This window comes from Kogia breviceps, chromosome 5, assembly GCF_026419965.1.
Source record: "Kogia breviceps isolate mKogBre1 chromosome 5, mKogBre1 haplotype 1, whole genome shotgun sequence".
Lineage (NCBI taxonomy): Eukaryota > Metazoa > Chordata > Mammalia > Artiodactyla > Physeteridae > Kogia > Kogia breviceps.
The window spans coordinates 37,500,143-37,644,321 of record NC_081314.1 but is presented as its reverse complement, the minus strand read 5'-3'; the positions used below and the strand labels follow the sequence as shown (position 1 = coordinate 37,644,321).

At 42.3% G+C, this 144,179-nt stretch overlaps 3 protein-coding genes across 6 annotated transcripts; 1 reads left to right on the top strand and 2 right to left on the bottom strand.

Annotated features, from left to right (window-relative positions):
* Positions 1 to 34,602: 34,602 nt before the first annotated feature.
* Positions 34,603 to 37,047, bottom strand: RPL15 (ribosomal protein L15). 2 transcript variants are annotated; one of them, XM_059064634.2, is made up of 4 exons: positions 36,958 to 37,047; positions 36,144 to 36,325; positions 35,816 to 35,952; positions 34,603 to 34,967 (listed from the first exon to the last, which is right to left on the bottom strand). In XM_059064634.2, exons 2-4 carry the CDS (start codon positions 36,313 to 36,315, stop codon positions 34,662 to 34,664), a joined length of 615 nt encoding a protein of 204 aa, XP_058920617.1. In that variant the 5' UTR covers positions 36,316 to 36,325; positions 36,958 to 37,047; the 3' UTR covers positions 34,603 to 34,661. The 2 variants fall into 2 exon arrangements, with proteins under 2 accessions (XP_058920617.1, XP_066889956.1); XM_067033855.1 differs by having other exon boundaries at positions 36,853 to 36,978.
* A 35-nt stretch (positions 37,048 to 37,082) lies between these two features.
* NKIRAS1 (NFKB inhibitor interacting Ras like 1) lies at positions 37,083 to 60,215 on the top strand. 3 transcript variants are annotated; one of them, XM_059064639.2, is made up of 4 exons: positions 37,083 to 37,260; positions 45,890 to 46,000; positions 52,928 to 53,169; positions 59,711 to 60,215. In XM_059064639.2, exons 2-4 carry the CDS (start codon positions 45,907 to 45,909, stop codon positions 59,951 to 59,953), a joined length of 579 nt encoding a protein of 192 aa, XP_058920622.1. In that variant the 5' UTR covers positions 37,083 to 37,260; positions 45,890 to 45,906; the 3' UTR covers positions 59,954 to 60,215. The 3 variants fall into 3 exon arrangements, with proteins under 3 accessions (XP_058920622.1, XP_058920625.1, XP_058920623.1); XM_059064640.2 differs by lacking the exon at positions 37,083 to 37,260 and adding an exon at positions 37,263 to 37,486; XM_059064642.2 differs by lacking the exon at positions 45,890 to 46,000 and having other exon boundaries at positions 37,089 to 37,260.
* A 1,724-nt stretch (positions 60,216 to 61,939) lies between these two features.
* UBE2E1 (ubiquitin conjugating enzyme E2 E1) lies at positions 61,940 to 134,273 on the bottom strand. Its single transcript, XM_059064638.2, has 6 exons — positions 134,084 to 134,273; positions 132,876 to 133,060; positions 128,837 to 128,887; positions 65,418 to 65,550; positions 63,761 to 63,908; positions 61,940 to 62,730 (listed from the first exon to the last, which is right to left on the bottom strand). The coding sequence occupies exons 2-6, from the start codon at positions 133,025 to 133,027 to the stop codon at positions 62,633 to 62,635; spliced, it is 582 nt and encodes a 193-aa protein (XP_058920621.1). The 5' UTR covers positions 133,028 to 133,060; positions 134,084 to 134,273; the 3' UTR covers positions 61,940 to 62,632.
* Positions 134,274 to 144,179: the final 9,906 nt, after the last annotated feature.

The following is a 144,179-nucleotide window of genomic DNA, read 5'->3' as shown; positions in this document are numbered from 1 at the left end:
GTTCGCCAGTGGCAACAAATGTACCACTGTGGTGAGGGATGTTGATAGTGAGGGGAGGCTGTGTGTGTCTTGGGGGACAGAATGTATATGGGAACTCTGTACTTGCCATTCAGGTTTGCTGTGAACCTAAAACTGCTCTAAAAAGTAAAGTCTATCTTAGAGAGAGAGAGAGAGGATACTGCCATTTAAATTTGAAAAGGAGAAGAGTGGAAGTAAAAATAAGCCATGGCACAGGAAGTAAACCCTTCTCTTCCATGATAATGCATATGAAAGAAAATTCGTGTCTATGGGCCTCACACCTCTTAAAAGCCGCCTCCATCCTGTGAGGCTTTGTGGGTAACTGTCAGAGACTCTAAAGCTATAGCCCAGGTCAGTCACCAGCCACACCACTGGCCACTGGAAACGCGTGGGTCTCATCAGTGGTGCCCAAGGAGGCTGCTGAGCAGCATCTGGGTTGGACGGTCCCCAGAGTGCCCATAGCTGCAGTGGAAATTGCCTTTTGCTGCTGTCATTCTAAGGAGCCTCCATTGTTACCCCTATGGTGCCTATGGCTCAGTCCATAGGAAGTCTCAGGCTATTGAGAGGGGGTCTCTACCTACTCCTTCCTCTTTCCTCTGACCAAAATAATAACTCTGTTGAAAGAAGTGACTGTGCCCTCAAAAGTCATCTGCTAGAAAATACAAGTTTCCTGGGAAAGCTGCTGACACCAGGGCCTTATATCCCACTGACACCAGAGCCCTGGGAAATTGAGCATGGGACAGCTCAATCTGGATGTGGATAAAGGAGGGGAGAGCCTAAACATTAGAGTCCTCTAATCCCAAACTTGAGTACAACAGGCCAAGTGGGGCACTTCCATATGAGGACCTGGATGAAAGAGAGATATGGGGAGAAAGAGAAAGGAAAAAAGATGGAGTTTCCTTAAAGTTAAGGCCACCTCATTCTAAATTGTTCTAATGAACCCTGCTAGTTCCCGGTACCACAATAACTTTCCACTTTGCCTTCTCTGTGCCCTAGACCAGCAGTTCTCAAACATGTCTAACTCAGAACCACTTTACACTCTTAACATTATTGAAGACCACAGAGTGCTTTTTTCATGGACTATATTTATCCATATCCACCTATTAGTAATGAAAATAGAGAAATGTTTAAAACACAAGCACAAGGAATTCCCTAGTGGTCCAGTGGTTAAGACTCTGCACTTTCACTGCCGAGGATCCAGGTTCAATCCCTGGTTGGGGAACTAAGATCCCACAAGCCAAGACGTGCAGCGCAGTCAAAAAAATAAAGTAAATAAAATGGAAAAAAAAACCCCACACAAGCACATACATCATATATGTCACAGAGCAGCAACATTATCACATGTCAACAGACAGCTTTGGCGGTTTCCTCTGCCCACAGCAAACTGCAATTGCTGTGCAGCCTCATGCTATTTGTGATGTACCTTCTTCCAGGCTCTTTTTTTTTTCTTTAGTGCTCTGGTCATAATACTAGCTTCTGTATCATCGCCCAATCATGCCTTTATTGTAAGCAAAAATTTTTCTATACTTATTTTTTTTAATAAATTTATTTATTTATTATTTTTGGCTGCGTTGGGTCTTAGTTGCGGCGCGTGGGCCCTCTCCAGCTGCGGCGAGCTGGGTCCACTCTTTGTTGCGGTGCGTGGGCTTCTCATTGAGGTGGCTTCTCTTTTTGCGGAGCATGGGCTCTAGGCACACGGGCTTCAGTAGTTGTGGCACACAAGCTCAGTAGTTGTGGCTCCTGGGCTCTAGAGCGCAGGCTCAGTAATTCTGGTGCACGGGCTTAGTTGCTCCACGGCATGTGGGATCTTCCCGGACCAGGGCTCGAACCTGTGTCCCCTGCGTTGGCAGGCAGATTCTTAACCACTGCACCACCAGGGAAGCCCACAAGGCACACGTCTTAACACACTCCAAGGCAGTGATAATATCTTATGAGATGCAATAAAGTGAAATATAGTCTATCAAAACAGTCAAATTGTGTTGAACAGAAAAATATACTGTTCCCATTCTTAAATTTAAATTAGTTAAAATTAACTAAAATGTAAAATTTAGTCCCTCAGTGACACTCACTATGTTTCAGGGGTCAGAGTCACATGTAACTAATGGTAACCATATTCATCATTACAGATTTAGAGCCTTTCTTACTCTTCCTGAGTCACTGTGATAAATTATTATTCTAGGAATTTGTCCATGATGTTTAAGTTTTCAAATTTATTGCAATAAAGTTATTTAATCTCTTATCATCTCTTTAATGTCTATCAATTCTGTAGTTTCTCATTCTTAATTTTGTTTATTTGTGCTTTTTTCCCCTTAATCAGTCCTACTAGAGGTATATCTACTTTATGAGCTGTTTCAAAGGCTCGATTTTTGGCTTTATGGATTCACTGTACAGTATATGTCTTCAGTTCTAGTGATTTCTGCTCTTTGTCTTGATTGCCCTCCTTCTGTTCTCCTCTTCTGTTCTGTTAATCTGATCTTTCTAACTTCTTAACTTGGACCTGTATCTCATTAAGTTTGGTTCGGTTGGCCAGAGCCCATTTTTCCTGTTAGTGACTAAGGACCCCTCATGGATGCTGCTTTAACATCCTCTCCTCTTATAGGGAGTATTCCAGTTACTACTGCAGTGTAACAAACCCCCTTGGAACTCAGTGGCTTTAAATGGAGCAATCATTTTATTACCTCTGATGGTTTCTATGGGTCAGGAGTTGCTCCTATCTGGGCGTTTCTAGCTCAGACTCTCTCATTAATGGCAATCAGACAGTAGGCAGAGCCCAAAGAGCAGGAGCTGGAGCTCTGAGGGTCAACCCGGGCTTTCTCTGTCTTCAGGTAGTTACAGGGCTTCTGCACACGGTCTACAGGGTAGCACAGGTCTCCAGTGCAAGTGTTCCAGGAAACAAGGCAGAAGGCGGCATCACCTTTCCTGACCAAGCCTCAGAAGTCACGCAGCATCAATTTTTCTGTATTCTTGCTTACAAAGGAAGTCAGATGTGAGGGGAGGGCACACAGACCCCCTGTCTTCATAAGAGGAGCATCAAGGTCTTATTGTGAATAGCATGTGAGAGGGAAAATATTGTGCAGCTATTGTTGTTGAAACAGGGAACAATTTTAAAGAACACACAGTCCACCTTGACTTGAGGACCACATTACAGTGTCAGTTTTAAGACGTTGTATTTCTCAAAGTGAACATTTTTACCCCCTCTACCTGGCGGCATTTTCTAAGGTTTAGTATAAGGAGAAAGAATGCTCCAGGGAAAGGAATGAATCAGACAAAAAGAGGGCACAGATAGGCTCCCACTCCACATGATGGTTCAGTTGAGGTTCAGCTCTGTGGAGCTGAAGGTCAGTAGGATGACCTTTCAAATACAGACCCAGTCTCTTGCCTATTCTGAGTCCTTTATTGTCTGCCATCAATAATATCTGACGGCACTGGAATGGGACAGCTCCCTCTCCCTCAGAGAAGACTCTAGTAGGGAAAGGGTTATGTCTACACGTAATGAGTGCAATCTATACAACATTACAGAAAAATCCAAGACCATTCACAACAGAAACCATCTGGCCAAGATGCCTCATTGAATAGAGTGGAAAAATAGCTAATGCCATCTGGACACCCTAGTTGAACTTTGTTAAGTGCTCCATTGATTTAATAACATATTAAGCAAATTTGAAAAGAAAATAAGAATGGAAAGAAAAAGTTACATGGCAGTTCAATAAATAAAAAGGCTATAAGAAACGCCTGATCATCTTCAAGACTGTATCATAGTTTGAAAAGAAAAAAACCTACAATGGGGGGTGGGGGAGGGATAGATTGGGAGTTTGGGATTAGCGGATGCAAACTATTACATATAGAATGGATAAACAACAAGGTCCTACTGCATAGCACAGGGAACTATATTCAATATCCTGGGATAAAGCATAATGGAAAACAATATAAAAAAGAATGTGTAGATGTTTAAAACTGAGTCACTTTGCTGTACAGCAGAAATTAACACAACATTGTAAGTCAACTATACTTCACTAAAAAATAAAAAATAAATAACAGAAAAAAACCCTACAATAATTTTTCCTGGGTTTGGGGTGAAGAAAACAAAAACATCAAGTACAAAACCTAGCTCTAACAACAGGGCATGTTATCTCACGAGAGGAACAATACATATTGCTGACCCTCTCACTGATTTTCCCATCTAATCTTCCTATTTATTCTTTTGAAAACTTCTCTAGCTGAGCATCCCTCCCAGCAGTGGCATCTGCCCTGGTGTGACTCAATTACCTAACCATTCTCTAAGTTCTCCAACCCAAATTCTCACCAACACTCAGAGGGCCCTTAGAGGCCCAGGTGTCTCCTTTTCCAGCAATCAACTTCTCTCCCCTCAACCTCAGTTTATCAGCAATTCTTCTCAGCTGGTGGATTCTGTAGAGCTTCCTTCCCTCCCGAGGAAGTTAATCTGGACCAGTGGTTATCACAGTGTGGTCCCTGAATCAGTAGCATCAGCATCAATGTTAGATGCTGTTAGAAATGCAACCTCTTGAGTACCACTTCAAACATAGAGAATCAGATACTCTGCAGGTGTTGCCAGCAATCTGTAGTTTAACAAACCCCTCAGGTGATTCTGGTGCATTCGAGTTTGAGAACACTGGCTTGAAAACTGGTAGCATCTACCACCAGAGAATTGATCAGTCCGTGTTGATTATAACCCATGTTATAAGTGTATAGGGCTAGAGGCTGCCTCCTTCCAGGTTATCTGCACCATGCCTCCAGTGAGCAGGATCTCTGCCCTGTAATATGGATATGTAATATGACAGGATAAAATTCTAAATGCAAAGAATTCTTCATATTAATTCATGCAAGAATTCTTTGCATTAATTCAAAGCCCACAATGACTGGGCTTCTGATTTCAGTTCCTCCTTCAGAGCTGGATGCATTTCTGCCCATAGAGTATAGGAGAAACCTGCTATTCTCATTAATTGGTTATGCTTATCACCAATGAGCCTTTACCAATTATAAAGAAATTTATCTACATTCTAAGAAAATTAATTTATCTCTAAGGTTTAGATCCTTCTCCTTTCTGACTGTGTAGGAAAAACAAAATGTTTTAATAGTGGTAAGAATAGTATGATCATTTAAATCTCAGTCAATATCCAGGACCATCTCTTTGCTTCTAAATTCATGTAAAAACTCACTCTTCCTTCTCATGAAAGAGTTCTATATTGGAAAGAAAGAAAATTGGAGACGAAATTCCTCACCTCTTAACTCACCGACTGCATACCGGTTTGTTTTATGTCTGGATTCCATTTTTTTCTATTCTAAATTTTTATTTTTTTTAATTGAAGTATAGTTGATCGAATTCCATTGTTTTAAGGCAATGCAGGTAAGTACTGGGAAGTCCAAAGACTTTATAATCTGTGACTAACATATTGGGCCTTTGGACTAGCATTGGTCTTTTATGTATGGTAAGAGAGTTTTAGGAGAGAATTTTAGAAAAGAGGACAAATGTAATTTCTTCAGATCAAGCCAAGAGGCACGTTGCTCTTCTGCTACCTCACTATTCGAAGTGTGGGCCTGGATTACCAGCACTGGCAACACCTGGGATCGAGTAAGAACTGTAGCATCTCAATCTCCATGGCAGAGTTATTGAATCAGGATCTGCATGCGAACAAGGGCTCCAGGTGACTTGTATGCACACTGAAGTTTGAGAAGCCCCGCTCTACTCTGCTGGAAGACTCCTGCTTTGCAGCAGGAGTGCTCTCTGGAGGGACGTGGTAAGCAGCCTTCTGAATGGTTCCCTGTGATCCCCACCTCCTGGTATTTACCCTCTGTGTAATCCCCTCCCCTTGAGTGTGAACTGGATGTAGTAACTTGCTTCTAAAAATAGCATATGGGGAGGGACAGATTGGGAATTTGGGATTAACATACACACACTACTGTATATAAAATAGATAACCAACAACGACCTGCTGTATAGCACAGGGAACTCTACTCCATGTCTTGTAATAACATACGATGGAAAAGAATGTAAAAAAAGAATATATATATTTATATATATATATGTATAACTGAATCACTTTGCTGTACACCTGAAACTAATACAACGTTGTAAATCAGCTATAGTCCAATATAAAATAAAAATTTAAAAAATAAAAATAGAATATGGCACGGTGATGGATGCCACTTCTGAAATTGTTATACAAGACTGAGATGTATCTTCCTCACACTCCCTCTTTCCAGCTCTTCTTACCTGCTCACCCTGATAAAGCAAACAGCAGTGTTAGGAGCTGCCCGGTGGAGAGATTCATGTGGTAACTTGTTGGCCGAAGAACAACGGCAACAAGAACTGCATCCTGCCAACAAGCAGTGCGTGAGGTCAGAGCAGATCTTTCCAGGAGTTGAGCCCTGAGCTAACTTCAGCCACACCCAGCACCTTGATTGCAGCCCGTGGAGATCCCAAAGCAGAGAACCCAGCTAAACTGTGTGCAGATTTCTGACCCGAGGAAATGCGAGATAATAAAAGTTGATGTCTTAAGCCAGTAAGTTTTAGGGTAATTAGTTACTCAGCAGTTGATGACTGACTAGTAAAAGGGGCAATCAGCAGATCAAGGACACTGAAAATTCAAACATGTCCAGATTCCCCTGAAGTCACAGGCACCTAACAGACCTGTAGATAAATAAGCACCGCCTACTAGAGCCAACACCTGGGAAGAAGGAGATTTTCTTTGAGTGAGTATGAAACTGAAAACAGTGGGATTGGTTGAAAGTCTACATAAGTGAAGCAGTAACTCTCGCCTAGGTCCCACCCAACAGTGAAACTTTATACTATAGTCAATGCAGCTCCCTAGAGCTGCCGAACACACACACACACACACACACACACACACACACACACACACACAGAGTGTCCAGTCAGCTTTCTAATGCTTCACTCAAATATAAACAGATTGCAGTGGATCACTAGACTTTTGATGGAAGATTCTACCATATGGAAAGAAAATAGGAACTACGAAACAATACAAGGAGCAAGAAAAGTACTCTATTTTTGGAGCAGTGAGAGAAGATAGAGCATCCTTGAAACCAGGATGTTACAAAAAAGGAACACAAAACAAGTAAGAATTCTTGGAAAGTAAAGACAATATACAAAATAAAAATGTATTGGAAAAATTAGAAGGCAAAGAAACCATTAAGCAGAACAGAAAGACAAAAGATGGACATTACAAGCAATTTTTTTTTTTTTTTTTTTTGCTGTGCCACGTGGCATGCAGGATCTTAGTTCCCTGACCAGGGATCAAACCTGTGCCCCTGCAGTGGAAGCGTGAAATCTAACCACTGGACCACCAGGGAATTCCCACAAGCAATTTTTAAAAAGACTTAACGATTAATCCAAGAGATGTAGTAGGAGTTCTGGAAAGAAAATGATCAAAGAAATAATTCAAGAGAATTTTTCCTGAAAGGGTTTCCAGATTAGAATATGCACAGATTATCTGGCACTAGTAATGAAAAAAAAATTATCTTCAAGACATGTCATGGTGAAATTTTGAAACATCAGGGACCAAGAGAGGATCATAAAAACATCCAGAAAGAAAGATCAGATCACATGCAGTACATAGAAATCAGACTATCATGACACCTGATGAATGCCTTCAAATTTTTGAAATAATTTACCTAAATCTCAAAACTCAGCTGAACCATCAGTCAAGTGCAAGGATAAAGATATTTTAAGACAGGAAAATTTTCCAAAAATTCCCCTTCTATACACCCTCTCTTAGAACGTTACTTAGGTGATGTAACGTAGATTAGGAGGATGGAGGGAAGAGAAGTGTATGTGTTGGGGGTGGGAGGGGGAGGGTGGCAATAGACACAAACATGTCAAGGTACGTGAGGAAGGGATGCTTGTGATAGAGAAATGTTATTTAAATTCTCATCTTCCATAATAGAAAGTCAATAGATAATGCCTAAAACTTATGAGTAAAAGAAATAGTATTTTAAGGATACCATTTAGAAATACTAAGGAGATACTGAAAGAGTTAATGCTGGGGACTGAAGGATGGGGAAGGGTAGGTAGGGCAGGGTACCCCTGTTATTCATCATAAGTCTTGTAGTACCATTTGATTTCTTAAAATATGTGAATTCATTGGTTTGATGAAAATAAAAATTGCTTTAAAAACAAAAACTGTCCATTAGCAGATGTAAGCTATTATATATGGAATGGATAAACAACAAGGTCCTAGTGTATATCACAAAGAACTATATTCAGTATCCTGTGATAAACCATAATGGAAAATGATATTTTAAAAATATACATATATATGTATAACTGAATCACTTTGCTGTACAGCAGAAATTAACACAACATTGTAAATCAACTATACTTAAAACAAACAAAAAACTGTCCAATTCCCCTTAAACACCACAATCTTCCAAGAAAGTAAGTAAAGAATATAGACAGCTGAATTACAGAAGGGCTGTTATTAGGTGAGTTGCTTTCTCACTGTCGCTGTTTCTGGTCAGGGTATCACTGATGAAAATCAGTCTCTTTCTTCGAAATTAAAAGAATAAAGAATACTTTGAAACTATAATTCCATTTCTGGCACTCAATCCAAGCAAAGTCATCCTAATAATAGAAAAATCTTTATGTGAAATGATATATAGCACTGTTTATATATTACTATAAAATTGGCAAATCCTTAACTGCCCAAACATAAGAAAACATGAATAAATTCTCCTCAGCCTTTAAATAGAATGTTTATGAAGATGAGGTAGTAACGTGAAAATGTCGATAATCTACTGTTAAGTGATAAAATCAGTGTGAAAAATTGCATATAAAGTAGTATTACAACTATTTTTAAAATATCTGTGCATAAAGAAAGGTTGGGAGAATATATCAAAAGGTTTTCAATGGTTTTGTTCCAACGGTGATTTTATGAATTATTTTTTTTCTTTATACTTTGTATATTTTCAAAAACATTTCAAAATTTTTACGTTAGTATTATAACAAAAATACTTGAAAATATGAATTTAAATTAATTATTATATTTTTAAAACTTTGGAGCTTACCATTTTGATTCTGTCAACTTAGCCTTAAAAAAACACATGGGAGGGGCTTCCCTGGTGGCGCAGTGGTTGAGAGTCCGCCTGCCGATGCAGAGAACACGGGTTCGTGCCCTGGTCCGGGAAGATCCCACATGCCGCGGAGCGGCTGGGCCCATGAGCCATGGCAGCTGAGCCTGCACGTCCGGAGCCTGTGTTCCGCAATGGGAGAGGCCACAACAGTGAGAGGCCTGCGTACCGAAAAACAAACAAAAACACATGGGATTTTATTTTTAAATTTTTTATTGGAATATAGTTGATATACAATGTTGTGTTAGTTTCAGGTGTACAACAAAGTGTATCAGTTATACATGTACATCTATCCACTGTTTTTTAGATTCTTTTCCCATATAGGTCATTACAGATTATTGAGTAGAGTTTCACTGTGCTATACAGTAGGTCCTTATTAGTTATCTATTTTATATATAGTAATAAAACCCATGGGATTTAAAAAAATTTTTTACTGGAGTATAGTTGATTCACAATGCTGTGTTAGTTTCAGTTGTACAGCAAGGTGAACCAGTTATATATATATACATATATACATTCTTTTTTTTTTAGATTCTTTTCCCATATAGGCCATAATAGAGTATTGAGCAGAGTTCCCTGTGCTACGCAGCAGGTTCCTATTAGTTATCTATTTTATATATATGTATGTGAATATGTGTATATGCCAGTCCCAAACTCCCAATTCATCCCTCCCTCCCCACCCCTTCTCCTTTGGTAACCGTAAGTTTGTCTTCCACGTCTGTGAGTCTATCTCTGTTCTGTAAATAAGTTCATCCATATCATTTAGTTTAGATTCCACATATGAGTGACATCACATGATGTTCATCTTTCTCTGTCTGACTCATTTCACCCAACACGATCCCATGGGATTTTTTAATGGCAGTCATTTCAAACCCATAGATAATTGATTATTTGACGAGCTTATGAATACAAACATTTTAGTCAAAATCATCCCAACATTGATAAATTTTCAGCAAGAAACTATTAACTAGAGAAATCCATTAGGCCAACTTGACTTGAATAATTTATTGCTCAACTAATCAGTAATTGATCAATTTTGTGTATGGCAAAGTTAAGCTGTTTCAAAGCTCCCATTTTCACTTTGGTTTGCTGGAACTATTTTCATAAAAATCAGATTTCTCCCTCAAAATCTTATACAAAAGAGTTGATTCATTGATCATTTTTTTTTGACAATCAGAGCTTCAACTATTAAGATTTCTGTCAATGACTTATTTTGTCCAAGTCCTTCTGCCTTATCGAATTTTACACATTTTCATTTTGCCAAGATTTAATTCTATTATTTTCAAGTCAACCACAGATCTTACCATATTTAGTTTTAGCTGTTGTCAGTTTTATTTTTACCATAATAGTCATCATGAATTTTATTTTTGATGCCTGTTGTTTTCTACTTTTTAAAGCTCTAGGGAATTCCTTGGCAGTCCAGTGGTCGGGACTCCGTGCTTCCGCTGCAGGGAGCACAGGTTCAATCCCTGGCCAGGGAACTAAGATCCTACATGCCATGCAGCATGGCCAAAATGTTAAAAACAGAAACAAAAACAGGTACTTCCCTGGTGGCTCAGTGGATAAGACTCTGTGATGCCAAAGCAGGGGGCCTGGGTTCGATCCCTGGTCGGGGAACTAGATCTCACAGGCCTGCAAGCAGCAACTAAGGAGCCTACCTGCTGCAACTAAGACCCAGTGCAACCAAATAAATAAATAAATATTAAAAAAACAAAAAACTGTCGTTCTGATCTCCCTGACTTCCTGCTTCACTGGCCTCCTTTCTTACCTCCAACCTCCCAAGCTCATTCCCAACTCAGGGCCTTTACATTTGCTGTTCCTTCTGCCTGGAATACTTTTCCCTGAGATCATCACATGGAGACTCCTTCTATCCTCCACATCTTATCTATGTCCTCTCCTCCTGGGGACCTCCCCAATTCCTATTTAATTCCACCCTTGTTCCACAATTCTTGTCACTATCTGAAATTATTTCATTTATTTACTTGTTTATTGTCTTCACTACTAAAATATGGGATACACAGGAGCAGGAACCTTATCCGTCTTGTTCACTGGTATATTTCATTCTCCTGACACATGGTTATTCCTCAATAAATATTTGTGGAAGGGACAAACGAATGATGTGTAGAAAGAGCTGTTATGGAAGAATGAAACAAATGATGTCACGGAAGAGTCAGAAATGCCGTCGCTAAACAGGCGTCTTGTGATTGAAGGATGAGTATAAATTCAGATGGTGGGGGACAGGCAGTTGAGAAGGGGCCAAGCGGAAGAACGGAGATGAAAGAAAGGTACAAGACAATAAAGTCTGTGCAAAGGTGTCTGAACGAGAAAGAAGGAAGAGCTTTACTGAGCATCAAGAGAGCAATGTGGTTGATACTTAAATGGTTTCATTACTGCCTGACAGTCAAAGGCACTGTGACAAGCAGAACAACACCTCCAAAGATGTGCACATTCTGTGACATGATTCCCAGAACCTGAGAGCATCTTAGGGTACATGACAGGGGGATTAAGGTTGCAGATGGCATTCAGGTTGTTAATCAGCTGACCTTAAAACAAAGAGATCAGCCTGGATTATCCAGGTGGACCCAGTGTAATCACAAGGATTTTTGTTTGTTTCTTTTTTATTCTTTTTCAAATTCTTTTTCCATTTAGGTTATTACAGAATGTTGACCAGAGTCCCCTGTGTGATACAGTAGGTCCTTGCTGGTTACCTATTTTAAATATAGCAGTGTGTACATGTCAATCCCAAGCTGCCAGTCTATCCCTCCCTCCCCAACCCTTCCCCCCTGGTAACCACCAGTTCATTCTCTAAGTCTCTGAGTCTGTTTCTGTTCTGTAGATAAGTTCATTTGTATCTTTTTAGATTCTGCATATAAACGATATCACATGATATTTGTCTTTCTCTGGCTTACTTCACTTAGTATATAATATCCAGATCCATCCATGTTGTTGCAAATGGCATTATTTCATTCTTTTTAATGGCTGAGTAATATTCCAATGCATATATGTACCCCATCTTCTTTATCTGTTCATCTATCAATGGACATTTAGGTTGCTTCCATGTCTTGGCTATTGTAAATAGTGCTGCAATGAACACTGGGGTGCATGTATGCTTTCAAACCAAATTTTTCTCTGGATATATGCCCAGTAGTGGGATTGCTGGGTCATATGGTAGTTCTATTTTTAGCTTTTTAAGGAACCTCCATACTGTTCTCCATAGTGACTGTATCAATTTACATTCCCACCAACAGTGCAAGAGGGTTCCCTTTTCTCCACACCCCTCCAGCATTTATTGTTTGTAGATTTTTTGATGATGGCTGTTCTGACTGGTGTGAGATGATATCTCACTGTGGTTTTGGTTTGCATTTCTCTAATAATTAACGATGTTGAGAATCTTTTCATGTGCCTCTTGGCCATCTGTATGTCCTCTGGAGAAATGTCTATTTACTGCACAAGGGTCCTTAAAATGAGGAACTGGGGGGCAGAAAGTCAGTGTCATCATGGGGCAGGCTGAGAAAGACCAGACTGGCCACTGCTGTCTTTAAAGATGGAAGGAAGTCACAAACGAGGAATGGGGGCAGCCTCTGGAAGCAGGAAAAGACAAAAAACCAGATCTTCCCCTAGAGTCTCCAGACAGAAATGCAGCCCTGCCAATACCTGGATTTTGGCCTCGCAAGACCCACTTTGGACTTCTGACCTCCAGAACTGCAAGATCATAAATTTGTATTGTGTTATGACACTACATGTATGGTACCTTGTTACAGAAGCAATAGAGAACAAATACACCAAAAAGTCACTGCGGTCAGATGAGGAAAAGGAAAGCAATGTTCACAGCTCGTTTGAGTTTATGTTCTGGTGAATGGAGATGCTTTGGTAGGTATCAGAGAGGTGAATTCCATTCTCAGATGCTGACTTTACCCAGTTCATCTTTGCTTGCATAACCTGCAAGAACAACCTGAAGGACAAGAAATCTTTAAAATCACCTTCAAGGTACAAAAGAAAAATTGAGCAGATTAGATTGGAGTGGGTCCTTCTGGGCAATCAGCACTGTTTTACTTTAATGTAAAGAATTAGAAATCATTCACTACTAAATGCATCCCTTAAGCTATCTTTTATCAATTTTTAGAAAGCCTATTAGATAATAAGTCTTCTGATATTCTGAATTTTTTTGTTTTTACAAGAGAGCAAGAATGGATGCTTTCACTGAAAGAAAAGGAATAAAATCTCTGAAGAATGTCCTCTCGGGAAGGTGGGCAAGCTGTGAATAATCACCATTTTGGTAAGCACTAATTCTTGCAGAGTTGGTCCTTATAGGTCAACTGGATCCCTTTCTTTTGCTTTGTAAATTGAGCTGAAATCGCTCCTGCTGACCGGAGACTGCTGGCTGCCTGCCCAGAAGTGCCACCTCTGCAGGCACTGTATAATGAGGCAATCCACAGGGCTGATCTCAGCATAAATAAAAGTTCAAGCTGCGACTTAAATTTTTAGCAGTATGAAAGCAAAATAGCCGGAGGAATTGCAACAGAATGACATCATTCTAATAACTGAGTAATCATTTAATCATTCAAAGAATTGATATCACAAGTGTCATTATGACAGCATGGGCCATAGCTGCCTAAGACACAAGCTTCCTTTTCACTTTATAACCGTGACAAAACATAAGGATACAATTACATTTGGTGTTTGGTTTTGGTTTGTTGCAGTGGTTTGTTTGGAGGTGAGAAAAGGTAAGAAGATATTTCCTCTTTCTTTGTGAAAAAAGTTTCTGCACATAAATGATGGAAGGAAGGAAAGAACAAAGGATACACATGTTATTAAGTCCAAGCTCATACTGCCCGCTGCAAAACAGGCCAGTAAATTGAGGATGAGTTGCTGGGGGCAAGGAATAGTGACTTTATTTGGAAAGCCAGCAGACTGAGAGGATGGTGGACTAGTGTCCCAAAGAACCATTTTGCCCAAGTTAGAATTCAGGCTTCTCTTATACTAAAAGAGCAGGGAGTAAAGTCAAACATTTCCTAGTTCCAGTCAACTTCCAGAGGGGGTGTGTTAATTTCTCCTTTCCTGCTGTCATTCACAGGTGGGCCTGGTCAGGATGTTTCCTGTGAGCTAAACAGAGGTATTTTAGCTTAATCCTCTTTATCTGGGGAGCAGGGTTCCCAGAGATGGGCCATTATGTAGAATTTAAGCTTAAAGGCAACATCCCTTTAGTGATTAACTTGTAGCAAAAGCAATAGAATATGAAGGTTAATGTAAAAGAAATGGATCCAATATGGAGTCAGATTTGTTCTCCCCTATTACACACACACAAATACAAAGCCTTCCCCATTTCTTTGGGGCTAATATAAAGTCCAGGTCATTACTTGCCTTTTTTCTGGCCATGCTGTGCGACATGCGGGATCTTAGTTCCCCAACCAGGTATTGAGCCCACGCCTTGTGCACTGGAAGTGCTGAGTCTTAGCCACTGGACCACTAGGAAGTCCATATTTTGCCATTTCTTGAGCTACCTTTAGAAACCTCTCTTAACCCCCATCCATTAAACTATTGATGTCACTGGAGGAAAAAAGAAAAAAGAAAAAGAAATCTCTCTTAAGCATTGTTAACATTTATTATAGGTAAATTTTGGAGTATTGCTTAACAGAAAACAACAGCATTATGTGGTGTGAAACTGAAAATATTCTATTTTAGAATTTCTAGTATTTGTGGTTCTATATTAATTACTGTGGCATTCTACTAGATTTTCCTTCTTCAAATTAATGACTTGTCCTAGAAGGAGAGGTAAAAAACAGGATAAAACATCTTCAATGAGATGTTAACAGTTGAACAGTAAGTTTGTACAGCTTTATGTATATTTTTAAAAATTCAGGGCTTCCCTGGTGGCGCAGTGGTTGGGAGTCCGCCTGCCGATGCAGGGGACGTGGGTTTGTGCCCCGGTCCGCGAGGATACCGCGTGCTGCGGAGCGGCTGGGCCCGTGGGCCGTGGCCGCTGGGCCTGCGCATCTGGAGCCTGTGCTCCGCGGCAGGAGGGGCCGCAGCAGTGAGAGGCCCGCGTATCGAAAAAAAAAAATTCATAAGCATGCACATTTTAAAAAATTTACTAACTTGCAAAAATGTTTATTCGTGAAGTTCTCTGCTACACAACTACTCTAATAGCTTATGGGTAAGTTTCCTGTAAACCTAACCAAAACAGATGAGAAGCCATCACTGGAAAGGACTAAGGACACACTTTAGTGAAAGGCAGTATTTCTCAATGTATTTTTTCATTATCACTCACTTAAGGAAAAAAATTAAACATCATTTAAATTCTATGTAAAGGGAGAAATAAGTACCAAAGAATAAGATTTTGTCAGGTGGGGTTGAATTTCAGAGGGCCACAATGTATCGTAATGTCTGTTTTTCTTTTTTTTGCCCTTCAAGAACCAATTTTCACTCCCTTGGGGGCAATACTACCTTAGCCCTTTGAGAATGCATGGGATAAATAAAGCAAGGCAAAAAAAAAAAAAGGCAAGGGGAGGGGAGGAGTGGGGGTTGAATGTAGGCCCTTACCACCCTGCCCCATATATTCTATGTATAAGCTGATGTATGTGACGAGCAGGGTTTTCGTGGAGTGGTGCTATTGACATTTGGGGCTGGATAATTCTTTGTTGCGGGCAGTGCGGGGCAGCGGGGGGAGGGGTTGTCCTGTGCATTATAGGATGTTTAGTGGCATCCCTGGCTTCTACCCTCTTGAGATGCCAGTAGCAAACCCCCAACTCCCAGCTGTGACAAAAATATCTGTAGTTATCGCCAAATATCCCCTGGGGGGGACAAAATTGCCCTCATTGAGAACCACCAGCATAGAGTGATTCAAAAAGTGGCCACAGTGAGGAGAAGTGTGTGGAGGTGTGGGGTGGGAGACAGAATAGTGACACACGCGGACAGCAGAGCAATACTGTGTAAGCATCCTACCGCTACTGTAACCAGTGACCACAAACTTGGCGCTTAACAAAAGACACACTTACTATCTTACAGTTCTGTAGGTTCAAAGTCTAACAGGCTCTCCATGAATTAAAAGCAAGGTGTCAATCCATATATACCCCTATTGATACTATGTATAAAATAGATAACTAATGAGAACCTACTGTATAGCACAGGGAACTCTACTCAATGCAATGTGGTGACCTATGTGGGAAGGAAATCTAAAAGAGAGGGGATGTATGTATATGTATAGCTGATTCGTTTTGTTGTACAGTTGAAACTAACACAACATTGTGAAGCAACTATGCTCCAATAAAAATTTTAAAAATAAAATAAAATCAAGGTGTCAGCAAGGCTTCATTCCTTTCTGGGGCCTCTGGGGAATCTGTTTTCTGGCCTCTCCCAGCTTCTAGAGGCTGCCCACAGTCCTTGGCATGTGCTCCCTGTCATCTTCAGAACCAAAAATGTCAGGCCAAGTCCTTCTCACCTTGCCATCTCTCTGACACTCATGCTTGTCCCCCTCCCTCTTGTATTGAAAGGACCCTTGTGATCACACTGGGCCCACTCAGGTAATCTCCCCATCACAAGGGCAGCTGATTAGCAACATTATTCCATCTGCAACCTTTATCCCCCTTTGCTTTGTAACTTAACATACTCACAGGGTATTAGGGCAGGACATTTTTGGGAGGCGGCATGATTCTGCCCACCACAAATAAATGTGGAATGATCCTATGTACAGTGATGTTACTGACTCCCAACGTAGAAGAAACACCCCTTTTTGGAGGAAGGAATAAAAGTGAAACACACGCTAGTTCCTGCTCTTCCCAATGAGAGGCCCCTGTAAGCCTCTCTGCCCCTTTCTTTATAAAACAACAGAAGTTAGTTTTCGGCAGGTGATAATAGGTAGTACTCATGTGAATTGTTTCATTAAGGTTGTACACTTCAGCTCATGAAATCTCAGGTTAAGACAGGGACCTCCAGAAAGAGGAGTGGATAAAGAAGATGTGGTATATATATACAATGGACTATTACTCAGCCATAAAACAGAACAAAATAATGCTATTTGCAGCGACATGGATGGACCTAGAGATTATCATACTAATAAGCCAGAAAGAGAAAGACAAATACCTAGGGCTTCCCTGGTGGTGCAGAAGACAAATACCTAGGGCTTCCCTGGTGGCGCAGTGGTTAAGAATCTGCCTGCAGACAGGGGTTCGATCCCTGACCTGGGAAGATCCCACATGCTACGGAGCAAATAAGCCCATGTGCCACAGCAACTGAGCCTGCGCTCTAGAGCCCACAAGCCACAACTACTGAGCCCATGTGCCACAGCTACTGAAGCCCGCACACCTAGAGCCTGTGCTCTGCAACAAGAGGCCACCACAATAAGAAGGCAGCGCACTGCAATGAAGAGCAGCCCCCACTCGCTGCAACTAGAGAAAGCCCGCGTGCAGCAACGAAGACCCAACACAGCCAATAAATAAAAAAATAAATTTATATATTAAAAAAAGACAAATACCATATGATATCACCTATATGCAGAATCTAAAAAAATGATACAAATGAACTTATTTACAAAACAGAAATAGAGTCACATATGTAGAAAACAAACCTATGGTTACCAAACAGGAAAGGAGGGGAGGGATAAATTGGGAGATTGGGATTGACACATACACACTACTATATATAAAATAGATAACTAATAAGGACCTATGGTACAGCACAGGGAACTCTACCCAATACTCTATAATGATCTGTATGGGAAAAGAATTCAAAAAAAAAGTGAATACATGTATATGTATAACTGAGTCAAGAGGGAAGACAGCAGAAGCAAGAAGAACTACAATTATGTGGCCTGTAGAAGGAAAATCACATTCACAGAAAGATAGACAAAATGAAAAGGCAGAGGACTTTGTACCAGATGAAGGAACAAGATAAAACCCCAGAAAAACAAATAAATGAAGTGGCAATAAGCAACCTTCCAGAAAAAGAATTCAGAATAATGATGATGAAGATGATCCTGGACCTTGGGAAAAGAATGGAAGCAAAGATTGAGAAGATGCAAGAAATGTTTAACGAAGACCTAGAAGAATTAAAGAACAAACAAACAGAGATGAACAATACACTAACTGAAAGGAAAAATACACTAGAAGGAATCAGTAGCAGAATAACTGAGGCAGAAGAACGGATAAGTGACCTGGAAGACAGAATGGTGGAATTCACTGCTGCAGAACAGAATAAAGAAAAAGGAATGAAAAGAAATGAAGACACGCTAAGAGACCTCTGGGACAACATTAAATGCAACAACATTCGTATTATAGGGGTCCCAGAAGTAGAAGAGAGAGAGAAAGAACCTGAGAAAATATTTGAAGAGATTATAGTTGAAAACTTCCCTAACATGGGAAAGGAAATAGCCACCCAAGTGCAGGAAGTGCAGAGAGTCCCAGGCAGGATAAACCCAAGGAGAAACACATGGAGACACATAGTAATCAAATTGACAAAAATTAAACACAGGGAAAAATTATTGAAAGCAGCAAGGGAAAAATGACAAATAACATACAAGGGAACTGCCATAAGGTTAACAGCTGATTTCTCAGCAGAAACTCTACAAGCCAGAAGGGAGTGGCACAATATATTTAAAGAGATGAAAGGAAAGAATTTACAACCAAGATTACACTACCTGGCAAGGATCTCATTTAGATTCGACAGGGAAATCAAAAGCTTCACAGACAAGCAAAAACTAAGAGAATTCAGCACCACCAAACCAGCTCTACAACAAATGGTAAAGGAACTTCTCTAAGTGGGAAACACAAGAGAAAAAAAGCACCTACAAAAGCAAACACATAACAATTAAGAAAATGGTAATAGGAACATACATATTGATAATTACCTTAAACGTGAATGCATTAAATGCTCTAACCAAAAGACACAGGCTCACTGATGGATACAAAAACAAGACCCATCTATATGCTGTCTATAAGAGACCACTTCAGACCTAAGGACACATACAGACTGAAAGTGAGGGGATGGAAAAAGGTATTCCATGAAAATGGAAATGAAAAGAAAGCTGGAGTAGCAATACTCGCATCAGATAAAATAGACTTTAAAATAAAGAATGTTACAAGAGACAAGGAAAGACACTACATAATGATCAAGGGATCAAACAACAAAGAAGATATAACAATTATAAATATATATGCAACCAACATAGCAGCACCTCAATATATCAGGAAACTGCTAACAGCTATAAAAGAAGAAATCGACAGGAACACAATAATAGTGGGCGACTTTAATACCTCACTTACACCAATAGACAGATCATCCAGACAGAAAATTAATAAAGAAAGACAAGCTTTAAATACCACAATAGACCAGGTAGTTTTAATTGATATTTATAGGACATTCCATCCCAAAACAGCAAATTACAGTTTCTTCTCAAGTGCACATGGAACATTCTCCAGGATAGATCACATCTTGGGTCACAAATCAAGCCTCAGTAAATTTAAGAAAATTGAAATCATATCAAGCATCTTTTCTGACCACAGCACTATGAGATTAGATATCAATTACAGGGAGAAGAAAAAGTAAAAAACACAAACACATGGAGCCTAAACAATACGTTACTAAATAACCAAGAGATCACTAAAGAAATCAAAGAGGAAATGAAAAAATATCTAGAGACAAATTACAAAGAAAACATGACGATCCAAAACCTATGGGATGCAGCTAAAGCAGTTCTAAGAGGGAAGTTTATAGCTATACAAGCCTACCTCAAGAAACAGGAAAAATCTCAAGTAAACAATCTAACCTTACACCTAAAGGAACTAGAGAAAGAAGAACAAACAAAACCAGAAACTAGTAGAAGGAAAGAAATCATAAAGATCAGAGCAGAAATAAATGAAATAGAAACAAGGAAAACAATAGCAAAGATCAATAAAACTAAAAGCTGGTTCTTTGAGAAATAAACAAAATTGATAAACCTTTAGCCAGACTCATCAAGAAAAAGAGGGAGAGGACCCAAATCAATAAAATTAGAAATGAAAAACAAGAAGTTACATTGGACACTTCAGAAATACAAAGCATCATAAGAGACTAATACAAGTAACTCTATGCCAATAAAATGGACAACATGGAAGAAATGGACAAATTTGTAGAAAGGCATAACCTTCCAAGACTGAACTAGGAAGAAATGGAAAATATGAACAGACCAATCACAAGTAATGAAATTGAAACTGTGATTAAAAATCCTCCAACAAACAAAAGTCCAGGACCAGATGGCTTCACAGATGAATTCTATTGAACATTTAGAAAAGATCTAACACCCATTCTTCTCAAACTCTTCCAAAAAATTGCAAAGGAAGGAACACTCCCAAACTCATTCTATGAGGCCATCATCACCCTGATACCAAAACCAGACAAAGATACTACAAAAAAAGAAAATTACAGGCCAATATAACTGATGAACATAGATGCAAAATTCCTCAACAAAATACTAGCAAACAGAATCCAGCAACACATTAAAAGCATCATATACCAGGATCAAGTGGGGTTTACCTCAGGAATGCAAGGATTCTTCAATATATGCAAATCAATCAACGTGATACACCATATTAACAAATTGAAGAATAAAAACCATATGCTCATCTCAACAGATGCAGAAAAAGCCTTTGACAAAATTCAACACCCATTTATGATAAAAACTCTCCAGAAAGGGGGCACAGAGGGAACCTACCTCAACATAATAAAGGCCATATACGACAAACCCACAGCAAACATTATTCTCAATGGTGAAAAACTAAAAGCATTTCCTCTAAGATCAGGAACAAGACAAGGATGTCTACTCTCACCACCATTATTCAACATAGTTTTGGAAGTCCTAGCCATGGCACTCAGAGAAGAAAAAGCAATCAAAGGAATACAAATTGGAAAAGAAGAAGTAAAACGGTCAGTGTTTGCAGATGACATGATACTATGCATAGAGAATCCTAAAGATGACACCAGAAAACTACTAGAGCTAAGCAATGAATTTGGTAAAGTTTCAGGATACAAAATTAATGCACAGAAATCTCTTGCATTCCTATACACTAACAATGAAAGATCAGAAAGAGAAATTAAGGAAACAATCCCATTCACCATTGCAACAAAAAGAATAAAATACCTAGAAATAAACCTACCTAAGGAGGTAAAAGACCTGTACTCAGAAAACTATAAGACACTGATGAAAGAAATCAAAGATGACACAAACAGATGGAGAGATATACCATGTTCTTGGATTAGAAGAATCAATATTGTGAAAATGACTATACTACCCAAAGCAATCTACAGATTCAATGCAATCCCTATCAAATTACCAGTGGCATTTTTTTTACAAAACTAGAGTGAAAAAAATCTTAAAATTTGTATGGAGACACAAAAGACCCCAAACAGCCAAAGCAATCTTGAGGGGAAAAAACGGAGCTGAAGGAATCAGACTCTCTGACTTCTGACTATACTACAAAGCTACAGTCATCAAGACAATATGGTACCAGCACAAAAACAGAACTATAGATCAGTCGAACATGATAGAAAACCCACAGATAAATCCACGTACCTGTGGTCAACTAATCTGTGACAAAGGAGGCAAGAATATACAATGGAGAAAAGACAGTCTCTTCAATAAGTGGTGCTGGGAAAACTGGACAACTCCATGTAAAAGAATGAAATTAGAACACTCCCTAACACCATACACAAAACTAAACTCAAAATGGATTAGAGACTTAAATGTAAGACTGGACACTGTAAAACTCTTAGAGGAAAACATAGGAAGAACACTCTTTGACATAAATCACAGCAAAATCTTTTTTGATCCACCTCCTAGAGTAATGGAAATAAAAACAAAAATAAACAAATGGGACCTAATGAAACTTAAAAGCTTTTGCAAAGCAAAGGAAACTACAAACAAGATGAAAAGGCAACTCTCAGAATGGGAGAAAATATTTGCAAATAAATCAACAGACAAAGGATTAATCTCCAAAATATATAAACAGCTCATGCAGCTCAATATTAAAAAAAAAAAACTCAATCAGAAAATGAGCAGAAGACCTAAATAGACATTTCTGCAAAGAAGAAATATAGATGGCCAAGAGGCACATGAAAAGCTGCTCCATATCACTAATTATTAGAGAAATGCAAATCAAAACTACAATGAGGTATCACCTCACACCAGTCAGAATGGCCATCATCAAAAAGGCGACAAACAGTAAATGCTGGAGAGGGTGTGGAGAAAAGGGAACCTTCTTGCACTGTTGGTGGGAATGTAAATTGATAATAGCCACTATGGAGAACAGTATGGAGGTTCCTTAAAAAACTAAATATAGAATTACCATATGATACAGCAATCCCACTACTGGGCATATGCCCTAAGAAAACCATAATTCAAAAAGACACATGCACCCCAATGTTCATTGCAGCACTATTTACAATAGCCAGGACATGGAAGCAACATAAATGCCCATCAACAGATGAATGGATAAAGAAGATATGGTACATATATACAATGTAATATTACTCAGCCATAGAAAGGAACGAAATTGGGTCATTTGTAGAGACGTGGATGGATCTAGAGACTGTCATACAGAGTGAAGTAAGTCAGAAAGAGAAAGACAAATATCATATATTAACGCATATATGTGGAACCTAGAAAAGAGGTATAGATGAACTGGTTTGCAGGGCAGAAATAGAGACACAGATGTAGAGAACAAACGTATGGACACCAAGGGGGGAATGTGGCGGAGTAGGGGTGGTGTTGGGATGAATTGGGAGATTGGGATTGACATGTATACACTAATATGTATAAAATAGATAACTAATAAGAACCTGCTGTATAAAAAATAAATAAAATTAAATTTTTAAAAAAACAAGCAATAACTGAGTCACTGATGTACACCTGAAACTAATAGTAAAAAACTATACTCCAAAAAAAAATTTTAAAAGACAGGGACCTCTTCCAGGTATCATTTATCTATAGTATAGTATGGAAATGGTTGGAATTTCATTCTTTGATTTCTTTATTTATTGAATACCCTTTTATTGAGCCCAATTTGATAGGCATTCTCACAATAGCTATTACTGGAAGGCTGCCTGCTGTGACTAACTCAAAACACTCCTCAGAAACTGTGCCAGACCTATAATCACTTCTGACACTTCCATTTAGTTGTGAGATTTGGGGTCCATAAACACCTCACATTACAAAGAGAATTGAGGGCTGTAAGCCAAGCTGATTTCTAACCATCTGTAGTCAATTGGCTTTGGGGTGATATAACTTACAGAGGTTCTTACATATCTCTCCCCTCAAAATTAACTTCTCCATTCACAAAAGCTTCAAAAACTGGTGGCAGGCCCCGCTGACTAATAAAAAACATCACAGTGTCAGGCGAAGACTAGATAGAAAACACCCTGTCTCTGCACATTTCCCAGTAGGAGGAAAAATGAGACAGTCTTTGGGGCCAGGAACGAATAGCCACTGTGTTACTTTTTTCTTTTTTTAAATTAAATTAAATTAAAATTTTTTATTGAAGTATAGTTGATTTACAATGTTGTGTTAGTTTCAGGCGTGCAGCAAAGTGATTCAGTTATACATATACATATATCAACTCCTTTTTAGATTCTTTTCCCATTTAGGCTGTTACAGAGTACTGAGTTCCCTGTGCTATACAGTAGGTTCTTATTAGTTATCTTTTTTTTTTTTTTGCGGTACGCGGGCCTCTCATCGCTGTGGCCTCTCCGACGCACCGGCTCAGCGGCCATGGCTCACGGGCCCAGCCGCTCCGCGGCATGTGGCATCTTCCCGAACCAGGGCATGAACCCACGTCCCCTACATCGGCAGGCGGACCCTCAACCACTGCGCCACCAGGGAAGCCCTAGTTATCTATTTTATATATAGTAGTATATATATGTTAATCCCAATCTCCCAGTTTATCCCTCCCCCCTTTCCCCCCTGGTAAACATAAGATTGTTTTCTACATCTGTGACTCTGTTTCTGTTTGGTAGATTAGTTGAAAAATCTGTTTTATTATATGAGCCTAGAACTTAACTTCATTCCACGTATAAACACAAACTGCTTTTTGCACAGTTTGAATATATACTGTGTTTTCTAGGAATGTAACTACCTTGTGAAGGAAGGAAAGCTTGCTGTTGGTTTTGTTTAGAACTTTACCAAGAGTTTTTAAACCATTCAGAAATCAGATCATGGAAGGCAACACTGTTTATGGTATTTGAGAGGCTGATAGAATAAACACGTGCATCAGGTTGTATTCACAGGAATTCTGCATAAAGGTATAAACACCTTCTTACTAGTTTGTAATACTTTCTGATCTAGTTGTATGCAGAAATTTACATATTGCAATACATATTGTTTTATTATAGATTACTTTTATTTTTCCTTCATATTACAGTTTGGGCATTATGTTGATTTTTCTGAAATTATATTTGTTGATTAGCTGTGATATATAAATTTCATATCATGGTAGTCAAGAGAGCATTATAAATTCCTATTATAAAAAGAGGGTATTGTGACCTTTTGACACAAAAACAGGGTTGAAAATGGCTAGTGTAGGAGTCTTGCAGTCCTTTTGTTCTCTAAAATTTTTTTTTTGTTTCTTACTTTTTACTCTGAGACTTAAAGTCACTGGAGAGTTTTGCGCAAAAGAGTGCCTGATGCGGTTAGTTTCAGAAACGTCACTCCTGCTGCTCTGTGGAGAATAGATGCGGGGGAACACCAACTCTAGTTTAGAGGGTTTAACAGCACCCTCCTCCTGTACTGCTTGGAACTTGATGCCTTCATCTTTGTCCCTGTAGCCCAGCAAGAATGTCGGAGTGTCACTAAGCCTCTCTGTGTCTCAGCTACCCCTTCCAGAAGCAGCTCTGAATGCTACCCACTCTCTGGATTCCCTGTGTTGTCCTGGATCTGAGTTCTATGATTCTCCATTGCTTGTTAGCTCATATATATATATATACATATATATAAAGTGTGTACATATGTGTGTATATATATTTACTTTATTTTATGTACTTATATTTATTTTATATACTTATGTGTGTATGGAGAGAGAGAGAGAGAGAATATTATATAGATGTAAAATGTATTCTACCTTTCTAGTTGTCCTTGGAGAGAGAGTTGTCCAGATTACCTATTCCACCAATTATTGATTCCACCATTATAAAGTGGAAATTCTATAATTTTTTTAATTAAAAAAAGAAAATGGAAGAAAAGAAGCCAAAATAACATGTCTCTCTCCGAATAGTGGAATTCAGGTAATTTTTTATTTTCTGTATTTTTCAAATTTTCTATAATTAAAAAAAAAATTCTTGCTTGTTAGCATTATGTTTAAGAAGTCTGAGAGTCCCACACATTGTAAGCATATTTAAAAATAGAAGGCTTCCCTGGTGCACAGTGGTTAAGAATTCGCCTGCCAATGCAGGGGACACGGGTTCGAGCCCTGGTCCGGGAAGATCCCACATGCTGCGGAGCAACTAAGCCTGAGCGCCACAACTAGTGAGCCTGCACTCTAGAGCCCGCGAGCCGCAGCTACTGAAGCCCTCGTGCCTAGAACCCATGCTCCACAACAAGAGAAGCCACCGCAATGAGAAGCCCGCGAACCGCAACAAAGAGTAGCCCCCACTAGCCCCAACTAGAGAAAGCCTGCACGCAGCAACGAAGACCCAACGCAGCCAAAAATTTAAAAAACAATTTAAAAAGTAAAGTTGATATTATTAAAAAAAAACTCATCAAAAAAAATTTTTTTAAGTGATTTAAGATAAGCTTGTTAGGAATGTTCTCATTCATTTTAAGATATGTGAGAGCTTTGTGAATACACTTGGCCTGGAAATTACAATATTTAGTTGACTATTAGAAAATCATTGTATGGATAACAACAAGGTCCTACTGTATAGCACAGGGAATGATATTCAATATCCTGTAATAAACCATAATGGAAAAGAATATGAAAAAGAATATATATGTATATGTCTAACTGAATCACTTTGCTGTGCACCTGAAACTAACACAACATTGTAAATCAACTATACTTCAATTAAAAAAATAAAATAGAAAATCATTGTCGATAGGAAAGACTGCATGTAATTAAATAATTATGCCCCCACTAGAGGTACCAATGTATTTTGAAACACCACACTGCAACATTTACCTAAAACTGGTTATATTTTAAGAACAGTTCCCAAACATCCAAGGCTAGTTAATTTATGCAAAACTGTTCGCTGATTTTATTATACTTGAAACGTTGGCCAAAGAAATTGTTGATAATGACAGTGGTCTTGTGAAAAAACAAAAACAAAACCAGCTAGAGAGAGGATAATGAAATCCGTGCTTTTGTGAGACAGACGTTGTGGGTACTCAGTCAGATCCCGCTGGATCCTGTTACTGGCCCTCCTCAGCTTCTGGTCGCCTGTGACTCTCACAGGAGGCCGCCCTGGAGCTACAGGGGCCACTTTGCCTACTGGTTTACTCTCCCCCTGGGCAGCCCCAGCCCATGGCCAGTGCAGGAAAAGCGTGAAAGCCCAGCTTCCTTGCCATGAGCTGAGACAAACTGCAAGGCAGAACTTCCACTCCAGTGTTCCCGGTGGGATCAGGCAGAAACCAGCCCCTGTAAGACTGAAATCACCCTGGGACTTGGCTTCTCTTTTCCCTGTCGATTTCCCCTGAGAGCACTTCTGTGATAAACCACTGGCACAGGAATCCCTGATTTGGAGTCCGTTTCTATCTCAAATTTCAACTTCTTTAGGGAAAAATATTACTATAAAAACTTTTTTCTGATTCTATCAAGGATGCAGCAGGATTTATTTTTATATACAAGTCAGTTATGACATACATTGGAGTTAAAGACACTTTACATATTTAGCAACTTAATGTTAGTTCACTGAGGAACTATGAGGGACTGGAGGGTTAGTGACAACTAACAGTATTCAGATAAGTACATTTTATATCCGTGATATATAAATGGACAATCTAGATCTATGGTCTGCAGAAAAAGGGCTATTCCTGGAAGATCAAATTATCAATTAAGTGGTGGCTTGGAGAAATGCAGGATTCTGAAGGTCATTGGCTCCGAAGAGGAATTTCACTCAAGCAGTCACGACCAAATAGACCCTTTTGTTCCTCTACAGAAGTATTTATGTCTACAAAGTCTGATCTGGACATCCATGCTCTTGGAGTACTCCTTCTCCCCAGGTGGAACTGGAAAAATACTGACAAACCCTGGGTGTACTGTTTGACCTACTTTACAGATGACAGAATTTACACTTAAAGGCCACTCTGCAGAGTATTAAGGGTAGGTCATGGTGGCGACCACTAAGAGCCCTAGAAAGTCAAAGGAGTCTTGACTAATCCAGGTACCCAACCCCACTTGAAGCCTGTTCCAAATCTACCAGACCTTGAGATGAACTTCTATTTTACTGAAGAAGGCAGTGGCTTTTCTAACACCGGGTGACATTCATGAAGTCACGCGACGAGAAGCACCATTGTGAAACAGTGAGAATGCTGTCGCACAAAGCATTTTCAGAACTTCAGACGTGTTTTACAAATCACATAAAAATAATCCATGATACTGTGGCATAATTAGATATATTAATTTCTACTGTTACATTGTTCCATCAGGAAAGCTTTTCAGTTGGCAGCTAACAGCTTTCGTGGTGGTTTCTATCTTTGGGGTTGGCCCCTCTTGGTCTTGTCCTCAGCTTTGTTCTTGATCTGACTCTGGGGGCCTCCAGTTCTCCACTGACTGACTATAAGAAGAGAGAAGAAAAAGAACAGAATGGGACATAGAGGGGCAAAATCTATGAGCAGTCATTATATCAAGAATGAACAAATTGGAGAACTACTAAATTGGGAGGAGGGGCTGAGCATTTAAACATTTTTCATTCTAATCACAATATTATATACTAGATGTGTTGACAGCAATGGATTCTAACAGGTCCTCCCCACAGAATCCAACTGGGAGCCAATGAGCTGAATTCTTTAATGTGGATGATCATTTTTTGAATTTTCCTTTCTGATAAGTGAAATTTCCTCGCTTAGTTAATAATCGACCTCTGGAACCTAAATAGTATGTTCATGGTCTCATAGAAAGAAGTTTAGTGATTAGATGACTGATAATTACATTACCCATCAATTACTGTTTCCAAATCAACTAGGACTGCCAGATAATGAACCTCTCTCTAAATGACAATGAGAATTGCAAATAAATGAGTTCATATGTTCATAGCATACCAATTAAATTAAGTGATTAATCAGTTTCAGAGGGATGGTGAGTTGCCCTTTACCAGGATTTGAGAGTGAGCTGTGAGGTGTGTTTTCTGACTGCTTCATTAAATTTGAGTGCTTTGATGATGAGTTTTAAAGGTACAGGCTAACTATGCTACCTTTTCAGCAGATTTTTTTTTAAGGAAATTGATCAGTGTTTCCTACTAACAGGCTGCATTGTAAGTTTATTTTTCCTATATAAAAATGGTTGAAAACTATATGTATAGGGACTTCCCTGGCGGTGCAGTGGTTAAGAATCCACCTGCCAATGCAGGGGACACGCGTTCAAGCCCTGGTCCGGGAAGATCCCACATGCTGTAGAGCAGCTAAGCCCGTGCGCCACAACTACTGAGCCTGCGCTCTAGAGCCCGCGAGCCACAACTACTGACCCCACATGCCACAACTACTGGAGCCCGCGCACCTAGAGCCTGTGCTCTGCAACAGGAGAAGCCACCGCAATGAGAAGCCCACGCATCACAATGAAGAGTAGCCCACGCTCGCCGCAACTAGAGAAAGCCCGCGCGCAGCAACAGAGACCCAACGCAGCCAAAAAGAAATAAATAAATTTATTTATTTATTAAAAAAAAACTATATGTATAAGGATGATATTCACTGCAACATGAATAACAAGAGCTAAAATCTATGAACGCTCTAAATGTCCAGCCAACATTCCCAAGGCCGAACTGGAGGCTGGTGGTGGGCTATGGGGAAAGGGTTCCTGGGTAAAAACTTCTGCTTCTGGTGAGTCTCTGTGGGATCATCAAGATGTAACTGGAGGCTGCATGTCACCTCACTCCTGGTGTCAGGCAGCTTGATGCTTCCAGGACAAAAACAAAGAATTGTTTTTTCTCCCAGTGATGCGTATTTATAAAACTTGAGTATCCGGCAGTGGAAGCCAGTGGGAAACTAGGTCTTTTTAGACCAAAACCTTTATTGTTAGAAAAGGTGTTGTAGCGGTTCCTTCTTTTTTTTTATACTTAGTACTGTTGGGATACAACTCTTGTTAAAAACTTTTAAAAACCCAATACCAACTGGGCAGAGGATGTGGTCATTACACCCTTTAAAAATCTGTAGCAACAAATACTTTTGTAATATGAAATCTAAACCTCAAATACATTGTGTGTGTGAAAACCAGACTTCAGATGCCTCATCTTTATCTACTGAGAAATACCACAAAAAAAGGAGAAAAGAATGTCAAGGGTTTACAGTAGTACTGTATAATAGAACTTGCTGTGATCGCCAGTATGTTTTCTGTGCTGTCCAATATGGTAGTCAAACCGGCCAATGAGCACTTGAAATGTGGCTAGTGTGACCGAAGAACTGACTTCTAAATTATATTTAATTACATCTAAATTTAGTCACAGGTGATTAATGGCTACCGTATGGGATAGTGCAATTCTAATGTATTTTTCAGTAAATATGTCTGTGGTTTATAGGAAAGAAGCTGTCACATAACAAAGTGGCAGGTAAATTGGTTGCAGAGTTGTGTGCAGATAATCGTATTTTGCCAAATGAATCAACCGAACCAGAGGGCTGTCTGTAGAGAATTTAAAAACAACAAAAGCTGATTAAAAGTCTGTTTTTATTATCATCATATGCTGACAGTTCTAAGCAATATCAGTGATAAAGTATTCCTCTCTGCCAGTGTGGAATGTAGTGGTTCCTGCTCCCCTCTTGGTATACAAACTGTTCTCCACAACACCTCAAGTGTGTACAAGGACAAAAGGAAATCAAATGGATTAGCCATTGGGCTGTTCACAAATATTTGGTTCTCCCTCTTACTGGTGAGATTTCACTTCCCCACACTTTGAACTCAGGTGTAGCCTTGGGACTTGTTTTCAGACAACTTTCTGAGAAAAAGCTCTAAAATCCAGGGCATGCTGTATGGGCACCTGGCAATGTTCCAGGTAGTGGCTATTCCAGTAGCCTTGTTTCTGGAATGAGGACCATGACCAACCATCAATGAACATGTAGTTTGTTGAAGAAATAAACCTTTATTATTTTAAGCCACCGAGATTTGGGGGTTGTTTGTTACTGTAGCCTAATCTAGTCTACCTGACTGATGCAGTATACCTACTAATTTCCCTTAGGAATTTCAGAATTTAGAGATGGAATGAGAGCTTACAATTGAAAGGATAAAATGAAGAGTTGAACTTTCAAGAACTTATTCTACATAAAGTCACCTTTAAGAAGCTTAAGAGCAGAGAAATGATGAAACATGGCAGCAATAAGGTAGCAGCCACCCTCCAATTCATTTCATATGGTATGGTACTTAAAGGTGCATGGATTTTTGTTTTTATGGTTTATTTTTTAATCATTTAAAAATGTATTTATTTAAGTTTTGGCTGCATTGAGTCTTCATTGAGGTGCATGGGCTTCTCACTGCGGTGGCTTCTCTTGCTGTGCAGCACGGGCTTTAGGTGCGCAGGCTCCAGTAGTTGTGGCACATGGACTCAGTAGTTGTGGCTCGCTGGGCTCTAGAGCACAGGCTCAGTAGTCGTGGCGCACCAGCTTAGTTGCTCCGTGGCACGTGGGATCTTCCTGGACCAGGGCTCAAACCCGTGTCCCCTGTATTGACAGGCCGATTCTTAACTACCCGCTACCAGGGAAGCCCAGGTGTATGGATTTTGATAGAAAAATGGACAAAGGATTACAATGGAAGGTCACTGTAAGGCAAACATAAGACTCTTAAATATAAAAAGCGTGCTCGGGGTCTCCCTGGTGGCACTGTGGTTGGGAGTCTGCCTGCCAATGCAGGGGACGTGGGTTCGTGCCCCAGTGCGGGAGGATCCCACGGGCCGTGGAGCGGCTGGGCCCGTGGGTCATGGCCGCTGGGCCTGCGCGTCCAGAGCCTGTGCTCTGCGGCAGGAGAGGTCACAGCGGTGGGGGACCCACGTACCGCAAAAAAAAAAAAAAAAAAAAAAAAAAATAGCATGCTCAACTTATTGAATTGGTTAGGGTCAAACTAGGCCATGCCACCATAAGAACAAATGTACCTAACTCAGTAGCTTAATAAAGTTTTCTCACTTGTGCAGGCTGATAGGAGTTGTGCATTTTCTTCCATCTTGTAGCTACGAATCATTGACCTCCATTGGCATACCAACTCTTGATTGCCTTGAAGGAGGTAATATATCACTTCTGCTCCCATTCTGCTAGCAAGAACGTCATTAAGACCCCCTACCTAAATGTACAAGGCACCTGGTAAACATAGTTCAGCTGTATGCCTGGGGGGAGGGGGAGGAAGATACGGGTGTGTGTGTGGCTTTGCCTCTGCCACAGAAGTGCAAAAATAAAACTAGAGAGCAATATTATTCTATCAGGCTGCAGAGCAGAATCTGTCAATACACAACAATTTTTAACTCTGCCATTCTACTTCTAGGAATTTATCCTACAGATGAACTAAGATATATGTAAAAAACTTTTTGTAAAAGCAAGAGATTGGAAAAAATCTTCATCATCAGGGTCCACATTAAGCAAACTTATGGTACATCCATATGATGGAATACCATGCAGTCACAAAAAAGAATGAGGAAGCTCTTCATGAACTGAGATAGAATAAGCTCTGAGATACATAACATGAAAAAAATCAATGTGTATAATATCCTACCATTTGGGTAAAATTAAAAAAATACATATATATTGTTTGTATATTTATGAAAATATCTCCTGATGATCAGGAAAAAACAAACTGATCACATTGCTTGCCTCCAGAAGGGGAACTGGGGGCATGGCGATGGGCAGGGAGACTTCTATTGTAGTCCGTATTTTATCTTTTGGATTTTTAGCCATGCCAATGTATTACCTAATCAAAATTTTATTTTTAAAAATATATTTGACTGCACTGGCGTCTTAGTTGCAGCATGCGTGTAGGATCTAGTTCCCTGACCAGGGATCAAACCCAGGCCCCCTGCATTAGGAGCATGGAGTCTTAACCACCGGACCAGCAGGAAGCCCCACCAAATTTTAAAATGTTTATATGGAGGATATGAATTCAGACTGCCAGTGTGACCTTGAGCAAATTGCTTCATCTTTATGTCTGTTAATCGACAAAAGGGGGGTTAGAATCAGTGCCTCCATCTTGTGGGGTTGTAAGAAACCAATTGCTCTACTTCCAAAGAAAATTCTAATAGGATCAATTGGGGTATGTTTGAACCACCTGCTGATCTAGAGATATTTAAAAAGGTACAGCTTGTGAGGCAGTCAGGGAAAGCCTGGTGAGTTTTCCCATGATAAAGGCATTAGAGAGCTTGGTGTGTCTGAGAAACTGCAAGGAGGGTGGATGAGATGGAGTGAGGACAGCACTAGGTACGTGAGATCTCAGGGTGGGAGTGGGAAGACCATGGAAGGAGCCATTTGCGGCTTTAGTTTCCTGTGATCCCCTAGCTGCTGTGTGTAGACTACCTGCAGGGCAGCAAGCCCTTCTGGGAGATACCTAATGCTGACCTTCAGCTTGAATCCTCCCTCCCCTCCCCAAGTCGGCATCCTGAATAGTTGGAAAAAAACTTAAATGAGTTTTTCTAATTCATGCAAGGACCAAAGAACCAAGAGAGAAAAACTCCAGACTAATAAGCACTATACATTTTATTTTCCCTGAAATTCTTGACTGTTTCTGCCATGTTTTGTATCTTTTTGCAGGGTATTCGGTTTGTTTTAAAGCACATTATTAGTATTAGATCACAAAAGATAACAGGAGGTCCATTTGTTTCAGTTTAATAAGACGTTTATTCTATCATTATATATAGTTGAACCACCTCTACACACAAAGTAATATGGTTTAAGATTTTTTGAGTGGGAAGGAATTTGGGTCTCAAAAGGTTTTGTGAGCCTACATGTTATCTGGAAATCATTTAAGTGGGCCTTTTAAAAGACCCCTGAAGAAGATACAAGGAAAATTGGTTTGCAAGAAAACCAGCAATTAGATTTCCAAATTAAACTACCTATTAAGATAGCAAACCAAGAACTGGGGCAACTCCTCTTCCAGATTTCCTACACACTCAACTCCACCCTGGGAAGCAGAAGCTTAGTCTAGGGGAAGTCATGATGCAAGCAGAACGTGGTGGTACGCCCGACCACAACCGGTGGGTGGCCTGGCACGTTTGTGGAATGGTGAGGCTCTTGGGCGTAGTTTGAGCAGGGATGAGGAAAATAACTGTAGACCACACATGAAATCGGAAACCAATTGAACTTGTACTGACACCAACTACACGACTCATCTTAGTAGCCTTATGGGAACGGATAAAGTGGCTTGACCCAAGATAACACTGATTAGACTTAGCAATGTTACTTTTAAATAAAACCAACCCTATTTTCCCCAAGGTGGCTTAGATTTCATAATGGGTCACAAACTAATACTACAAGTAAAACATTTAAAATTTTGATCCAAGCCCCTTCTATCCTCCTGCACTTGAAAGGGACCTGATGAACACCAATTTCCCAATCCTAGAATCACTAGCTTACAAACCTTAGGGTTAAAAACTCCCTCCTCATTTACCCAATGTTCAATTTCCACCAGTTTCAATATACACTAGTGTAAATACCATGACTATATTGCATGAAGTTAAGTGTTCTACAGATCAGTCACGGGATTGAACCAGGAGCTCCCACCTTTTATGGGAACTTCAGTGGTACCATCGAGGCCAAGGCAATTTAATTTAGGCTAACCAGGATTTGTTTCAATTTGTAAGAGAAACATCTTGCAACAGGTTTATTCAATTATCTTAAAAAATGGTGGCATTCCTTTACCTTCCGCCTTTTGGCAGCAGCAGTTACATATATGGAACAGCAAATTAAGTCTAAAAACGTGGGCCCTAGTCAACTTTTTCGGCATTATGATCATGATAAAGAATCACGACATCCTTCACATTTCCAAGGAAAACCCAATTTAAAGTCTGTCCTTGCCAAACTCCATAAAACAGCCACTTTACAGTAAACCAGCAGAGCATTGCATCACCCCAATAAAGCTGTAGGTTTCATCACATGCACCAACAAATCTACATGGCTAGTTGCTGTGCTCCTTTTACAGAATTTTACACCTATTGTTACCAGACAGCATTTTAAACACGGACATATCAACTGTCTAATAAAGAAAAAACAAAAGGCATTTCCCTTATTAGAAACAAGATACACCATCACTTAAAATGTTCAAACATTATTGCACTTTAACTTTCAGAATTTGACAATGCATTCAGTGAAGCAACCTGCAGACTAGTTTTAACAGACAGATTAAAAAACACTTTTAAGCAGACGAGGATGTCCTAAACTGTTTATTAGAATTTTACAAACATTACTTATATTAGCGGTAGCGGTGGAGCTGGAGAGTATTGCGCCTTCTCCAGGCTGCGCGGCGAGAACCACCGATTGTGTGGTGGAACTTGTGGCCCTTGCCGAGGCCGCGGCTCTTCCTGCCTGCAGACGTCAGCCCCCGCATCTCCCTGTGCTTGTGGACTGGTTTGGTGATCCACTGGGTGTCAGGGTTTCTTCTGATAGCTTTATGGAAGGGATCAATGAGGATAACCTCAAAAAATTTGTACGTAGAATCTTCACCCACCCAGTAAGAATTCAGGACCCTCAGGGCCCCACAGTGGCGTCCCGCTCGCTCCTAGAAAAGGAAACAAAGGCCCAAGGTCAGCATCCCACACATCCCAGTAGCCAATGAGGCGGCAAGAATTCTCCCCAGATGCAGGGACCATTATGATAAGGTAGACGTACGTACTATGTAACACACATAAATATCCTTAGACTGATTTGCTCCCCAGAGGCAGGGACCCTAAGTACGATAAGGTAGAGACTTACTATAAAACAAAGCACACAGACATGCTTAGATCTGAAACCGTTCTCTCTTACTGCCTCCTTACCAAATAAAACATGAATGCTAGTATCTGGCTAAAGAAATCTAGTACTCGGGAACCACGCATTTTTCTAGCACAATAGAAGGGTTAGCTAACTCTTACAGAGAACTGTGAAGGCCACGAGTCTCTTTCGAATGGTCTTGCCTTTTCTTTGAAACACAAACCCTTTTTAGTTCGTGGAGGGCAACAGGCCCCCGTTGCCAACCTCTACACAGAGCACAGCTTAACTGACTAGCGGAGAAAGACAGCTTCCTACCGAGCACAGTAAATCAGTGGGACGAACAAACACAGCTTCTCTTAACACCTGGGGAGACGAGTCTTCAAGACAACGTTTACTGCCCTCTAAAAGCGTAGGCTCCACGGATGCTCGCTGATTGTAAAGCACTCTCTACGCGAGCAAAGACAGGTTCCCAACAAAAACTGACAAAGTCCAATAGCAACTCCTCGCTGGGATTAGTCAAAAACAACAAAGTCACCCAACCCCATTTTAAACGCAACAGGGCTCACCTGGGTACAAACGAACCACGAGGAAAGGTGCCCAAATCCTCCTCCTCCTGCGGGAGGCGGCCAACGCAAGCTTTACTCGAAACCCACTTACCTCGGCAACAGACTGAAGGCTCCGGGCAAACTTGAGCTGGTTGACGCCATGGTGGACGGGCTTGCCGTAGGTGGCGCCCTTCGGGACCGGGCGTTTGCGGCCACCGCGGCGCACGCGAACCCGATATATCACATAGCCTATTTAGAGAAAAGGGCCACAAAAGGGCGCGAAGGACTCAGTGCCTTGTCTCTAATGCGCCGACACCGACTGTTACCTCAGGCCAGCAGCCGGGCGGCCCTCGGCGAGGGGGACGGCTCCCCGAAGAGCGCTTCCCGGCTTTTCCCGGGGGGCACCATCTCCTCCCGGCTTCCGCGCAGGGCCCGCTCACCTTGCTTGGCCTTGTAGCCCAACCTGCGCGCCTTGTCGGGCCGGGTGGGGCGCGGGGCCCGGTGCAGCGCCGAGAGCTGGCGGTACTGCCAGCAGCGCACCCTGAGCAGAAAGCGCATCACGTCCGACTGCTTCTTCCTCCACAGCTCCTGGATGTACTTGTAAGCGCCCATCTCGGCTCACCTTGGACGTAAGCCAGGTATCAGAAACACATCATCCTTTTCACGTGTAACGACAAGCCCCCGTCCGCCCGCCCGAGTCCCCACCGACCACAAAGAAAGCCCCGATGATGAAGAAACGACTCTGCACGAACGCGGGGAGCAGCCGGCCCAGCCTGGCGCCCCGCACACTGCTGCTCGACGAAGGAACCGAGCTGGTCCTGGGCGCCCGGGGGCGGGGCACCGAGGCGGGCGGCGCCCCAGGCCCGGCCTGAAGAGGCCTTGCCGGGACCCCCAAGGGGAAGGTGCCGCCGCCACCGCCGCCAATGGTTACCCCTCGAAGAAAAGCTCTCCCTCCCACCAGCTCCCCGGCTTCGCTTTCGTACGCCCCAGGCCCGGCCGCCCGTCCCTCAGCCCCCACGCCTCCCTCCCCTCCACGCTCTGGCCCCAGCTCGGATTCGCGCCGCCATCACAGCATTCCCCCCAGCCCGCTCCGGGGGCTGCCTCTCCACGCCCGCGCTGCCCCGCATCCCGACCGAACCCGCACCGCACAGGAGACAGGAGGAGCTCCGAGGTCGCAGGGTCCCCGAGCCTGGATGGCGGAGATGAAGAGAGATCCGTGACGGATAGAATAGCCAATACACCACCACAGCCTACCTGATGGCTGCCGCCAAACGGAAAGGAAGAACCGTTTCTCCCACAATTCCTTTGGCGCTCCTCCCCCGCCTCTGCGAGCCTCCTTCCGGTGGAAAGCGGCGGCCGCGCAGAGCCTCATGGGCCATGTAGTTCCGGCAGAGAGGCCGCTGGGCGGAGTTCGGCGGGGATTGGGAGCAACCTTCCCCCGGTTTCCGTCCACCCTCTCCCCGGCATTCGGGCCTGAGAGGCAGAGGCGAGACGGCGGCGACAGTCCGCGGGAAAGCCTGGGCTCAGAGCGTCCTGACATCCCGCCGCCGCGAGGAGGCAAGTTGGGGGCGGGGCTCCTGGGGCAGCAGCCGGCGGTGCCGCTGTGCATCCCGCGCACCGCTCGCCTCTGGGCCTGCGGAGCGTGTAGGTCTGTCAGGGGCGTCCGGCGGCGCCGCTTTGCGCTGCGGGCGCTTCACCTGAGGCGGGGGCCGCTGCGGGCTCCCCGCTTTCCCCGGACGCGCGCAGAAACTGGGGGCCCCGGCGGCGCTGCACCAGCCGACAGGTGGGACGCTCGAGGTGCGGGGGTTGGCGGTGGGAGCTGCGTCTGTCACCCCCGGAGCAACTGGGGCTGCAGGCCCCGCTCCGAGGAATTTTGCACCGAAAGGATTGGGGTAGGGGGAGGGAAGGGGGGGTTGCAGGCGGGTCCTCGCCTTCCCAGGTCCGTGCCGTTCCTGCGTGCACATCTGGTCCCAGATTTGCTACGTCAGAACCACGGTCTTTTTAGGAAGGCGAAATATTTATATGCCAAAATCTGGTCGTCAGGTGCGAGTGTTTGGGGGGAAAAAGACGAGAAAATGCAGGTGTTTTGTGTTGCGTTCTTTATTGACAGTTTACTTACTAGCTTTTTTGTATCTCCAGAATATTTTCATTTTAGGTAAATCATGTGGTTTAATTCTCTTACAGATTCTAAGTTTAAATGTGGCGAAGGTTTAAGAGACTTTTATCTTCTAAATTAGCGGGTTTGCTTATTTTTTTTTTTACCCCATTTCCTAATATCCTTTTTTGTTTTTTAATTGCAGCTTTACTGTTGTAAAAGCCCTCACAGGTGCATTGATTCATTCAACAGATATTTCTGAAGGGCCTCATATGTGCCCAGCTGGTCGTCGCAGCAATTCTAGCTTCTTGGAAAAGGACAATAGACATAAAATGTATATTATGCTCTGTGATAAGTGTTAAGGACAAATAATAAGGGGAGGGGACGGGTAAGGCGTGTTGGGGTAGGGGTGGAAATTTTGGATGGAATATTCAGGTTAGTGTTGAGAAGTGGCATTTGAGAAAAGACCTTGGAAGTGTGGGGACTGATTTCAGTCAGAGAGAACAGCGCCAGGGCTGGATCGTGCCTGCGTTAATACAGGACCAGCAAGGAGGCATAGGGGAAACTGGCCCGTGATATCAAAGAGACATTCTTATGGACTTTGGATTTTCAAACTTTCTGAGATTGGAAACCATGGGACGATGTTGAACAGAAGGGTGACTTCATGTGACCTACATTTTAAAAGGATCACTTGGGGAATTCCCTGGCGGTCCAGTGGTTAGGACTCAGAGCTTTCTCTGCCTTGGCCTGGGTTCGATCCCTGGTCAGGGAACTAAGATCCTGCAAGCCTCCGCAGCGTGGCCAAAGGAAAAATAGAAAAAGGATTATTTGAGGCTAAAAGGAAGAAGGGAAAAAGTGTGGACGGTTAGGAGGTTTTATTCATTTTCCTGTTGCTGTTATAACAAATTACAGCAAATTTACTGGCTTAAAAGAGTACAAAGGGACTTCCCTGGTGGTCCAGTGGTTAGGACTCTGCACCTCAAATGCAGGGGGCACGGGTTCGATCTCTGGTTGGGGAACTAGGACCCCACATGCCATGTGGCACGGCCAAAAAATTAAACAATAAAAAAATAAAGAGTACACCTTTATCATCTTATAGGTCTGTAGGTCAGAAATCTCACTAGGCTAACATCTAGTTGTCAGTTGAGCTGTGTTCCTTTTAGGGGTGCTAGGGGAGACTCCATTTCCTTCACTTTTCCAGCTTCTGGAGGCGACCTGCATCCCTTGGTTCCTGGCCTCTTCATCTTCAGAGCCAGCATTATAGCATCTTCAAATCTCTGTCTCTCTCACTTCTGCCACTCTTGTCTCCGCCTTATGAAGACACTTGTGATTACATTGAGTCCACTCGGATAATCTCCCCATCTCAAGGTTCTTCATTTAGTCACAACCACAAAGTCTTTTTTTTTTTTTTTTTACCATGTAAAATAGAATACTTATGGATTTGGGAGATTATGATGTGGACATCTTTGAGAGATCAGATGAGAGACTATAGTGCCTTGGACTACTTCATTAGTGATGGAGGTGCTAAGTGGTCCAGCCTTGGATGTGTTTGAAAGGTAGAGGGTTTATTGATGGATCAGATGTGGGTTGTGAGGAAAATTAGTCAAGAACCATTGACTACAAAGGTGGAATAATCATTTGGAAAGAAGATTCTGGCAATGTGATTAATCACTGCTATTTCTTAGTTGGGTTTTGCAGTTTTGTTTGTTGATTTTTAGTTTGCAGTGTCTCAATAGCAATTTGCAAGATTTGGATTGGTATTTTCAGTTGATTCTGAGATTCCTGAGGGCAGGGATCATTTCTGATTTTGCCTCCTAGTTTGTCCCTAATGCCTGACATTAGGATAACCCCTCAGTAAATATTTAGTGAATGAGTAAAAGAATGGTTACTGGAATCTGTTTATTGTATTTCATTATGTGCAGTATTGTTTGCAAAACTCTTAATATGTGTTTATGTATGTAAAGTGTATTCATCTATGGCTAAGTGAAAGTATTGCACACAATCCATGATGTTTACATAAACAAATACAAATACACAGTGTAGAGACCTATAACATCTCTTTATGAGGTTAACAGTGTTTTGGTGATAATATTTTTCAGTTTGCATTAAAAAATTGTGTTTTACTTTAAAACTAGAATGATTTCCTAAGAAGAACATACTGACAATTCTGGGTAGCTCTTTCTGATGGCTTTTCAAAGAGAATACTGACCAAGCTCAGTGTTTTCAGCAGAATGGACCAGATCATATTTTTATTCTCTAGCCACATTATTGATTAGTCTGGAAAGCAAATCAATATGTATTTAGACTGCATTGAATTTTGCCTGTTAAGCACATACTCTTAGTCATTTACATCAGACTGTCAGGGATTAATAGGTCACAGATTGAACTGTATTGTCCAGCAGTTTCTTAGGGTAGGGACTATACAGGTAGCTGTAGCTACTGCTTTTTGTATTAACCTCGTGTTGATGCAGTTTCCGGGTAAGTAGTTTCCTTTCTCATAGAGTTACAGTATTAGAAGTGACCTTAAAGGTCATCCATCTACTCTGGGGCCTTTCAGACTCTCGAAACCTGTGTTTAATAAGAGGCGTGGCCACCCCCAGAATCTATTCATGTGATTCACTGCCCTTTCAGGGTGCTGCAGATAACCTGCCTTTATATTTGGAAGGGAATGGTGCCTATTTATTGTGTTTGGGAATTATGAAATATAATGCTTATAGAACTAAGCTTTTAGTAGGTTTTATTTGTACATATTGAATATATATGTGTGAGAACAACTTCCTTATATGTAATGTGAGTCCCTGCCATCATGATCATATATAGAAATTAAAGTGTTTTTGTATGTGTATTTAATGTTATTCATTCAAAATCTTACATTAGATATTAATATTTTACAGAACACATAATTTTAAAAAATTTTATGGAGGTATAGTTGATATACAGTATTACATGCATTTCGTGTGTACAACTTAGTGATTCACAGTTTTAAATTATATTCCACTTATAGTTATTATAAAATATTGGCCATATTCCTTGTGCTGTACAATGTAGCCTTGTAGCTTATTTATTTTATACACAGTAGTATATACCTCAAGAATTCTTTTTTTTTTTTAAGATTTTTTGATGTGGACCATTTTTTAAGTCTTTATTGAATTTGTTACAATATTGCTCCTGTTTTTATGTTTTGGTGTTTTGTCTGAGAGGCATGTGGGATCTTAGCTCCCTGACCAGGGATCGAAGCCACATCCCCTGCATTAGAAGGTGAAGTCTTAACCACTGGACTTCCAGGGAAGTCCCAAGAATTCATATTTTTTAATTGATGGAAAAGCAGGTCACTAATCTTCAGTTTTTACTCTAGTTGCGGCGAGCAGGGGCTACTCTTCATAGCAGTGCGTGGTGTTCTCATTACTGTGGCTTCTCGTTGTGGAGCATGAGCTCTAGGCACACGGGCTTTGGTAGTTGTGGTGCGTGGGCTCAATAGTTGTGGTGCATGGGCTCAGTAGTTGTGGTGCACGGGCTTAGTTGCCCTGCGGCATGTGGGACCTTCCCGGACCAGGGCTCGAACCTGTGTCCCCTGCATTGGCAGATGGATTCTTAACCACTGCACCACCAGGGAAGTCCTAATCTTCAGGTTTATGTAGTAGTATTGTTTCCCACTTGAAGACAACTAGGAAGCTAGAATGCTTCAGGTGTGCTTTGATTAATCACATTACTCTCTCATCTTTGTTTTCTTTTTGATGGTATAAAATATTTACCATGATCTGTTTTATTTCTTTCCTTCTCTCACCATCCTAAAAAACCTTAAAGTCCTTACCTAGTGTTTGAGTTACTTCTTTTCAGTTGCTTTTACTGTTTGCCCTAGAAGTCTTCTCTGAAATACTGAAAAAAATCCCCCAATTTATCTTATACAAACACAAATACAAAATAGTGCATATTTTAACAAACTTTATCTGCTGGTCCTAATATTATTTCAGAGGAAGGGAAATAACAATAGAAAAATCAGAATTTAGATTCCAGTGGCAACCTTTTCTGACAACAGAATTGTTCTGCGTGCCACCATCACTTTCTTATCCTCTTCTCATGTAGTTAGGTGGCAACTTCCTTTAAATTTTAACTATTATTAAAAGCCCTATGGGCCTTTCTCACCTTCTGAGATGACCCACATCCTGTCTGTGGAGTGTGTTTGTCCCAAGGCTGCTTTCACCTTCTGAGATGGCCCACACTCTGTCTGTGGAGCATGTTTCTCTCTAAATAAATCCACTTCGGGACTTCCCTGGTGGCGCAGTGGTTAAGAATCCACCTGCCTATGCAGGGGACATGGATTCGATCTCTGGTTCAGGAAGATCCCACATGCCGTGGAGCAACTAAACCCATGTGCCACAACTACTGAGCCTGAGCTCTAGAGCCCGTGAGCCACAACTACTGAGCCCACGTGCCACAACTATTGAAGCCCATGTACCTAGAGCTCTTGCTCCACATCAAGAGAAGCCAGTGCAATGAGAAGTGCGTGCACTGCAGCAGGTAGCCCCCGCTCACCACAACTAGAGAAAGCCCGCGTGCAGCAACAAAGACCCAGCGCAGCCCCAAAATAAATAAATAAATTTAAATAAATCCATTTCTTACCTTAAAAAAAAAAGACCCTTTTGAAAGAAAGATTCAATAGTATAACTTACAGGAGAACACGATATTCAGAGAGAGTAGAATCCCATGATAGAGGAGATGACAAATTAATCATAAATTCAGAAGTATGTGTAGAAAACCTTTTAAAATAGGTCATAGTTGCTGACATAGGTGTTACCATACCATAGATAATCAGTGTTACACAAAACTCTGCCCTTATAAATAAAGACTGAGAATTTTTCTATTGCAATTACTTAGAAATTATAAAGAAAAGAAATCCCCTAAGAGAAGTGGTTCTCCTGGAAGCAGGTGATAAATATTCTTGGGAAGATTTATCAGAAAGATTCCAAGAGTGCCACCCAGGAAATAATGGTTCTATCACCTAAGGGATGATTATTTATCTACTGGTAAAATGTAGCATAATGCTCTGGAAATGAGTGCTGTGTTATTATTGCAGTACAGTGATGGTAGCATTACAATTTTTCACGGCAGGGGCTTGCCTGGTGGTGCAGTTGTTAAGAATCCACCTGCCAGTGCAGGGGACACGGGTTCGAGCCCTGGTCCGGGAAGATCCCACATGCTGCAGAGCAACTAAGCCTGTGCGCCACAACTACTGAGCCCATGCTCTAGAGCCCATCAGCCACAACTACTGAAGCCCACATGCCTAGAGCCCGTGCTCCACAACAAGAGAAGCCACCACAATGAGAAGCCCACCCACCACAATGAAGAGCAGCCCCGCTAGCTGCAACTAGAGAAAGCCCGTGCACAGCAACAAAGACCCAACACAGCCAAAAAAAAAAATATATATATATATATATATATATATATATATATTTTTTTTTTTTTTTTTTTTTTTTTCATGTCAGGAGATAAGTGTCATGGCTGATCTGGGTCATAAGAAATTATGGACTTTGACAACTAATCTATGACAGAGGAGGCAAGGATATACAATGGAGAAAAGACAGCCTCTTCAAAAAGTGGTGCTGGGAAAACTGGACAGCTGCATGTAAAAGAATGAAATTAGAACACTCCCTAACACCATACACAAAGATAAACTCAAAATGGGTTAACAACCTAAAGTTAAGATCAAAAACCATAAAACTCCCTGAAGAAAACATAGGCAGAACACTCTTTGACATAAATCTTAGAAATACTGTTTTGAATCTGTTTCCTAAGGCAAAGGAAACAAAAGCAAAAATAAACAAATGGCACCTAATTAAAAGTTTTTGCACAGCAAAGAAAACCATCAACAAAATGAAGACAGCCTACTGAATGGGAGAAAATATTTGCACGTGATATGACTGCTAAGGGCTTAATATCCAGAATACAACTCATACAATTCAATATAAAAAAGACCCCAATTTAAAAATGGGTGGCAGACCTAGATAGACACTTTTTCAAAGAAGACACACTGATGGCCAACAGGCACATGTAAAGATGCTCAACATAGTTCATCATCAGAAAAATGCAAATCAAAACCACAATGAGATATCACCTCACACCTGTTAGAGTGGCTATCATCCGAAAGTCTACAAATAACATAGATAAGGATGTGGAGGAAAGAGGACCCTCTTGCACTGTTGGTGGGAATGTAAACTGGTGCAGCCACTGTGGAAAACAATATGGAGGTTCCTCAAAAACCTAAACATAGAGCTACCATATGATCCAGAATTTCCACTCCTGGGTATATATCCGAAGAAAACAAACATGCAAATTTGAAAAGATACCTACATCCCACTGTTTGTTGCAGCACTATTTACAGCAGCCAAGATATGGAAGCAACCTAAGTGTCCATCAACAGAGGAATGGATAAAGAAGGTATCAATATGTACAATGGAATACTACTCAGCCATTAAAAAGAATGAAATTTTGCTGTTTGCAACAATGTGGATGGACCTGGAGGGTATTATGCTTATTGAAATAAGTCAGAAAAAAGACAGATATTGTATGTTATCATTTATATGTGGAATTAAAAAAATACAACAAACTAGTGGATATAACAAAAAAGAAACAGACTCAGAGATAGAACAAACTAGTGGTTACCAGTGGGGGGAAAGAGGAGGCAGGGGCAAGATAGGGATAGGTGATTATACTCCTATGTATAAAATAAATAAGCTACAAGGATATATTGTACAGCACAGAGAAGATAGCTAATATTTTATAATAACTATACATGGAGTATAATCTATAAAATTTTTGACTGTTGTACACCTGAAAGTAACATAACACTGGAAATCAGCTATACCTCAATAAAAAAAAATTTACAGACTTTGGGAAAACAGAGTAGAAAAGACTTACAGTAAGTTCATTTGTTAATGTTTTAGGTGTTGATTAAAAAAAATAGTGATGTGTGACACACGTGCACACACACATACAGAAAGATGCCCACCGTCCCTTTTATGTGAATGCTCATTTGGACTTTCTTGTTGTTTTCTGACTTGAAGGTGTTGTGGCATGCTTTTTCGTCAGAGCTATTGCATGTTCCACAATTCTAGGTAAGAGAACTGGAGGAAAGGAGGCAAAAGACAATGTGGAACTTTAACTTCTCTTCCCAAGTTTTTCTGTTGTATTTAATGAGCCCCCTTTTCCTTTCTGTCTTGTCTGCTGGAACCTTACCTTCTGGAAAATAAAAACTTTGAGGAAAATTCAAGAAAGTGTTACCCAGTCTCGCTCTTCCCTGCATATGTGAGGAAGCGAGGAGAAATGAGTTTTCCTTTCTTTCAGTTTAAAGTGCCTGAGCAATTTTTCTAGCATGAAGAACTGTGATGCAAAAAGAAGTACGGCTGGGCTTCCCTGGTGGCGCAGTGGTTGAGAGTCTGCCTGCCGATGCAGGGGACATGGGTTCATGCCCCGGTCCGGGAAGATCCCACATGCTGCGGAGCGCCTGGGCCCATGAGTCATGGCTGCTGAGCCTGCGCGTCCGGAGCCTGTGCTCGGCAACGGGAGAGGCCACAACAGTGAGAGGCCCGCGTACTGCAAAAAAATAAAAAATTAAAAAAAAAATAATTATGTCTATTCTCTGTCCAAATTTTTATCTTCATGCCTCCTTAAATTTTTACTTAAATGCTTATTTTTCCAGGTAAACATTGATGAGCAGGCAGTCTTTCAAGGATTCCTTCATCTAGGATTCGGTTCGGATTCTGTAGACTTAATTAGTATTGGAGTAGTCTTTGTATAAGATGTGTTTATGCTGTTTGAAAACAAACATATATCTATACATGTATTCTTATGTTTCTCTAGGTCACCTCTGCAGAGATATATAGGAAACTAGTAACACTGATTAAGGGAGGACGGGAACCAGGAATGGGGTTTGGAAGGATGTACCTTATTCTACATTTCTTTTTATACTTGCAGTTTCCCCCTGTGTATGTATTACTAATTAAATTTAAACACAGAAAGAAAGAAAAAGGAAAGGTTGATTTTTTTCTTTTTTTAACAGTACACAGTTTTAAATATCTTCTCTTTTCTTCACAGTGATATCCTAAGAGAAGATGGGAAAGGGCTGTAAGGTTGTGGTTTGTGGCTTGTTATCTGTGGGGAAAACGGCAATTTTGGAGCAGCTCCTTTATGGGAATCATACTATTGGTAAGATTATTTTTTCCTAGTTTCCCTGCAGGTTCTGGGAACTGGTCAGGGTCCTTTGTTGGTCGTGCTAACTTAAAGATGGGTAGTGGTGCACAAAAGTGAGGTGTCATCGAGAGGGACCAAAAGAGTCATAGAAATCGACAGAGATGAGGGGGGGGAAAGTAGGGGCAAGGAAAAAACATCTCTATGTTGTTGAAATTCCAGAGTGCTTGCACTTACTCTGTTAGAACAAGAGTTATAACAGGTAAGAAAAATGTTGTGTTTATGTGGTTTCCAGTGTGTTTACATGATGAAGAGTGGTCTCAGAATCACAGACTCACTGAGTTCAGAATACATTGAATGATCTCTCATTCTCATTTCAAACATGACTTTCCGGTACTGCTGTATAGGTTTTAAGAATGGAAGAGACAGCTGTTTGCTGCAATATGACCTAATTTTGTGAATCGGATTATCTCATTCATTTATTCATTCATTGAGTTAAATAATTGTTCAGTACTTGCTCTTTGATACAGGCTGTGATGAGGCCTTTGAGGATTTAGAGGTGGAGAAGCATCTCTGGCTTTAAGGAGGTCACAGTTTGGTAAGGAAGGACAGACAACATGTTAGAATGAAACAAGGCTTAGCTTAGAGAGATACGTAGAATCATAGATCTTTGAAGTATTTATCGCTGGCAAGTGGCTTCAAGCACATTTCTCTCTTACTTTTATTAACCATTTTGATGAACTCTGATTCTCTTCCAGCTTCCCAGAATAATATTTAACAACTTTGGTTAAATCCATATTTGGTTTTTATTAATAACGATGCGTGTGCCAGAAGGTCTGAAAACCTATCACAGTGCTGCACTATTGGTTCTGAATTTTTCACCTTCAGATTCTAATTTATGCCAGTGAAAAAGTAAATTATGCCCAAAGGGGGAAAAAAAGAATCCCTTTCCCCTCTTAAAACCCCAACAGATTTTATTTCTGTAGGCTGTGTCTTATGATATTTTTATTGTATTAGAGATTAAACCTGAGGAATTTTAAAAAAAACTTAGCACTTAAAATAATAACAATAAACTTATTATATGCTAAGGTAACACATTTTAATGAAAAATAGTTATACTTTCAAAAAAATTTAGTGAGAAGATGAGTGTTGATTTACGTTTTTGAAAATCGAATGTCCAGCCTGATAGAAGGCAGCTGGATTATCATATCTGCTTGCCTTTGCATTCAATCTGTTTTTATAGGTTTTTTAAGTTGAAATATGTGAAGAAAATGTGGCCTCACACAAATACGTGGTTGAAAAAGGTAGGAATATTTTAATAGCTTTGCAGATAATTGTGGACTTTCTTCTTTGGTATTTCACTAAAACTCAATCAGTGATGGTTACTTAAAGGTTATTGCAGTGTGGAGTCTGAAGTCACATCAGTGAACTTCTCCTGTTCTATTACATTAAAATCTCATTGATTTATCTTGCACTTCAAATGGGTTTTTTACCCATGCATGGTTTCTTAACATTTATGAATTGGTCATTTGGAAAATACTGGTTAACTGAGGTAAGCAGATCTTCCAAATACCATTTATTAATATCATCACCAGTCTCATCGGTATTGGGAAGCTATCAAGTTTCTGCTGATGGATACAATTCTCATTTTTGCTTGAAAGCTCAAATCTTATCGTTAACAACAGATACTATCAGTTATTTTCCTTGAAATGATAGGCTCTCATTATTCATCTTTGAGAAAATGTCTGTCAAATATCCTGAATAACCATGTTTTTTTTTTTCTGTTATTCCTTCTTTAAAAAAAAAAAAAAAGAAGAAGAAGTGGGACTTCCCTGGTGATGCATTGGTTAAGAATCCTCATGCCAATATGGGGACACGGGTTCGATCCCTGGTCTGGGAGGATCTCACATGCCATGGAGCAACTAAGCCCATGTGCCATGACAACTGAGCCTGCGCTCTAGAGCCCGCGAGCCACAACTACTGAGCCCACGCGCTGCAACTACTGAAGCCCACGCCTAGAGCCTGTGCTCCGCAACAAGAGAAGCCACTGCAATGAGAAGCCCGCACACCGCAACTAGAGAAAGCCTGTGCGCAGGAGGGAAGACCCAACACAGCCATAAAAAAAAAAAAAAGTAGCTATTTCAGCTTGAAACTCAAACGCAAGAGCTTTTCCTCCAGACAGTTACCATTATTCATTAAGCAGAAATACTTTATGTATGCTTCTCATTAATCACATAGAATATTAAAAAGATGTAAAGATACATACTCAAAAAATTAGGATTTAATAAATTTGGTAATTTTTCCTGCTTCATCAAGGACAGTCTTAAGTGAAACTGGCTTTTTCTTTTGAAACTGCAAGTATGAGGTGTTGAGGAATTCAATCTCTAACACAGTTGGTGCCACTGCCTTGATTTGTACTAAGCCATCAGCAGGTTTTTTTTTTTAGAGAATTTTTTTCAATTAATTAATTAATTTTATTTTTGCCTGCATTGGGTCTTCGTTGCTTCATGCAAGCTTTCTCTAGTTGTGGCGAGCAGGGGCGACTCTTCTTTGCACAGGTTTCTCATTGCGGTGGCTTCTCGTTGTGGAGCACGGGCTTCAGTAGTTGTGGCACATGGGCTCGTTAGTTGTGGCACATGAGCTCAAGAGTGCAGGCTTAGTAGTTGTGGCACACGGGCTTAGTCGCTCCACGGCATGTGGGATCTTCCCAGACGAGGGCTTGAACCCGTGTCCCCTGCATTGGCAGGCGGATTCTTAACCACTGTGCTACCAGGAAGTCCTGGCACCAGCAGTTCTACCCATCATTACTTTTATATCATCAGCGCAAATGTCAACATAGTGAAAAAGACGAATGTCTTATATTATTATGAAAATAGTTTTGCCTATATGGGTTCCCTGAAAGGAGACCTCAAGGGATCTCTGTAGACCACACTTTGACAACTGCTGGCACGTGTAAATATTCTCAGCTGAGCAGTATTATGTACTATGATTGTTTCTTTTCTTTCTTTTTCTTCTTATGGAGGCTAATATTTGCTCTGTCACTTCTTTAGTTTTGTTCATACCTTTTGCTGATTCTTCCACATGTCCAGATGGTTCTCAGTTCTCAATGAGGTCAATCATATCAGATAATCCATCCCGCCCTTTTTTTTTTGAGATATTTTTCCAGGAGCTAGCATTCTCTTACCTGGGCCTGTTCTACAGCTGTCACCATAGAACTTCCCTTTACTTTTTCTTTCTTCCTGGGTTTGATTTCCTGTTTTCTAGATCTCCTGTCACCTTCTCTTTATGCCCTTCTTTTGGTGGAGCACATCTTGCAGTACTTTTTTGGGGGTTGAAAAGGTTGCACAGTGGGATGAGGCATCGGGTGATGACAGCCCTCAGAATGCCCTCTATGCCTGATGCACAGTAGTTAGTAATCCTGGGGCTTCTGAATAAAGGTATTTACTGTTGTCCCTGTTGTTCCCTTTACTCTCGTGTGAGGTTTTGTTTTCCGAATCTGGTGTCTGCCTCTTTCTATGATTACATGCTAATTTTGATGGCAGGCCTCCCTCAAAGAGTTTCCTGAGAAAATGTGCATGATACATATTCTGAGGCTTCACGTGTTTGAAAATGTCTTTACTTTCATTCACAATTGAGTTATAATTTTGATGTGTATAGAATTCTAGATGGAGAATAATTTCCTTCCAAAATTTTGAAAGCATTGCTCCATTATCATCTTTTCTCCTTCTTTTATTATAAAATACATCATATATATAGAAAAGTACATAAAACACATATGTGGTTTAATGAATAATTACAAAACCTTTGCATAACCTCCACACAGGTCAAAAGGTAGAAGACTGCAGGTACTCTCGTCAGCTCCCCGTGTTCCCCTCTTCAGTCAAAACTCAGCCCTTCCCTTGACTTTTGGTTAATCCCTCCTTTTCTTTATCGTTTTGCCACCTATGTATGTATCACTGGATGACATAGTTTATTTTTGCTTCTTACTGACTCGGTATCAACAGAATCCTACCATATAAATTTTTCAGTGTTTGTTTTTTTTCACTCAACATTATATTTGTAAGACTCATCCATATTGTTTTAAGTATGTGTGGTGTAATTTTCACGATAGGTATATTGTCTCAATATACCTCCATTTATTTACCTCTTGTATCTTTTTTTTTTTTTTTTTTTTTTTTGCCTGCCCCGTATGGCATGCGGCATGTGGGAACTTGGTTCCCTGACCAGGAATCAAACCCGTGTCACCTGCATTGGGAGCGTGGCGTCTTATCCACTGGACCACCATGGAAGTCCCTATTTACCTCTTGTATCTTGATGAACATTTGGGTTGTTTCCAGTTTGGGGCTATTAGAAATAGTGCTGCTGTGAACAGTCTTATACACGTATCCCAGCTATGATTTGGACAAGGTCTGGGGTTATACCTAGGAATGAAATCGCAGGTTCATAGACCATGTGTATCTTCAGTTTACCAGATTCTAATATTTTCTTCCAGTGCTTCTGAGAAGCCAGAAGCCGTTGTGATTCTTGACGCTTCGGATGTGGACGCTTTTGTAGGCTCTCTCCCCAGTGCTCTGAAATTCACAGTGGTGTATCATAGGATCAGTCTGTGTTCATCCATGGTGCTGGGCACCTGGTGGGCCCTTTCAATATGGAAATGTGTGTTCTTCAGCTCTGAATTATTTCTCTTCCGTGTTCTCTGTTCTCTCTTTCTGGAACTCTCTTTTTGGATGCTGGATCTTCTGGTCTCGTCCTCTGATTTTAAAAATTTCTCTTCTGCTTGAAATTTCTCAGCATTTTGTTCCACTCTATGGGAATTTTCCTCATCTTTATTTTTCAGCCCTTCTATTGAGTTTTCATTTCTTAGTATCCTGTTATTTCATGGATGCACTATCTTATCTCTTTGAGTATAATATTTGGTAGTTTTCTTGTCTGTTTTCTTTTCTTTGCACAGTCTTTTTCGTTTCAGGTGCTCTTTCCTGATTTTTGGTCTCTTTCTCAGGTATCTGGTGATACTTGGTTGTCTGCTTGTAATTAAGAATGGAGAACTGAAGAGCTAATTTAAAGCTCTAAGCCTGTGGATAGGCTTCATGACTTTGCTTCATTATCACGTGACCTGGGTGGGGCATTTGTTGGTTTACCTGAGAGGTTAGCCTATTTAGGATTTCTCCTGTTCACTGGCCAGATTGCCCAGATTCCTCCGCCTAGAGGATGAAGAGTTGGCCGCCAGAGTTTTGGGAGTAGAGGCAACACGTCACTGAGTTGCCCCTGTTTCCACTGAGGAACTCATACCCTCTGTCCTGCATCTCAGCAGCCTCTGCTTTACCCTTTCTAGAAGTGCAGCCTTAGTCTCCTGCTGGGGCAGAGGTGGTGTGGAGTGGCAGAGGAGATGCAGAGTCGTAACTTCACTTGATGTCTAGGGTGAGAAAATCTCAAAAGGTCTAAGCTTAAATGGGAGGAGGAAGGGAACCAGACTGGCTTTTGGTGGACAGAACATCCACCATGACAAAAATCTTGGTAGTTTTTGCTTTTAAATTTTTTGTAATCGAAGCCCAATAAGTTTATGTCTTCATAGACTACCTCTTGCACTAGTCATTAACATTCAAAGTGTTCGTCTTCTCACCTTAATCCCCTCATCCACAAATGGTTGTTGCATACTTGCTGTGTACACAGAAGGGTTGTTTCTCTTGAGGAAGTTCTTGGTGAGTTGAAGAGACAAAACCCACACAAATGGAGCAAAGTAAAATGGATTTTACAAGGCTCATCATTCAGGCGAGCAGGGGAATGAAACTGGGGCACCAGTTATGAGCTCATGCATTCATTCATTCATTGAGACGTTTACTAAGGACTTTCTATGTATGTAAGTCCATTTGTTAGTCCTCAGAGCTCCAAAGAGAGATTAGCCACAGTCCTGGCTCTCGAGGAGTTTACACTGCAGCTCCAGAGGGGACAGATACGAAAAGAGTTTAGGGTGAAGTGGTATTACCTGTACAAGGCACAGTAAGAGCAGGATGGAGGGAAGTGGATAATCTGAAGAAAATCTACAGAGCTGACATTTCAGCAGAGCCTGGGAAGGATGAGGTGTTGACCAGGTGTTTCCTGAGCTGTTGCAGTCATTCAGGTGAAGGGAGCAAGCCAGGGGGAGTGGAAGCAGGCAGTGGATCGAGCAGATGTCTCAGGTGTAGAGTGGCTGATTTAGGACCACATTCACCCATTCTTTCCTTGTTCAAAGAAAACGCTGAAGACCAGGTGGATGGTGATCAAGGAACAAAAGCAAGGAGGAGGGACAGGTGGGGCAGGGAAGATAACAAGTCTTGTTAGTTTGAAGGACTTGGAGGACATTCACACAAAAGTGCACAGTAGGTACTTGGGAATTAAGGCCTGGTGCCTAGACCCAATCTGGACATGTACATTTCTGAGTCCTTGAAACAGACCCTGGAAACAGTGGAAATTATACAGAGAAAAATCAGACTTACCCAGGTCCTGTCCTTGGCGCTGATGAAAAAGAAAATGGGGCCACTTAGTTGTTGAAGGTACTTTAAAAATCAGCCCTTAATTCTCCAGTTGAGATAGTAAGTTCTTTAACTCTTGTAATTACTTCTGAAAAATAAGTAATAGTAAATCTCACTGCCAAATTTTTATTTCTTTTATGTCTATATGGAAGAAATAATCTTAAAAAGTACTTTGTTCATTTACTGTAACAGCTACTTTTCATTTTAAAGAAGCTAGTAAATGGAAATATGATTCTTATGTGTAGTAAATAAGGAACCTAGAAAGCCGACTTCTAAAGGACAAGAAAATACTCAATAATTGGTATTGAGTTATCCAAAAAGAGTAAAAGCTTTTTTTTAATTGAGGCATAATTGACATAACATTGTATTAGTTTCAGGTGAATAACATAATAATTTGATATTTGTATATGTAAAAGTAATTCCTTTTTAACCCCAGGAATGGAGGACTGTGAAACAATGGAAGATGTGTATATGGCTTCAGTGGAAACAGATCGGGGAGTCAAAGAACAGTTACATCTTTATGACACCAGAGGCCTACAGGAAGGCGTGGAGCTGCCAAAGCATTATTTTTCATTTGCTGATGGCTTTGTTCTTGTGTACAGTGTGAATAACCTTGAATCCTTTCAAAGAGTGGAGCTTCTGAAGAAAGAAATTGATAAGTTCAAAGACAAAAAAGAGGTAAGTGGATATGTTAAAAAATGCCAGCTATGAATTATAACACTGTTGAAATTGTAGCATGGGCTTTGGGGCAATTAAAATATTTTAAAAGCATTAAATTGTATTCACAGTATCTGTAATCTTCATGATTTTTTTTCCCTAGCCCAGGAAATACAGGACTGAGTTCAACCAGGACCAGCATTTGACTTTCTGCCTTTGCTTCTTCCCATGTACAACTTGAATTTTAATGACTCCATATTGCAAATACTACATAGTTCATTTCACATTATTTGGGATCACTGTTTCCTAGGGCTTTTTATTGTCTTCTTGGAGAAATAGGATTGTCCTTAGCTTTAAAAAAAAAAGGAAAGAATTGGAAAAAACTAATAAATAATTAGTGGTTTCTATCCACTTACCATTTGAAAATAAGATTCTTACTATGGTCTGTAAAGTTTTAGATGATCTGGCCCAGGGTCTGTCCTTTCACCTTTAGCATTCTGTTCCTCTGTCACTGTACTCCAGTGGTCAACTTTCTGCTTTTCCAGCATGATAATTTTGTTGCCCTGTGAAGTCCTTCTCAGTGGCTCGTTCCCCTGCCTGGAACTCTCTCGTCGCAGGTCTTTCTCTGGGTCTTGGCATGGCTGACTCCTCAGGGTTTAGGGAACCATGTCATGAACCCATTAACAGCACTGGCTAGATCTTCTTAACCTAATTTTTACTTAACCTAATTTTTATGTATTTTTTATGTCATACTTTTAATTTTGAGGTAATTGTAGATTCACATGCAATTTTAAGAAATAATAGAGATCCCTAACTCAGTTTCCCCCAATGCTAATAACACTGCAAAACTATAGTAAAATAACACAACTGAGGTACTGACGTTTATACAGTGAGGGGACCTTTCTAGCACTGCAGGGACCCCTCATGGGACCTTATATGGCCACACGCATTCCCCTCCCATCCCCTCTCCCTCCTTAACAATTATTTGTTCTCCACTTCTGTAACCTTGTCATTTCAAGAGTGTTAACGTAAATGGAATCGTAGTTTGTAACCTTTTGGTATTGGCCTTTTTCACTCAGCCTAATTCTCTGGAGAGTCATCCAGGTACTTGCATGTATAAGTCGTTCATTCCTTTTTCTCGCTGGGTGGTTTTCCATGGTGTATATGTACCAAAGTTTATTTAACCACTCACCTGTTCAAGGACCTCTGGGTTGTTGATATTTTAATTATTTTTATTATTTTGAATACTAACTTACTTTGTGAATAGATAACATTCACAAGGTTCAATCTTCAAAAGATATAAAGGTAAGTAATGAAGGCTCCTCTCCACCTGTTTCCCATCTTTCCCACCGAGACAGATAAGTGCTGTTATTATTTTGGGGAGTATCCCCCAGATTTCCCTCCCTGCCCCGCTAAAGTTAAAAGTATAGTTCAGTGAACACTCATATACTTGATACTTGAATCTTGGCTCTGCTTCTTAACTTTTCTGTCTTAGTTTCCTTATCTATAAAATAAGGATAATAATAGTACCTTTCTCATATGGTTATTATGGGAATTTAAGAAGCACATTCATTCAGCAAATGCTTATTTTTAAATTTTTTTATTGAAGTATAGTTGATTTACAATGTTGTGTTAATTACTGCTATACAGCAAAGTGATTCAGTTATAAATGCATATATATTCTTTTAAAAATTCTTTTCCATTTTGGTTTATCATAAGATATTGAATATAGTTCTCTGTGCTATACAGTAGGGCCTTGTTGTTTATCCATCCTGTATATAATAGTTTGCATCTGCTAACCCCAAACTCCCACTCCATCCCTCCCCCAGCCCCCTCCCCCTTGGCAACCACCAGTCTGTTCTCTATGAGTCTGTTTCTGTTTCATAGATAAATTCATTTGTGTCGTATTTTAGATTCCACATATAAGTGATATGATATTTCTCTTACTCTGTCTGACTTACTTCACTTAGTATGATAATTTCTAGTTGCATGCATGTTGCTGCAAATGGCATTATTTTGTTTATTTTTACAGCTGAGTAATATTCCATTGTGTATATGTACCATGTCTTCTTTATCCATTCATCTGTTGATGGGCATTTAGGTTGTTTCCAGGTTTTGGCTACTGTGAATAGTGCTGCAGTGAACATTGGGGTGCATGTATTTTTTCGAATTAGAGTTTTCTCCGGATATATACCCAGAAGTGGGATTGCTGGATCATATGACAGCTCTATTTTTAGTTTTTTAAGGAAACTCCATACTGTTCTCCATAGTGGCTGTATCAGTTTACATTCCCACCAACAGTGTAGGGAGGGTTCCCTTTTCTCCACACCCTCTCCAGCATTTGTTGTTTGTAGATTTTTTGATGATGACCATTCTGACCAGTGTGAGGTGCTACCTCATTGTAGTTTTGATAGCAGATGCTTACTGGGCTGTGTGCCTGGCACTGTTCTAGGTGAGGCGGAAGGAATACAATAGACAATAGAACAGAGTCCCTGTTGCCATAAAGCTGCTGTCTGGGGGGTGGGGGAGAGAGGGACAAGGAACAAATATGTATTGTGAGGAGTGATGCAGTGTAGGAAGAAAAGTCAGGCGGAGTGGGGAGTGAGGGCACTGCTTTCTGTAGGTGATGTGGGAAGGCCTGGTGAGGTGATTTTCAGCAGAGATTTGAAGGGTGTGAGGGAAGGGCACAGCCGATGTCTAGAGGAGGCTGCTCCAGGTGGAGGCCCCAGCTGAGCAGGGGCCGGGGCGGGAGCGTGTTGTACTGTGCTCGGGAGCAGCACTGAGGCCAGAGTGGGTGGGGTTGGGGGGAGGTAGAGCTGAGGGCAACTCGGGATGGGAGGCAAAGGGATGGCAGGGTCTATCTAGCTTGGGTGGCACTTGTTTTCATGTCTGTTTTAAAAAATGGAAAGGGTAATGGTTGCACATGGTTCAAAAATAAAAATGATGTATAGAGAGGACTCTAGTGAACTTGTTCCCACCCCTGGGTTCAACTGTCTATTTCCTGTACCTCAAGCATGCTGCTTTAATGTTTTACCCCTTTCCTAGTCTGGGGGCATCCTTCCAGAGTTTCTCTGTGTAAATACAAGCAAATAGAAATGTACATAATCTTTTTCTTATTTTTCTCTCTGTTGTACCAAAGGTACCATATTGTTGTACACCTTGTGTTTTTCATGTAATATACCTTGGGGAGTCCTTTCCATAGCAGTACTCAGATTCCTTTTTTTATAAACTGATGCATAGTATTCATTGTGTGGCTGTAGATGTATCATACTTATTTAACCAGTCTCAGATTGATGGACACTTAGGTTCTCTCTGGTCATTTGCTATCATGAACTATGCTACAGTGAATAATCTTAGACATTTATTATTTTGTACATTTTAACGTAGAGTTGTAAAAGATCAACCAGCAGAAGTTAGGTTCTTGAGTTAAAGGTAAATATAGTGACAAGTTATTGTCCATAGGAATGGTATGAAAATGCCTGTTTCTTCAGTCTTGACAACAATGTGTGGTTAAATTTTTGGATTTTGTGACTCTTCTGGGTGAAATGGTATTTTCGTAGTTTCATTTGTCCTTAATGTGAACAGAGTTGAACCTCTTTTGACTTATTTTTTAAATATTTATTTGGTTGCACCAAGTCTTAGTTGCTGCAGGCAGGCTCCTTAGTTGCGGCATACGTGTGGGATCTAGTTCCCTGACCAGGGATTGAACCCAGGCCCCCTGCATTGGGAGCACAGTCTTAGCCACTGCTCCACCAGGGAAATCCCGCCTTTTTAAAAAATAATAAAATAAAACATTTTTATTGGAGTATAATTGCTTTACAATGGTGTTAGTTTCTGCTTTATAACAAAGTGAATCAGCTATACGGATACGTATATCCCCATATCCCCTCCCTCTTGTGTCTCCCTCCCACCCTCCCTATCCCACCCCTCTAGGTGGACACAAAGCACCGAGCTGATCTCCCTGTGCTATGCGGCTCCTTCCCTCTAGCTATCTATTTTACATTTGGTAGTGTATATATGTCCATGCCAGTCTCTCAGGAAGTCCCGTCTTTTGACTTGTTTTAAAATGATCACTCGGGGACTTCCCTGGTGGTCCAGTGGTTAAGACTCCACACTTCCACTGTAGGGGGCATATGTTTGATCCCTGGTTGGGGAACTAAGATCCCGCATAATGTGCAGCCAAAAAAAAAAAAAAAAAAAAATCACTCTGTGTTGACTTTCACCTTGAGGGACAAGGTGAGAAACAGAGTTTAGTTCAGATGCTCTCGCTGTAGAGCACTTTGACATTTACCGGCTGGAGAAGTGAGAAGGGAGCAAAGGAGTCTACAAAGTGGCCTTTGAAGTACGAGGAACACCAGGAGATAAGGGTGTCCCAGAAGGCAAGTAAAGTCGGCACTTTAAAAAGTAGGAAGTGACCAAGCTATGTCAGATAGTAAAGGCAGATCAAAAAAGCCGAGAAGTGGCCAGCTTCAGTAACTTGGGAGATCTCAACAACGACACAAACAGTGAGACAAAGTCTAATGGACTGGATGTGAGAGAGTTGAGCGCAGCAAACATAGTTCTTTGAAAGAGTTTTGAGTCAAAGGGTAAATATATTGTCCCTTGAAAGGGCAACAGAGAGGAGCTGGAGAAGGATGCGTAAGAAGGTTTTTTCAGATGAGATGGTTGTTTGTATACAGTGGGATGATTCAGAGGAGAGAGGCAGGTGAGGGGATAAGCGATGGAGTGACATCCTTGTCCAGGTTGAAGGGGGTGGGGACATGGGCTTAGAGGACCATGGCGCTGTTAGGCGTGGTGGTGGCAGCACCTGACAGTTCCCTGCTATTTGCTCCTGTCTTCTTGCTGATGTAGTGTGGACACCAGCTGAGGGTGAGACAGGGAAGGAAGAGGGAAGCGGGGGGGTGGGGGGGCTGGAGGAGGGGGACCAAGGTAGGAGATGCCATCCTTACAGGGGAAGTGGCGGGAACGTGATGTATCTGCTGGAGAACAGCACCGCGCTGGAGGTCGGTGGTTACGAACTGGGACTGGCCAGCGGGGTTGTGTTTTTCTCCGGCCACGTTCAGTAAATGGTGTCGGCAAAAGGTAAGAGTTCAACTTAACCGAGGTGGCGGGGTGGGGGGTGGGGGGGCATACGGCGTGATAAGGACGGCGAGGGAGTGAACGAGGAGAAGCTCAGGTGGGGGAGGGCCGAGGGCAGCAGTGGCATTGAAGGACTGAGACAGAGGTGGTAGCGCTGGGGCTCGTGGGTCCCTGCGGTGCTGTGGGGTTGCTGCAGTGGGGTGTGGGGGTGAACCAGGAAGGCAGCGGTCAGAGCGGGATTCCTGCACTCGAGGTCAGAGAGGAGAGCAGTTATCCTGGTTCGTTATTCTGGTTCGTGGGAGTGACTGGCTGAGGTCAGAAGACAGGATCTCTTAAGTCAAGGAGCCCAGGGATGAGGTTACCGGAAGTTACCCCCAGGGCTGCTGAAATCACCACCAGTATGACGGGAGTAGCATGTGGGGTGACCACGGGCCAGCGCTGGGATGAGCAGCAACAGCCGGGCCGGGGGCCGGGGGCGGGGGGCCGGAGGGGGGGCGCAGGGCAGAAGCAACGGCCCTCGGCCAGAGGCTTTTTAGGGAGGGACGGCGTTGGAGGTGGCCCTGAGTCTAGGACGCCTCGCCTGCTGTGCCCTGCGGGCGCCCGGGGAGGACGCACAGCTGCTGGAGGGGAAGGGAACCCTCACCGCAGAGAGGGGGTGGGTGGTGAGGAGCGCCGGAGGGCCGGCTCCTGCTGAGACCCGGAGGAGAGCCCTGCCGCCGCCGTCCTGCCGGACGCATCAGACCGCGCGTCCCAGAGGCGGGGGCACGGCCGGGGCGCAGAGGAGCCCTCCTCCACCTCCCCGGCCTCCTGCTTCAGGTACCTTTCCGGGCACTCTCTCAGCATCTGGAGGTCACGACTTGTCTCCCCTCCCGCGTACTGTGACCGCCCTTCTGGTCGCCTGAAACACTGCCTGGGGGTAGCGAGTGCTCCATTCGGGGAGAAGGATCGATTGCCTTGCATTTAGGGTAAAACGTTCCTATTGGGTGGTACGTTCAACACATATTTAGTGCTGTGTCAGGCGCTTTGCTAGGATTAGGAGTGACGTGAACAGAACAATTCCCGTTCTCAAGGAACTCAGGCCCCAGGGCTGCAGACCTCTCACGGCTCCAGAAGTTCCGTGGTTGTATCTTCAAGAACGTATCGCAGGTTTCCCAGACAGCAGGTAGAGCTAAACTGAAATGCAGACACACTTCAGTCAAACCGTTATCTGTACCCTCGATAGTGATTTCCCCAAGTCTGTCTTCCAGCCCTGCCGGAGTTGAGTAACTTCAGGTGTTGCGTAGTCGGCAGCCTGTAGAGCATCTGCGTTTTTAAGGAGATACGCTGAGCGAGGAGGGGTGAGATAATTAATGCCCTTTACCCTTCAGCTCACGCCTGAGGATCACTTTGGACGAAGCACTTTGTTGAATGGGACAGTTTTATTCCTCCATTTTGCCTAGGAACTGATGCTGGCAAAGTGTGATCTTTTACCCGTTTCTTTCAGGTAGCCATTGTCGTGTTAGGAAACAAAACTGACCTTTCTGAGCAGAGACAAGTGGACGCCGAAGTGGCACAGCGGTGGGCCAGGAGCGAGAAGGTACATCTGTGGGAGGTGACGGTCACAGACCGCAAGACCCTGATCGAGCCCTTCACCCTGCTAGCCCGCAAACTCTCCCAGCCCCAGAGCAAAGCGAGCTTCCCTCTGCCTGGGAGGAGAAGCAAAGGCAACTCCAGCTCTGAGAACTAAACCCTAGGGTGCACAACTGTCTCTTGAATGGTGACTGTCTCGAGGTGTCTGTGAACTCATGTAAAACAGGCCGTTTCTACCTTTGGTCCTTAGGAAGCCCCTAGGGAAGTAATTTAATGCACTTTCAGTTATAATTCAGTTACTGTTGCCTGGCATGAAGTAATATATTTGCATTCTCCTTGTTTCAGACTTGTCCCTAAAATTAGCACCTTTGTTATCTATATTATGTTGCATTTGTCAAAAGAATAAAATTTGGGTGGAATGCACGTGTACCTGTGAGTAGCTCCCCTCCCCTTTAACCCGTTTCAGAAGCTGTCATTTTGTGTAACTTTATGCAAACGTTGACTTTGTTTTTGAAAAGTTCACTCATCATCTAATGTCTAGGATTGCGAAATGACGTTTTGTGTGTCCAAACTGGATCACAAACAGTAAACCATTTGGGTACTAAGTTAAGCTAACTTTTATCTGGTAGAGATCTTGCTAAACCTATGATTTAGCTTTGTTCAAATTATGTTTAGCATGAATTGAGCAGGTGGTGTAAATATGTTCCAGCTGTTTCTTCCTTCTGTAGGAAACTGCTGAACACTTAAAGACAGTGAAGCTTCCAGTTTCCCACAAGGCATACCATACCTTCCGGAGTAGTCTTCAAGTTAGTTAGGTATCTGAGTTTGTGCTATGGTTCTCTGAAGATATTGGCAAGATCTGAGTAACGGGGCTATGTTGAGCAAGTTGACAATACTGTAACTAACTGTAAAGTTGGAAGCAAGCTACTTAGTGGTTTTGACCGTGAAAACAGTGAACTATTAGTTTCCAATATAAAGTATGAGATAAGCTGTCCAGCAAAGAAATGTTAAAATGTCTAGTAGTATCTTGAATACTTTTAAGGCGCGGTTCAGTGAATTCAAACTCACTTGGTGGAACTTCCCTGGGGGCGTGGTGGTTAAGAATCCTCCTGCCAATGCAGGGGACACAGGTTCGAGCCCTGGTCCGGGAAGATCCCACATGCCGCGGAGCAACTAAGTCCGTGCGCCACAGCTACTGAGCCTGTGCTCTAGAGCCCGTGGGCCATAACTACTTAGCCCACGTTCCACAACTACTGAAGCCCGCGTGCCTAGAGCCCGTGCTCCGCAACAAGAGAAGCCACCGCAATGAGAAGCCCGCGCACCGCAACTAAGAGTAGCCCTCGCGCAGCAACAAGGACCCAGTGCGGCCCCCCTCCCTTGGCTCAGTTCAGTGAGTACAAGCCAAGAACTACTGTATATAAAGATAGAAAACTTACTTGTATGGCGGCCGCACTAGCTGATTTAGAATTATTTAAAATTTCTCATCATGTTTTTTTGGGTAAAACAATCGTCACTCAGATATGGACAGGTCATTTCCTGCCTTCTCTCCCGGTGTTGAGCTTCTAGCTTTTTTTTTTTTTTTTTTTTTTTACACCTAGATGGATAAATGCTTTTACAGTTATTTTAAAATAATATAATAGATCCTGCAGTTTGCTTGTCTGCTGAATGAAGCTTAGATCCGTTAGTGCAGAGTGACCGTGCTCTTTTAAAATGCGTCATGAGAGTGCAGGTACCTCCGCCCTGGGCCCTGGACGAGCTTCTCTGGACCAGGTGTGTGCGCCTAGGTCCTGCCAGGCTCCCTCCACTGTGGTGGGGGTGTTTCTCCTTGACAGCCCACTTCTCACGCACGCACTTACCGCCACAGCGCTTCCAAGTTGGAAAATGCTTTAACGAAGATACAGCAGAACTCTGCCTTTGGAAGATCATGAGTTAGACTATCTAACCTTCTCTAAAGCACCTATCCTGCAAGGCTGTTGGATAAATCCAGAGTAACGTACCAATCCTAACACAAGTGCTGGGTAGACAACACCAGCACGTTCAGTCTGCATTACCTCTAGGCTGTTTGAGTAGCAAAGATCTATCAAGAAGAAAGAAACTACAAAAAAGGCAAAAGGAAGTAAATGAATACAGCAGCATTAGGTGGTGGTTTTAATATTGTTTATTAGCACAGTAACAAATGCAGACTTAGGCAGTCCACAACATAGAACCAATCCACTGAGCAACTCCTATTCCACGCCTTACAGTTAACAGCTTAAGGTATTTTACTACAGGTTTTCACAAGTCCTGATTCAAACCTCTATCTTCTCACAATAAAGTAGACTGGCATATAAAATAAAATACATAACTACTCATATTTCCTATATGGTGTCTTATAGCCATGTGTCCATTGTATATATATGAGATGACAGTCTCTAAAAGCTGTTAAATATCACTGTTCCCCTCCAAGAAGGGAAAACAAATTCCAATTTTTTAAAACAAAAAACTGTGTAGTCTTAGAAGGACTTTACATAAATGGCCATGTGTGTAACCTGTACAAATTAAGCTGTTTCAGATTTACAGACTACAAGCAACTGAACCCAAACGTCTATTCTTCTCTGTACTGCATTTCAGCTCATACTGCAGCACTAATGATGGTTTTAAAAGTTGCTATTACCAATTCTGTCTACTGTAGCAAGATACCTTAAGTTACAACAAAATCTTAGGAAATAAGACTGAATAATATCTGTTATAGAAATACCCTACTCTTCACCAATCCCCACCCTCCCCCACCCCTTCAAAACCATAAGCAGCTCTCTCTGTGACAGACAAAGAATGTAGAGAATTGTGACAACCCAATTTATGTAGCGTATCTCTTGGTCCACTGTCTGGCCATTCTGTCATGTTCTGCTCTGTTGGTCATATACTGAGTGGCAATACTTCCCACCAAGGGGTCGGCTGGAAGAAAAGAATGTTCGTTACTTCGAAGAAGGGAAAGGAACATTTTTAAGTTTCAGCAAATAAGCTAGTGACAGCTTGTGAGTAAATGGACAGAGTAGCTATGATCAAACCACTCCACCATTTGGGATACTTTTCCTCCTGGACTTTAAAAAACAGCATGGATGCAGGGGGATCCTGATCCAGATAGAGCGGTCTGGCCCCGTCCCCTTAGTTCATTCCATCTCTCCTTCAACAACCACCCCCCACCGGAAGGGTTTTGCTCCTGCGTGTCAGGGTACGGAATGCGCAAGGCCCTAGACTGCAGTGAACACCCAGCTGTGTTCACAGGACCTTCTGCTCGATGGCACCAGTTGTGACACTGAGCGCTGTGAAGTCCTCAGGGCCACTGCAAGTGAACGCTATTTACCTCTCTACTCTGTTGACCCGCAAAGACCCGAAGTTGCCAGGTCAAAACCTGTACTTCCGATTAAGTACAGTGTTCCTCTGAAACCTAAATAAAATCTTTAGTAATTAAATTTATATTTCTTTATCTAGAAAAAATGTTTTTAATAAGAGGAGATTAAGGCCCAGACGAAACCACAGTCTGGTGATCACTAAGTGTACAGCAGGGAAACAACGCCACATCAGTAAGCAGTTGTGGGCAGGTGCTGAGCAGACCCGCAGGCAGAGGGTGGGTGACTCAACATTCATAAGTGTGCCTGCCGTTTCTGTATGTGAAACATGCAAAAAGGGAAAAAAAGGGGAGAGAATGAAGATGTAAAAACCTAAGGCAATCTTTTCTAAGTCTTCAGTTTATAACACCTTGTTGCTAGAACATGTCAAGTAATGGTGAAGTCGCTGCATTTTTCACCTAGTAGATTGAACTCTTGATTAGAACTTTCTTTGAAAAGCAATGAGTTTTTGTCCCTTGAAAGCCCGTACAAAAAAAAAATCTGGACTTTATCTTTAGAAAATCTTAGTTTAAGTGGAAAATAACCATTTTCCAGGTGAGGAGGAATAAAACAAGGTAAAGAATTATTAACCTTACCAGGATTACAGTCTGTAAGAAGTGAGCAGATAGAAAGAAGGACTTTAGAAATGGTTAGTGCTGGACTCCAGTTATCTTTCAATATGTCCAAGCAAATAACTCCTTGACTGTTAATATTACAGTGATAGATTCTTGTCCGAAATGTAACCTAAAAGACAAGACAGTGTTAAACGAAATCTGAACAGCAAACAATGAAACTTTTTACTAAATTGCCTTTTCAATTAAATGGTCCTAATTAAAACTTTTAAAGAGACATTTGGTCTTTTTAAAAAGTGAACTGTAAAACAGTTTAAGGCTGATAAGAGATAGGGTAAGAGACTATTTCATGAAATTGAGATTAGAAAGTCTTCACTGATAGAATCTCAGGGATTTTCAATTTCATTTAAAAAGTAATATCCATCAACAAAAAGCAAGGTAACCTCAATATTTTTTTTTAATTGAAGATAGTTGATTTACAATGCTGTGCTAATCTCTGCACAGCAAAGTGACTCAGTTATACATATATACGTTCTTTTTTTAATAGTCTTTTCCATTATGGTTTATCCCAGGAGGTCGGATATAGTTTCCTGTATAGTTTCTTGAATTCATCTTTAGCAGTTTTAATGTATTAAGTATTTTCCAAATGTTTCCAAGTTTGAACAGCTAATTGTTTGCTGACCTCTTGTGTTAGCTGGCAGTACTACACGGCCTCAAAGCAAGCTTTAGAATCTAATTCAAACAACACAGTGGGTACATAAACACAAAGTGCTTAGCAAACAATGATCACACACCTAAAAGGCTGAAAAATATATTTGAAGATGAGGTTTTTTTCTGCTTTTTCTGACCTTTATATCAGATCTTGCAGATAATCGTGACTACCTAAATCACGGAATTCACTTAAACAGACTCTCCACAGGTAAGGACCTTGAAGTGGGTAAGGGCCACAGCAGCAGACAAATCAACATCAGCCCCACAAACCTGGGTTATTTTGTCTGGTCTCCTACTTTTTATTTGTGAAATACACTGAATCATTCCAAAGTGAAAAAAACCCTATAACTTTACCATTACCACTTTTTTTTTTTTTTAAGTGACAGACTTGCGGTCACCTCTTGGGCTGCAATTGTACCTTTTCCCCTAGCAGTCCACCCCATCCCCAAGAAGAGGTTTTCCTTCCGACTGGGCGAATGAGAATCACAGTGTTGAGTGTTACAGGAGACAGTGACTGAGCAACCCCTGCCCATCCTAGATGAGAAAGCTCAAGCTTGGGGTCAGGATCTGAACAAGACCGAAAGATGACAAGGAGCAGAATCTAAGGCTTTGTTTGGTAGGAGATTCTCTAATTGTTTTAGTGGGTGGATATTTTGACACCATTTTTATCTGTTCAGAAACTGTTTCTGTTGAGTGGGAAATAGGAGATTATTTATAGGTTGCTGACTATGTTACTATAAATATTAGCAGGATTTTAAGCCCCATCAAAACAAAGCACTTAACTTTTAGAAATGGTCTTCGCCAAAAGAGGCAAAGTCAACCCAAAGAAGTGTTTTGTGTATGTGCAAGAGATTACTTAGAGATTTGTCAAGATATAACAGAAATCTATTTTGTGATTAAAAACTGAATTTTAAAAGCCTGAATGATGGGAGTATGTAAATTTTAGCATAAACCAGGGAGAATTTCTTACCTTTGGAGGCTTGAAGGGATATTCTGGTGTAAAAGTGATATCAAGGAAGAATACACCACCCTCATACACGGACCCTGGAGGCCCTAGGATGGTTGATCTCCATTCATAGATGTTATCGCCTTTGGGACCAGCACTGTGAAATAATACACCAGAAGGTGAGTAGATGGCGGGGCGTCCCCGTTTCTACAGTGTGTCCCCAAAAGGGGGAAAGGTCACCTCTCCTTCCTTTTTGTTTAGTGTGTGGATTCTCTCCACAAAACACAGGTAGGTATCTTTCAGACAGGCCTCTGATGCAGGCCTCCAACAAGCCTTACTTAGGTCAAGTATATGGTAAAAAAGGACGCTGAAACCAGTCTATGTCCGCTTAACTGTGAAGAAGCAAGAAACCCCTCACTTCTCAAACCCGCTCCTTGATACATCATAAGAAAATGTAAACGTAAACGATACTTTACAAAAAGAGAAACAGCTCTCAGCACACCAGAATTCATTAAATTAGTGACAAAGTTTTGCTCACGGCTACATCATCTTTGAGGACCATTTTAAGCACCAAAGCTTCATTTCTGACCCTCTGACTGGGGCTCTTCCTCCTTGTGCTTGTTTCTCCATAATCTTACCCTAAAAGAAGTCCAACAGATTGCAGTTCTCTTTACAGCAGAAACCATGCTGGGTGGGGGAGGAGGACAAAGTATCCGGTTACGTCATTCAGTTTTCACTTCTACACACATTAGATTCCGCAAATCAGGTTCTCTCTCTCCTCACCTGTGAGATCAGCGCTCTACACACGTAGTGACACTGTAGCGCCCTCCTCCGCAGCACTGTGTTGGCTCACAGAGTGCTCTGTAGTCAAGCACATTAATAAACAAAAATACAAGACAGACCTCCGAGGGCTAGCTAACACATCTGTCCACACAAGTAAGCGTAAAGCTCCGCTACCGAGAGAGAAGATGGCAAGTCGGGTGACAGTCTCGGTGCCGATGCAGACAGACCTGCCCACAGTGCGCGGTAACAGGGGTAACGGCGTGGATGCCTTCGCTGACACGGCTTCACTTGAGATGCTCAAGCCTAACTATTAACAGCCGCTTCAAGGACAGCAGTGTGTTGGCCAAACAACAAAAGGTCTTCGCTTGGAGAGGCTTGTAGATCCCAGTGGATACACAGTATAATTTCTGCAGAGCAGGGCGAGGCTGTTTTCAACAAACGTATGGTGTGAACTGGATTCACTCCCCACACACTCACAGACGGCCCACGCCCGACGCAGATGCTAGATGCCAAGGTTCCCTAACGCACAAGACAAGAACTGCTTGTCTTCAACACGCCTGCTGCTGACTGGTTAGAGATGGGGTTCAAGTCCTTCTAAGAGAAAGAGGAGATGAAGAGGAAGGGAGAGGAAAAGAGAAAAGGAAAAGGGAAAACCTATCTGTGGCCCTATACTTTCCCCAAACCCACCAGAAATTTTCTTCTTTCAACCTGAAATTTGGAGTGGGAGAAACAACAGCAACATAGGTTAGGGGATGAGCTTGTAAAAGAGAACCGGAGGAAAACAAGTTCGGGGGAGACATGGTGTGGCAAAACAGGAGGGAGAAGGTACGGACAAAGGGTAGGGGCCGATGGGGGAGGGTTAGGGGCCAAACTGGTCAAGAGGTAGAAAGCGTTCAGACACTCACTGAGCACTTACTGGCTGTGTGACCTCGAGCAAGTTACTCAGCTTAGCGCACCCACCTCACAGGAATGTTCTGAGAACTAAAATACTGATAATATGGCGGGGGGGGGGGGCGCACATGACTATCTCTGCAGAGCAACAGGCCCACAGTAATCTCCCGTTAAATGGCAGCTGTCACCTCTGTTTCCAATTACCTGATTATTCCCACTGGCTCAAATACTATGGTCCCTGAATATCTCCCTTGTGATGGGTATTCCCAACAACTATTAAAAACCTGTTTTACACTGGACAAATATGGGAAGAGAGCTCGTTTAATTAACACTGTCTCTAATATTAAGTCACACGTATATGCAGACACCAATCTTCGAGTTTAAAAAAAAAAAAAAAAGACGACTTCCGATTCTGCATGACATCTGACCACAGTTCTCACAAGGTGCAAGATAGGGAGTGCTCTTAACCCGCCCTCTCCCTCTAAAAACATGTAGTAAGCCCTCCAAGTGAAAGGATACAACTCTGACTGCTGCTGCTTCACAGCCTGAGATTAGAACTGGTCCTTGGGCATCTGAAGTTTGCTGAGCTGCTTATATGTTTGCATCCAGCATATGTACTTGAACAGAAAGTCTACAAACCATGGCTGATGCAGCTATGGTACCTGATTACCAGACTGGAGTTAACTGAAACGTGGACTAAGCAGATGAAGATGACACTGACACAGAGGCTGTGGATAAAAAGACAAACTATTCTCTCTTATCCAACTAGATTAGAACTCACGGTATCTAAGACTTAAAGGCAAGAGGCTATCATTTACTGTAAACCCCTCTTCTTACAGATGAGGAACCAAGGCCAAGAGCAGAAGCTAGGCCAACCAAAACACTAGCACATCAGCAGCCATACTGTTTTCCTCAGTCAGCCTGGTGATGCTAAGAGACCCAGAAAACAATAACAGTAAAGTCAGTCCAACCCTGGTGGGGACATGTTCGCATAGGCTCAATTCTGCTGGCCACTTAATACAGAAAAAAGATAAAAGAAGAACAAAGGTCTAACAACATGCCACTACAAGCAGATTTTATGACTGTACAGAAATTTCATCATCAAAATAATCTATGGAACTTAAAAAATTACAGATTCCTGACCTTTAAGCCCAGGCCTCCTGAGCTTAGACCCGAGAATCCACATATTTAAAAAGCTCCTCTGGGGACCTTTGAGCAGGTAGGTGGTCTGCATTTGGGACCCCCTGTACAGGTTACTGAGAGTAGGACAACCAGTTGAGAACGCAAGCTTTAACATTTCACGCTTGTCACCTGTGATATAGCTAGAAATCCAAATCAAGATCTCTACTTGTTTGTCATCAGCTTTCAGTTCGGGTGCGAACCTTCCTGAAAGTTCAGAAAAAAGTATGGAGAAAGAGTTCAAGAATCAAGTACACAACATAAGCTTCAAAAAAGTGGAGAATGAAGGTGGGTTATAGTAAGAAAAATAATGAGTGAAATAATATCAAATGTAGTTGAAATGCTAAAGCTTTGGAAAAGACTCAACAGCATATATCCCTATCCTGTGGGTCCTCAACCAGGAGGCTTGGAAGTGACTGTGAGGGGTCTACTGGAAAGACCAAGCAACGCTGCCTGGATAGAAACTTCAGCTATTCATTCTAAGGCTGTTGTTGGATGAATTCACGTAGCTTTTTGTCTTATGCATTTTCTTAATCACAGAATAAAACAAAAATTATGATATGGGGCCTGCAAAACGTTTGCTTTTTTTTTCTTCCTTCCAATTCTCACTGGAAAAGTTAGGCTCTACTTGTCCAGAAGGTGGGTAGACAGACCCATGGCAGGGGGCAGGGGGCATGGGAAGGGGTGAGGGCAGAAGTCCCCGGCTCTCAGAAGGCCACTGTCAGGGAGAAGCTACGTGAGGCTGCTCCGGTGGAAGGGCGGAAGTGTGTGCAAGCGCCACGCCCCTTTCTCCATAAAGTAACCGACTGGATTCCTCAGGTCTGCACTTGCCTCCCCCTGCTTTCCGTCCCCCTCCCTGTAACACAAGATACTTCTGGTTTCACAATAAGAAATCTAACTCCAATTTTAAATGCCAGTTGAAGTAGTCTAATCAGTCTAAGAGATTAGAAGGGATGGAAACTTCTGAATTGGGAGATGGGGGGACTGAATTTAAGGCATTAAGGAAAGATGGGAACAACAACAAAAAATACACATCCCTGTTTGGAGACAGTGAAACCCAACTGTGATGAGAATCTCTGCAGGCAGCTGAGACTGAGAAGGGAAAACGAGCCCATGCCTTTGCCTTCCAGATTCTGTTAAACAGGGACATAACATTTATCTGCAACACAAACACTTTGCAAAAGATTTCCCTGGCGGTCCAGTGGTTAGGACTCCGCGCTTTCACTGCCGAGGGTTGGGGTTCAATCCCTGATCGCAGAACAGCCAAGAAAAAAAAAAAAGTGTAACACACGGAACTCTTATAACAAGGCAGAAAGAACTGTGTCCTTAATTCTGTTTTTTCCCTTCTGGTCAAAATAAATACAGCCGCAGTAAACATTTTAAGAAAAATGATAGTAACGTCTACTTTTGACACAGTGTTTTCTTATTTCTGTAGTGGTTTCTGATGCCCTATGGACCCATCAACAGTGGGAGTGGGGTTCATATGAAGCCCACCGGCTGGCAGGCACTCACCGTGGTCCCGACCTCTCGCCCTCGAGAGCCTCCCTGCAGTGAGCGCTGGGAAGGGCCGCTACACGCTGCAGCTCTCCTGTCTCCCAGATACTCTCTGGGGAGCTGCACGAAGCACAGAGCTGCCAACGGGTGTAACTAACGCTTAGCACGTATGGTCTAAATAGAATCTGAACAGTATAAAAAGTAATGAATACAAGTCATTTAAGGTATCATCCAAAGAAATTAATAAAAGCAACTCTTAAAAACTGTCATTAGAGCAGTCTAACTACTGGCATCTAATGTGCCCTCTGGACTGACTTCTCCAAGAAAACCGCATACGCCAACGTTTAAGCTTCATTTTGTTTTGTCTTAAAATCATGCTTTTCTCGGTCCTCCCCCATTCCCATCCTCAATATTAGTTTATTAAAGAGACTTAGCTTCCGGGGCTTCCCTAGCACAGTGGTTGAGAGGCCGCCTGCCGATGCAGGGGACACGGGTTCGTGCCCCAGTCAGGGAGGATCCCACATGCCGCAGAGCGGCTGGGCCGGTGAGCCGTGGCCGCTAAGCCTGTGCGTCTGGAGCCTGTGCTCCGCAACGCGAGAGGCCACAACAGTGAGAGGCCTGTGTACCGCAAAAAAAAAAAAAAAAAAAAAAAAAAAAAAAAAAGAGAGAGACTTAGCTTCTATTTCAACAGTTAGAAACCAAAGTTGCACTTCAATTTTCAAAAGGTTATCACCGATTTCTGACGAAGAATATCCTGAAAGCAAGGCAAAAATTATAATCGATTTTAAGAAATGGTATTTCTACCTGATCAATTTTTAAATTGTTATTGGGAGAGATGACCCTTGCTTACAAACATAGAAAACCCTAACTCAGATGTTCTTTTAGGCGTAATCCTGAAAGACAACTTAGTTATCTAGTCTCACACCCCAGAAAACAGTGACAGATGAGAGGTACAGAGACAGAAAGATAAGAAACATGCCGCAGGCGAGCGTCTGGACGGCACCAGCAGGCCGTGAACGTGTACCAGCCGAGAAAGGGGAGAGGCTCAGGATCAGCTGGTTAGCAGCTCAGTTCTTCCCACCTAAAAATCCCAAGTAATCCCTGCTATTATCCAGCAGTACCAATGAGTAACGTTTCATAAAAATAAAGAACTGGCACTCGGAGTATCCAACGATCGTCCCCAGGAAACGGGATGCGGCACAGACTGCGGACTGGCTAGTCCATGTGTCTTTCCTCCTCTTCCTTGTAGGAGCAACATGATAAAGCAAAACTAGTTGCTTATGTAAAGTGCGTCACGTCACAAAATCCCCCAAATTCCCCCATTTCAACAGTAGCCTTAGAGCAGTGGTTCTCCATTGGGGGTGATACTGCCTTGGAGGCAGTTTTGGATGTCACAACTAGGACGGGGCTTGGGGGGGCGCTACTGGCACCTTGTGGGTAGATGCTAGATGCTGCTCAACATCCTACGATGCCCTGGACAGCCCTCGCAATATAGAATTCTCTTGGCCAAAATGTCAACAGCGCCAAGGCTGAGAAATCCTGCCTTAGAGAAAATGTGCCCTAAATCAGATAGGAAAGAGAAGAGCTACAGCTTGAACCCTACTGTCAGACCCCAGCTCCCGCCCTCTGATCCTATCCCAATGCTCAGTGCCCAGTACAGAAAAAACATTCAATATGTATGGATGTCATATTATAAGTTACATTTGTGGGACTTCCTTGGTGGTTAGGATTCGGCGCTTTCACTGCCGTGGCCCGGGTTCCATCCCTGGTCGGGAGAAGTGAGATCCCAAAAGGCAAAAAGGCAGGCGCAGCTCGGCCAAAACAAAACAAAACCAAACCAAAAAAAGTTAGATTTGCACGTGTTCTAGTGTTCTACAGACCCTTGCTACTCAAAATGTGGTCCCTGAACAAAGCAACACTAGCATCCCCTGGGTGTTTGCTAGAAATGCAGACTCTCAGACTCCACCCCAGACCTAAGGCATCAGAATTTGCTTTTTAACAAAGCCTCCAAATGATGCCTAAAGCGCATTAAAGCTTGAGAAGCCAGCTATGGAGAAACTAAGTGGCAATGAATAGCAACTCTACTTTCCAATCTTCCAGAGGTAGATGACCATTTAGTTGTATTATCTAGTTCTCCCCCTCTCTGTCTGTAATTCTCTGCAGTAAGAAACAAGTATTAACCCTGGTGATGCCTTGCTGTGTTAAGACTGTAAAATCAATACCATACACAGAACTTGGAAAATGCTTATAGGAAGAGATCCACAATCAAATCTACACTCCCTACAACAAAGCATACTACTCAAAATCCATTCTTAATTTACTCTCTTTTTCCTAAGAAATCCAAGAAGAATATGATAAAATAGCATGAATCTATTTTATCAATTGACCAGAGGGAATCCTCATCTCCCACAACTACCTCTCAACGGACAGACGCTCTAGGGAATAAAAGCCGCCTTCTCGGTGAGATGTACTTAACACGCCCAGAGGGATTTTATAAAAACAAACCCCAAACTGCGTTGTCCTGGGCGTCCCTTCGTAAAGCAGTAGCCATGTAACCTACAAGTGAGTGGCAAAAGGAACGTGAGAGATCAGCAAATCTCATTAAAGTGACCACAGGCTGGTGGCGTGGCCTGCTCAGCACTATGGAGACTTGGGGCGCTCGCCTGGGTACCCTTCCTGGTAGCCCTGAGAGGCCTCCTCACACCAGCACAAGGCGGGGCTGCTTCGCACACACCCTTCTGGCTACTGTCCCTCATAAAGAACGTTTAGGCCAAGGGCGAACCTAAAGTACTCCCCAGAAAAGCTGGTGCCCACGTAAGAACTCACATCAGTGGTATCCTGTGTGTCTAGGCAGTTACTCTGGAACAGAGTGGGTACAAATAGGGCGTACATTTTCCTACATATGGGAGGGAAACGAACTCAAACTCAGGATCGAAAACAACACGATCCACGTCCACCAGGAAGCCTTCCCACAAAGCCCCCCAAAGTCCTGTTCTCAGAAGAGAACAGATTTGTCTGTGGATTATTTACACAGACTGCTACAGCTATGTGGGTACACAATCTCTCTTACATCAGATTGTAAGTCTCTAGAGATTAGTAATTTCCCACACATACTACAGGTCTGTAGGCCTGATGGTGACTAACAGTGTTTAATTAGCTGGTCAAAATATGTACCACTGTTCAGGATTATAGGACAACGTTTCCAAATTAGGTGAAATAACAGAACACCACGAAAGCCCAATCCTGCCTAGCTGGCCATTCAGTTACAGTTTTATCTTACACAACTGCTTTAGAAAAAAGCAACATGTCCTTCTGGAAATTCACATTCCAATATTGAAAAAAAATCAGATGCACATGAAGACACAATTTTTAAAAGAAAATTAGTTAAAACTAGTTTGAAAATAATTTGAAAGAGACTCCCTTAGGGATAGTGAAAGAATTGCAGACCTAAAAACCATGGCCCTCAGGGGTTCCTTACTCCCAAAGAGGGACGGCTGAGTAATGAGAGTTTTTAGTTAACTGAGCCAAGAATCGTGCTTTAACTTTTGAACTATTGGGTATAGAGTGCGGGGTAGGTAGCGAGCAAGTGAAATGATAAACTAGTCCCAAGTCAAGGGACTAAAACATCAGACTGGGGAGGAGGGGAGAACGACACACAGGAAAGAGTGCAGAGAATTAAAAGATCAGCACGCCCCGTGTCTCAAAAGCCGTGTTCCTATACAACGTTAAACAGGTAGCTATTCAGGATTAAAGTGGATCAGCTAATAGCTCTTTTCTGCAGGAGCCACACAAACCTGACTTAGAACAATTCTAATTTGTTTTTTTTTCCCAGAGAAGTAAGAGAAATGGTCAGAGCAGGTCAAGTTCTAAGGCTATTACTCCTCTATTGCCACTAAAAGAAGCCTTAGAGTCACGTGGCTGAGTCCTGAGTTTTCAGGTGCAGTTGCTTACATCAGCACATACTGATGTAAAACTGCTAAGTGAGTACCGCTGACCCTTGAACAACACGAGCTTTAACTGTGAGGGTCCCCTTACGTGTGTATTTTTTTTCAATCAATATATTTAAAAAATCTGGGGGGATCTGTGACAATTTGAAAAAACTCACAGCCTAACTGCATAGCCTAGAAATATCGAAAAAATTAAGGAAAAATTAGGTATGTCACGAAGGCATAAAATAAATGTATACACACATACAACATACAAAATACGTGTTGATTGATGTTGATGTTGTTGGTAAGGCTTCCGGTCACCTGCAGGCTATTAGTAGTTGAGTTCTGGGGGGAGTCAAACGTTATATTTGGGACCCCAAACCACTGCGTTGTGGGGCAGGGGCAACTGTAAACAGAAATCAGTTATTAGTCTGGCTCTTACAGGGTCTATTAAGCACAATCAGCTCACCTGTTGGGATGGTATTGTGGGTAAATGAGAGGCAGTTGGGGGAAAGAGAGCCTCTCATTTAGACTTTGGGGGGATAAGGCACACTTGTTAACACCTGTGCCCTCCACACTTCAGTGCTGACCCTCAAAAGCAATAGTGCCACAAGGAAAAGCTATTAAAGGACACCAAAATTCTCAACAAAGAACTTACCAGGTTCCACTCAATTCCAAGAAAAGATTCCAGAACACATCTTTGGCTACAGAGCTCTCTCTCAAAGCTTTCCCATTCACTCACACTCATCACCTTCCGTGCAGGCTCCACTCTGCAGCTGCTGGCCACCTCCGACTGCAGGTGGGCAAGCAGGGGAAGGCCTCATAGTGGGAAACGTGGGCAGTGACATTAAGTGGAAGTGCTCACGAAACGAGGCTCACCATCCACCAGAGACAGACTTGCCTGAACTATCCTGCTGCAGGGGATTTTTTGGGGTCGCTTATTACATGGTGTGAATTCTGTAATTATTTTATTGTCTGGTAAAGCTTTTATTTAATAATAATTTTAAATTTTTACTGTCCTTTAAAGTGTTCCACTTTGGACGTTACATGGTTAATGTTAATCAACGTATGAGGGGATCTCAGCCCACATTCCTGCACTGGCCCATCAGCCTGGAGCAGACTCCCCTGCGGTCTCCTACTTCCAGCAATCTCGCTGCTGGGTCTTCATCCTCAACCTGCACCCTCTTTCCGGGACTCTGAGTAAAACACCCCAAGCAGGTGTTCCCCATCCTAGGTCCAGCCCCTACCTCTTCCCTCAGCACAGAACCCAGGTGAGTTTGGAGGGTAAAAACACCTTCCGCTCAAGCTGGAGTTGACATCATCAGGCAAAAGACTAGACTGGCAGTTTCCCCGAGACCCCTTCAACAGGCCCACAGGACACGACTACTTTCCTAATTCTAACACATGATTGGCCTTTTTTTCCTCTCCATCTCTCCCATCTGCACCGTGAGGTTTTCCTGAGACTACATGAGGGGTGATATGGGGTCAGTCCGAATGCAGAAGCAGATAGGGTAATCCAGCTGTTTTCCCAAGTCAGACATTAAAGCAATTTGCAAATATGTAAAACAGCGTCACTCTTCTAGGTTTTTTTAGATTTAGAAAATAGAGTTATATGTGAACCTGTCTTTTATGATTTTTAAATGAACTATTAATATTTTTAATGTTTCAGCTATAATTTTGAATGCAGTAAAAATCCGTAATTATTAACCACATAAACAAGAGTGTTGCTGTTCGTAATGATTTTTAAGAATGTAATGGGGTCCTGAAACTTTTTAAAATGTTTGAGAACGGCTGGGCAGATTATTTTAAAATAATATTAGCACAATTGGCTAACCACTAAAGTAAATGTTTTACTCTTACTCCCCCATCAGATATTTAAAAAACAAAACAAAACAAAACAGAAAACACCCTAAGAGCTTTAAACAGGAACTAGAAAGCAATGTGAAGGAGGAGTCTGCTATGTGGGGCTGGGGACCTCTCAACCTGATGCCCTGCACAGAGGCCGCCAGCATCTCACGCACAGCCTCCTGCCTCGCGGTTCCAGCTCCGGTCCACTCCCAGCTGCCCGGTCGGGGCCAGCAGGCAGGAAGTGCAGCTAAGTAACAACCTGTGGCGCTTGTACAACACAATCCACCCATCCTCTGACAGTGCTCCCAGTGGCGGAGTCCAATTCCCCTCCCTCTGAATAGGGCTGGTCAGAGTGACAGCTAAGTGGCACAGCGAGACTCCCCAAGCTGGGTCCTTTCTTTTGGTGGTGAGACCCCCCTCTGCCGCAGCTGTCTGGCACTCTCTCTGTGCACCTAGGAAACCCTGAACTACCGGGCACCTGAACACTGGGGATGCCATGGACAAACGGCAGCAAGTGCGGGAGGCTTGGGAAGGCTCGGTGTCCCAGCCCTCAGGCCCCGAGCCTCCGCAGCCCGGCCCGACGGCCGTCAGGAAGCCTGCAGATGCCTCCAAGGATACGACACATGCTGGTAGCGGTTTCACAGGGTTTAGTTTGCGCTGTTCTCGTAAGGCAGGAATAAACTACTGAACACTTCTCAAGAGCAGCCTCAGCCATCGGCAGAGTGCTGGCTGGGACAGTTCTCCAGTGTCCCCTTCAGCATCTCGCACGGTGGGAGCTGGCAAGGAGGTGTCCATCCTTCATGGGCAGTCTTTCCTTCCATCTCACTCCCCACCTCTACCTTTGTTCTTTACACTACAAAAACTACTTGTGTTCGAATTCTCATCTCAACAGTCTCCTTCTGCGGGAACCAAGGCTGAGACACCAATGAAGTTACACACAAACACAGAGGGAAAGATGAACATATGTGACTACACAAAAACCGAAGACCCTTAAGAGAAAGATGTCATCAACAGTTTATCAAAGGCTGGGGGTAGATATCTGCAGTACGTGATGGAGGGTTAATATCCTGACTTTGGGAAAACGTTCCATACTAACAGCAATGGATGAAAGTACACAGGCATGTCTCAAAAGAAACCCATATGGCCAATAAACAAACTGTCAATCTTGCTTAGACTCAAAGAAATGCAAATTAAACATGAGACATATTTTACCTGTAAGGACTGGCAAAAATTTAAAACACTAAAAATCTTCTGTGTTAATTGTATGAGGAAACAGGCATTCTCTTCCATTGTTTGTGGGACAGTAAATTAGCAGTTCTTTTAGACTGTGATTAGGTATAAGATATTCAAATATAAATCCAGTATGCCCTTTGACACAGAGATTCTGCTTCTCAGAACTTAACCTAAGGAAATAACTGGACATGTGCACATGGCTACAGTATTAGGATATTTATAAGAACCTTATGTATGATAAAAAAAATTTGGAACGAGCTGAATTATCACTAGGAGATAGGTTAAATAAATCGTTGTACAAGCATATAATGGTACACTCTACAGCTCTTAAATGGATGAAGTATGCATCCTGAACAGGGTTTAAAGAAGTCCATAATGTACATAACTGAAAAAGCAGGTTCCATAACCATATGTAAAGCAATCTCATTTTTGTAAGACATACCATACAACCAAACTGTTAATAGTGATTACACCTGCAGGATGAGAGACAGGGGATTTATTTTCTCCTTTAAACAGATCTAAATTACTGGGATTTTTAAAAACGATCATTTTTTAACTTTCATGATTACCGTGTATTACCGTTCTACAAAGGGTAGAAGAAATGGAATCTAAATCTAACCCACCTAGTAACAGAGAAAGTAACAGAGAAGGCAAGTAACTGTGGTTACGCTGGGGTAAACAGGGTTTCTGAGGAGAAAGCGAGCCCTTTAAGGGTTTAGGGGATGGGGGTCCTCCATCTGGGCTACTGAGGCTCAGTTTTCAAAGCCTGTGGTTTAGAACAGAGTCGTGGAGAGGAGACTTCAGACAAATTCACTCCTGCTCTTCAGAGCCCAAGGACACTTAGCACAGGGACCCACTGACTTACCGCACCTTTGGGTGAAGCTGTAAAATAGTCTTTCACAGGAAATGACTGTGAGCGCTCCTGCCTCCAACTTACAACCCTATGATAGAGGCTTCCCCTGACCTTTAACTTGGAAACCGATGGGCACCGTCAGCCTGTCCTCCTCCCTCCTCTCTCCAACTCAGGGGCTCCTTCCTAACCTCTCCTCTGTACCAAGCTCCTAACCAGGAGCTGAGAGACTCGTTCAGGGAGAGATTACAAACCCTGCAACAGTGTAAACCAAAGAAGCTGAAATACACACCAAGAGCAGGAAGCAAATACTTTTCAAATCAAGGCAGGGGGATCTGATAGACCACTCGGCATACACATTACCACACACCAACTGTCAGCTAAGATGATCTGTTCAATTTACCTAAATATCTATCTATCTAAGTACTCAGTTTATCTAAAGAGTCAAAACATGAAAGACTCTGAAGTGGGTGGATTTAACTGTATGCAAAGTACTCCTCAATAAAGTAGACAGAAATTTATCCAAGTATAATAAGCAAAATAATGTTTGAATTCAATTCTCCAGAATTTATTAAGTATCTGTTTGTTCTAACCTAATATATGCACATTAAAAATTGCATTCCAAGAAACAACATAAATCAAAAGCAGAAAAAATACCCAACATTTGCAGAGAAACATATCATTTCCACAATGCTTTCATAAACTTTGACTTTTTCGATCTTTACCCAAACCTTCTTTATCAGGAAAGGGAGCATTATCCCCATTTTAAAGATGGGGAAACAGATTCAGGAGGTTAAGTGATGTGCCTGTAGCAAGTCCTAAAGCCAGAAAGTCACTGTTCTGGCCAATGCCATCCAGGCTTTCCTACATTGATATTCTTTCCACTACACCCACGGAGCTTCTGATAAAATTATCTGTCTTCAGACTCACCACCAATTTCATTTAATCACATTTACTGGTCTGCCTCTCCTACCTTATCATTTTATTTCTCTCTCACATTCGGATGGAGGCTGGAATTAAACAGGAACAAGAAAATCCTGTGATCTGCTAAGAGGTATTATTAAAATTTCTTAAAGCAAAAATTGATTCACTTTATTTGTAGAAATGAATTAACTGAAAATACATACACACACCACACAGTACCTACTTAGTGTGGAGAGAGGGGATTTTGCTGATGATGTGACAACTCCAAAAATGATGAGAATCCCCCGCTTAATGAAAACCAAAGATGGTTTTGGGAAACAAGCATCAGTTCAACTGAATAACAGTCCAAATGTTATGCTCCTAAATTGCAAAGAGAAAAAAGAAATAAACGCAATTCTTCAGGCGAAGACAAAAGCTAAAAAGCATGACACCTACTTCCACAGCCGAGAAGTTCGTTTGGTCCCAGACACAGCACCAGAGCTCCAATCCACACTCCACTCCAGCTCACATGGCACCAGGTGGGCCGGCCATCACCGAACTGACTTGCATTGAGAGGCAGGTCAACCCCCGCCTGAGGATACAATACCACCCTTGCTCAGTGCTCTGTGAAGCCAGGGCCTCTGCAGCCTCTTTGTTCCCTCCCTCTCCATTGCAACTCAGAACCACCAGGAAATCACAGGGTCAGGATGTAAGCATAGCTATGTACTGCATTTGGAGAGTCACTGGCTTCTTGCTTGGCCCCAGATGGCCACGACAGAAGGGGAAGAAGACTGTTTATATTTGCAAAGAGCTGAGAGACTGAATGAGTGAGGCTATGCCCTGTATCTCAAAAATACAAGGCTGGACTTGGAGGGGAGGGTCTGGTTTCTTTCTCGCTGTGAAATGTCACAGCCAAATCTCTGTCCTGCTAGCTACACACACCTTCTGGTTGAGCAGTAGAGATAAAAGCTTTCATCGAGTCAGGTACTGCAGCAGCTGCTAAAGACGCTCAGGTGTAGTGTCCACATGTGACATTTCACGGCTGTCCAAGTCTCACACATCCAGTACTGGGACTGGTAAGCAGATGCACAGGACTTTCACCAGGGGCCACTGGCCAGCCAACACTCTGGTCCGTAAATTAACACATGTAGTGCACGTATATGCTACCTCATGTTAGTATCAGTCACCTCCTAAAATGATTCTAATCATTTAATACCAAAGAGCATTCTCCTCAAACAGAAAAGGGTCCTAACAAAAATGTCAGCTAGTGATTTCCAATTTTATATGAGATATACTCTCAAGAGAACTAACTGCTGAAGGATATGCCTAACTATTCAGGATAAGTTTTATAGAAAAGGCCAAAAGGCAAGAAAAGTTCTGATTAAGAGAAGAGGCGGCAATTGCTCCAAGCCCAAGGCGAGGAGTTTCGCTCAGGGGCACATAATGCGGCTAAGAGCCCACATACATGACTGGAAAATAAGATTAAAGAATAGACAAATATGAAAAATGAAGTGGGAAATTTTTAATTTCTCATTTTTCCCTTCTTTTATGGAAGAAAAAAAAAACCAACCCAAACCTAATTTAAGTGCCGGACCAGAGGAGAGAAAAGGCTGTCTCAGAACGTGTGCATCAAGATGGCAAACTGAACACATGTACCAACGTTTATTCCTTCTTCAAGGACCACCCACAGAATCGTAAAGGGATTTCCTAAAAAGGCAAAAACCTACAAAGATGGGGCCAACAGAAGTCTGGAAGCAGGAAGGCAAATAAATAGACAAGTGGTCAAGGATTTGGCATCCAAGACTGAATCCTACAGCGGCTGTTGGTAGGCTAAGATCAAGCCCAATGACCCACGTAAAGTCCCTGGAAGACTAGGCATTGTGGCGCCTGTGCAAGTGCAGGGCGGGGCAGGGACAGGCTGTACAGTGAGGACGGGTAAAAGTGCACACAAGCAGCAGCTGCATCCCAAGACCGGCTGTGAGGCCACTCCCAAGCCAGGCAGCACTGTCCCTCCCCGCAGAGTAAGGCCACGCTGGCGGGCACCGCCGCCCAGGTCAGGCCGTGTCTCCATCCAGCTCCCCTAAGACTGAGGCTCCCCAGCTGGCCTGGAAGGAGCAGCAGCTTCGGTGCCAAGGCAGCAGGAGCTGACCTCTCTCCCGGGCACGTGAGCCAAAAGAGGACCCGGGCATCCTCGACCACGGCCTCCAGAGACCCGGAACCCAGGACCCAGGAGCATGGTGCCCTGACTCCACAGCCACACTCACCGCAGTACTGAGTGTGTGTGCTGTTCTGAGCTGCTCAAGTCGCAGTCATTGCTACACAGAGACAGAAATCCCGCGGGACTGCAGTTTACTTTCTGGAGAGGCTAAAACTGAGGGTCTCTGAAACAGGGGACCTACCCTGGCTGAGGGCAGAGGTAGATGCTGAGCTGAAGGGAGCTTCTGCACCCGCCGCAGGCCAGACAGCGAGACCCCAGCCCTCCTCCCGGGTGCCAGGGCAGTAGGGACGCCCGGGGGAGGACCTCGGACAGGGACAGAACCAAGGGGCGTGGCTCCCCTCACACAGCAAACAAAGATCAAGACAGACGGCAAGGTGGCCAGTCAGAGACGAGAGAAATGACGAAAGAAATTTCAAAATAAACTTTTCATATCCAGAGAAACAGAAGATACTGCATCAATGAAAGAAGAACATGGCTAAAATGAAACAACATTCGGAAAAGACAAAGGGGTGGGTCTAATGGGTGAGGTGGTCAAACAGCAGAAACTTCCAATAACAGAATAAATAACTCACGGGGACCACAGGCAACAATACTGTACGTTCGAGGGCTGCTAAGAGAGTAGATCCTAAAAGTTCTCGTCACAAGAAAAAAGTCTGTCACTGTGTGTGGTGATGGACGTTAACTGAACTCTTTGTAGTAAACATTATGCAATATACACATAAATCACATCATCATGCTGTACACCTTCAACTAACACAATGTTTTATGTCAATTATCGCTCAATAAAACGGGGGGGGGCAAGAAAAGGAGCTTTCGGAAATTAAAAATAATCGAACAAAAAATTTCAAAACTGTAATGAAGGGTAAAGTTGAAAAGTAGAAAAAAGTAGAAAAGTAGAAAAAAGACAGGTAAAATTTAGGAGAGAAAACATATAAAAATTAAAGGATCATAAGAGGGTCCAAGATTTGAATAGATTTAACAGTGATCCAAAAGGAGTAAACAGAGAGGAGGGTGAAAGGTAATTTCAGAAAACTTCCCAAGACGTAAGTTTTCAGATTGAAAAGGCACAGTACACTGGGGGAAAACAGACACATCAAGTACTCAGCGAGGAAAAAAGATAATGTACAATGAATCAATCTGCTTGACTTTGGATTTCAACAGCAACACTGGGAGTGAGTGAAGAAGAAAGAGAAAGGAAACAAGATTCAAAGGAGAGTGGAGAGAAGAGAGAATCCCCCAAAAGACCATGTGAAGAGCCCGCATGACAGCTGTGCGTAGACTTAGTGTCGTCTGTCTAGACTGGAACAGGTCAGGAGGCTCCAGGAGAGACTTCTTCCAGAATTATGAAATTCATAAACTACCCAATGTATCTGCCTGTCTTTTCAGGAGATGTAGAAGATCATGAAAGCATGTGAAGTGGTAAGTATGGAAAGCTCTGGGGTGGAGAGAGAAAAACTAACTCCAGAGGAGGGAAAAGTTTATGCAGGGGAAAAAAAGTAATCGCAGTTTGCTACCGTGGTCCACAGTACCACGTACAGCTGTGAATAATGTTCACGTAATATACACAGGGATATAACAACAGAGTATATAAAAATATAAACAAAAGATATAAACAAAAAGAGTAGGGGGGGTAGCTGGGGAGGAAATAACTAAATCTTCACCATTCATTGCTGTGAATGAAGAGTTACTGCCAAAAATTGAAACAGTGAGTCAATATGGACATACTACCTAAAAATGGGGAGGTAAACAGCAAAATAACTAGCTCAAAGAGGTGCAAGTAGCTGCCTCTGGAAAGCTAAACCGGGTAAAGCTGCTGGGAACAGTCATTCCTTTGAAATACACCTTAAAGAAATATTAAACTATGTTGTTAAAAACCAAGAAAAGATGGAAAGGAAAACCAAAAACTTTAAAACCATGTGACACAGCTCCTTTTTACCAATTCAAGGCCCTCCAAGTACAACAGTGTGTGTGTGAGCTACTTTGCCAAAGGATCATCCACTTAACTGCAAGAAATTAAGCATAAAATACTGGCTTTAACATCATGGATTCACTACATACAGTTTAATGCACCCTGTACCACATATAGTAAAACGCCAACTAAAATGGTTAACAAAAATATGAAACAGGAAAAGAGATGGTACATAAGTTCCTTCTAGGGAGACCTGGGAAGGTTCTATAGTGTAGTGGTATCTAAGTTATGCTTAGAGAGCCCAATAGGCTTTTTTTCCAGGGGAGGGGTGACCGAAATGGAGAACTTTTGGTATAGACATGTGTGTCTATACGCACATGTGATGTGCGTCTCCTGCAGGAATGTAGTTGAAAATGGAGCTGGAGAGACTTAATGAGAAGAACCAATCACAGAGGACCTTAAATACCTACACCAAGCAATTTACATTTTAATAGCTTTGCACTGCTTACAAGAGTGTAGTGAAAAAAGTCACTGTTTTAAGTAGAAAAGCCCAAACACTGAAAACATCAACCTATTCAGAAATCGGAAGCTACACATTCAACCTTCAATGAACAAAGCAGAGCGCCTAATTAAGAGGCTATGGGAACCTAAGAACCTGGGTTAGAGCAGTGACAGTGAGAACAGAATTGTCTCTGGGGAAATCAGAAGTACTTCACGGTAACAATCCTGAAGGGTTACCAAAGCACAGATCCTCTGATCAACACACACACACTCTCACACTCTCTCACACTCTCTCACTCTCACTCTCTCTCTCTCTCTCCCCCCTCCCCCTCCCCCTCTCACTGTCTCTCCCCCTCCCCCCTCCCCCTCCCTCTTTCCCCCGTCTCACTCCCCCTCTCCCCCCCTCTCCCCCTCCCTCTCCCCAAACTGTCTCTCCCCGGCCTGCCCAGCTTCTTTCTCTGCAGTTTTGCTGACTACAAAAAATCCCAAGCACCTTTCCCAGCACTACCATCTACTTAGTTAACTAACTACATGGTAGTGCTGGTACTTAGGTAGTAACTACCACTTGGTTAAGTCATTTTACTTGCTAAAAAACAAAATGTTGAGTTTATGTATATAACTTTGTACGTTTAATACCTTAACATTTCAGAAAACTACACACTCTGATTTGAGCTCAGAAAAACATCATTAGCTATATGCTTGTTTGATTTGTTTGCAATAGTTAAAAAATATAGTGAACATGCTATTTTGGGCACTGTCTATTTCAAGAAGTTAAAAAATATCAGGTTTAGCATTCCTTTAAAAACACTATTTAAATGCATTTGTGGTTTTATTTAAATGGATTTATGCCTTACAGCAAATAAAGCAGATACTGGAAGGAAACACATTTAAGCAAAACAAATACTTTTAATCAGTTTATCTGACAGCTCGATAGGGTTGTGCTTTGATTAAGAACCAGGGCTCACAAGTTTAAAGACTCACAAACAGGCACGGTCCACACGGCATAAGCATGAGACAAAAGAACATCCGCATCAACTTGGAACGTTTAGCCAGCTTTGTCACTGGGCACTGTGGGGACGGTGCACCCGCACAGGCACGGCTGCAAACATGAAACAAGACCAGGGCCGTCGGCTGGTCACCGGCCCTGGGGCGCAGTCCCGACCCCACAGAAACCCGACCTGGGGGTGGAACATGCATGCACTCAGGCAGGGTGACAGCACCCGGGAGCCGCAGGGACGGCTGCCGGAGCCACCCTTCTCTTCAGGAGGCCCGGGCACGTGTGCTCTGAGCACACAGATGTGACACAGAGGACATGGCTCTGGGGGAGAGGTGGCCCCTCAGCAGGAAGCAGAGGAAGATTTCAGTGGCTCTGGCAGTCAGGGCTGCTGGGCGTGGGGGGGTGAGGGTAGAACGTAAACAATCCCAACGCGTCTTACGTACAGCCCGTTTAAACACCCGTTTAGACACGAACAGCTGTTCAATATTACACGGGATACAAATTCTTACAAGAGTCACGAGAGTGTGAGAGCTGGTGCCTACTCCCGTGGAAGTGCCATCTAAGAGGAGGCCGACGACAGTGATTACAGTGCCAGGTGAGGTGTCAGAGGAGATGAGCGAAAACAAAGTGGGCCCCCCACACACAGTTCACGCGCCGACCCTCCCTCCCCCTCCCCACGCACACACGCCAGACTCACGATGTGGAGAGGGGAGAAAGGGGACAAGTCCTGAGAACAAGTTTCCCAAAATGAGCAGCCTCCCTGATACAGGTCAGTGCTCCTTACACTCAAGTCCCAGACAAAGTTTTCACCAAAAGGTAACGAATAAAGGGAAAGGGATAAAGTATCATGTTTTTCATAAATTTTAATTTATTCGCTAAAAGGGTTGTCCTTCGTTCTGATGTCAAGTTCTTCCTCTTTTGTGATATTGTATTCAACGTCCTTGCAAGACGAGCTAAAATTCGCAGCCCTGCATCAGCCCTCTACGTGCTGAAGCTCCAAGTTCACTGCTGCAGTGACAGCTTCCGCAGCAGTTTCCACGGAGCAGAGGCCTGGCCCCAGGCCTGCGGCTCCACTGGCCAGTGCCTCTCACTCGAGACCCAGGCAAGGCCCGTCTCCCCGCATGGTCACTGGCACCTCCATCATCCAGACCCGGTCCTCAAAGGGACCCACACCAGAAGCAGGTTCCGTGCACGAGGGGCTTCCAAACCACCAGCCAGCTGACAGGGAAGTGGAGCCTCTGTGGCCAGACTCTATCCTACATAGTCAGAGTGACTTGGTCTTGGCTAGTGCACATCTCCAGTCTGATGGGCAACCGAAAGGTATAGGTTTTGGGAAAAACATCTTACAGTGTTGAATGTGTTACTTATAAGGACTTCTCACTTATCTTAGTGTCTCTTGCTCCCTCAGACTTCAATTCTTCCATGTGAAAATTTTTCTTCTTTTTTTTGGCTGCACCCCACAGCTTGTGGGATTTTAATTCCCTGACCAGGGATTGAACCCAGGCCCTGGGCAGTGAGAGCGCCGAGATCTAACCACTGGACCGCCAGGGAAGTCCTCGAACATGAGAATTTCTATATTCACTCCTCTTCTTTTCCCCTTTCATTTCAGAGTACGTGCTTCTTTCAAAGACAAATGTGTGGTCTATCAAACTTCTCCTTCATACATGAATCTAACACTTGGTTGCAAAAAGTTCAAACTTTCCAATGCAAAAAGAAAAACACAGGGTCTAGAGCAGCTTTAATGGGCATCAATGGAAAGAGAAAGGGAGAAGGCAAGTCAGAACCTGATACAAATTTAGTGAGAAATCTTAGCGTGCTGTCTTATTAGCAAGTTCATGGGCCTTGGTAACACACTAGAAATACCTATTACAAAGCAACGATGTTCAAAACTGTACTCCAGGGCTTCCCTGGTGGCGCAGTGGTTGAGAGTCCGCCTGCCGATGCAAGGGACGTGGGTTTGTGCCCCAGTCCAGGAAGATCCCACATGCTGCGGAGCGGCTGGGCCCATGAGCCACGGCCGGTGGGCCTCAGCGTCTGGAGCCTGTGCTCCGCAATGGGAGAGGCCGCAGCGGTGAGAGGCCCGCATACCGCAAAAAAAGAAAACAAAACGAAACTGTACTCCAAATGGAGAGAAGGCTTTAATGTTTTATATGCTTCACTTCCCTGGACCTGTTTTAAGAAAGGGTTACGCTGCTTTCAAAAAGCTTAAAAAATACACTTAGTAGCATGATATAACTAAACACATAGGAAATGATCAGAACCGTGTGCAAATCCCAGTTCAAGCCTCATCTGGAGAGTGTGGCTCATGGGAGCGTACATACCACAGCACTGCTGGACCCTGAGAAGTAAAGGAAGGACTACATAAAGGGGCTCTGAGCCCTAAAGCACTATTAAACCCACACAATTATTTTAAAAACAATAAGTGATAAAATTTCCATAGAAATAGTGACCGCTTACTTGAGTATCAGTAACAACTGTCACAATCTAAAGCTACATTTGGCTTTCTAATAATCAAGTTAATCTTCTCACTTCAAATGTCAAAATTATAGTAAAATTCCACGTAATTAATGAAGTCGTTATACTGAAATCAAATAATACAAAAATTAACATACCACATGGATTATTAAGATATGTACTAATTCAATAAAATTTTAAATAAAAAACATAAACTAGTAAGAACGTGGAAGTGATTGCTATAGAAGGTTGCATAGTCACACCCCTTAGTTGCCCAAATACGGGAAAAGCAATGTTTTAGAGATCTACCTTTCTAAGCCCTAAGACTACTTTCAGCATGCTTTGATTTCACCACCACACAGTGAACTCTCTACTCTTACATTAGCTACATATCCCAAAATAACTGCTCTGTGATTCTGTAAGTTGAAAAATAGTCCTCATTTTAATTTCAAGCTATAGTCTCACAAAATAATTGCTCTAAAGTAATAAAAATTACACTAAAAAATCCTAACCTGTTCAGTGAACAATCTGCCTTCATAAATGTCAAGCCTCTATTATGCATCCAGTTCTCCCATAAAATACCATCAAGAAATTTGTCAAATGAATAATCCATATATTCATTAAAAGCAGACACTTAAAGATGTACTTCTCAGTTAATTCTCATTTAACCTTAGGTCTTAAATTCAGTCTTCTGCAAAAGCAGTATCACGATCCTAGGTATTTAACAGGCTCTCCTAGCTTTTATAAAAACCACCAAGAGCTGCTTCGGCCCACAGCACACACATAGAAGTTACTGTTCCTCTACCATCTCTCTATCAATAAAATGGATCCTAACTTACTTGAAATCCCTACAAATGAGACATTTATTTGAGAAGATTTAATATCTTATCTGTCAGGACTTTTTCAGTTACAAGCGCAGATACCTGACTTAAATGAGCCTGAGCCTAAAGAAGAATTCGTTGGCCCACATAACTGAAAAGGCCAAGGGAAGGTCAGGCAAGGGTGGACCCATGTGGACAACCAGGGTCATTAGGAGCATCTCACCGTGACTTTGGGTGACTTCCTTTTGAGACAGGCTCTCCACACATGATGCCTTGGAAAAGACAGATAACAGAAGCTTAAGACTCACATCCAACTGACAGCTACCTAAGGAAAAGGGATGACCTTTGAAAACAGCCCAATACTTCTGCCACAGCTCCAACCAGTTCAGACTGGGTCTAACACCCCGCTCTGAGGCCATCACTACAGCTCTGGAGGGCTGGGCTTGAGTCACGCACCAACCACTACTAGGGGAAGGGGAGACTCTTGACGGAACAGAAAAGATTATTATAAAATGAGAGGTGTTGGTACCCCAAGGGGATGTTAGGTATACAAATGACATATGGCCATCAGAGACAGTCATGGATAGTATTCCTCAACAAATACCACCAGGGTTTTTTGAGGAGCACTGGCAGACTATCAAATGCAAAAATTATATAAAGCAGGCCTACAGGTTTACATGTAGTTAGTTGTTCTCACCAATTTACTAATTACTAAAAAAAACAAGTCATCAGTGACAGGTACTTCCCTTCCCCTGCCAACTCTCCTATATGCATTTTATCTTAAAGACTGATTCATGAACAGAAATGAATAGAACAAAATTTAAGAGTTAAAACTACAAAACTTCTAGAGGAAAGCACATGAGAAATCTTTATAATCCTGGGGTAGGTAAAGAATTCCTAGAATACAAAAAACATGAGCCTCTTAAGAAAAAACTAACAAACTGGACTTCATCAAAATTAAAAATTTTGGCTCTTAAAAAGACACTCTTGACTTATATGCAAAGAACTATAAAACACTCGTAAAGAAAACTGAAGATGATTCAAAGAAATGGAAAGATACCCCATGCTCCTGGATTGGAAGAATTAATACAGTTTAAATGGCCAGATATTATTAATGTGATCCCTATCAAATTACCCATGACACTTTTCACAGAACTAGAACAAATAATCCTAAAATTTATATGTAACCATGAAAGACCCCAAATTACCAAAGCAGTCCTGAGGAAAAAGAAAAAAGCTGGAGGCATAACCCTCCCAGACTTCAGACAATACTACACAGCCACAGTAATCAAAACAGCATGGTATTAGCACAAAAACAGACATATGGATCAATGGAACAGAATAGAGAGCCCAAAAATAAACCCACACACCTATGGTCAATTAATCTTTAACAAAGGAGGCAAGAATATACAATGGAGAAGAAGTCTCTTCAATAAGTGGTGCTTGGAAAAATGGACAGCTATATGTAAAAGAATGAAATCAGAACATTCTCTAACACTATATACAAAAATAAACTCAAAATGGACTAGAGATCTAAATGTAAGACCGGATACTATGAAACTCCTAGAGGAAAACATAGGCAGAACATTATGCAATATTTTTTTTGGATCCATCTCCTAGAATAATGGAAATTAAAGCAAAAATAAACAAATGGGACCTAGTTAAACTTAAAAGCTTTTGCACAGCAAAGAAAACCATAAACAAAATGAAAAGGCAACCTAGGGATAAGAAAAAACATTTGCAAATGACGCAACCGCCAAGGGGTTAATTTCTAAAATATACAAACAACCCATACAGTTCAATATCAAAAAAATCAAACACCCCAATCAAAAAATGGGCAAAAGACCTAAATCGACATTTCTCCAAAGACATAGAAATGGCCAAGAAGCACATGGGAAGATGCTCAACATCATTAGCTATTAGAAAAATGCAGATCAATAATCTGTAGAATTACTGAATCACTATGCTGTACACCTCAAATTAATATAATATTGTAAATCAGCTATACTTCAATAAAAAAAACTCAAATCAAAGCCACACTGAATGTATACCACTTCACACCCACTAGGTTGGCTATAATGAAACACAGATAACAAGTATTGGCTAGATGAAAATGTAAAATAGTGCAGCCACTTTGGAAAATAGTTTTGCAATTCCTCAAAATGTTAAGCAGAGTTACCATTTGACCCACCAACTCCACTCCCAAATATATACCCAAGAGAAATCAAGCATGAACACACAAAAAGTTGCACATGAACGTTCATAGCAACATTATTCATAATAACTACGGGTAGAAATAACCTCAACATCCATCAAATGACAAATGGATAAAATGTGGTATAAGGTTTATACGGGGAATATTATTCATCCATAAAAAGGAATAAAGAACTGATACCTGCTAAAACATGGATGAACTTTGACAGCCTTGCTAAGGGAAGGACCAGTTACAAACAACCACACGGCACTGATGGCACCCCACTGCTTACCAGCACCTCCCACTCTGGCTCCAGTTAGGGCCTTCTTTTTTTTTTTTGTGGTATGCGGGCCTCTCACTGTTGTGGTCTCTCCTGTTGCAGAGCACAGGCTCCGGACGTGCAGGCTCAGCAGCCATGGCTCACGGGCCCAGCCGCTCTATGGCACATGGGATCTTCCTGGACTGGGGCACGAACCCGTGTTCCCTGCATCGGCAGGCGGACTCTCAACCACTGCGCCACCAGGGAAGCCCCAGTTAGGGCCTTCTTGCTAATGCTACTCTCTCTTCCTTTCTTATATGTCCTCCTGCTTTGGCCTTCTGTGTAAATCCTTCCCCCATCTCACTACATTCATCTAAAGATTTTCCCTGACTATACTCTGATGTCTCCCATGTCTGATGTGCCAGGGCAGTGTCTGATTATATCACATATTTGGGCATTTAACTAGCAGTCTTATTGTGTGTCCTCAAGTTGTTCTGTGATTTATCTTCCTCCCAGCTCTTTAAGGATAAGGACATACCTGGGCAAAGGAACATGATGGGACCTAACATTCATTAAATACCTGCTTAATATTCAATATTAAAGGGGGTGGAGTCAAGATGGCAGACTAGGAGGACGAAGAATTCGTGTCTCCGCACTACTAGGGCACCTTACCAGGCACCGGTGGGGGACCGTGGACACGTAAGGGAATAGAAGGAACCCCCAGCGACTGGGTAGGACATGGGGCATGGGGGCAGTGAACGGGGAGGAGTGGAGGTGGGATGGAACCAGCACCCCTGAGGGGAGGCTGGGGGAGGGGAAAGGATCCCCAACGGGGGACTGCTGGGAGGGCAGAGGATCAAAAGGGAGTGTGGCCAGATTTCCCCTGCCCACTTGGGCCCCTGGGAACCTGCTGAGATCCCAGGCCTGATCCTCTGCCCACCAAGGCCCCCTCTAGCCTCGCAGATCCTGAGGGAGTGGGAGGGAGGGAAGGGGGAGCAAAAAAGTAAAGGTTGGACCTGCGGAACCGGCACCCCTGAGGGGTGGCTGGGGAAGGGGAAGAGTTCCTACACCCAGGGGGACCCACCCACAGTTAGGGGTCCAGCGGCAACAGGAGAAACTCTTGGGAGAGTGGAGGAAGGGAGGGGAGGGTGGCCAGTGCTTTCCCTGCCCTCTGGGCACCAGGGAGCATGTCAGGCTCCCAGGACTAATCCTCTGCCCTTGGAGCCTCCCTCTGGCCTTGCAGAGCCCAAACCCTGCCCCTACACCCACCCCACCTCTGCACTCAGAGATCCCCTCCCTCCAACTGTGCTGGGCCTAAGCCCACACACACCCTCACCCAGGCCTTACCTCCAAAGTCTGGAACTCCACACTCAGGACCCCTCTGGACATGCTGCCTCTCCCCTGCCTTGCAGGTCCTAAGCCTAGGCCCCACCTAGGCCCCGCCCCACCCTAAACCCCACCTCTGCCTAAGTTCCACCCCCTGCCTAAGCTCTGCCCCCTACAGCCAAGGCCTTTTCCGGCCTTTCTTTTTCCTTATTTTATTTTTCTATTTTTTTTCCTCTTCTAGGCTGTAGTTTTGTTTTACCTTGTTGTTGATTCGTTTATATTTTTATTTTTTCTAATAAATCCTTTACTTTTCTAATTTTATTCTTTATACTTTGTTATTGTTCTGCTCCTTTTGACTTGTTCCCTTTTTTTTCTTTCCTTTCTTTTTTCTGCTGTGGTTTTGTTTTACCTTGTTGCAAATGTTTCAATTCTATTTTTATTTTTCCTAATACATTTTTCACCTTTGTAACTTCATTTTATTTTTTATTCTTTGTTATTGTACTACTCCTCTTTTTCCTTTTCTTCTGCCACATCATGCGGCTTGTGGGATCTTGGTTCCCATGCCGGGGGTCCGGCTTGAGCTCCAGTGGTGGGAGCGCTGAGTCCAAACCGCTGGACTGAGAACCTCAGACCCCAGGGAATATTTATCAGAGTGAGGCCTACTGGAGGTCCTCATCTCAGCACCAAGACCCAGCTCTACCCAACTGCCTGCCAACTCCAGTGCGGGATGCCTCAGGCTGAACAACCAGTAAGACAAGAATACAGCCCCACCCATCAAAAAAAAAAATTAAACGACAAAAAAAGGTTACAGACGAAGAAGGTAAAATCCTACAAGACCAAATAAAGATGAAATCGGCAAACTACCTGAAAAAGAATTCAGAGTAATGATAGCAGAGATGATCCAAAATCTTGGAAACAGAATGAAGAAAAAATGAGAAATGTTTAACACGGACTTAGAAAAACTAAAGAGCAAACAATGATGAACAACACAATAAATGAAATAAAAAATTCTCTAGAAAGAATCAACAGCAGAATAACTGAGGTAGAAGAACAGATAAGTGACCTAGAAGATAAAATGATGGAAATAACTGCAGCAGAGCACAATAAAGAAAAAAGAATTCAAGACAATCTAAGAGACCTCTGGGACATTAAACACACCAACATTTGAATTATAGGGGTCCCAGAAGAAGAGAAAGAGAAATGGTCTGAGTAAATATCTGAAGAGATTATAGTTGAAAGCTTCCCTAACATGGGAAAGGAAGTAGTCAATCAAATCCAGGAAGCACAGAAAGTCCCATACAGGATAAACCCTAGGAGAAATACATCAAGACACCTATTAATCAAACTAACAAAAATTAAATTCAAAGAAAAAATATTAAAAGCAGCAAAGGAAAAGCAAAAATAACATACAAGGGAATCCCCATAAGGTTATCAGCTGACTTCTCAGCAGAAACTCTACATGACAGAAGGGAGTGGCAGGATATAGTCAAAGTGATGAGAGGGAAAAGCCTACAACCAAGATTACTCTACCCAGCAAGGATCTCATTCAGATTCAACAGAGAAATCAAAAGCTTTACAGACAAGCAAAAGCTACAAGAATTCAGCACCACCAAACCAGCTTTAAACAAACGTTAAAGGAACTTGTCTAAGCGGGAAATATAAGAGAAGAAAAAGACCCACAGTGCTTCCCTGGAGGCGCAGTGGTTAAGAATCCACCTTCCAATGCAGGGGACATGGGTTCAAGCCCTGGTCCGGGAAGATCCCACATGCCATGGAGCAACTAAGCCCCTCTGCCACAACTACTAAGTCTGTGCTCTAGAGCCCGCAAGCCACAACTACTGAGCCCACATGCCCCAACTACTGAAGCCCACACACCTAGAGCCTGTGCTATGCAACAAGAGAAGCCAGCACAATGAGAAGCCCCTGCTCACCGCAACTAGAGAAAGCCCGCGCAGCAAAGAAGACCCAACACAGCCATAAATTTACATATTAAAAAGAAGACCCGGGCTTCCCTGGTGGTGCACTGGTTGAGAGTCTGCCTGCCAATGCAGGGGACACAGGTTCGTGCCCTGGTCCGGGAAGATCCCACATGCCGCGGAGCGGCTAGGCTCGTGAGCGATGGCTGATGAGCCTGTGCGTATGGAGTCTGTGCTCCTCGATGGGAGAAACCACAACAGTGAGAGGCCCGCGTACCGCAAAAAAAAAAAAAAAAAAAAGAAGAAGACCCAACACAGCCATAAATAAATAAATTTATATAAAAAAAGAAGATGACCCACAAAACCAAACCCAAATCAATTAAGCAAATGGTAATAGGAGGTAATAGGAATATACATAGTGATAATCACCTTGAATGTAAATGGATTAGATGCTCCAAACGGAAGACACCGACTGGCTGAATGGATACAAAAATAAGACCCTTAGATATGCTGTCTGCAAGAAACCCACTTCAGACCTAGGGGCACATACAGATTGAAAGTGAGAGGATGGAAAAAGATATTCCATGCAAACGGAAATCACAAGAAAGCTGTAGTAGCAATACTCGTATCAGATAAAATAGACTTTAAAATAACGACTGTTACAAGAGATAACAAAGGACGCTTTGTAATGATCAAGGGATCAACTGAAGAAAAAAACATAACAATTATAAACATTTATGCACCCAACATAGGAGCACCTCAATATATAAGGCAAATGCTAACAGCCATAAAATGGGAAATGGACAGTAACACAATAATAGTGGGGGACTATAACACCCCATTTACACCAATAGGTCACCCAGACAGAAAATAAATAAGGAAACACAAGCTTTAAATGACACAATAGACCACGTAGACTTAATTAATATTTTTAGGACATTCCACCCAAAAGCAAAAGAATACATTTTCTTCTCAAGTGCATACGGAACATTCTCCAGGATAGATCACATCTTGGGTCACAAATCAAGCCTTGGAAAATTTAAGAAAACTGAAATCGTATCAAGCATCTTTTCTGACCACAACACTATGAGATCAGAAATCAATTACAGGAAGAAACCTGTAAAAAACACGAACACATTGAGGCTAAACAGTGTACTGCTAAATAACCAAGAGATCACTGAAGAAATCAAAGAAGAAATTTTAATAATACCTAGAAACAAAAGAGACAATGAAAACCGATGATCCAAAACCTATGGGATGCAGCAAAAGCCATTCTAAGAGGGAAGTTTATAACAATTCAAGCTCATCTCAGGAAACAAGAAAAATCTCAAATAAAATATCTAACATTACACTTAAAACAACTAGAAAAAGAAGAAAAACCAAAAGCTAGTAGAAAGAAAGAAATCACAAAGATCAGTGCAGAAATAAATGAAACAGAAACAAAGAAAACAATAGCAAAGATCAATAAAACTAAAAACTGGTTCTTTGAGAAGATAAACAAAATTGATAAACCTTTAGCCAGACTCATCAAGAAAAAAAAAAGGAGAGGACTCAAATCAATAAAATTAGAAATGAAAAAGGAGAGATTATAACTGACATCACAGAAACACAAAAGATCATAAGAGACTAGTACAAACAACTATATGCCAATAAAATGGACAACCTGGAAGAAATGCACAAATTCTTGGAAAGGTAAAACTTTCCAAGACTGAACCAGGAAGAATTGGAAAATACAAAAATAGACCAATCACAGGTAATGAAATTGAAACTGTAATTTAAAATCTTCAAACAAAAGTCCAGGACCAGATGGCTTCACAGGTGAATTCTATCAAACATTTAGAGAAGAGTTGACACCTATCCTTCTCAAACTCTTCCAAAAAACTGCAGAGGGAGGAACACTCCCAACTCAATTTATGTGGCCATCATCACCCTGATACCAAAACCAGACAAAGATATCACAAAAAAAGAAAACTGCGGACCAAGATCACTGATGAAAACAAATGCAAAAATCCTCAACAAAATACCAGCAAACAGAATCCAACAACACATTAAAAAAACCATACACCATGATCAAGTGGGATTTATCCCTGGGATGCAAGGATTCTTCAGTATACACAAAACAGTCAATGTGATACACCATATTAACAAATTAAAGAATAAAAACTATATGATCATCTCAACAGATGCCGAAAAAGCTTTTGACAAAACTCAACACCCATTTGTGATAAAAACTCTCCAGAAAGTGGGCAAAGAGGGAACCTACCTCAACATAATAAAGGCCATACATGACAAACCCACACAGAAAACATTATTCCCAATGGTGAAAAACTGAAAGCATTTCCTCTAAGGTCAGGAACAAGACAAGGATGTTCACTCTTGCCACTCTTATTCAACATAGTTTTGGAACTCCTAGCCATGGTACTCAGAGAAGAGAAAGAAATAAAAGGAATACAAACTGGAAAAGAAGAAGTAAAACTGTCACTGTTTGCAGATGACACAATACTATACATAGAAAATCCTGAAAATGCCACCAGAAAACTACTAGAGCTAATCAATGAATTTGGTAAAGTTGTAGGATACAAAATTAATGCACAGAAATCTCTTGCATTCCTATACACTAACAACAAAAGACCAGAAAGAGAAATTAAGGAAACAATCCCATTTACCATCGCAACAAAAAGAATAAAGTGCCTAGGAATAAACCTACCTAAGGAGGCAAAAGACCTGTACTCAGAAAACTATAAGATACTGATGAAAGAAATCAAAGATGACACAAACAGTTGGAGAGATATACCATGTCCTTGGACTGGAAGAATCAACAGTGTGAAAATGACTATACTATCCAAAGCAATCTACAGGTTTAATGCAATCCCTCTCAAATTACCAGTGGCATTTTTGACAGAATTAGGACAAAAATTTATACAATTTGTATAGAAACACTAAAGACCTCGAATAGCCAAAGCAACCTTGAGAAAGAAAAACGGAGCTGGTGGAATCAGGTTCCCTGACTTCCGACTATACTACAAAGCTACAGTAATCAAGACAGTATGGTACTGGCACAAAAACAGAAATATAGATAGATCAATGGTACAGGACAGAAAGCCCAGAGATAAACCCACACACCTATGGTCAACTAATCTATGACAAACAAGGCAAGAACATACAATGGAGACAAGACAGCCTCTTCAATAAATGGTGCTGAGAAAACTGGACACCTACGTAAAAGAATGAAATTAGAACACTCCCTAACACCACAGAGAAAAATAAACTCAAAATGGATTAAAAACCTAAATGTAAGACCACACACTATAGAACTCTTAGAGGAAAACATAGGAAACACATTCTTTGACATAAATCACAGCAAGATCTTTTATGACTCATCACCCAGAGTAATGAAAATAAAAATAAAAAGCAAATGGAACCTAATTAAACTTAAAAGCTTTTGCACAGCAGAGGAAACCATAAACAAGATGAAAAGACAACCCACAGAATGGGAGAAAATACCTACAAACAAAGCACAGACAAAGGATTAATCTCCAAAATATACAAGCAGCTCATGCAGCTCAATATCAAAAAAACAAACACAATCAAAAAATCGGTGGAAGACCTAAACAGACATTTCAGCAAAGAAGACATATAGATGGCTAAGAGGCACATGAAAAGATGCTCAACAGCACTAATTATTAGAGAAATGCAAATCAAAACTACAATGAGGTATCACCTCACAACAGTCAGAATGGTCATCATCAAAAAATCTACAAACAACAAATGCTGGAAAGGGTACAGAGAAAAGGGAACCCTCTTGCACTGTTGGTGGGAAGGTAAATTGATACAGCCACTGTGGAGAACAGTATGGAGGTTCCTCAAAAAACTACAAATAGAACTACGTATGACCCAGGAATCCCACTACTAGGAATATACCCTGAGAAAACCATAATTCAAATAGACACATGTACCTCAATGTTCATTGCAGCACTATTTACAATAGCCAGGACATGGAAGCAACCTACATGTCCATCGACAGATGAATGGAAAAGAAGATGTGGCACATATATACAATGGAATATTACTTGGCCATAAAAAGAAATGAAGTTGAGTTATTTGTAGTGAGGTGGATGGACCTAGAGTCTGTCATACAGAGCTAAGTAAGTCAGAAAGAGAAAAACAAATACAGTATATTAATGCATATATGTGAAATCTAGAAAAATGGTACAGATGAACCTATCTGCAGGGCAGAAATAGAAAGGCAGACGTAGAGAACAGAGGTGTGGACACAGTGGGATAAGGGGAGGGTGGGATGAATTGGGAGATTAGGTTTGACATAAACACACTACCATGTGGAAAACAGCTCGTGGGAACCTGCTATATAGCACAGGGAGATCAGGTCGGTGCTCTGCGATGGCCCAGTTGAGTGGGATGGGTGGAGAGGGAGGGGATGTGTGTATCCATATGGCTGATTCACTTCACTGTGTGGCAGAAACTAACAGCATCGTAAAGCAATTATACTCAAAAAAAAAAAAAAAACCTGCTAAGTTAAATACTTAATATATAATACTTGCCCCCCTGAGAGGTCCTGGAAGTTCTCATTATAAAGAAATAAGACATTTCCCCCAACAATATAGACAATAACAATTATATCAGGTAATTTACAGCACCAATTTTCAAACTTCAGTTGCCTACGGACCACTCTGGAGCAGGGCTGACAAACTATGACACACACACAGGTAAATCGGGCCTACTGCCTGTTTTTGTTCCATCTGCAAGCTAAGAATGGAGAATTTTACAATTTTTATAAATAATTTTAAAAAATTTTTAAAGAACATTTTGTGACACTAATAGTTTATCAGTGTCTATAAATAAATTTTTATTGGAACACCACCATGCTCTTTCATTTATGTATTAATTTTCTACGGCTGCTTTTATACTATGGTTAGAGTTGAATAGTTTTAATAGAGACCACATGGCCTGCAACAAAAGCCTAAAATATTTACCGTTCGGACCTTTACTTTGCAAGTTTGCTATCCCCTGTTCTAGAGGCTTTCAGGAAAAGGCAGATTCTCTCCACTCCACTTACTGAAACAACAGGGGAGGGAGAGATGGAGAAAAGAGGCCTTTTCATCTTAAACAGCCATGGCAGGTAATTCTGTTGTAGACCTTGTATTATTCAGAAAACACTGCTCTGCACTATTCCTCTACAGATGCCCAGGTGAAGGGGGACGTGTCACGTGGAGACTTCTAATTTCATAGCTGAGCAAAACGGGAGAACTTAGTGCAGAGGCTTCCTGCCCTTTGCCAACAGTACATACATGCACAGCCAACCCGGCCCACTCCCCAAAAGAACACGACATGCATGCTGCTAGGCACTTATATAGAGTCTGAGGGAGAGAGAAGTCCACTAAGCAGGACGTTTTAATTTCATGTAATAAATTAATTTCATTTCACCTTAAGGTCTGTGCTTAAAAGGTCCTTCCTAGCCCATGGGTCACATTTTCTTCTTTAACTTTATAGTTTACATCTCCAAGGTAGGCCTTTAATCCATCTTGCTCTCTCCCCATATATGGTATTAGGTAGGAATCCAGTTTTATTTGCCTCTATAGGGTGAGTTAGTTTCCCCTGCACCATCTATTAAGCAATCCATCCTTTCCCCCACTGGTTTTCCAGTGTCGCTGTAATCACATATGAAAATCCTAAATGTACATGTGTCTATCTCTAAGCACTCTAAACCTACCACAGTGCTCTACCTAACCACAAGGCCAGGGCAGTAAAAAAGTGTAGTATTGGGGCACGTCTTTACATCTGGTAAAGCAACAATTCATGCCCTCCACCCAACTGCTTCTTTTTCTTTTTTTTTAAGACTGACCTAGTTGTCTGGATATGTTCTCCATATATAAGTTTAGAGTAAGTTTATAGAGTTGCCTCAAAAAAAAAAAATTCCAACTGGAATTTAAATTGGGATTGAATTAAATTTATAAGGGGGAGAATTAACATCTCTATATTATAAAGTTAACAGTGGTCAGAAAGAAGATATTTACAAAATGTGGAACAAAGGTTTAATATCTGAGACATCAGACAGCACTTCAATAGAAAAGTGGACAAATGGTGATTAGGCAATACACAGACTAGGATACATAAGAATGTGACAAGTATAGGACAAAAGGCCAACAAGTGGCATAATGCAAGAAATACATATCAAACTACGAGATACCACCTTACACTTGCAGACTGGCAAAAATTAGAAAATCGGAGCCCTCCAAGGAGATACGGGGCTATGAGAACTGCCACACCCTGCTCTACTGCTGGGCATGGAGACGGGGACAGCCATTCTACAGAGCTACCTGGCACAACTTAAATTAAATTTAAGCCGATCCCCTGCAGCCTGGCTGAACTCTTACGGAGGCCCATGAAAGGATGCATACTGAATGCTTGATGTGGCCCTGCTGGTGGGGACGGAGCTGCCCAGGCAAGCTGGGCTTGTGGGGACAGAATGGATACACCCTACGGAGTGCCGCACAGCGGACCAAAGCAATGACTCAGACCTGTGCACAGCAACAGCTAGAGAGCCTAAAGCATTGTGCTTAGGAAAGAAAATGACATCGTCATTTATGTAAGTTAAAAACACAAACTCACTGAATACACTGGCAAGAGCACTTACCCATAGTATATTGAAACACATCAGAATGGGTGCTCTGGGGGTTAACACGGGTGGAAAATCAGGATAAAATGGAATAAAACAAGCAAGAAGGGACGAGGAGAAAAAGGAACCTAGCTTATACAAACCCTCGACTCGGGTGGGAGAGCGTTAACACCCACCACGCTAGCTACTGTAGCCTGCACCTTGCAGACGCCACCCAACCACAGCACCGCAGGCACACACCACAGCTCTACCACTGGGTATTTCTACATACTCCAGTTTCATGTCTAACAGACCTTTATTAAAGGAGCCCTAAGTGTAAGAAATTATAAATGGTAAAAGAAATATCAAAAAGACATCTTGAACTGGTAGTGGTATAACCAGAATGCAGGATAAAGACGGCAATATCTGTTAACTTGGGTAAACAATATGATACCGGTTAAGAGATAAAGGAACAACAGAATGGTATTTGGGTGAAAGAAGAATTAGATAATTTTAGACATGTTTTGCTTTTAAGTTCCAATGTTTGCTTGAAAGCACCGCCTCCAGAGGACAGTCAAGGATGGCTGGCCATGCATTTGAGAGTCATCTGGATTGCCCGTTGTTCTACCTGCCATAGAGTTATTAAAGATGAGAGTGGTGTGGAAGACGTATAGGCTGCTAATGATACGGATGCTCGGGGAGGCGTGGAAAGGTGGTTTCAAACAAAACAAACCACTAGGAGGCAGAGCGGGAAATGACTGTGGAACGTGAGAGTGGAGAAGACAGGGAGTAAATTATTGCAGCTCTCATTTACTCAAAGTTGACCATGTGTAATAAAGACTAAATACATAACTCTGTGTTCACATGCCATTATATTCTACTTTAACAGCAGTAGGCGCCAAAGATTTAAGACAGATTTCTGCAAGCAAACAAAGAACCGAGAAAACCTAGAGTGTTATTATGTGAATGGTGCTCCAGAGTTGTGCAATGCAGTGGCCCTGACTCACTCTTATTGACAGCAAGTACTGTGCACAGTTCAGAATGTCAGTCAATAAATATTTAACATCTACTATGTGCTAGACAATATGTTAGAAATTGCACAGCCTGTGGTTAACAAGACTGGCATGAACCTCACACAGACTAAGTGAAGGTGTTATGGACACCCCTCTGCCCATTACACAGACTAAGTGAAGGTGTTATGGACACCCCTCTGCCCATTACACAGACTAAGTGAAAGTGTTATGGACACCCCTCTGCCCATTACACAGACTAAGTGAAGGTGTTATGGACACCCTCTGCCCCTCTATCCACCCCCAACAAAACCTACTCTGGGGAGACAGAAAGTCAATTGTATTCTTAGAAATCTGAAGGAAACTGTCCTCAAAGTGTGCCCTTGCCAGAAAAACAGCTTTATACCATACTTTATATTGCTATAATACATACTTTTAAATATATATTTACATATAATATATAGTAATATATACTGTGGTGTATTACAGTAATAATTAGTATTGTATACAATAGTGTACAGTATTATATTTATATATTTACACATATTTATATAGAGAGAATATATACTATGTTGTAATAGCACACAGTATACTTTATGGTAGTTTTACCATAACTACACTACGATAAGGTTCTTTACTTAAGTAAAATAAGCCACTGCTTTCCTCAGAGGTTGTAAATCAAGTAAAGAAATATAAAGCTTTTGAGCAGCTATTCCAGGGAAGTCTAAGTTGTAAGCATCTATTCCATTTAGTCCTCTGCAATAAGGAATTTTCCCTTCCTCAAAAAGTATAAAATCTTATGTATGACTTTAACAATCAAATTTTAATAATCTAAAAATATACTTAAACTTCTGTGACATCATGCCATAAAAATTGCTATTCACCCCAAACCAAAAAAATCCCCAATGAGCTATGAAATAGTTCAAATCTATCTTTTTACCCGAACCCAACATAAAACCTATTAAATCTGAGATTTACCACTCATTACAATCAAACTAAAAGTTATATAATCATATTTACTTTTATCTGGTTACAATAAATGTTTTAGGGTAAATTAACTGTCTGGTCCAGCGTAACAGTTGCTAGAATAATCACAGTACTAAACCGTGTGCCTCAAGTCTTCTTTGCCCCCCGACGGCAGTTCCCCCCAGAATGCCCTCAGCCCTCTCCCACCGGAACCACAAACCACCACCATCACCCAAACACACTTCCACAAAACAAGAAGATCTAGGACAATGATATAAAACTGGGACTCTAAGCTGCATGTGGCTCTTTCACTCACCAACCAACAGGATTTCAAATTTGTGTCAGAACAGTACAGTACAACACTGTGCTCAAAGTAGTAGTCGTGTGGGCTCCAGAATCCCACAACTGAATGGCACTGGTTTAGAAAAGGCAATTTTTAAAAATGGAAGAAGTGCAAGAGATGAATATATGTCATTTACATTTTCTCCCTATCAGATTCAGAATATTTCATCTGCAAATCCAACAGAAATTTGTGGAAAACAGAAGTGTAATCTGTAACAATGTGGCCATTTAAGTCCTGTTATAATCAACACATAATATTTTTCTGATGTGGCCTGACCTATAACCATGTTAGAATTAGTATGTACTCAAAGCACACTTAACCCTAAGTCAATAAGAGTAGAGGAATAAAAAATAAACCAACTGTCTAAAACAACTAAAAACTCTAATTGCAAAGTGCAGTTGATATGGCTAGAAATAGTACCAGTCTCCAAATGTCAAGACAAATTTTAAATAAAATCTCTTATTCATTTATAGCAGATAAAATTTGAAACACAAGCCATTTAAGATGAACTTAATTTCCACCCCCCAATCATTATCACAAGAATCCAGTAACTTTATATCTTTCCAATCTTCAAACAGTTCACCCACATTTCTAAAAGTATTACTATAATAAATGTATAAAAACTGGAATAACATAAATGTACTGCTTTCTAACGACTAACTTTTATTTACAAAAAAATGTCCTGGCCTTTTAAAGTCACTTCAGCTTTTGGCCAAGATGGATAACAGGGACCAAATTTACCCTACCACTTTAAACAACTCAGAAAGAAAAAACAAAACAAAACAAAACAATATATGAAACAACAATAGTTTCTAAACACTGGACGTCAGCCATCTCAGGGCAGTTGATTCCTGAGAAAGAAACACACACACACACAAACACACACAAGGAGGACTACAGTTGTCCCTGTGATACAGATACAGAACCCAGGTGGCCAGAGCACACAACTGCTGGAAAAGAAGAGGTGCCCGGGAAGAGAGCTCCAGAGGTCCGAATGAGTACTTATCGGCACACGCAATTGCAGGGAAAGAACACCCACAAGGGAAAGAGGGGACAGCCCCGGGGCTCCCTCAGGGTTAACAGTCTGCGTTCCCACTTGTTAGAGAAGATGGGGCACTGGGTAAAATACTCAGAATGGTATTGCCTCAGCAAAGGGGAAAAGTAAGCTTCACAGCTGTTCTGATCACTCTAAACAAAACTTAAAAGCAAGTCTCAAAAGGATCAGACTAATTCCAAGTAACTTAACTCAGCATCTCAACCATGAAGCTCAAGAATATATTATTTAAGAACACAAAAACACCCAGCACCGAAAAAGGTAAAATTCACAACGTCTTGTATTCAATAAAAAATTACCAGATATGGAAAAGTTTGAAAATGCGAGGAGAAAAACTAATCAACAGAAACAAACCCAGAAATGACACAGATAATGGGAACCGTGGGTGTCCGTGGTCCTGCTTCACATGTCGCTGACTTGTGCTCAGGCAGGAATCTGAACGCTGGTGTTCTCTCCCAACCTCACCAAGTCCTCAGCTCTGCAGCTGTAGGAAGGTCACATCACCTCCCTAGACCTGAGTGTTCCCATCTGTAAAATGAAGAACTGGACTAGATCTAAATTCCCTTTCAGCTCTAAAATTTCCAAGAAAAGCCGATATCACTCTTCGGAAAAATGAACAGAAGAGTTGCCTCTGACCAGGAGAATCGAAGCACCTTGTAGTTTTCAGAGCAACATTTAGAGCCCTTTTATTTCTTATTTAAAATCCCTTGCTCCCCCAGAATAAGAGCTCCTACTGGGCCTGGGCCTAGCCTGTCTTATTTACATGTGCTCCCCCAACAATGTACCTGACTTGTGGAAGACATCTGATGTTTAATGAGTGAATGCACTACAGGTGAAAACTTGTGAGCAATAAGTGAAATGAGGAAATATTTTTATGTAGCACTCTAAATCAGCTGTTTCCTAAATCCTATGAATGGATGGCTAATTTTATTAGCTGGATGTTCATTTTAGATATATCTATTTACTTTGGTTACAAAAACTGTGCTTTAAAGACTCATTCACAGGACTTTAACATGCTTTTAGTTCTTGCTGTTTCAGTATTTTTCACCTACATTTAAGCAGCTTTTTGTTCCAGAAGGCCCATGGAGCATAAAAAGCATTGTAACATCAACAGTAAACACTCAAAACTTTTTTCTGAAATACATATACCTTGTCTATGCTACAACTAGATCATAAAAGCAGCAGCTGAGAAGTCATCAGACACAGCTCAAAACTCAGAGGAACATGTACTGAACCCCGCCCCCCGCCCACCAATCTTTTTCCTAATGCCTTTAAGTATAAAGCTATTAAAATGTTGAAATAAACCATTTACTTTGAGGTTTATTTCTGTAGATTATGCATAGAACCACACACTGAAATTTAACACAGTCTCAATTAACCAGTGTTCTTGAAACAATTATTTAGGAATTGATAAAGCTATACATCTTTACGCCCTAAGGTTTTCCTTCTAAAAGCCAGAAAAATGAAATAAGTTTCCAAAATTGAATGACTACCTTTTTACTTTAATAACTTATGATTACATTATAAAAACAGAAATTAGGACCAGAAGTATACTATATGCAAAATACATACTATATGCCTTCTTAACCCTGGCTTGTGCATTTTGTCTTAATGCAGACGTCTGAGCCTCCCCCTGGAGACGGATGATGCTTCACTGTGGTGGGCTCTGGCCTCTGAATATTTTTTAAAATGTTACATGTAACTGAGACAGCAATGAAGTTGAGAACCACTGCACTAAGCTACAACACTTAATGCTAGATTGCTTTAAGCAATTACTTCGAGCAAGTAATTAACTCAGTGTCTTTTTCTAAATTTAAGTATTATCAATTAGAGTACTGACTCCTCACACTGATTTGTATGCATTCCAGGGAATACCACAAGTCTTAAAATAAAATTCAGTACAAACTTAATTTTATAAAGAAATTCCTTAACTTAAAAGAAGGGAAGGGGAATACCCACTAAAACTGAGTTTCTGAAACATGTCCTCCTCATCCATTACAAAGTCAGAAAAGCAATAGGTTCCAGCCCTGGCCTGTCTTTCTGCTTACATGTTAGGTAAAGGCACAGTGACTCACAACCGAAAAGCTGTGAGCGTTGCATGCAGTCAGCACCCAGAGAGTGTCCTACTTGAAGAACTGTCCCCGAAGTGCGCTCTCCCATAATAAACACAGTTTAAGTTAAAACATGTAAAACATAAAAGTGTAAGAAAAAAAAATTATCCAATTCCTCATCTCAAAGGAAACAGAAGACTAGAGGAAGGGACGTCAGCAGTGACCTCAGAAGAGCTGCGGGGTGGAGACCTGCTCCAGGTTCCTGAAGGGGAGAGGAAGGACCTTAAGTGTCAAAGTAAAACAACTTGACATGTTTTAGGAAAACGACCCTAAATGGTAACAAAGATTTGCCCTCTGAAGGAAAATTTGATAGGGGTTATTATCTCCAATTTAAGGATGAGAAAATAAAGTTGTGAAGGGTTAAGTGATCTGCCCCAGGTTACAGTGCTACCAAGAAGCAGAGTTAAGACTTGAATGAACATTTTGTGAGACTCAAAACCAAGCTCTTATTACAGCAAAGGTAACTGCACGGCTATGTAACAATGAAGCAGTGTGGGCCTTGCCCAAAGATCTTTCAAAAAATGTCCGCACAGGGACCAAGAGTTAAGCTGTTAAGTCATAAATACCAAAAGTTGACATTTTCTGATATAAAGCTTTTGGTATCTTGAGTCAGCCTCTTTCTTCATAGTCATGCCTGTAATTTTCTTTACATCGGCAACAAAATTTGCTGTTAACTGCAGAAGCTCACCCTCCCTCCAGTTTTGCTAACACTGTCACTGCTTTCCAGCATCCTTTTCTACCCCATCACCTTTAACAACTGCTCCAGGACAGCTTTCAGACCGCATGGCATGCGGCTTTCTGAATCACTACCAATAATCTCAAAATGGGGAAAACAAATGATTGTCGAAAAGAATAAACCATCATTAAATTAATTTACGTATTACATGTAAATTAATTAACTAATGCAGCTGCTTCCAAAGGTGTCTAGGAAACAAATTCTCCTTGCTGGGATAGTCTATTACATTCTTACTTTTCAGTATCTCACTTTCAAATGGTTCATTTTCAAGGGAGGCACACCCACTACTCTTTTTTTAGGTTAGAAACAGGCAGCACAAAACTTCTATTTAAGAAATACAAAATGAAAAACAAGTATCTCCACTGTATATTAAGGCAGTGCTGAGAGGTGAACATGCGGAGACTGAGCAAAAAGCAGAGGAAAAGGAAAGAAATGGGAGCTGTGGTGCTACAGAGTTAAAAGACACCTTTATGACACCTTTACACTTCACAGCTGGGAAAAACAGCCCCTTCTTCGTTGAAAGTCTTCCAACAGACTATCTGCATCTATGCCACGCCATAGGCAACCCTCTGAAAGCCAAATGCTGTCTTTAGAAGTGTTCCTTTTTCAGGACAACCATTCACTTCTTCTTTCCTTCATTCAGTAAACACTTGGGCAGCTACCATTTCCCAAGCGCTCCGCGGCTACAGGGCTGGCATGGAGCGTTCAGTACTGAGGAACCTCAATGGCCAGTTATGAAGAGCCAAAGGAACAGGTTTCTTCCATTTTGTTAAATTAACCATCAACACTGGTGTCATCTGCACCAGTTACCAAACTAGCTGGTTGGTCCAGAAGTCAACCAAACTGCACTCACCAGCTCCTCACCGGAGGTTTCAGAATTGGCCAAAAAAAAAAAAAAAAGTCAGCTTCTCTCTGAGTGCTTGTGGTCCTGTTCCTCCAGACAGGTGAGAAAGAACAAGGAGCATGTGTAGAGAGCAGCAGAGATGAGAGGCCGGAAGAATCCCTGCTTCTGCTGTTTGTTACCCAGAACAGCTCAGGCCTTGAGTTATCAGACTGATAAAGTCACACATTTGCATGTTCTTATAATAATCTCTTTTTATTTAAACCAGTTGAAACTGGATTTTGTCACCTGCAACATAAAGAGTCTTAACCAATAACAAAAGTGGTATCAGACCAGACTACTCCCTGACTCCCCCACAAAGTAGAGGGGCTGAGAACACGGCCCCTGAGCCAGACTGCCTGGGCGCCTCTCCTGGCCCCTCCACGCACTAGCTACACAGAGCCTGGGCCTTGACTTCAACATCTGTAAAATGGGCCTAACAGTACCCACCACTAGGAATGGTTTAAATTTTAAATGAGTTTCTACACTCAAAGCAAACAAAGCTTGCCCCATAGTAACTGCCTGACAGGAGTTACTGCTTTTGTTGTTCCATTAGCACAACTCCACGGAGGAGCTAATGCTCCAACTAAGACCCCTCACCTGGCTCCACTCCTTCCCTACAGCATGAGGGGGGGTGCGGAGGGGGATGGCAGGGCCACCCTCACGCAGGGGCTGGGGCAGGTTCCGCGACTGCTGAGTGGGGAAGAGCAGTACAGGAGAGAGAAAAGCAGTACTGGGTGACCCACAGCCCCAGGCACCACCCAGCCAGAACCCCCCACGGCCCTCCCTTCTGTTCCACTCATCTTCTAAACCTAAAGGCTTCTTGCATGCTTTCAGATTCAGCAGATGATTTCAGCTTGCCAAAAAAATCACCCCGACCGGTATAAACTTTACGATTCTTCATTATTTGTGATTTTTATTTTCGCATGTAATGGGGATCGGACAATTAGGCTACCGACATCTGTGAAACTTAAATCTATTTATAATAGGTAACAACTGAGACACTAAACCCATCCGTGGTCCTGTCAAGGGTATATTAGAAGACTCAATGTAAAGAGTTTGGAATAAATTTGAACACCATCTTGAAGGGCTCACTGAACTAGGACTAAGCATGGCCCAAGCACAGCCCAGAGATCAAGCACCTGCCTTCAAGAAATAGAGGGTTCTAATATATAAATAGCCAATGCAGTTCAATATTGAAAAAAACCTCATTAAAAAATGGGCAGAAGACCTGAACAGATCTCTTTCCAAAGACATACTGATGGCCAACAGATACATGAAAAGATGCTCAACATCACTAATCATCAGAGAAATGCAAATCAAAACCACAATGAGATATCACCTCACACCTGTCAGAACGGCCATCACCAGAAAGTCTACAAATAACAAATGCTGGACAGGGTGTGGAGGAAAGGGAACCCTCCTACACTGTTGGTGGGAATGTAAATGGGTGCAGCCTCTATGGAGAACAATATGGAGGTTCCTTAAAAAACTAAAAATAGAACTACCCTGTGATCCAGCATTTCCACTCCAGGGTATTCATCCAAAGAAAACAAAAACACCAATTCAAAAATATACATGCACCCCAGTGTTCACTGCAGCAGTATTTACAATAGCCAAGATACGGAAGCAACTGAAGTGTCCATCAACAGATGAAAAAATAAAGAAAATATGGTGTGTGTATATGTGTGTGTGTATATATATATATATATATATATATATATATATATATATATATATATGTGGAATATGACTCAGCCATAAAAAAGAATGAAATTCTGCCATTTGCAACAACTTGGATGGACCAGAGGGTATTACGCTAAGTGAAGTAAGTCAGACAGGGAGAGACAAATATTCTACATTACCACTTATATGTAGAATCTAAAAAATACAATAAACAAGTTAACAAAACAGGAACAGACTTGCAGACACAGAGAACAAACTAGTGGTTACCAGAGGGGAGGGGGGATGGGGGAGAGCAAGTTAGGGTGTGGGATTAAGAGATACAAACGACTATGTATAAAACAGATAAGCAATAGGATATACTGGACAGCACAGGCAACATAGCATTATTTTGTAATAACTTTAAATGAAGTATAATTTATAAAAATATTGAATTATTACGTTGTATACCTGAAACTAATACAATATCGTGAATCAACTATACTTCAATGTTTAAAAAAAGAAAGAAATCGAGGGTTCCACCTTGTGCACTGCTGGTGGGAATGAAAACATTTGGTGAGGATGGTGGTTCCTTCAAAAACTAAAAAGAGAACTATCATATGATCTGGGAATTCCACTTCTGGGTATTATCCAATGAAAATGAAAACACCAATTTGAAAAGATATCTACACCTCCACATCCACTGCAGCATTATTCACAACAGCTGAGAAACAGAGACAACCCAAGTGCCCACTGACAAATGAATGAAGATGTGGGATGTGTGTGTGTACACATATGTACATGTACACACACACAGAAACAGACACAGACACACACACAGACACACACACAGACACACACACACACACAGAGCGGAATATTACTCTGCCATAAAAAAGAATGAAATCTTCCATTTGCAATAATGTGAATGGACCCTGAGGGCAGTATGCTGAGTGAAATAAGTCAGACAGAGAAAGACAAATACCATATGATCTCACTTATATGTGGAATCAAAAACCCCAAAACCAAGCTCATAGCTGCAAAGAACAGATCGGTGATTGGGGGATAGGGGGAGATGGGTGAAGGTGGTCAGAAATCACAAACTTTCAATAATAAAATAAATAAGTCATAGGGATGCAATACACAGCATGGCAACTACAGTTAACACTACTGCATACTGAAAGTTGCTAGTAGAGTGTATCTCAAAAGTTCTCATTACAAGAAAAAAATTCCGTAACTATGTACGGTGACAAATGTTAACTGGACTTATTGTGGTGATCATTTCAAAACATATACAAATATCCAATCATCACACTGTATGCCTGAAGCTAATATAAAATTTTTTTTTTTTTTTTAATTTTTTGACCGTGTGGCATGCAGGATCTTAGTTCCCCGACCAGGGATCGAACCTGTGCCCCCTGCATTGGGAGCTTGGAGTCTTAACTACTGGACCACCAGGGAAGTCCCATGAAGCTAATATAATGTTGTATATCAGTTATACTTCAGAAAGACATACGGGAGGGGGAGGAAAGAGAGAAAGAAAGGAAGGAAGGAGGGAGGGAGGGAGGGAGAGAGGGAGGAAGAAAGGCAAAGGGGAAAAAACAAAGGGTTCTGAAGGGCCAGGAAGTAGTTTTAAAAAAAAAAAAATCATACATACATGATTTTTTCCAAAGATATTTTCTTGGCAAAAATGTTTTTTAAATTATTCTAGAGCCAAAATTCCAGGTGTGTAGCCATTGAGGTAGTAAAAAGGAGAGGGGAGGCGGGAAGTGTGTAGCATGTCCACAATCTTACAGTGCTGGGGCTTCTCTAGAAATTCTGAAATAATGGCAAACTCTGGGGCTCCTCTTCCCAGGAACCCAGGTCCAGCAGAGCCAATCAATCCACGGTTTCTCCTTTGCTTTTTTCTGCTTCTCTTTCAGATGTATCTTATTTGTACAAAATAGCAATGTGGGGATGTAAATGTAGCCTGTGGGGAAAAACACCGGAGACCCCATTTCTGACCCCAAGAGAAATAGGTCACTCTCTTTAGACCCCTTTCCCTTCTCGGTTCAGAGCCTCCCAAGGACCACCTTTCCCTTCGACTCCCTCAGTCTGTAAACCCTCCAGTTCATACTGCCTTCCCCTGGCTCCCCCCAGGGAAGAGAAGAGAAGAAAAGAGAAGAGGAAGAGGAAGAGGAAGAGGAAGAGGAAGAGAAGAGGAAGGGAAGGGAAGGGAAGGGAAGGGAAGGGAAGGGAAGGGAAGGGAAGAGAAGAGAAGAGAAGAGAAGAGGAAAGAGCTGCCTCTCAGGCCACCACCCTCCCTCTCCAAGGCTCCTCAGAACCGCTGCAGGGCTTTTACCTCCCAGCCCCCAGCAAACTGCTTGCTCCTCTCCCTTCCCCTCCACTCAGTACTGAAAGCACGGCCCTTAGAGGCGGGCTAGTCCCTCTCCCGCAGGTGTGCTGGGATAGGGGCTCAGCTGGGAATCACTGCGATCACCGCACAGAAGGTTTAGATGAAAGGGAACTATGGTTAGAAAAAAATCAAACAGTTATATTTTAGGTCACTAACGAACCTTAATATACAGTGTCTTGTTCACTTCCTGTTTCATGTTGTTTTATGTTGAGAGCATCTATCGGCACACAATCTAATTCAGTGCTATACACACAGAGACACATAAATAAATGCTCAGCTTATCATTTTAGTCAAATAAAACTTTTCAAATCTTTTTTTCTGATAGTGGCCGTTACTCTAATATTTTATTGCAAAAGTAACTTTACATATATCTGTAATGCAGCAACTTCAATGCCTTTACCAGCAGGTACTTCAACTAACACTGGTAAATATCCAAAGCATGATCCCATCTTCTCATTTTGATCTAAATTTTAAATCACTAGGTATAGTGCATATTTTCTTAAAAATTACACCTATGTTTAAAATCTTAAGGACAAACATTACATTTACATGAAGTAGCAGAAATAACTTTGTTTTGTTTCTACCAATGAAAGATTAAAACTGACTGGTTTCATCACTTCAACTTGACTATAATTTCTTAGTGACTGATGTTAACATCTAAAGAAACATGTATACAACTACTGCTAATCAAATAATTTGTTTCAGTAATCATTCAAACTTCTTAGGCATCTCCTGGTGTTAGGCTCAAGAAATAAAAACAGTCGCATTTTAAAGAAAACACAAATAATGGTAACTGAGTGTGATAAATGCTAAAGAGCTAAGTATAAAGTGCCATGGGGGACAGATGAGAGAGCTGTGTGGGGTGAAGCCCCTTTGTCTGTGCTTTGAAAAATAATGACAGAAATTGGGAGAGAGAACGCTCCAGGCAGTAGGCTGAATATAGTTAAGTTATAGTTAAGTTATGGGCTGCGGGTAGCCTGAATATACTTAAGTTATGGGCGGCGGGGGTGGGGTGGGGGGGTGAGGGTGAAGAAATAATAAGATGAGGATCAAGTGGACTGGAATCAGGCTGTAAAGGATTTCTACATCACATAAAGAACTGGGGTACTTAATTCTAAGGGCAGTTGGAGTCCTTCAATTTTTAAAAGAGGAATGCCATGATGATGAAACCTACACTGGAGAACATATAGAGGGGTAAATGGCCAGCCTGATGCCACAATGTCAGTGGCTAAGTTGTGGAATAAGCCGTGTTTTCATCTAAACACAGTTCTGCAGAGTAAAAAACTGAACAAGCAATATTGTGAGGTAAGGTTCAATTCGGGGCTACTGTATGAGAAGGACGGTTAGGCATGCAGGCTTTGAAGGGATGGGGCCTAAACACAGCTCCCCCAGTTAAGTGACCTTGGGCAAGCTGGGTAACCACTTTAAGCCCCTCCTTCCTCATCTGTAAAAGGGGAGTAACTATCATAATGACATAAGTGTTCGCTGTTATAATCACCATTTAAGTTTTATTCTACTTTTAAAGTCTGCACAGCATAGAATATGAAGCAGAAAGAAGCTAAACTAAGATTTGTACGGTAAGTCTAAAGAGTTGTCCAGAATATCATACATCAGGCTTCCCACTATTCCTTCATTATTGTGTATAAAGTGAATACCCAGAATATTGGACACATTCATATCATCTTATAATACAATTACCAAAATTCGTTTCAAAGTCAAACATAAATTACTTCAGTTTTTGTGTATTTTGATTATTTCGTATTATTGGTTTAGTTTCCTTCTGAGTGAATACCCATTTTATATCTGCCCTGAAATTTTGTCCCCTTAAGCATTTTGAATGACATGTATAAATTTTGAATGATACGTGTAATGTTTTCTATAATGGTAAATAAGTCAAACAAAAATTTCCTAGAGGCCTCTTTCTTAGCTGTTTCTAATTAGCTCACTTGAAAAAAATCATGAGAACTACTCCTTCAGTAAGAAAACGTACCCTTCCATAAGAACTGATGTAATTTCTTATCAGTGCAACTCCAAACCTCATTTATTAGGATATGCTGGAATTACATTTCATTTTACAGGTCATTTCTATAGCATAAAAAACAAATCAAAACAAGAGTTTTAGGAACTGAAGTTTCAAATACACACCTAAGAATGATTATATCACTAATCTTATTACCTGTGTTTGGCCTACAGGTCCCCTTTTAGTCCAAATTTTCAGCTATCATAACTAAAAAGTATGGCAAAACTATTACTCCACAAAAAGATCTACCGAATCAAGGAAACTGGAAAGCATGCTACGTAGTCCTATCACACAGATGTGGAGCTACATGCTGCAGAGATCAATCTTTTAAATATCACAGGTAACCAAGCGGGGACTGGGGGGAGATCCAGCAAGCTGCCCCCCAATCACCGAGGGTCCCACACTACTTCCCCGAGCTCTCGTTTGTTGTTCCTGCTCTGCAGAGGTAGAAGCCAAACTCCTGATGGCTTCCACATCAGCAGACCCAGGCCATCCGCACTTCAGCTGGAAGCCAGGCAAGCAGGCGACAGAGACAACTAAGGAGCTGTTTTTGTCGGCTACGGAGGCATTACAAAGTATTCACACGTTCACCCGACCAATATGTCAGGACAAGCAAGCTGAGCACAGTTATACTTCCCCTCACAGGTTCAGACACAAGTTGCGGGAGCATGTCTTTAATTTTTATAAAATTTCTAAATGTAATAGATATAAGGCATCTAGATGTAATAGGTATGATAGATCTATTACATCCACATGAAAATAGAACTGCTATATAAAGAAATGTCAGTGAATCTGTTCATAAGGCCAAAAAAACCCAAACAAACAAAAACCAAGGATATTTACAAAGAGCATCTCTGTAAGCTCTCTTTTTATGAGTTGGAAATTTTGTCTGAGTACAGGCCAAGCACGGTGGTAGAGCACTCCTCTACTTAAAACTTTCAATGGCCTTCTACCGAAATCAGTAAGATCTGACCCCTGCCTACCTCATCTCCTACTACTCTTCACCCTCACTCATAACGTCCAGTCTTCTATTTGTTGTCTCTGGGCCTAAAAATGCCATTCTCATGGCTGGGTCCTTGTCATCACTCAGGGCCATCTCCCCCCAGTGGCATCACCAAGGCTCCCACCTGCCCTGTCACTCACTATGCCATTACTCTGTTTGAATTTCTTAGTATTGTTACCTGAAATTACTTTTTTGTACATTTTTCCTTCCAGTTTCTTTGATACATAATTGGCATACAGCACTGTATAAGTTTAAGGTGTACAGCATAATGATTTGACTTACACACATCATGAAATAACCATCACACAAGTTGAGTGAACATCCACCATCTCATACAGACACAAAATTAAGGAAACAGAAAAATTTTTTTTCTTGTGATGAGAACTGTTTTGTACATTTTTAAAACTGTCCCTCCCTCCATCTGAATGCTACCTCCACGAGAGCTTTTCCCCTGCTCTGTCTTGTGTACCTGGCAGGACAGGAAATGCCCACTGAATGTTAGGGTGAGCGCCTGAATACGCTGAGGAGCAGCTGATGGCAGCCGTGTCCTAAGTCAGAGGGCCATACGATGCGACACGCCAGGAAAGACACAGACCAGGTACTGGCAGTGTTCTCAATGATCTGTACTGCTCAGCCTGGGTCACAGGAAGACAGGCAGGCGGGGAACACAGGTGGAGCAGGCAGGAGACGCCTTGCCCACCCCAGCTGAGTCACTGATAACCAAGCCACGCCTCATGCACTTGCAAAACTAGTAATAAGACTGAACTGGAACAAACAAAAATCTGTTATTATTACAGACAACTCTCATGATGCGAATCATGTGCTTTCAGTATGTTACATTACTTTAAAAACTCATTCAAGGAACATAATTACTAATCTACTGGGCCTGGTAAATACCTGTTGGGGAATGGATCATACTTTCAAAGTTTAGGCCAATAGCAATTCACATATATATTCTGGATACACACAATCATCTCTCTTCCTCAAAAAGTCAAGTGTCACAAACTATCTGTTTTCTGGCTCGAGTGAGTATGTTCAGAATAGACCAAGAAAACTTCACCCAACTGGCTAACGGTTTTGTTCTGAAGGGACAGGGAGAGAAGGCAGCACAGCAGGGTATGAGGGGCCAGAGATGCCAGAGAGAACCGACAAAGCCTGCAACCAGAAAGGGAATCACAAATTAAGCCTGCAGCGATGTCATTAGTATCAGAGATTTGACTTAGCCCTTTCAACAACAAGACAGCATTTCTTCTCCTGCACTTCCAGGTCAAATGACAAGGAGTAAATGTTACCATCAGCAAACCTCACACTTCTCTAGGGGCTTGTCAGATCTAAAAGAAGCTTCAGAACTGGAGGGCCTTACTACCAGGTTGGGAAGTTTAATAAACCTTTGGAAAGCAATGAGAGTTGGACTGTAACAAACCTCGAAATGTAGAAAGGTTTCAAGAATGGCCCTGGAAAAAGAAAAAGACAAACACAGCACCAGTCATCAGTGGATGAAAATTCACTCATCTCATAGTAAACAGAAACAGAGAGAGGGAGCATCCAATCCTCCAAGCTACAAAATTTCCATCATAACAATTAATTTGGGCTCTAAGACCTCATAGTCATGTGTTTTAACTTGCATGTACTACAGTACAGAATTTCCTCCCACTATATCTAAATGCAAATAGTTACAGTAAAATACAGTAGAAGAAATCCTTACATCTACACAGAATCCAGCAGTGTGGCCGGACAGAATGAAAACCAATTTCAAATTTTGGTTCTAACAAGAATTGCGTCCTTAACATGTGATTTATTTTAGGATTGGTCCATATCACTTGACAATGTCTACTATGTAATAAATACATTTTGGATGTGGAAACGTCTCAGTATTCTGAGCTACAAAGAAGCAGCACTTTCTGGGGGGTGGGGGTGCTGCCTATCTGAAGAATAAATCTATGCATTGAGGACTTCCCTAAAGTTATTCAGAAAAAGGACCAAGGCCAAAGCAGTATCATATACTATTAAGTAACAGAAGGCATTGCTATCACTACTCCCAGTCTCTGCTCACACATTACTATAAATACGTAACATACATTTACTGAACTATTTACTTAGGTTAGAGGAAAGTCATCTTTCATGTTTATATAAAAAATCCTCCTGGGTGCTTGTTATAAAACAAATGTTTTCTTTCAGAGTCTTCGATGTACACCAATTTCAACGATCTCTTTTTCTTTAGGATAAATGTGTTCTAGCAAAGTCTGCTAAGAAATAAAATTTTACAAAGCCAATTCCAATAAATTTCCTTAAAAAACTAAGCTGTATTCCCATAAAGGAGGAAGGGTTATGAGTGGTGGTAGGAGAAACTTAAGTTATTTGGGGAGCAAAGCGCCATGTAGCCAAAACACTTGCAGCTCCACAAGGTACCATTTGCTTTTCTCTGGCAGTACCTAATGTTTTTGTGATTCCAACAAATACTCTGAACTAGCAGAATGTCTCCCAATCCTGAAAATTTCTAAATTCTACAGTCAACACTCCCAGACCTCTGCTCTCACTTCTCCAGACAGCCTGAGTCACCGACTCACCCAAATGACACCATTTACTGGCTGTCCGCATCTCACCAGGTGGACCCAGCAACAGGACTGAAGTCTGAAGCTTCACGTCATACAAATAAAAATGGATTTCTCTGCGTCGTCAATTTTAACTCATAAATTTGTCAAAGTTATTTGAATAGGAGAGATCATGAATAATTTCTCCTCCAAATATTTATTTGCTATAAGGGCATACTAGAAAATAACCCCTAATTGTCTTAAGATGTGAAAGGTATCATTCATAACCCAAAGGACCCACCTCTGAACACAGCTAATGTCAATGAAGTGTAACGTATTTGTGACACTAAAATGTAGTGCTTCGACTGACAACTTCTGTGATGTGACTAAAAAGACAGCAAGCAGGTCACTCAGGGTGCTTGTGCAGCGCTTCCCCCAACCTCACCCCCAAACCTGAACGGGAATCTGGCGTCAGGATTGTTCTACACAGCTGCTATTTAAACATACTGCTCTGATGGGAAGAACTAAGATAAACATTTGCACTGTGGGACATTCTCCCATGTGAAACTATTAACCACATGCGGCAACAACCCTAGATGTCTTGACGTCCCCTGGCTGACTGTGTGTAATTTACAATTACGTGCCTTGAGAACCAATCTCTGAAAAGGGGATATCAATTATCAAGTTACACAGGACCCAGAGTGCCTGGGATAATCTGAAACAAATTAATAAAACGTGACGGGTAGATGACTGATGCTTACATGATGCTTTAAGAGTTCCAGGTACATTCAATGTACCTGGAATTATCCAATTCTGGTTAATGTACCAAAACATTAACATAACAGTCAATCTGAGAAGGATGAAAAAATACTGACTATGATAAATAACTTACGCTGTGTTAAAAGTAAACACGTAGGGCTTCCCTGGTGGCACAGTGGTTAAGAATCCACCTGCCAATGCAGGGGACAAGGGTTCAAGCCCTGGTCTGGGAAGATCCCACGTGCCGCAGAGCAACTAAGCCCATGCGCCACAACTAGTGAGCCTGCACTCTAGAGCCTGTGAGCCACAACTGCTGAGCCCACGTACCACAACTACTGAAGCCCATGTGCCTACAGCCCGTGCTCCACAGCAAGAGAAGCCACCACAATGAGAAGCCCACGCACCACAAGGAAGAGCAGCCCCCGCTCGCCGCAGCTAGAGAAAGCCCACGTGCAGCAACAAAGACCCAATGCAGCCAAAAATAAATACATAATTAATTTTTTAAAAAAGTAAACACGTATGCCCACTCATTCTAGTGCATTCACAAGTGTGAAGAGCACAAAATATTGATGCAAATCAAAGCATGTAAAAAAGCTTAAGGATGGCAGCAGCAATTTACTGATTTTCCAATTTATCCACTGCTTAGTATTTTCAAATTAGGTCCAGCAAAAGGGATTCATCAAGATATAATATATGAATCCTGCACTATTTACATATGGTATCCATACCACAATGTTAGCCATAAAGATCACAAAGGCCTTGAATCCAGTAAAGCATAACTTTTTCTGGTGGAGGAAGAGAAAAGGAACCCCCCCTCCAATCCTTTGAGAATTCACTGAAAATGACAGACCCCCGCCTCCAAGAGAAATAATATACACAATGTTAAGAAATTCTACACTAGTGTAAAAAATCTGGTAATACTGAATCACTTCCCTAATAAACACAATGAAATCTTCTAGTTGGGAACAGTAGTAACACAAACATCTTTTCCTCCTCGAAAATCAGCCCCTCTGTTGTTGGATCTGTCTTGTGAAGGTCACCAACCAATGTGAAGTCATAAAATCCAATGGGTACTTGTTGGTCTTCATGTTCTTCCACCTCAAGCAGGATTACTTCAGAGCTGATCATCACTCTACCTCAAAACCCTTCCCACTCGCTGCTTTCTGACCCCATGTTCTCTTGATTTTCCTTTCTCTCAGCCTCCTTTGCCGGCTTCTCCTTCAGATTCTACAACCTCTAACTAAAGATGTCCAAGTCTTTACCCTGAGCCCTCTTCTCACTATACCATTCCTCTCCAGGTGAGCTAGAGGTGTTCCCCAAACATTCAAGAGCCTCTATATACTGACATCCCCCAAGTGTATACCTATCTCAAGTTTTAATGTGTCTTGAGTTCACGATATTCCTCTGAACTCCAATTACTTACAGGAACGTGTACTTGACACCTTCATTTGGATGTGTCACTGGCATCTATCTCAAACCTAACACATCCAAAAAAACCTCATTTTCCTTTCCTGCTTCATCCCAGCACACACACACACACACACACACACACACACACACACACACACACACACACTTTATTCCAGTAAAACGTCACCATCATCTACCTAGTTTCTAAAACCACAGAAACCTGGAGCCACTCTCAGCCCTCCCTCCCCTGCCAAACGCAAGCCATCAGCAGGCCCAGGGCTCTAAGCCGCCCCCACTGCCAGTGCCCTAGACACAACCACAGTCACGAGCTGCCTGGAATAAAGCCCACCTTCCTTTCCAGTCACCTTTTCTCCAACTCGTGCCTTCCTCCCAGCTATTTCCCACAGAGCAAGGAGGGTGGGGAAAGACTTTTGAATCGTTACTGAAATAATGTCACTTCCTTGCTTCCAAACCTTGAATGGCTTTCCACTGTTCTTAGAATGCAATGGTTTACAAGACCCCGCATCATGTGACTCCCGCAGCCCACAGCCTGTGTGTGTGCTTCCCTCTGGGATGTTCTTCCCAAGGATGTGTTCTGATTTTCACAAGGATATCTCCTTTCTTCTCATCTTTCAGGTCTCTGCCTAAATGTCTTCCTAAGCCTTCTCTAAGTAACCCCCTCTGCAATTTTTCTCTATCACCGCACTGTTAATTTCCCTCCTACCAGTCAATACAACCTGTGCTTACTAATCCTCTAACTTGGTTAATGTCTGCACTGCCTACTAAAATTCAAGCTGCACAAGCCAGAGTCCAGGTCTTTGCAGTCACCCACAGAGCCTAGCACACAGAAGACACACCTTGCAGATACTGCAGGTTCAGATCCAGACCACTGCCATAAAGCAAATATCGCAACACAGCCAGGCACACACTCTGTCTCGCTTCCCAGAGCATATATGTTACGTTTACACTACACTGTAGTCTAAGTGTGTAACAGCATCATGTCTAAAAAAGCCATGTACACACCCTAAACAATACTCTATTGCTAAAAAATGCTGATCATCACTTGACAATGCAGGGCTGTCACAATCTTCAATCTGTAAAAGCCGTGGTATCCGTGAAGCGCAATAAAACGAGGTCTGCCTGCATTTGAAATGAATCCGATCTCATTCACTCACACTGCTGTCACTCTTCCACAGCACTGCTTCCTGATTATAATTCTGACTCCCTGAGCTGTACCCTCTCTACAACTTTTCTTTAAGTCATTCCAAGCTGCTCCATCTATTGCTATTTGAAAATGTGCTTCAATGTCTTTTTCTATAGAACTTCTTTTGGGTCCATCCCACATCAATTTTCCATCTATCAAGTTAAATAGATACAAACACCCAATTTCCTGGTCTTACACATAACGGTCATCATTTCAACGGTGGTCGACCCTATTGGGACCTCTCATTGACTATTACTATTTAAAATTTAGTACTGACACAGGTCACTATAGACAACCAGAGGTGACACCTGCAACAAATGCAGTGCTGATGCTATGTAAGAGCTGGACAACACAGTCTCTTTATTCTGGCCTGGTCATGTTCCGGTTCACTTTGTCACGTTCAGGTTCTTCAGAAAGCAGACAGAGGTCAGTTTTTGACTACTTTGTTAATTCAAGTATCAGGGAACATTATGCTGCTTCAAGTAGCAAAACCCGGTGATAGCTTTCAGTTATGTCTGGCATATGAAAACTGTCGGCTTTGTAGGACTTTCCTGACTGAGTGAAACATCACTCTGGCCTTCCACAAGTCTGTCATCTATGTAGTGTGGCATGGACACTACAAGCAATTCACTGTCACTCACATATATGTTTCAAGAAAGGAGCCATTAGCACACAGCGGTTCCTGGATTACAGTTCTCCAGCAAGAAGCTCTGATGAGCTTCTTAGCCTTTTAGAGTAGGAAGTTTCCCAGAGGATTAGAAGCATATTCTGACACCAGTTACTAGGCCCTTTGTTTCACGTTAGAGCATGACTGCATAAGAGAGGCTGGATAAGAATGGGCCCATTATGAAGCCCTGTCTCACTCCACTGATGACGGGGAATGTGTCAGATGTCTCAGGCGGTGCCAGCATCTCCGACATAACCCACTCTGGAACAGCTCTGGGATGTGGGGAACGTCTCCAGGAAGCCCAATTTACTTAGCACCCCTAAACCCATGCTCATTTGTTGGCAAACAATAATCCTAAAAAGTCAAAGCATGCAAATCACAGGTACTGGCATTTTCTGTATACATCTTCCCAATCTAGCCCACAGCACCATCTTTTGTATCACACTGCAGTCCAGAGCTCCTCTGTGATTCCGGGAAGGTGAAAATTGCCAAAAGCGCTTGGGTGCCAACTTGGAAAGACTGCCAGCGACGGACAGCAGTAAAATGCAACAGCAATTTCCCCAGCTCTTGCCATTATTTTCTGAAGAGGGTAATGAGGACGTCCCATTAAATCATCAAACCCAAATTAGGTTTTTGTGTTTGTACTTTAATTTAACAAATATGTATTGTTGTTTATCCACTCTCTCGAACAATGTCAGGATGCAAAGACATAACCCCTGCTCTCAAGGAACTTGAAGTCTCCCAGGAAAGAACAAATCAAAGAACACTGGGGACACGTGTTTTTTTTCAAGTAGCTGGAGTGTTAGTCAAGGACCACGAAGGCTTCCAGTCCTCTAGAAAGTGTCCCTCCATTATCAAGTTTAGGCCACCAGCCTTACAAAATACACGCTCTCCCACTTACAGCCTCAATTCTATATTCTACCACCTTCTCTACAGTCGTGTTCAAAAAACACTGCATCTCTCTCTCTCGCCTTTTCACTTTTTTCCTCTCAGTCTACAAAGCATAACTTTAACCTTGACCTCCCCTAGGGCTCGCAGCTCTCCTCCTACTTTGCGTCTTTTTTCTCCAGGTCCTCTCTGCTTTCCCATCCCTCGTCTGCAGCATCCTTCAGAGCACAAGTCTCCATTCTCCTCTTCCCTGGGCGACAGGGTGCACTTTATCACCCACTTTCAAATCTAATGTAGACACTCAAGGGCGGTTCCAGCCTCAGCCCCCAGCCAGCCCACCTCAGACTCAATGCATGGAAACCTAAACACACAAGCGTCACGATGCCTGCACCTCACTTTCAAATGGTTCCGCAAAAATAAATATATGGAGATGGGACCGAGGCAAAGCAAACAAGGCGAAACGTTAACGGCTGATGTATCAGGGTGAAGGCTACTGTTCCCTTCAGTATTCTTTCAACTCTTCTGTGGTTTGGAATTTTTCAAATTTAAAAAGTTGGGGGAAAAAACAGGTACGATCAGAATCAAAGACAGAAATCATGGTTCGTGCCTTTTAGGGAGTTTATAATCTATTTAATTTGTCTAATCTAAAAGTAGGCTCCTTTTTTTCAGCGACTGTGAAGTGGCGAAGGTCCTGGCTGGGAGAAGGAGGTCGGATCTCATTGTCCTCCCTGCTTCTCGACCCTCCCCTGAAGCCCCTCAATAAAATGGCTTGATCCCAAGGAAAAAAAAAAAAAAGTAGGCTAAGTAGATCTGCGAGTTCAATGACGGATTAATAACAAGCTCAAATGTATACTCGCAATGCAAACGTCTACCGAGGGCCTACCGAGGAGCAGCAACACACTAACAGCAGCAACACACATTGCACGTGGGCAACAAGGCACATTATTCACCTCGTCTACGTCTGCTGATGGCGCCACCATCTCCCCCAACACCCAAAGACCCCTGACTCCTTTCAAGTCCTCCACATCTAAATCAGTGGCCAAGTTCTCTGATTCTACTGCTGTCCACCTCTCTCCCCTCTCCACTTTGCTGGCCACCATCTGTCCCCAACCCAGGCCCACCTGGCCTCCCACCTGCACTACTGCAGCAGGAGCTCCACGCAGCCCTTGCTCTGTCTCCGTCCAGACACTCAGCTCTAACAGGGATTACACTGCCAGCTCAAAAGGGTGTCAGCTATTCTCCAGTATAATGCATTCAAGGCCCCCCGGTGACACCGAGGACGCATGTTTTATCCGTTGGTTCCCGGGCTCTTTCCCGTCCTTGGCCGCAGGTTGATCCCCTGCCACCCAGAAGCACCCTCGTGCCTTTCCTCCGCGATGCCTCTGCTTGCGCTTGTCTCCCCTGACAGGTGTCCCTCACTCTTCCCACCCACTTCTCGTCTCCTCCCCTGCTCCAGACACACCCCCGCACCCGGGTCCGAGTAATATGTCACTCCTCTGAACCTTTAAAATATGTTATATGCATTTACTAATACTTTCCAAGTGACTTTCGCGTTTCCAAGTACGATCCAAAATCTGTACGGGCATTTCTCACCATGCTTACTAGACAATGAACTCCTTAAGGCAGTGACTTTTCACATGTGACAGGCACTCATGGTCTGTGACAGGAATCTAACATCCTGTACCCGAATCCCGAAAAACTGAAGTGTTGCCTCCTAAACTATAAGCAATTTTCCCTCAAAATACCGACAACATTTTAACAACAGTATAGTCTTATTTATTTATTTTTTTTTACTTTTTTGGAGTGGTAAAATATATAATATAAACTCTGCCATTTTCAACCATTTGAGAGTGTAAAATTCAGTGCCATTAATTACACTGACAACATTGTGCAACAATCACCACTATCTGTTTGCAAAATTTTCATCACCCCAAACAGAAACTCTGTCCCCATTAAGAAATAACTACCAGGGCTTCCCTGGTGGCGCAGTGGTTAAGAATCCGCCTGCCGGTACGGGGCACATGGGTTCGAGCCCTGGTCCGGGAAGAAGATCCCACATGCTGCTGAGCGACTGGGCCCGTGCGCCGCAACTGCTGAGCCTGTGCTCTAGAGCCTGCAAGCCACAACTACTGAATGAAGCCCGCGCGCCTGGAGCCCATGCTCTGCAGCGGGAGAGGCCACCGCAATGGGAGGCCTGCGCGCTGCAACGAGGAGCAGCCCCCGTTCACCGCAACTGGGGGAAGCCTGCACGCAGCAATGAAGACCCAACGCAGCCAAAAATAAATAAATAAATAAATGAAATTTAAAAGAAATAACTACCCATTCTCCCCTCCCCCCCACCTCTGGAAACCTCTCATCTTTCTGTCACTGTGAATTTGCCTATTCTAGGTATTTCATGTAAGTGGAGTCATACAATATTTGTCCTTTTGTTTAGCTTATTTTCCCCAGTGTAGTATTTTCAAGTTCATTCATGGTACAGCATGTATCAGAACTTCATTCCATGGGACTTCCCCTGGTGGTCCTGTGGTTAAGACTCCATGCTTCCACTGCAGGAGGTGTGGGTCCAATCCCTGGTCAGGGAACCAAGATCCTGCCTGCCATGCTGTGCGGCCAAAAAAAAAAAAGTCATTCTTTTTAATGGCTGAATAATGTTGCATCATGTGTATAGACCACATTTTGCTTATCCACTCATCTGTCGACGGACACTTGATTGACTTGGTTGTTTCCACTTTTTGGCTACTATGAGCAGCTAGGAACACTGACTCAATATTTGTTTGAGTCCCTGTTTTCAAACCTTTGGGGACTACACTTAGGAGTAGAATGCTGGGTCATACAGTAATTTTTTTTTTTTTTGGCCGTGCCTCTCGGCATGCGGGACCTTAGTTCCCCGACCAGGGATGGAACCCAAGTCCCCTGCGGTGGAAGCGCGGAGTCCCAACCACTGGACCGCCAAGGAAGTCCCCCTACGGTATTTCTTTTTCACTTTATGAGAAACAGCAGCAGTACAGTTTTACAATCCACACACGTGGTCATTCGGTAAAGCACAACAGCCGCAAGAGTTCCTACTCATTTAGGAAACAATTCACTTTTAGACAGATTTCTTTCCTTCCTACCCACTCGGGCACCAGGTGATGTTCTAATTTCAGGAACCTGACCCTGGTTTGGGTGCCACTTCGATTTGTTGACACTCCAGTCTCCCAGTTCTCACTATTTTTCCACACTACCTTTTACACACAAAGGGAAGCACACTGTAGTACTAACTCTCCAAATAACAATTATGATGATACTAAACATCATTCAGATGTTGGAAGTCACACTGATATCCTTAAGGCATTAGCAGATGAATGAAAGATACATAAAAGGAAGGGTATTTTTCAGCAGGTAAGATGATACAGGGTTTTGTACAGGATGACTTCTGTTGAACCCACTTCTTAAACCCAAACAAGCATACAAAACATGCTAAACTTGGACGAGATGTATAAGCCTTTACTGCTGTGAGAAAAGGATCATCTCTTTTCATTCCAAGGTTAGCAGCCTGGGATTTCTAAACTGACATCTCATGATTATTACCACCAATGCCAGGAGGTTTTATAAAACCACAAAATACGACAATGTAAATTCACAGAAACGATCTGTGCTAACTTGGAGCATCTCTGTGCAAGGGTCAGGATCAGAAGAGGTCATGAGGGGGATCCTTCCACTTTTTACTCCACAACTTCTGCACTTCAGCTTTTCAAAAACACACATTCTTATATCATAATTGTGTAATGGCCAAAAATTGTATTTAAAATACAATCAATCAATAAAATACAATCAATAAAAGGCAATGTTAGGAAAAAAGTTGAGCTATTAAAAGGAGCTAAATGGGCAATTCCAACAATGTCACCATCTAACACAATCAAAAAAACCTCTAATCTCATTTGAACTTTACAATGCTATGAGATAGGCCAGCCAGGTATTCAGCCCTTTTAGTAAATGAGGAAAAGAAGGTTGAGAAAAAACTTCTTAGACAACTGCTTGACTTTTTTTTTTAATGCTCTTCATGTGAGCCTTTACATCATCTTCCAAAATGGGCGATTTAGCTGTAAAACTTTAAAACCAACTGTATCTGATTACATTCTAGTTCTCCCCCCCAAATAAAAAGCATTGACTTAAGTTTATATATTTAGGAAACAGAAAAATAATGGTCAAAATGTAATAAAGTCATATAAAAGGAAATCTTACTTTTATTATTCTCCACCATGCTTGAAGTGTTTAATAACTTCCTGAAGACACTTTGTCCTAAATAGAACCCCCTCCCAATCTTAATTTTTAGGTTTCAAGGCACTAAGTGAGCATTTACTCATAATTCCAATATATCTATTAAGTGAAATCTGAAGTTTAAAGGACTTGGGCAAAATGTGTCATTTATTATGTGCAGACATACTGCCTAGACATTTATGGCTACAGGTTAGTTACATAGCTATAACTAGTCAATTAAGCAAAGCTTGAGCCCCAGGCTATAAATAATAGCTACAAAACTGACTGTAGTGGCCCAGAGTTCATCAGCTATCTAAAAGGCATAATTTTACAATCCAATGCTATAGGAAATCATTACAGTAATTAAGACAGCATTTTTTCCTAAATGATTAAGAGCCAAAATTCAGGGAAAAAAGCCTAACAACCAAAAGCATGGTACATGAGTTGACAGACTATTACATCTGTACATATAAATATAACCAAACAGTGCAGAGATACCAAGGAATGTGACTTAGATGGCAATATACAGCAACTTTTAAAATTCACTTAAAATACTTCTGACCTCGTCATTGAATATATTCCACATTTTGTTCTAAAAAAATCTACTCAACATAATATAAAACACTGAGGATTTACCTTGATGTGCTCATACATTATTAACTTTTTTAGAAATTGCATTTCACACAAGTTTTGAAGTTCAGTAACTTTGAATTCAAATATTTTTGCCAAGTGTTAAAATTACTGAACACATCCAGTACACCTTCAGGAGAAGGCACTCTCCCATTGATTTGCAACAATCAATGGTTTATTGAGAGGTTCCTATGTGTCCACTGCTGTATTTTAATAAAGTAATGTGTTTAAATTTAAAACCACACACTGAACACTGACTGAACAAAGGCAGTTCCACAAAAGCTTAGTGTATATAAAATGTTAATTGAAAGCTATTTCACTCATTCAAAACATAATTTACAACTGGTGAAATAACAACTTCATAAGAACCAAGCTTTCATGTGGAATAACATTAAGTATAAAAAAAATGCATACATTCAATGGATCACTTAATTCACACATTTTAATTGGAAGCTAACTTCAAAAAGTATCTGCAAATTATCCATTTCCATCTGAAACAATGTACATTAAAACAGTAAATAATTCCATCCTATAAGGTACCAACACAAAACATAAAACCAAACTCATCTAACTTAGCTGAATATTGGGGTTACTGAATAACATTCTGTCAGTAACACTAGTAAGCCAACCAAAAGTAGAAATTACAGTTCATATTACTTAAGCAGCCCTACTGAAGAATGTCTTCAGAAAATAAAGCAGTTTTTACTTTTAAAAGTGTACATAACACACATTTCTCTCACAAAATAAAAATGCCTAGTGTTCTCTCTGAAATCAGAGATATTTTTTCAAAATGTTTTTTAAGTATGTCGAAGTTTGTCTCTCTCCCCCTCACCCTCCACCCAATATCCATCCAGTTTGGTGCTTTGCCTGACCCACAGGTGATGTTCAGAGGTTTCACCTTGAAGGCATAATTAGGAGGGTTTTCCAAGGATAAGAAGTTCTACATGTTCAGCAGCACAAATCTCTCACATGTGAACTCAGCTAAAATGGTATGAAATAAGTGTACTTTTCCGATTGTTTAAAAAGTGATTAATTCCATGAAAATCTTCAAATTGTTTACAATTTTCAATTTCATTGCACTTACAAGAAAGCCATTTATGCCTTGATACGTGTTATAAGTTTTGAAACCATGTTTTAAAAACTTGATAACTTGACCAGCTAAAGCTGTCTGAACTCACAAGAGACACATGGAAGAGACATCATACCAGACAGGGGCAATAAGTACACAGCGCAGATCTACCAAGGGGAAAGCCCATGGATTCAACACAACCAACCAAGGGAAGCTCCAGGCCTCCATCGGATGGAACAACGATGCCACTAAAGTGAAAAACGAAACCATCCCAGCCCTAGGCCTGACCCATTTCTCCACTGTTCAGGAACAAGAGTCTGAAAAGATTCTTAACAGCCATGAGAGAAATCCTCCAGAATGATTAACTGGTTACAAACTATAGTTTAAGAGCATTTCAAACTCAAAATGACTTACTTTCCTTACAAAACAGGGACAAAATTTTACTAAAGAACATCTCACACCTGACCAACGTTAAGAACATGTTACCAAAATGACAGTATTAAAGCTTCCATTTACTCCATTAACCATAGTTTAGAAAGTTCAGTGTTCATAAGCAAAATATTTCATTTCGCTTTTCAATATTCCTGAACATTTCCACAGGCTCCCTTTAAATTCTGTGTAAAGTCACTGAATATTTTCTTGTGGGTAACGAATTCTTCCTCTACCTCTACAAGTTTAGGACACTTCCAAAATCTCATATCCCATTCCAATAACAAACCTGAGAACTGAGAATTAGATTAACTGTTATACTTAATTTTTAAACTATGGGAGTAATAGAATGGAACAATTAATCTCTCTCAAATGGCTCTGTTGTAATGAAAGTCCCTCCTCACTTCACTGTTGATTTAGTAAAATCATCAAGTCTTCCACCTTGACTCAACAGTAACTGAATGGCTATTTTAAATAAAATCAAGTCATCACCAAATCCTTCAAAAGCTGGTATCAAATTGTTTTGAAACTGAAACACACATTATGTATACAGTCTGAGTAAAGCAATTTCAAGGAAAAATATCCCCATGGAAGAGTTTAAATCTATACAATAATTTAAGGCAAAACCTTTTTATCAAAGCCACAAATTATGTCCTGAATTGTTCTGCCCAAAGTCCAACAAAATTTATAGAAGTTTGAGGATCCAGTGCTTGATTTAACTCTATGCTCTATCAGCTTAGTAGAGAGCATGAATAACAGATTAAGACAGCAAAGCAATTTTCTAAACTAAAATGTACCTAAGCATCTAAAAGGTTTTACATCATCCTTAATGACCTATCAAAGATCCCTGACCAGGCGATCATACATCTTTGAATTCACTTTACACATACGTACAAGGGTCCACTCCAAATAAATCCACCACTTCTCTTCGACATGAGACTGCATGGTCAGACGCTCATCAAAACGTTATACTCAGGTTATTCAATTTCAGCTGTTAACTTGATGTCAGAACCCAAACAAGCATTAACCAAAGAACTGAAGCAAAAGTTTATAATGACAAGAAGAAAAAACGTACAAGTTTAAACAGAAAAAAAGAAAAAAAATGTAAAGGGAGCTTACCTGCAGTTGGGTGGAGGGTCTAAAGTGATGTCCGCCAGCTCCTTCTGAATCCTGGAGACAGAAAGCGAGGGAGACAGAATCAGGGGTGGGCGGCCGCCCCACAGGGCAGACAAACCGCCCCCCGCACCCCAACGCCGCGGCCCAAGCTGCCGGGGAGCAGGACCTGCACCCCGCGAGGAAAGAACCGGCCCCACCCGGGCGGGAGCCCCGGGCCTCCACCGCCCTGGGTTCGAATCCTGCCTCACGCACTATGGCAGCACTATTTCTCACCAATTTCCACTTAGGAAATCATTTTAAAGCTCCTCACTCGCAGCTAGTTTCCGGAATTGTATCACAATGTGTGCGGGGGTGGGGGGGGGCGAGAGAGAGCACGTCACCACCACCACCCCGGAGCCCGCGGTCGGCCCCCGACCCAGCTCTTCGGGTTCCCTCCCCCCACAAAGCTCCCCCCACCCCGGGCCGCCGGGAACCTCGGGTGCTTCTCCCACGCAGAGCGCCCCCTCCAGGCCAGCGGGCATCTCGGGTGCTCCTCCAACCGCAAAGCGACCCACCAGGCCGCCGGGCACCTCGGGTGCTTCCCCCTCCCACCAGAGCGCCCCCGCCAGGCCGCCCGCGTCCCCGGGGATGAAGCCAACATGGCCGCTCCCGGCGAGGCCCCGCGGGCGCTGGCTGACCAGCCACCGCCGTCGGGCTGGGGGCGGCGCGAGCCGCACGACGGACCCCGGTGGGCCGCCCCGCCCCCGCCGGCGGCCCCGCCCCCCTGCCCGCGCGCACGCCGGCCGCGGACGAAGCCTCGGGCCAGGTTGGGGATCCCACAGCTCGCCCTCCGCCTGCCTCCCGGACACCCCGGCCCGCGGCCCGCACAGGTGCACCGCCCGCCCGCACCGCCCGCCCTCTCGGCTCACCTGCCCGGCCCTGCTCTAGCCCGGACACCCTCTCACTTCTCTTGGGCCTGCACCCTACACCGGCTCAGAACCCGGGACCCCCACCCAGTTTCCCATCTCCGCAGCGGCCCGCGACTCCACAAAGAGCCCATCCCCCACCCCTAGGCCGACGCCACCAGCCACTTCACACCGAGCCATGGCCTTTGTCTTCAGCTTACCTAGGCGCTTCGAACATCAATTCCTACGACAAAGTTTGAGGCCTTTAGGCCTCCTCCACCTTCTAAACGGAGCCTTCTATTTTTATAACCTTTCCTGCTCCTATCATATAAAGCCCTAAAGGTCTATGTTACAACTTAAAAATCTCACGGAGGCAGCACAGTAGGAAAAAACTAACACACACACACACATACATACAATCGCAATGGATGCTTTTCTCTTCCCAGAGGTTTTCTGAAGGTAGAAAGACAGGCTGGCTAGATGCAATGGGGAATACAAGGTTTTAGAAGACACTGTTCTTTCCATTTATAAGTAAAGAGAAATTTACTTCTGATTGGGGTGCTGATTAGGGAAGTTTTTTCAACTTTCCTGTTCCCTACAAATTCTGGTGAACTTTAGAAAGGGCTTTGCTCACTACTATCTCTGATTCCTACTTAGCTGTGTCCTGCTCAATTCTATTGCTATCAATTATCATTTCAGTTCGGACACCTTGGCATCCCGGCTGTTTGACTCATTATTGCATGTCAGACTAAAAGTTTGGAACCCTGGCTTCCTGATTCTTTACCTCCATCTACTAGAATGACTGTATATGTTAAGACCTATGTACACGGGCCAAAATAACCTCCCCCTGAGTACAACTTTTATAAAACCACACATTGACTTCACTTCTCCTTGTCAACCCAACCTCTCCTATAAAATATTCACTGAAAAGGTAGCTGCTTCTTTAATACCTAAGAAGTATAATATAATGCCAGACAGCTTTGTCCACTTCATCTCTATGACCAACACCCACATCATTTCTACAGTACTGGTAAAAGATTCATAAGAGTAACCCACACATATGTTCCAGAGTCATTCTTGTCCAGACCACCCTTGATGGGGGCTTTTCCTTTACACGTGGACTCAAAACCAACATGCCATTTCCAACATGCAGTTAAGTAACCTTCCGTCTGCCAATTCAGGTTTCTCTTTCATTCTATCTCCTGGTGTATGTGTCTTCTCCAATTCTATGGGCAACACCTACCTTCCAAATTAACCCATTTCCCAGAGCAGCATCTATAGGGTCCCACTACCATCACTTTTCCCCTTATTCTTTCCTGGATACACTGTCCCTCTCCACTTTTTTACCTTTACCATTAACCATAGCTCTGCTTTGCACTAACAGCCACTCTCTCAGCAAGATTCGCAGGGAGCTAAAACTGATGTTAACTTTACAGATAAAACTGACGTTGATAGCTTCCCACCTTTCATTTGTTTTACACCTACCATCTCTTTCTCAAGCATTTCCAAATGAGTTTTTAACCTCCTTAGTGTATATGGACAAATCGTGTCTAATGAAAAAAATCCCCTCTGTAATTTGCTGACACAAAGCAGACTATTTTATATTTGATGACTGTGCCTTTATCCTCAAATATACTCATGTACACCAGGGATATGCAGCAAAATATAAAATACTAATGATCTAAAGCACATATTCTACCCTTTAGGTCAGGCCAAAAGCTGCCCCAGCTTAGACAAGGGAGCCCAGAAACTGGGGCGAGGGGTCGGAGCGGGGGTGACTTAGGAAAGCCCCATCCAAAGTGGGCAGGTAGAAGCCAAAATTCTGGGGGAGAACCAGCACAGGAATAATCAAGGAGAGCCAGTCAGGACTCCTGGGAAGCTGAGACGCAATCAAACTAACCCTCTGAAAATAAGAACAATCTTGCCAAGACATCTTGCCACTTAACTCTACACCTCTACGCTGTTTACAATAAGCTGAAGTCATTCCTTCATCCTCCTATGGTCAGGTCACCAAAGCACTTTACCAACTTTCCAAATTTCAAGTCAGGGAGAATGACAGGACCAACTTTCAAACTCTGAGAGTTTTGGCTCACTACTCAATGGAGAGATCTAAAGCCTCACGTTCCATTTTATTTTACATTCTTTAAGACAGATACGTCTCTCTAACCTATCATTTGGATTCCTTACTATCTTTCTGGTTTGCCACTTTAAAGTTTAATGACTGTACACCTGACAGCAGAAGGATTTATGAAAAGGTATGAGGGTTCCCAGGAATCTGCTAGAGATTACTTTAAGGGTCATGGGATCAGAAGATACTGCTACTGAAAAAAGATGAAGGTAAAAAGTAGCTTCTTCCAGAAATGTAAGAGGACAAGAAGAAAGAAAAAGAGCCACTTTTTGAATTCATCTCGAAAACAAAAACCAAAAAACAACTGCACAGCCTAAGAGAAGAGAAAATAGCATGAAAAAAATTTGAGTTCCCCTGAAATTTGGTAAACTGAAGTTCTGAAAGAGAACAACAAAGAATACCCAAGATAGCCTAAATAACAATTTTACATCGTTTATTGATTCATCCACCTGCCTCAACTCTCTAAATCAGAAACATCTCATTAAATTCCATCCAAAAACATCTATCTCCACCTATTACATGTTTTACTCTGCTAATGTTAGTTACTCCTTATGCAATTTGTGAAGAAAGCTCTATTCAAAACAGATCATATGTGCAACAGGTGAGAAGGAAGTAAGATGGTAATAGAATTCGCTGTGATAGAGCTGTCCGGGCAGGTATTAGTAATTAAGTGGGATGCCAGCCTTGGGGAGGGTCACAGATTAGTGATTATAATAGGACAAGTCATCTGAAATCAGATTTGGGGGTCACTAATAATACTAACAAGAATTCTTACAAACTGCAGCAAGATATGGGAAAGGCAAGCCACAACAGCTGCGTGTGGACCATGATTAAAAGAGAAAACAGAAGAGGCAAGAAAGAAAATCCATTAGGCCTTCCAAGGCCCTCTTTTTCCTTTTTAAAAACACATAACCCATGGGGAGCGTTTAAGCTACCCTCCTTGGAGGCAGACCAAATGCAGCAAGAGGCAGTCCGTTCGGGAAATAGGAAGACTGCTAGGGTTGGGGCGGGCGGTGGGGGGGTACGGTACCTCTTGGCGCTGGTGGAGAGGAGTTTGGAGTTTTTGCTCATGCTGACTTTACTCTCCTTCTTCTTGGGGGTGTTTGTTTCTTTCTCGGTTTGCTGGTTGGAGGACGAAGATGAGGAGGAGCTGGTGCTGGCCCTCGAATCGTCATCCGACATAGCGAACCCCCCACCCCACCCCGCAAACAGCCCCTGCAGGGGGAAGGAAACAAAACAGAAACACACAAACCATGCAGCCAGTGTACAGAAGGAACTCGGACGCTGTCAGGAGGGCTTTGGCCCGGGGTGCACCCGGCCGCCCACCGCCCTCCACTCGCTTTCCAAAGTCTTCAGGCCCATCACGGCTTTTGCAAATCGTACGCTGCTTATTTATCTCTGGCCCCAAGTGAGGGACGCGGTGGGAAAACGGTCGGGGGCGCAGCAGGCAGCCCCTCCCTCGCCCCCCGGGGCTCCCCTCGGGGCAGGGAGGGGAGCAGCCGGCCGGGCGCGCGGGGTGCCCGGCTGGAGCGGGCAGGGAAGGTCCAGGCGGCCGGCCGGCCTTGGGCTGTTTTTTCGGCGGCTTTCCGGGGGTCGCGGGGGACCGGAGGGCCGGGAGCGGAGTTTGGCGAGGTCGGGAAGAGAGGAGGGCGGAGAGGAAGCCGAACGGGGGGGGGGGGGACGGAGACGGGGAGCGGGTGCCCGGGTGGGGGAAGGGAGAGGCCAGCGGGGGGGCCGAGGCGGCGAGGCCCGAGGCCCCCGCCGCGCCCCGACGCCCCTCCGCGCCGCCCGCCCCTCGGCCGTCCGGCTCGGGGCTGCGCGGCCGGGGCGGGGGTCCCGAGCACACGCCCGATCGGCACCCCCGGTGGGGGGGTGGGGGGACTCGGCCTCCTCGGCGGAGGAATAACAATGAGCCCGTCCGCCCCGGAGGGGTTAATCCCCGCGGGCCCCCGCCCCGGGGGAAAACGGGGCTCCCCCGCCTCCCCTCCCCCGCTCCCGGCCCCCTCGGCGGCCAGCGGGGGGCTCCCGGGGCAGCGCTGACAGTTCCAGCCTCGGCGCCCCCCCGCCCCCGACGCGGGCTGCCCCCGCACCCCACGCGGCCCGGGGGTCCCTGCCCATCCCCCGCGGGCGGGCCCGGCCCCTCTCCGGCACCCCGGCCCCGTGCCCGGCGGCGAGGGGTGTCCCCGAGGCCCGGCGGCGCGGCCGGGGGGCGGCGGGCGGCGGGGGGGATCCCCGTACCTCTCTTTGTGTCTGGCTGCTCCGTGCCGCCGCGGCGGCTGCTGCTGCGGCTGCGGCTGGGCCTGGCCACTCGTGTCTCTCTCTCGCTGGGAGAGAAGCGGAAGTGCAGCAACAGCAACTATTAAACAGGCAATGGCTTCCCCCAGCCACACACGCTCGCACACACTCCTCCTCCTCCTCCTCCTCCTCCTCCTCCTCCTCCCCGCCCCTCCCCCACCGGCCCGGTCCCACCCACCCGCGCTCCCCGCCCCCTGGACACCTCCGGGGGGTCGCGAGCCCCGCTCGGGGGACCCCGGGAAGCGCGGCGCCCTCACCACCCGGGACGCCGAGCCAGGGGGCGAGGGCTGTGAATTTCCTCTCAAGTGTTCTGGGGACCTCCAGGCTCCTGGGCTGGAGCGGGGAAGCCGTTCCGAGACGCGGGGGGGCGGGGGGGCGCCGGGAACTGTATGGAATAGGGCAATCACTAGAGGCAGTTCTTCCCAAAAGGGCTTCTGGAAGGGGCGGGGATGGCAAATTGGTTAAAAAAAAAAAAAAAAAAAAAAAAAGATGGTAATCTGGTGGCCAGGACTTTGGACTAGAGAATGCCCGGGAACTCCTAAAAAAGTGATCAGCTTAAGGGGGAAATTAGAAATCCTGCAACAGGGTTTCCTGTGGACTGACCCTGGCTTCTCCCTCTGGCAATTTACCTTCCAGGAGCAGAGGTCGGTTTAGGCACGCCTGTGAGAAAATCCCAAGATAGGAGTTTTCTGCTCAGGCACGTGCAATTTTACGATTGTGGATTCTTCCAGTCACTTTTTATAGAAAGAGGTGGTGTTTTATAAAAGGGATACAAAAGATTTCGTGACAGGTAAAACCAACCGACTGTGACAGCCTCACAAATGCGAGAAATCAATGGGAATAAACCCTATACTAGTGAAGGAGACTGGATTTAGAATTTTTGGTGTCGGAAATTGAATTAAAGTTTGGGGGGCCTGCTGTACCTTCTGCAGCGGCGATATAAACGCTATTCAAATAATCATAATATTTCTATAATAGTCCTTCTAATTCTTCTGAATTGTTCCTTATTTAGTATTTTTACGAAGATTGATTTTTTTAAGATTAAGCCATCAAATTACAATATATTTTCTCACTTATCAGTCATTTCAGTTGAAGGAAATTGAAGAGATAGGTGCCGTGTCACACATACTAGTAGGTCTGGTGCTTTCAGCAACTGTCCAGTCAGATTTCCATGGGCCACTCTAAATTGTCTCATTTAAATTGCCATCCTTTTCCATGGCAACAGTGTGGCTTCAGTTACCACAGGACAACACAAGCTATAAAGCCCGTGGCATGTCCACTAAGCAGGAAAACTAGCATTCTTACTACCACCCACCTCAACCCCTTCTAGCACTCAACAGGAAACTTCAACTTTATTAAGACTCAAAGTAATTGTGCAGACTTCTTGCTCAATCCTTACCAGGAAAGCTGTATCTACCAAGAACTGTCATAGAATCAAGAGGTCCAAAAACTGAGAAAAATCCGTATAGGTCATCGTTTCAGCCTCCTACCTTGGAGCAGTCCCTCAGTCACTCAAATGCCTAGAAATTTTGAAAAGATCCCAGGCGTGTGTTTGGTTTCAGGAGTCTTGGTAGAGGATATAAAAATAATAGCATTCTCTGCTGTAGGTTATTTGAAAACAACGCCCCCAAATCTCCTTAAAACCAGGTTGTATACTTTTTGTACTTCTGATGAAAAAAAACATAAATTCGAGAGAAAACAGTGAGCAAACATGAAACAAACTCAGTTGGGATGAAAAAAATAATCTGAAGACAGTTATTAAAATTGAGACTTCCTCTTACGAAAATTTTGGGTTCCTGATACTTTAAAATACATGTCCATAGTGTGAGTACAACCAGTAAAAACTCATATATGTATCAAGACGAGCTGGCAGAGAATACAAGAGAAGAGGTTTGATTTGCAGATGTGACTGGGATGGTGGGTGAATTTTTTCTTTAATTTTGGTTGGCATAAATCATATATTTGGATACTAACTAATAATATTTTAAAAAACTGAACATAGTATTTTGTGTTGCATTGTTGATGCTTGGATGAGACTGGTCCCTGGGGAAATAAATCACGTAATGGAAGGGCCCCTCCTCTATAGGGAAGCGCTTTCCCAAGCTAGTCTGGAGGGACACTAGCTCTCTTTTGTGTACTAGTCTTTCTTATCTCTAACCCTGGTTAGTGCTTTATGGTTCGGGAATGACCTGCGGAGGGGGAATGACAACCTCAAAATGTTTAGAAAAGAATCTGCTGCTCTTGAAAGACTATTCTTTATATTCAGATTATTTTACATATACAGTTGTCTCCGTCATAAAAAAACAATAATTCATTTGTAATCTTCTAGCTCTCTACTTATTAGCTGCAAGGCCTAAGGAGATAAATTGATCTCTCTAAGCCTCCCTTTCCTCAGCTATGAAGGGCAATACCTGTGCTGTACTCGCTGGTCGGTTGTAAGAAGGATCAAATGTGTATCTATAGTAAAAGTGGTTTATTAACTGTTACTCAGAGTATTAATAATCCCACCCTTATTTTACTTCTCAGGAATTTTGTTAGGACACGGGGTCTTTATGACTTAGAATTGATGACAATATAGGAAACCTTCTAAGAGAAAGATCAGGTCGAGGAATCACAGGATTTTATTTCCAAGAAGGGGCCTAAGATAGCTTTGAGTTAAAACTCCTCATGCTGCAGATGAAGAAATTAAGGCAAAGGAAGCCACCGTGTCTTGTCCAAGGTCAAGCAGTAAGTCAGTGGCAGAATTGTGACTGTGGCCCATGATGATTTTGCCAGTCCTGGCAATGTTGGGGGGTGGGGGGTGGGGGTGGAAAGAGTCTCAATTACACTGAAGAACAATATATTAAATATAAAAGAATTCTGATAATATTTTAAAGAACATATTAACAATCAAGACAGGTGGGAAAGTGGGAAAAAAATGGAAGCGAGTGAAGGGAATCACTGAATTTATAACATTGACTTGAATCAATTAATGACCCCTACTGAAGTTCCCTACTCCCCATTCTGAGAATAATCCTTACTATTTCTTTATTTCATATTGACGGGTATATTTGAAGTAGGTAATACATTCTCATGCTATATTATCCTAAAGAAACTAAAGGGTATACCACGACAATATCCCTCGGCCCCTGCCCCCAATGCTGGGGAAGTCAAGTGCGGGCTAATGTGCCCATATACAGTGGCTGCTTTGATAGAAAGCCTCAATCTACATTTAAAAGACGCATTCAGCCACAGAGGCCATGTGGTGCAACACTGTGACGTCCCTGGGCTTTGAAAAAGTGGGCTCCAGTTTTTATTAATGCCTATTCCTGATTCTCAGAATGCTCCAATCCTCTTCTTCAAGCTATCTTTAGAGTATCAAGTACGTTTAAGTAGAAGCCCTTGAAGATCAAGGTATTGACTGATCCCTAGGAGGTGAAATGACACAGTTGATTCAAAAGAAAGAGACCCCGTCTAACTTTGGAGCACACCTATTTCTGGCTTGTTGCTTACACGGAACTTCACATATTTCATAAAGGTGACCATTCTCTTTGGCCAATTTCACATCCAAAGAATTGCCAAGCAAATTTGTTAATATACATATATTTTTTTTAAGTTACCCTATGGCTGGATAGAAAGGATTTCCTTTTTTTTTTTTTTTTGTCAAAAGAAAAAAACTTATGTTTGGCATGTAAAAAGAATTTCTATAAAGCTTTTCTGAAAAGGTGGATTCACTGTGGATTTCAGTCCACTTGTTTTATTTTATGATGCTCCTTTGCTGAAAAAGCCATTCCTTATACAGAAGGATAAGGAAGGTTTGCAAAGAAGGGTCAATTCATGAAGCCTAATGAGATCTGGGGCTTCTATCGTCAATTTGGGTCGTTTTTCCACAGGCCTTTTTATCAAAAAGCACTGATCCCTTTGAAGGACCCTAAGCATTGTGCGACTGTATTGGTCCTGAACGTTGCTATCACAGGAAGCTAGGACAGAGCTAAATTATTTTTTCTACCACATGGAGGCATTGAACAGCCATGTGATTTTCAAAATTTACCAAGACTTGATGAGAGTCTAAAGCTTTCTTGGGCAAAGGCAAAAATGTTGGTTTGATGTCGACAAATGGATAGTGCTTAGTATGAAATCATTCTTCTCAGTTTATAATTTAGCATCTACTCTGAGGGGCCTATTCTCTGAACACACTGGCATTCAACCTCCTATATGTTTTTGATAACCTAAGGACAGACTGTATTCGAATATACTGGATTGCAGCTTGAGCTGTTAGGTTCATTAGTCTCTGAAACCTTTTCTTGAACTGAACACTATTTCAGCTTCCTGAAATTTGGAGGAATAAAATAGTATGGAAAGTTACTTTTATTTCACGCTCTTAATTATCTATTGTGAAACGTTTTTTAAGAAGATCAACTTCCCCACAGTTCCATGGTGTGGCAAATCTAGAATCAAGGATCCAGTTTTGAATCCAAAAGTTACCTCAATAATTGCAAGGCCCAGTAGCAATTGGCAGCAAAGATACCCATCTTGACTTGCTAAGCCTGCTTGATGCGTTCTGTCTTTGCAGCAGACGGTACTCATGTCTCAGCCCCAAATCAATTAATCAACAAATATGTATTAACAGCCCTGTGTATGCTAAGCACAGTGCTGGTGCATGGCAGACATAAAGTCTATGGGGTATCCTCTTTGCCTCCAGCAAAGGCCAGGGAAGAAGGGATTATAACTGAACCTAGAACAAGTAGGATTTGAAAAGATGGAGAGGCATCACCAGGGACTGAAATGACATTTAAAAAGATATGGAAAACATCAGGCAGATTCAAAACATTTTATTTTTAAAATATAAATATATACAAATGATCAAATACAAAATATTTTATTATTGGAAATTAAAAGAAAGAAACTGGCCTTTATTCTTCAAAAGTGTCGCTGACATGAAAGACAAACACAAATTGAGGTTCCAGATGAAAGGGGACTAAAGAAACATGAGAACTAAATGTAATATATGATCCTGGAACAGATCCTGTACTAGATGGAAAATGGAAAAGACAATTATAAAGGACATAATTGGCTCCACTGAAAAAATTGGACTATGGAAGTTAGATTTGATAAAGGTATTGTATCAATGTGAAATTTCCTGAGGTTGACAACTATACTGAGGATATTCTTGTTTTTAGGAGATACCCAGTGAAACATCAAGGGGTAAAGAGGCAGGATGTCTGAAAACTATTGCAATAGCTCAGAAAAATAGATGACAATATGTGTGTTAAAAAGAGAGAAAGAGAGAGAGAGAGGAAGAAAACAAATGTGCCAAAATGTTACAAGTCGTTGAATCTGGGTAAATGATATGTGGAAGAATGTTCTCTGTATCAATTATTCTTGTGACTTTCCTGTAAATTTGGAGGGAAAAACTGTGGTTACCTCAGAGGAATGAAATGGGGGAAAATGGAGGTAAGACTGCCAACTCATTACATATCCCTGTACTGTTTCACTTCTTAACAGAAGTGTGCCTTCTTTTAGTATGTTTTAAAAATCGAAACACTAGGGACTTCCCTGGTGGCCCAGTGGTTAAGACTTCACCTTCCAGTGCAGGGGGTGCAGGTTCGATCCCTGGTCAGGGAGTTGAGATCCCACATACCTGGAGACCAAAAAAGTGAAACTTAAAACAGGAGCAGTATTATAACAAATTCAATAAAGACTTTAAAAATGGTCCACATCAAAAAAAATATCTAAAACATAAATCTTTAAAGAAGAAAAATATATGGAAGCAGAAAAACTCAGGAAGTGATTGGGGAGGCCATGAGTAGATGAATTTGTTTGAAGGACTTAGAAAAGTGAGTAGTGGCTGGAAGGGTGAAACATAGTCACCTCGAATTTGCAGAGGGCTCCACAGTGAGCCGAGAAGCCTGGATTTCATTACAGGATAAAAGTACAAGAGAAAGACATTAGAGGTATTTTAGCCTAAGGGCTGTTTTAAGAAGATTAGTTCGATAGAAAAGCCAGGAAGGAGAGGAAGAAGTCAGGAAACCAGGAAGAAGCCCTTGGAGGAGTCTGGGCTCAGGGAAGCAGCTCCTAATTCCTAATTCTCTGTGCTCATTAATCACTGTTTAATGCTGAAGCTCTGGGAATTTAAATCCCTTGATAGCTGAGAACATGTCTGCTTAGAACTATTCTAGAACAGTGCCTGGCGCTTAGTAGGCATGCAATACGCAACCAAAGAAGGCAGGAAATGAACACCATCCTTGGCTTTAATAGTGTTGTTCTTCCCTATCCCACCTTCTCCAATGTTCCATCATTCACAGGTGTGTGATTACACCATCAAGCCCTCGATAAGGGACGTGTGGGGTCTGTGCTGCTGATCCCGGGGAAGCACGAGTGGCCCCAAGATGAGGCCTGAAGCGACTCCCAGCCCCCAAGCATGGAAAGGAATCCCAGCCTTGACATCAGGGTTACAGAACGCCAACCTGGAGGAGCTCTGGAGAGCATCACCCAGTGTGCCCTGTTGTATTAACAGGGGAGGAAGCTGAGGTCCAGAAATGCTAGGTGAGTTTTCTAAGGTCAGGCAACTAGTTAGCAGCAGAACCAAGACCCCTCCCTTGGAGGAATGCAAGTGGACTCTGGGGTCTTGCAGAAGCCACACCTCCACACCTCAAACATGGGGTGCCCCCGGGGAGCCCAGCAACCAGAGGTAAACTCCAAGGAGGCGAGCACGCTCTCATTCTGTCCACCCAGCACTGCTCTCCGTGGACCTGGTCTGCGTCATCGTCTGCCACATCCCCTCATCCGTGGACATCAGGCCGGGCACAGAATCACTAATCCAGCACATGTGTGCGGGCACACACACACACACACACGCACACACACACCCCTTGCTTCCTGAATTACACTCACTGAAATGAAGGCCATCCTTAATCTTACAGTGAAGTGGGGACAGACATTTGCCCCACATGACTGTGAGGCTGGAAGCAAAGATTCCTACATGCCCTTCCTAATCTCTGACTTTAAGAAGTCTCTTTAGGAACAGACTGGTGGTTGTCAAGGGGGAGGGCATTGGGAGAGGGATGGAGTGGGAGGTTGGGATTAGCAGATGTATATATAGGATGGATAAACAACAGGGTCCTACTTTATAGCACGGGCAACTATAGTCAATATCCTCTGATAAACCATCATGGAAAAGAATGCATGTATATGAATAACGGAGTCACTTTGCTGTACAGCAGAGATGAACACAGCACTGTAACTCAGCTTCGCCCAGTTTCCCCCTGCCTCACCCTTCCCCACTCCACCACCTCAGGGAGGAGCGCAGGGCAGGGCAGTTAGGGAAGGAGCAGACCTCTTTCCAGATCCAGACTCCCTCTGACTAGCTGTGAACTCTGGAAAGTTCTCCAACCTGCCGAACAAACTGGGATAATAAAACCCATTTCATAAGGGTTTTTTTCATTTTTTTAATTGAAGTATATTTGATTTACAGTGTTGTGTTAATTTCTGCTGTACAGCAAAGTGACTCAGTTATACACATATCTCTACATTCTCTTTTTTCATATTCTTTTCCATTATGGCTTATCATAGGCTATTGAATATAGTTCTCTGTGCTCTACAGTAGGACCTTGTTGTTTATCCACATAAGATTTTTCGGGGGACTTCCCTGATGGTCCAGTGGTTAAGACTCTGCCCTTCCGATGCAGGGGACACGGGTTAGGTCCCCGGCTGGGGAACTAAGATGCCACATGCTATGTGACATGGCCAAAAGAAAAAAAAAGATTTTTCAGAAAGTTAAATGAGAAATGTCTGTAAACTGCTTAGTCCAGGGCCTGGCATGGCCTAAGCTATCATCAGTTGAATCTAACACGTTGTCCTGGGCTAATTACTATTTTTCAGGACTTAATCCAGTGAACTCAGACTTTCTTTGGCTGTTCCAGAGTTAATAAATGGGAAGTACAAGCAGCCAACCTGTATACTATTTTGGCTTGTTTTCTGTCGCTTGGGAAATTGCAAGGGGGGGGACCCCTGCCCTATTCCAGCTCCAGCCCAAAGGTCACGCCCTGGGAGCTGAGTGGCCACCTGCTGATTGGTGGTCATGGTGGCACGAGCCTCTGAAAGCCTGAACAAACAGGTAAGTCAGAACACGTCTGGGTTTGACCAGAAATGTTCTTCTTTCCATGAGTGAGTCAGAATGGCCCAAGCACCTGATGCTCCCGCTTAAATTGTTTTACGTGTCAGGATTTTGGCGGTACACAGGCCTCTCACTGTTGCGGCCTCTCCCGTTGCGGAGCACAGGCTTCAGACGCGCAGGCTCAGCGGCCGTGGCTCACGGGCCCAGCTGCTCCGCAGCATGTGGGATCTTCCCGGACCGGGGCACGAACCCGTGTCCCCCGCATCGGCAGGCGGATTCTCAACCACTGCGCCACCAGGGAAGCCCCTCTCTTTCTCTTTAGATGGCAAGTTAGTCCGGCCTCTTCAAAGTGTTAAATCAAGAGTCCTGAAAGGAAACCGACTGTGTGCAAGCTGGGATTTTCAAAGAAGTTTAAAACGCAAGGAACTTCTCTAGGAAGTTTGTCAATCACAGTATGGACAAGTATGGAAAATGTTGGTGAAAATGTTTAGGCTCCTTACGTGCTGCTTCTCTCCCATAAGAGTCACACATTGGATTTCTAGAAGTAATAACACCATCATAATCGGCATTTTTGGTTTGAAAATGTCTTTTTTTTTGCAACCTCTATGAGCTATTCAGGTTCTGTCCTGAATTTAGAACTGGGTAATCGGGGTAATATTTGTCCTCTTCTTAGAGTTCTAAATTTTTACTATATTCAGGGGTTGAAAGCCATACCTTTTATTTGAAAACAGATTTTTTTTCGTATAATTACATAAAGTAGAGATTTATATTCAGAAACCCTCCAACAGTGGAAAAGCTAGTTACTCACAACTCTGGGTCACTCCTTGGCACTGCTGTGTCCTTGAGTGATAGAGGTGGGAAAATTAGAAGGATCCTTTCTAAGACTGAGATTTACGCTCCAATAATTAGAATTTATTTAGTTCCACTTTTGCCTTTGCTTAAAATAAATCCTTGGGATGGTGGGTTGGTCTAAGAGGTGTATATCTAAGATGTTATTTTTGGAAACTGCTAGAGAATGAAATGAAAACTTGTGATTTTCCTTGAACTTGGCTTGAGAGTAAAATCAAGATTTTATGCACTTGGAGGTGAATACATTTACTTTGCTCAGACTTTCTCACTTGTAAATGAGTGGCTTAGAGCACAGCCCAGAATCGGGAGTTCAAATTCTATAGATTTTTCTTAGTTCTGTCCCCACTTATGGATCCATCTTTACCAAAATCATCAACCACCCTCTTAATTAAAAAAAAAAAATTGCTTGGTGCTCCAACACGTTTACATAAAACACATGTATTATTATTGATACCATCCCACTGTTTATTTATTGCACATCTAAATACTACACAGTTTAGGTTCGGCCCTTTATCGGAATGGCTAGAGAGGCTTTCCTTAGGAGTATAGGGTGTTTTAGTTTAGTTTTGTTTTTTAAATGGGACTTTTGTGTCCTTGCCTTATGAAATATACATGATGTGTAAGATGTGGCAGGCAGAGCTGTCCTGTGTGTCACCAACACTGCGTGGACATCTGGACGTGTGCTGTGCTAGGCCATCTCTGCAACAACTTTTAACACACAGCTTCTGCTTTCTAAAAAGTTCCACTTTTGTCTATTTCGTTTGTTTCCTTTTTATTATGAATATTTCAAACATTCATAAAAGTAGAAAGAATAGTACGAGTATCCGCATATACTCATCTCACTACCTACATTCAAGAATTGATCATATTTTTCATATTTGTTTTTTGTTTGTTTGTTTGGCTGTGCTGCACTGCTTGTGAGATCTTAGTTCCCCAGCCAGGGATTGAACCCAGGCTCTTGGCAGTGAAAGAGTGGAGTCCTAACCCCTGGACCTCCAGGGAATTCCCCTGCTATGTATTTTTATTTGCTAAAACATTTTACTATTTTTTTTTTTTTTTTTTGTGGTACGCGGGCCTCTCACTGTTGTGGCCTCT

What these genes read in the sequence shown, in the direction of transcription:
- UBE2E1 (XM_059064638.2), bottom strand. Translation starts at nt 133,027, where the DNA reads ATGTCGGATGACGATTCGAGGGCCAGCACCAGCTCCTCCTCATCTTCG. An exon ending in ATCCCTTCAAGCCTCCAAAG is followed by an intron (nt 63,909 to 65,417) that starts GTAAGAAATTCT and finishes CTTGTCTTTTAG; the next exon opens with GTTACATTTCGGACAAGAAT. An exon ending in TCTTACAGACTGTAATCCTG is followed by an intron (nt 62,731 to 63,760) that starts GTAAGGTTAATA and finishes CTTTTCTTCCAG; the next exon opens with CCGACCCCTTGGTGGGAAGT.
- RPL15 (XM_059064634.2), bottom strand. Translation starts at nt 36,315, where the DNA reads ATGGGCGCTTACAAGTACATCCAGGAGCTGTGGAGGAAGAAGCAGTCG. An exon ending in GGGCTACAAGGCCAAGCAAG is followed by an intron (nt 35,953 to 36,143) that starts GTGAGCGGGCCC and finishes TTCTCTAAATAG; the next exon opens with GCTATGTGATATATCGGGTT. An exon ending in GCCTTCAGTCTGTTGCCGAG is followed by an intron (nt 34,968 to 35,815) that starts GTAAGTGGGTTT and finishes TTCCTTTTCTAG; the next exon opens with GAGCGAGCGGGACGCCACTG.
- NKIRAS1 (XM_059064639.2), top strand. Translation starts at nt 45,907, where the DNA reads ATGGGAAAGGGCTGTAAGGTTGTGGTTTGTGGCTTGTTATCTGTGGGG. An exon ending in TTATGGGAATCATACTATTG is followed by an intron (nt 46,001 to 52,927) that starts GTAAGATTATTT and finishes TTTTAACCCCAG; the next exon opens with GAATGGAGGACTGTGAAACA. An exon ending in AGTTCAAAGACAAAAAAGAG is followed by an intron (nt 53,170 to 59,710) that starts GTAAGTGGATAT and finishes CGTTTCTTTCAG; the next exon opens with GTAGCCATTGTCGTGTTAGG.